General features: G+C 37.1%; 3 protein-coding genes across 3 annotated transcripts; all 3 read right to left on the bottom strand.

Moving 5' to 3' along the window:
• Window positions 1-37,879: 37,879 nt before the first annotated feature.
• Window positions 37,880-77,148, bottom strand: LOC121374448. The gene is made up of 5 exons (XM_041501550.1): window positions 77,131-77,148; window positions 75,990-76,026; window positions 65,665-66,900; window positions 42,360-42,473; window positions 37,880-40,364 (listed from the first exon to the last, which is right to left on the bottom strand). Exons 1-5 carry the CDS (start codon window positions 77,146-77,148, stop codon window positions 39,439-39,441), a joined length of 2,331 nt encoding a protein of 776 aa, XP_041357484.1. The 3' UTR covers window positions 37,880-39,438.
• Window positions 77,149-85,569: 8,421 nt separating this feature from the next.
• LOC121375587 (proton channel OtopLc-like) lies at window positions 85,570-103,157 on the bottom strand. The gene is made up of 8 exons (XM_041503115.1): window positions 102,858-103,157; window positions 96,798-96,921; window positions 94,017-94,131; window positions 92,146-92,359; window positions 90,751-90,908; window positions 89,416-89,677; window positions 87,856-87,978; window positions 85,570-87,306 (listed from the first exon to the last, which is right to left on the bottom strand). Exons 1-8 carry the CDS (start codon window positions 103,009-103,011, stop codon window positions 86,516-86,518), a joined length of 1,941 nt encoding a protein of 646 aa, XP_041359049.1. The 5' UTR covers window positions 103,012-103,157; the 3' UTR covers window positions 85,570-86,515.
• Window positions 103,158-106,009: 2,852 nt separating this feature from the next.
• LOC121376069 (proton channel OtopLc-like) lies at window positions 106,010-127,018 on the bottom strand. The gene is made up of 9 exons (XM_041503846.1): window positions 126,702-127,018; window positions 121,518-121,870; window positions 116,772-116,916; window positions 116,266-116,380; window positions 113,776-113,992; window positions 112,188-112,348; window positions 110,604-110,871; window positions 108,115-108,237; window positions 106,010-107,863 (listed from the first exon to the last, which is right to left on the bottom strand). Exons 1-9 carry the CDS (start codon window positions 126,992-126,994, stop codon window positions 107,085-107,087), a joined length of 2,454 nt encoding a protein of 817 aa, XP_041359780.1. The 5' UTR covers window positions 126,995-127,018; the 3' UTR covers window positions 106,010-107,084.
• Between the last annotated feature and the right edge of the window lie 17,161 nt (window positions 127,019-144,179).

Raw genomic sequence — 144,179 nt, 5'->3', positions numbered from 1 at the left:
ACATTTGAATAAAGTTACAATTGTCTGTGACTTTGAAATGGTGAAATACCCTCTAAAAATAGACTAAAAGTTGACTCCATAACTGTTACTTCTCAGACGCACGTGCGTTTTTAAAAATATGAGAAATGCATTTTGTGACATTAAAAGCACCAGGATGACCAAAAACACTTCGAATGTACGGAAATGGATAATCTAAATAATAAAATCTAAGTAAAGTATGATTTCAGTTATCTAAAACGGCTCTAATAGTAGAACATATGGCTTAGCGTTTAAAAACTAGGGTATGTCCCTTTAATTTATTATTGTAAATATTTAAACACTGGAGGTTAAAAAGGAGCATCGAAAGTGGTGGGCTACGCAACTAATCCGGCCATTAAGGTGCAGGGGTGGAATATGGTTATACAATACTGTCTGGTTATAAACCCTTTAATTGGTGGACTTTGATTCCAACTGTATAGTAAACGTCGAGGCCAATTTGTTAATATGTAATGTTTTCACCAGAGTTTAATGGAGTCCGGTAAGCTATTAAGGTAAACAAAATTAGAATGTGGTAAAATAAAACACCTGCTGATAAATAATTGTATTGTCTGAACTCATGAAAAGTTAGATTTTAATACTGTACATATTGTAGTGTGAAGTTTTATATGAGCTATACGGACCGTTTCCAAGCCATGCTTAGTGAATACTATTTTAGATTGCATGTGCCAGCAGTGTTTTGATTCGTCATTTGCAAGAAGACTATCAAAGAGAAAGATAAGAGCAGATTTCATCCAAATTTGCTTCACCTTATATACTTAGTACCAAAGGAAACACGAATATAATTTGAGCTGTAACATCAAATTTTGTTTGTTTGTTTTTCAAGGGATTATCATATACCGTTTATAATTTCATAGAACTGGGCGTTTGTAATCCAGTAAACCTGTTATACTTACAAGCTAACAATAACCAAGATTTGTATTTCTTTTGGTTTTTGGTTTGTATGTTTTACTATGATTGCAGTTAGTTGTTTATTCCAGCGTGGTGTTCACGGATATGTGCATACATAGTGCTGATGTCCGGAATGACAAAGAAAACCACGGGAACAAGTATCATTACAATAGCAGTCCCCACTATTGCTACTGCTGAAGGTCGGTCATCTTTTACAGTGACGCGTTTGCTGATCGTCTTTCTTAGAGTAGCCTTTTCTACGGTCAGACTCTTCCTCGCCAGTTCTGCATACTGTGACGCGGACTCCTTCGTATGTGTTCCTTGTCCACGACAAGAACATCTGCAGACACGAGTCATCGAGGTCTCAGGAAGAGTAGTTGGTGAAGTCCATGGTTTTCTAAATTCTGAGCCGAGAGATGGAGCTACAGACAGTGAAGCTAAACGTCCTTGTTCAGAGTTGAGAGGTGGCGTGTTCCACTCTGTAGAGTCTTGTACAGGACTCGGTTCCAGCTGTTGTATGAGCTCAGTGGTATATGTCTACATCATGACGTCATCACTGTCTGCGTGTGCAGTGGTATCAATGTTACTGATCATGCTAGCGGGCCAGCTGTATACACTGTCTATTCCTGGAGTTGTGTCAATGGTACTGGTCACGCTAGCGGGCGAGCTGTATAAACTGTTTATTCCAGGAGTTGTATCTGTGACATCGGTAACGCTAGCTGGTATTGTTTCGTCGTTATACGTATGTATTAATTCCATGGTATTCAGAGCGGAGGCAGAGTCTGTATCTGGAGATGTGCTCATGAAAGGTGTAGTGCTTACTGGTATTTGCATATCACTTTGCGTTGGAGTTTTTTCCATGGAATTCATATCACTGAAGGCCAATTTTGAATCAGCTTGCTCTGTTAAATCCGTGTCAGTTACGTCACCTGAAGTGGTTAGAATTCCATCTGTATTACCTCCATCAGACACGACTGTGCTTATGGAATCGACATTCTCATTACCTGTCATAGTCAAATTGTCATGTGTTATTTTCTGGTATTTGTTTATGGTCTGAGATGGATCAATCACAAGAGCTGCAAAAAAGGAGAAGAAAAAAACAAGAAGGAAAGTATTTTAATACGTAGACCTATTCATTTAAAAAAACCCAGCATGTCAGATGTAGGTATATGTACATCTCATTTACACTGCCTTGTCTAATACTGCGTCGCCTTATAAATTAATGGTGCCGGTTTTGTTGTTTTTGGTTTTTTCTACTTGGGGAAAATTGTTTGATAGCTTTGGCTCAAAATTCAAAGGAACCAAATATTCATATCTAATCGAGAATACATTTGATTACTTTGAACAGTTACAATCATTTAGTTTTGTTTCTCTTGCCCCTGCCTCATCCACAGCGCGTCAATTAAATTGAAAACACAACTGAATCGAGTCGACTGTATAGAATACTGGTATGTTTAGAATTATACTGAAAGTTTTAATTCTGGACTCGAATTATATGATATAATTTCAATGGTATTTTACACCTGTATTAAAATAGGGGCGGAACGTAACCCATTGTTAAAGCTCTTGCCTGATGCGTGGTCGGCTGGGATTGATCCCCATTGGGCTATTTCTAGATCCAGCCAGTGCGCCACGAATGAGAAATCAAAGGCACATATAAAACATATATGGTACATATAAAACACCCCTTGTCATAACTGCCAAATGTTTGAAAACCAATAGCCAATGATTAAGATAGCAAGGTGTTCTAGGGGTGCCGATAAAAAAAAAACCCAAACCCCCCCCCCCCCCGCCAGACTTTAATTTTTAACTATAAAAATAAGTTTAAGCATGATGTCTCTGTTAACAGGACAAAGGTGGGTTTTGTTTGTTTGGGATTTTTTTAACACAGAGACAAAGGCTTTTTTTTTTGACATTACAAACATGGATGATGAGATGAATGGTAAAGCCGCAGTATTTCCATTTCGGTACGTGAGTGCTTTACAGTGCCGTACTGTCAGTTGAGCTATTTCGGTATCACCCGAGCCCGGGGTACACGGAACCTGCAGTGCATGCCGGGTAATCACACACTCGGGAAAAACATATATAATTGATAAGTATGTCGACGTAATCACTTCTTTCTGTAGTTTTGTGGAATCCATTTCTACCATGAATATAATTATGTAATGGTTGTATTTGTATTGCGAGTCATTTATATACTCAAAATATTAATTAAGGATCATTAGATATTTTCAGCATTTTTCTCTAAAAAGTGAATATAGTAAACGAAAATACTGATTGTTCCGTTATAAGATGTGAACGTTGTGGTATGCTTTTAGAATTAAATAGCTATATAAAGCGAACAACATGACACGTATCGTTACGAACCAGCGAGTAACAACTCGTAGTCAAAGGCTAGCAATTTTGTAATCCTAATATATCATACTGACAATACCGAAACACACTCCGATAATAACCCCTCCCACCCAACCCCGTCTCTATCTGTTTGTGTATATATAATATACTACTACTACTACTACTAGTACTACAACTACTACTAGTACTACAACTACTACTACTACTACTACTACTACAACTACTACTACTACTACTACTACTACTACTACTACTACTACTACTACTACTACTACTACTACTACTACTACTACTACCACTAAACATAATATTCTGTACAACAGTTTGAGAACAAAGGGTAACCAGTGTCACTATCAGTCCCCTACAAGTCCAACTGGAGGGAACTATAGATTTTGTCTCCGTCTTTCTGTCTGACTTTCCATCCGTCTGCTCTACATACAGTTTTCCAGACATTTTTTTTTTCGGTATGCATTAACGCATTGAGCTGGATTTTTGTGTGTAACTTTATCGTGTAGAGTTACTGATGAAATTTGGCTTTCATAAGGATTGGCCCATATTGACAAGAGTTATGGCCCTTAGCATATACAAAAATATGTTGGGCCTGGTAGGCCATATGTATTACTTTAGCAGTACTCTCAGAATGTAAATCTATATTTGTATCAGAGCTAGTAGTTATACTGGTTTTCCGTTAACATGATGCCAAAACTGATTCGAACTATGATGGGACGGGGGATGATAGTAAAAGGAATAATCAGATACGCCAAAAAATAGCACTTTTTTTACACGAAAGTATTATTATTATTATTACTACACACAACCACACACACCCATGCACACACACACACACAAATGCATACATACGTACGTATGTACTTACGTACGAATGTATGTACGTGTGTGTGTGTGCGTGTGTGCGTGTGTGCGCGCGCGCAGTTCGCGAGTGCGCCTTGCCAAGACATTTCACGAAATATCGTCTAAATTAAATGACAAAAACTCACCAAACTCCATTTCCTGTGGGAATCCGACTTGCATCCGTGAAATTGGTGAAACTCGGTATATGTGGCCTTACAGGTACCCATTGAGCGTAGCGCTGCACTCACTCTGGGTTGGAGCCGGTACTGGCATGAAAAATACCCCATTGCCTCACGTGGGATACGAACCTACCAGCCTCAAGTTCGATGGTATAACCACTACACCACCGACAAAGTTTGATTAGTGATTGGTGAGAGAAGAGCCTCCACACCTCTCTACTGAGTTAATTGCCGAATATTGGACAAGGAGGGCTTGCTTGAATCTTGCATGTTTTTAAGCACGAAGCTAAGTTAAATCTGAACGACAAACCGTAATAAATTATCTGGACCGTATCTGCACAATGCAGAGACGAATGGTCATTTGGCAAAATAGTGGACGATTCCATGGAACTCTGTCTAGTGCAGAGTCTATAAGAGGACAGCCACTCCCAAAGAGATTCTTTACTGGAGATCGTACATCGCCACAAAGAGTACTACCACTCTTTGACTAGCTTACTATATCAAAGCTAGTCAAAGCTAGTTTGATGCAAACGAATGAAAGAAGAGGTACCGCAGAACTTACGTGTCTCACAGAACCGTCCGGTAAAGTTGTCACTGCAGTTACAGCTGTAAGTGTAGACACCGTCCAGACAGCTAGCGTTGTTGTGACAGGAGTGGATCACGCAGCCATCAATGTCTGGAATAAGTCAATACGGAATACATGTAGTTCATAAAACAAGAAACTGACATTATTTGAATACTTTCAGATAACTGTCTCGACCCTTCCATTTCCCAGGGTAGGACGTAGTGGTAAAGGCTAAAGAGCAATCGGCCTGGGATCAGTCCCCGTCGGTGGGCCCATTGAGCTATTTGTCGTTCCAGTCAGTGCTTCACACCTGGTGTGAAAAAGGCCGTACTCTCCTGTCTGTGGTATGCTGCAAATAAAAGTTCCCTTGCTGCTAATCGGAAGCCTGGCGGCAGCGAGTCTTTCCTCTTATGTCATCGTAATTAATCTGTGTTGAATGCAGCGCTAAATAAAACACTCTATTTTCCAAACAATGCACATGCCGGCATTTTTCTTTAAAACTGAATATGGTAATACATTGAAAGGCTCGCATAATACATAGAGGATATGTCATGTTTGTTTGTTTTTTGTCAAATATGATTTATCGAGTGAAAGTTGCAATCATATCTCACTAGTCAGCAGCAAAATAGTTCCGGCTTTTTTACAATGAAAATAGCACTGTCTACTCTATAATGTGTTATTGTCACTGAGTGACTGGTAACACTTTTGTTTCACTGATATTTTAAGATATTCCACTAAATGTTATATAATAAATATGTTTAATCCTAATCTATCGTATTGATGATATCGAAACACATTCTGGTAATAAACTCTACGCCTCTCTCTCTCTCTCTCTCTCTCTCTCTCTCTCTCTCTCTCTCTCTCTCTCTCTCTCTCTCTCTCTCTCTCTCTCCCTCCCTCCCTCGCTCTTTTCCTCCCTACCCCCCCCTCTCTCTCTCTCTCTCTCTCTCTCTCTCTCTCTCTCTCTCTCTCTCTCTCTCTCTCTCTCTCTCTCTCTCTCTCTCTCTCTCTCTCTCTCTGAGATGGTACCGGGACGTTTTAGTAACGCACCTTCAGTAACTGTAAATGGTAGTGAAGCAGCAAGAACATGCCAGTCGACCAGTTCAGTAACAGGTCCGTCTAGTGGCAGTGCAGCTAGCAGTATAGCGGGAGGTGAAACATGCACAACATGTGTAGGGAACCACCATCTCAGACAGTGCAGCAATCGTCCCTTCAAATGGGAAAATGGGTCCAAAATATTTAACAAACTTCCTCCGTTATTAGCACCACTTATCTCCGACCCTACGGCACAAACAAGCCTTCCTTCCAACCCCAATTATGATCCAGACATTTCTTGATTATTTGATTGGGTAAGATGCTGTTAAACGACAATTCTTAAAGACAATGCCTTATGGACTGTTTCAGATTACAATATCAAGGTTATCGCCACCCTTAGGAAGCTGAAATCTAAAATCTGCAGTTAACCCACCAAATATTTTAAAGGAAAACATTGGACTTGAAATAGCTTTAGGCAGAATAAAGAGCCTTCTCGTTACCTCGATTTTCTAACTTAGTTTCCCAATGAAGCTATTCCCTAAAACGCATCCTAACGAATTAATATTGATATACCATTTGTCTTTCTGTTAAAGATACCACGTGACGTGAACATGTTACTGTTCATTATCAAACCACTGATGACGCCATTAAGTTAATAAAAGGATTTGGCACAGGCTCCATGATGGCGAAGACTGATATACACAGTGCATTTAAGATTCTCCCTGTTCACCCACAGGATTATAAGCTGTTAAGTATGGAAACTGATGGGCAGTTATATTACGATATGGTAACTACCACAACTAAGAACGCATGTTCTGCTTGGATTTTATTTATTTTTAAAATGTTAGAGTTTTTTGCAATTTGTGTTGCATTGTAATACTTTGTATTAGTTTGTGGTGAATCTACCTTCGTCATTTGTACAAAAACCGGCCATTTTCAATTTAAATATGAAATTGTGTTATATTTATGTACACTGGTGTGTTCTTACGAGCTTGCCCTAACTGTGAAGTCCGCTATATATACATATACTATATATAATGTGTGTGCGCGCGGACCAGACAAGCCACTAATGTGCTTTAAGGTATCGTTTAACAAAAGACAAGGACTGCAAAATATTTAAGTTTAATAACAAAAACTCACCAAACTCCATTCCCAGATGGAATCCGAATCCAGCTGCTTTTGAATATCTCGAGTCTGTCTTTCTGTGTGCCAATCCGTAACGTTATGATTCCAACAGAGGCAGTTCTCTCGCCATTTATAATAAGATTCTTTGATGTTTGTTCCAATGTAGCCACTAAATAGTCACACGAATCTACATCAACAATTGTCAGCTTATCACCGAGTTTCTTCAAATTAGATCTGTATTTCTTACTCATCGCAATCATAATATAGTATACTAAAGAGTAATCGGAGTTGAATAAATTAAATCGATACGTTGTAAATGCCTTGCTGCTGTATTGATCAGTAGACGGCACAATGGACAGGAACATAGGGGTTTTATTTTTTAACAAACCGAACAAGACTACCAGGACTGGTCTGCTAGTAGTTATACACAGAGGATCAGTAAGACGGATGTCGACGTAATCACCTCTATCTATAGTCTTGTTCAGTCCATTGCTACCATGAATATGTGTACCAGTGTCTTTGGCAACGACACGATAAAGTGTCGCAGTACATTTAATTGCAAGACTCTGCAGAACAAACTCGTTGCCAAACGCTTCAGTAGGAGGGAGCATTTCTTCAAATAACTTTATGCCTCTAGAAATTACTACGATTGGTTTATCGCTGGTCATGAGTGTCCCCGTTAAATCGTAATTCATTTTGATTTATATATCTATGTGACTATTTTAGGACAAACAATAGAAACCGTAACCGTGCAGGAAAATGTATGGTAATTAACTATGGGGCTGGAATCACTCTGATGTGATTCTCAAAAGTAATTTATTCGTGCCATCTCGCTAAATACCCATACGATACTACGTGTAGGCTTCGGTTTGACTGCAATACAATTCAGGTGGTACTTAATTAATTTCCATATGTATAGTTTTGAAAACAATTATGCTACACCTGTCGTGTTTCATACACTGACATCAATGGTATTGCAATTTACGAGCATCTACCTCATCACCTTGGCATCAAAGCCAGCGGAGAGGTACGTCTATTCGAATAAACGATAAGGAAGGAAGGAAATGTTTATTTAACGACGCATACATAGGGTTAAAGACCACACAGATATTGAGAGAGAAAACCTGCTGTCGCCACTTTATGGGCTACTCTTTTCGATTAACAGCAAGGGATCTTTTATATGCACCATTCTACCGACAGGGTAGCGCATACCACTGCCTTTGACATACCAGTCGTTGTGTACTGGCTGGAGCGAGAAATAACCAAATGGGCCCACAAACGTGGATCGATCCCAGACCGGCCGCACATTAAACGAATGCTTTACCACTGGCCTACGTCCCGCCCCAATACAAGATAAACACACAACCAAATAACAAAGGAAATGTTTTATTCACATATTATTATGCATTTAAATTACATTTTATTGAACTCAAGCATAACGAATAATGCCATACAATAAGGTAATATATAGAGGATAATAAACGTGTTACCAGTTTCCTTTCACAAAAGATCGGCACACGTTTTAATCAGCGGCTGAGAAGTGTCTTATAATTATATAGAGGATAATAAACGTATTTCCAGTTATTACCAAATTTATGTCCCGAGTGAAATAAATTTCAGTTGTCACGAGCTTTACAAATGAAATTATTTCACGAGGGATATAAATTTGATAATAACTGGTACCGAGTTTGTTATTCTATTTATTACCTCAGCTATTTTTTCTCTCTAAAAGCCTTTATTTTTGACGCACATGCACGAAGGCCAGCCTGTATAGAAACGATGTAAACCACTTTATGCACTGTTCTGAGAATTACTATAACTTTGTAATTTAATCACGTTCATAGATAATTTTCTATAATCTATAATGAATTGCATGAAAATTTTATTTTGTTGTCAGTTTAACACCAAAAACAGAGAGCCGTAAACGTAAACGCAAACTCTTTAAACTACATGACGTCATTGTGTGTGCTTGCCAAGGTGATGACGTCATATTTAGTACCGACATGGTTATTGGTTTGTAAGCGTCAAACTATACAATAGTATTGTTCGTTAGACCAATGCAGAATATTTCTCACTGAGAAAATATGGAAAATATTTTCCCTGTTATGCGTGACCGCTGGGGTAATAAATAAATAAATATATATATATATATATATATGAAAAACATAATTGGCTAATAAAAGATGAAGTAAAGTAACTACGCAAACCTTTCTTTTTACAGCGTACTTGAAAGTAAGCATTACCAGAATTAATGTCAAAACAATATGGGCAGAATTAATAAAGCCTGTTTAAGCAATGTAAAGACTGTTAGTTATACGAGTGCAAGTCAAAACCAGCCTCTGTAAGGTCGGCCCTATATTCGTGGTTTCTTTTATTTAAAAAAAAAAAATTCAACTATATCCAGATAATTATCTTTAGTCACTTTAACGACATAGAAAAGTGTCTAATTAACATAAAGGTATTAGTTAAAAACATATATCATATCTTAATTGACATTCAATTTACTTTCTATTCCAGTGAAATAATTGCGTCATTTCTTGCGTACAACGATTAGTGTATGGAAACAACAACAACAACAACAACAACAAATCAACATGCACAACAACAACTAAATACGTTGACAAAATATGGACAACAAACGCCAATTCTGTTACAGCAGCGCAACATCAGCTAAACGAGTGCATTACTAAAATTGTTACAGCTGTCAAACAACAATAACACGAGTTAACAAACAACCACAACAACTACCGAACCACAACCATAACAATATATAAACAAAAAACCACAACAGTACCCGAACCACAACCATGACGATTGCTGAACACGATAAAAAAATCAAAATAAAATAAAATAAAATAATACAGAAGTTCTCAACAAAACAAGTTTAAATATTTGATAAAATAATATAATAAAACCAATTAACTTCTGATAGTAATTTTTACTGTCTGGGTTTAAAAGAAAGAAAGAAAGAAAGAAATGTTTTATTTAACGACGCACTCAACACATTTTATTTACGGTTATATGGCGTCAGACATATGGTTAAGGACCACACAGATTTTGAGAGGAAACCCGCTGTCGCCACTACATGGGCTACTCTTTCCGATTAGCAGCAAGGGATCTTTTATTTGCGCTTAAAAACCAAAACAACAAAAGCACCAACAACAACGCTATAGATGCTAACCTTTGTCCAGACAACTCACGTTTATCACAGATGTGATTATTATCTTTGTCTTTTTTAGATTTATTGCTCAATGTGTTAATATTTTAAAATACATTTTTTCAACATGTTTCAAAAAAAGTTAATATTTTACGAAATTAGAATTCTTAAAAAGTGGGTAACTTATATACAATTTTATTAGCCAAGTATTCAGGTAGAAACTTGTATCCAACAATGGGTGCTTCGGGACATATTTGTGTGAAAACAATTGTGTTTTCTTGCTTTTCATTCCTGTGTAGAATTATTGAAAAGTGGGTAACTCGTACACAATGTTGTTATATCCAAATATTCAGGTACAAATTGGCTACTACTATGATTTCTTGGTTTCCATTCATGTGTAGTCCACGAATAGGATTATCGAAAAGTGGGTAACTCGTGTAAAGTGTTATTATAACCAAATATTCAGGTAGCAACATTGAGATCTCTAGGACATACACTTTTGAAAACAATTATGATTTCTTCGTTGCCATTCCAGCGTGCAGTCCACGGATGTGAGCCAGTAGAGACTGACTATCGAGAACCAATATGAAAGCCATGGTAAAGATAAATATCAAAACAGCAACCCCGCCTACAGCCCGTGCGGAGGGTCGGTCATTTTTTACACTGACGCGTTTCCTGATCGTCTTTTTCAGAATCGTCTTGTCCAAAGTCAGGTTTCTCCTCACCTCGTCAGAGTACCGTGAAGCTGATTCCCTCGTCTGTGCTCCTTGTCCACGGAGTACACATCTACAGACTCGAGTTGTTGAGCTCTGAAAGACAGTAGTTGGTGATATGGATGCTGTTTGACGTTCTGTGCTTAGATATGGAACAATAGATGGCATAGTAGACGTTTCTTCTTCGGGTTGTAGAGATGAGACAGTAGACGACGCGATTAAAGTTCCTTGTTCAGAATGGACAAGTGAGGCAGTAGACGATACAATTAAACTTCCTTGTTCAGAATGGAGAGGTGAGACAGTAGACAATGTAATTAAAGTTCCTTGTTTAGAGTGGAGAGGCAAGGCAGTAGACGATGTAATTAAAGTTCCTTGTTCAGAATGGAGAGGTGAGACAGTAGACAATGTAATTAACGTTTCTTGTTCAGAGTGGAGAGGCGAGGCAGTAGACGATGTAATTAAAGTTCCTTGTTCAGAATGGAGAGGTGAGCCAGTAGACAATGTAATTAACGTTTCTTGTTCAGAGTGGAGAGGCAAGGCAGTAGACGATGTAATTAAAGTTCCTTGTTCAGAATGGAGAGGTGAGACAGTAGACAATGTAATTAACGTTTCTTGTTCAGAGTGGAGAGGCAAGGCAGTAGACGTTGTAATTAAAGTTCCTTGTTCAGAATGGAGAGGTGAGACAGTAGACAATGTAAGTAACATTTCTTGTTCAGAGTGGAGAGATAAGACAATAGCCGATGTAATTAAAGTGTCTTGTCCATAGTGTAGACGTGAGACACTAGAGGACATAATTAAAGTTCCTTGTTCAGAGTGGAGAGGCAAGACAATAGACGATGCAATTAAAGTTCCTTGTTCAGAGTGGAGAGGTGAGATGGTAGACGACAAGACAATAGACGGTGTAATTAAAGTGCCTTGTTCAGACTGGAGAGGTGAGACACTAGAGGACATAATTAAAGTTTCTTGTTCAGAGTGGAGAGTTGAAACAGTAGACGATGTAAATAAAATTCCTTGTTCAGAGTGGAGAGGTTGAATAGTAGACAATGCAGCTGAAATGTGTTGTTCATAGTTCATTTCTCGAGTTTCTAGTACAAGACTCGATTCCAAATGCTGTGTTAAGTCAGTAATAATACTAATAACACTATCTGGTATAGAAATTAATGTTGCATGCGTTTGCTCATAATTGGAAGTGTGGATGATACGTGTGGAGGTAAGAGTTATGTCTGTAGTTGTTTCTATCAACGTCATAACGCTGGACATAAATGTTGAATCCATTTGCTCAGTAAATGACATAGACGCTATTTCGTGATTGGAAGTCAAGTCAGCGTACTCATCCGTGCTTGTAGAGTTGATATTTCCATTATCGATGATGCTGGAACTGCTTTGTTTAACTGTTGTGTTCGAAACCCTTGTGGCACCGAGAGATGGATCAACCCCCAGAGCTTAAAAAGGAAGAAAAGGTGCAATGTTAATACATATTCTACCCAAAACAATGTTTCAAAATCATTAGATACATTTCTTCAAATAATGAGTTGTAATTATACTTATAATAAACCGCTGAAATGTATTTAAACATTCTGCACTGATCACCGTGTGGAGTGGGACGTAGCCCAGTGGTAAAGTGTTCGCGTGATGCGCGGTCGGTCTGGGATCGATCCCCGTCGGTGGGCCCATTGGGCTATTTTTCGCTCCAGCCAGTGTACCACGACTGGTATATCAAAGGCTGTGGTATGTGTTATCCTGTCTGTGGGATGGTGCTTGCTGCTAATCGAAAGAGTAGCCCATGAAGTGACGACAGCGGATTTCCTCTCTCAATATCTGTGTGGCCATTAACCATATGTCTGACGCCATATGACCGTAAATAAAATGTGTTGAGTGCATTGTTAAATAAAACATTTCCTTCCTTCCTTCTGATCACCTAGTAAAACTGAAGTTACCCTCAACCCGTGATTAGAAAGATGTAATGTCCAGATAATATGCTAGCAAAATATCCAGATTTTACATACATTATTATATATTTGAATGGAAAAGACTTTTATTAAAGTTCCGAGTCTGGGGACTGGTCAAGAGAGAGGTGCTAATGCAAGACTATGTAAATGGAGGCATCAAAATACTAAACATTAAAACGTTTACAAATGCGTTAAAAGCTATTTAATTAAGAAGACTTCTAATATTAAACTCGAAATGGATAAATATGTTATAGGTTGTAGTGTAACGACAGAAAATATGACTAAGTATGTAGATTATTATATTCAAATAAAAACATTTATAATAAGTTTTGGAAATTTGTATTAAAAAGCTGCTGGTTTATGATTCATCAAAAACAAACGCTTGATAATCCTTTGGTACACCAGTTAATAACAAACCTTCCATTTATTACAACTATTTGTTAAAAGGTATAGCTCGACCGTGTGTTCTGAAGTTATAGAACGGTAGAAGAATAGAAAACGGTAGAATAATGGCCCTTAAAGGGACAGACCCTAGTTTCAGCTCATGAAAATTAACACTAAGTTTAGTTAATCTACAAACCTGTAACACATTTGGATCAAATTACAATTGAGTGAAACAAGAGTCTGTAACTTTGAAATGGTGAAATACCCTCTAAAACTCGACTCCATAACTGTTACCTCTCAGACGCACGTGCGTTTTTAAAAATATGAGAATATGATATTGAAAACACCAGGATGACCAAAAACACATGAATGTACGGAAATGGATTTTTTTTTTTTTTTTTTTTTTGGGGGGGGGGGGGGGGGTGTGTTGTTTCCTTCTTTATCAGTTTCTTTTTATTTGTCTTACATGCTGCCGATAAACAGAGAATAATACATGAGTGATCATTAAATACCATTTATCTTAAAACGAGTTTTTTAAAACGTATTTAACGAGCGAAAGCGAGTTTGATACATTTTTAAACAACAAGTTGTAAGATAAATGGTATCTAACGAACATGAATGTATTATTCTATTTGTTATATATCCTCAAAAACCAGGTTTTAAGCTAATTTTAACGTCTTTTTAGACTAAAAGTTATTTACAGCCCTTGCACATGTAGCTAACTTACGCGTCACAGACAAGTGATTGTCAGGTTAACTATACGTCACAGTGTAATCGATTTCCATCGTGCTGTTTTTTCATTGGATATATGGCACTGGTGACCTAGTCATCACCTAGGAGCAGCCAGTCGTATGCTTGAAATTGTTAACACACGTACATGTGTAAACAAGTATGTGTTATCAAAAATATTAAGAATGATGTTCACCAACGAGTGTGTAAGAAAAAGGGGTAACATATGTGGATGTAACAAATTTATTCAGTGGTATTTTTCATAATTCTTGTAGACGCTTATTTATAATGTATTGTGGCATATGACAATTATATAATTATGAATATATTTATGCAAGTATCAGGTGAAAGTGACTTTTGACTAAGAATTGTTCTCAAGATAATTTTTTTTATTAATATACGTTAATCTATTGTCCACTCAACAGTAATAACATCTAGACAATAGTATGTAATAATAACTGGGTTTTATATGGCGATTGTGCATCTCCCATTAGTTGGCTTAATATCGTATATGCACAAGATGGTATACTGCCACGAATTACGGTTAGGTGCTTTTTTTTTATCGGAGTGATGGTGTTCAGCACAATACATGGTTTCCACTCCTTATGTAGGACTGTTACTTTCAAAAGAGCGCACCAATACAGGGGCCAAAAACATTTTGTACAGCTATAAGAAATATGAGGTCTGGATGCGTATATTGATGTACAGAGAAATATTTGACAAAATATTGTACACATTTTATTCCATTTGTTTTTCGATTTGAACAATAGCCTCATTCATTTACATTTGTTACCAAAATGACAGTTGTTTTCATGCATTTATTCATTTAAAAATCCAACCTAAATTAAGTGTATAAATGTATTTAAATTGGTAAATATTTAAAAATAGGAACAGTTTTCAAAATGGGTCATTTATTACAAAATAAAATCCGCCGTAACAGGCATATATGTATTTTAATCATAACTGGACGAATATAAATTAAATAAAAATTAATGAAAACATTAAACCTGTTAAAGTTAACTTACGTGTCTCACAGAACCGTCCGGTAAAGTTGTCACTGCAGTTACAGCTGTAAGTGTAGACACCGTCCAGACAGCTAGCGTCGTTGTGACAGGAGTTATTCACGCAGTCATCAGTGTCTAGAATAATGTATACCAGTGTAATTAGTTAACATTGTTTGCCATATTATAGTTGCCATCTCTCTCTCTCTCTCTCTCTCTCTCTCTCTCTCTCTCTCTCTCTCTCTCTCTCTCTCTCTCTCTCTCTCTCTCTCTCTCTCTCTCTCATTCTCCCTCTCTCCCTCTCTGTATGTATGTATGTATCTGCGTGTGTGTGTGTGTGTGTGCGCGTGTGTGTGTGTGTGTGTGTATCTCATTGCCATATGTTCAGGCCCAATATGCGCTCAACGACTTTATAACTAACGCCTTTGTGTGTGTTGTGTCAAAAGCCTATCTAAAAACAAACAAATGACATCAGCCAAATTGTAATGTTCCATGTATTAGATGAACCTTTCTCGTGTGCAGTTTTCCATTACAAACGAGTAGTCTTAATTTTCTATATCGATTTAATCTACGCTAAAAGATCTTAATTTGGGGGAATACGCACCAACTTCCTAAATGTTAAATAATGAAATGACGCCTTCAGTTAAGGTTCAATCTCGCTGACATAAGCACATATGTCATGATATAAAATATTTGATCAATTATTGTTTAGCAAAGAGACAAAAACTCACCAAGTTCCATTCCCAAATGGATTCCGAAACCGGTCACAGATGTTACATATGAAAAATAATAATGTATTTCCTTGTATACCAGCCCATACATAAAGATTCCAACAGAAACACTTTCGGCACCAATTAAAGTCGGAACACCTGACGTATGTTTCAATGCAGCAACTGCATAGTCACAAGAATCAACCTCAACAAAATGTTCAGAGTTGGCGATTAAACCTAATTTCCATATATCATTTTTGCGTACTGATATGGCAATATGGTATTCTAATGGGTAGTCAAACGGATAGTTCATCTTGCTGCTGTACTGACTTGTAGACGGCACAATGGAAACGAAAACGGGATCGCCATGTTTAAATACAGCGATCATAACTACCAGGACTGGTCTGCTAGTAGTTATACACAGAGGATCAGTAACACGGATTTCGACGTAATCGCCTCTATCTATAGTCTTGATCAGTCCATTGCCACCATGAATATTTGTACCGTTGTCTTTGGCAATGACGCGATAATCTGCATCAAGAGGTCTTGCCCCTTTTAGGTCATGCAAGACAAACTTGTTACCAAAAGCTTCTGTAGGTGGCAGCATCTCGTCAAGCTTTGTATACGTCTCTTCGCTGCTTGTAGTCGTGTGACCAGAAACCACCGCGATCGGTTTATCGCTGGTGATAACTGTCCCCGTTAAATCAGTAGAGCAGGCGATTTCAGCAACCTCAAAACGATTCATTGTATAAATCCCTTCATGGCCACTGAACATGTCGTTTCTACACTTACCATCTGTTACGACTTTGGACCGGATTTCAATCGTTGTAGCATTATGTATAGCTGAAATCACTATCAACGAATTGAAGTAGCGCAAAGCGTACGAAGCAGCTATGTATTCCATAGATAATGCCTTAACTGGAATCACATGGAACCCATCGGAGGAGTATATTGCGCGGTTAAAAACATACACATTGATTGGAGATGACGACACAATGTATAGTGACGTTTGATTACTGGCTAAGTTGTTGAAATTTGCGAAGGTGTTGATTCCGAAATATTCCTGAAACGATGTTCTATCAGACATGGAATACGTCATGTATGTTCCTTTAAAATTATTCCAGAATGTTACACTGGCAGGTTGGTCCGCTGAGACACGAACAAAGAAGGAGCTGGTGGTTTTCCTATATGGGATGAGAAATTCTTGTCCGGCGTAACCCGATGTAAAAGCTGAAAGTAAAATAGCAAGTTGTCTAAATCACTTTTTGTTCAGTTGGTGGAAGTTTGGGGCTTTCAAAATATTTTTGTGTTACAAATTACATTTATTGATTTAACCATATTTTATTGCATATAACATACAAACGGATCAGGCACAAGTTATCTAACTTACAAGGCCCTCTCCTAATTACAAAATTAACAATAAAAATATCGGCGACTACAACTATTATTAGACTGCTGATGAAGCTAACATAACATAACTTTATTGGCATTAGGCCTAATGGCCCTTGAACACATGCTATATGAATATATACAGATATATAATGTTAGTATACAACTTTTATAACGTAAAATACATAATTCGATTACATTAGTGACAATGGCGCGCATGAGTAATATATGATGTTTATAAAATAAATAAATGCAAAATTATAGATACACATAATATAATTATAGATACACATAATATATATAACAAACTTTCTACTTATGCATTCATAGACACATGCAGGGAAAACTTAATTGTACAAAATTATGTTTCTTTTTTCAAAGGCTTTAAAACAATACAAAGCTAACCGTCTTACTATTCTTTCATTGTTGTTATTTAACAGTTCTATAAATTTATATATACTAGGGTTATTTTTATAATATTTTGGTATGTAATGTCTGATAGATTTGTACATAGGACAAACAAGTATAAAATGGAATTCATCTTCTATTAAATTACAAGTAACACAGTTACGATATTTCAGTGCAATCGGGTTAGGTTTTGCCCATCTTCCCGTTTCAATTAATAATCTATGAACAGCACTGCGCAGTCTCGTTAAAGCAGTTCTACATTTTCCAACAGAAATACTGTCTAAATATGATTTGTAAGAAAAGAAACAATATTTGATGAAGCTATGACGTGACACGTCAAGCTTGAGCAAAACATGCGTCACTGTGTCCACAGGTAGACAAATATATATGAACACCCTATCGTTAAAAGTACCGTCTACCCTAATGTTATAAATGCTAACTTTAGATATACCAAACTGCCGTATTGTCAATGGAATACTATATGTATTAATACAATGCAAAAAGAATTTTTAAATTCCAAACCGAATTGGTTAAAACATTCCCTGCGCGTGCTGTAACCTCACCGCGGTGCAGGGGTGTAACATTCTCTTTGAGAATGGCCAATACAGCACAAATTGAAATTTTTAGTAAAAGTCTGTGATATTTGTATTTTTACACAGTTGTTTACACTGTTTTTATTTGAATCTTGAATTTTTATATTGATGTTGATCATCACCTTATTTGTTTGCGTTACCATAGTTTGACACCCAATAGCCGATGTATTTTTCGTACTGGGGTGTCGTTAAACATTCTTTCATTCATTCATTCATTCATTGGTTAAAACATCGTTTGGTTCATCATTATAGCTATAAACAGTTGTAGTTGTAAATTATATATACATGTATTGTTACTTATATGATTCGGTTGTTATAATAACATATATGATTTATCAAAGTGTTATACCTTTCAAGCCGAAGACCTTAGTTTTTCAGGTACGTACGTTTTTGGTTGTACGAGTAAAATTAATTTTAAGCTACTACCAGGACGACCAGAAACACACTGAATTTGAAAAACCAAGAGATAATTTATGCAGAAAATAGCACCACTACGTTAATGGTAAAAAAGCTGTAATAGCCGATATTATTTTACATTATTCAGGAATAGGGTTAGCGGATTTAACGCAATTTATATTCACGACTGGGAATGTACATTTGTACTGAAATCACTTGATTATTATTAATCGCAAATCAATATTTTTTAAAATGAAAAAGAGCAAACGAAATTAGACTTGTACATATTTTATATAATTCGGTTCACTCACCTCCGCCAGGTAGTATTGCTACGAAGATGCACACAATCTAAAAATTAAAAAACAATTATATAAAATAATTAGCGTGTTTACGTGCGTATATATAGGAACACCAGCAGATTGTATTTGTTTATAAAATAAGGAAACAGGTTTCTTATCAGCAGAAATTGAAGGAAAGGAATATTTTAATGACATTTATCTGTTAAAACGTTGGGAATTTTTTAATAGTACTTTAATTTAACAGGCTAGGGTCAGACTATATTACAACAGAGTTGACCAAATCGACAGTTGCGTTGTAATTCCCAACTCACAACTTACGATTGGTGTGCTCAGATTAACAACTAATCTGGGGTTTGTAACTCGAAGCAGTCGGAAGGGCCTATTAAACTTACGGTAGTCGGAAAGCAATACTAAAAGGTTAGGTGTGTAACACGAACCACTCTTAATTTTAATCCTCACCTAGGACAGGCGTAAATTTCCAGATTTACGACAAAATTGAGTTCTACCCCAGACCAGTCGTAGCATAGAGGTAATATTAGTTTGTGTGATTAAAGAGGCGAAGGGTGGAATGATTCTAACGCTAATGAGGTTAGGTAATAGGATTTAACATGCACATTCAGAAAAACCTGTTGTAGCACACGCTTGTCATGGGCGCAGGTTTCGGCTCTCGCTGGTTCCTCTCCAGGGCAGGAAAGGATTGGGGTGGGTGGGAGAGGGAATCGCATGCGCTGGCATGTGCAAGGGAGCACAAGCAGCCCGACCTGGATGGGGAAGAGTGGTGCTTTTGGTGCTATTGAATTTGCAAATGTCCCGTGGGATCATAGTGAAATATAAACTGTTGCGTAATTTTGTGAAGGTAATTTAAACGCATAATTTAGAACGGTTCACCAAACTTGAAATGGAGCGAGTTTTGTTTTGACTTAGTTGGTTGAATGCTAGCTCGTTGCTGGAACTGTGCCTTCATGGGTGGTTGCACTCCCATAGATGCCATATTTTAGTCCTTAGAAGGTATCAGCTGTTGGGGAACCGTTTTGAGTGTGTCCTAAGAAGGGCACTGTAGATTGGTGGGAGGCACCCTATGTCAGTCTCGTTGAAAGTCCTTATAAGGACTGTTTGTAATGGCCCTTAAAAAGGGCCTTCATGTCCGGAAGGATAATTTCTGTTGTGAATGTTGGTCTGCTAACCCTAATGTTAACTATAGGCCAAGCATTACTGAACTGTGTACGATGTTACAAGATGCGATCTTATAAAACAAATGCATTGATCGCAATTGCTGTATGTTTCTGCATCTATAATTACAGTCTTATGTTAATTACGTAATTTGTAATTTATTTAACGACACCTCAGAATATTTGATAACCTACTACTATTTGATGTTTATATCGACACTTACGGGTGCGAGAGGTGGAGGAAGGGAGAGAGAGGGGGGCCCGCTGAGTCGCTGCTGCCACACAGGCTACTCTATTGAAACATAAGCACGTGCTTTTTATAGATAGGACAGTATATACCACAGTCTTTGAAATATCAGTCGTGGACACTAATTGGGAAAGGAAACATTCAAGTACTCCGAGGGCGATTGACTCTGCGTCGACCCATCGCATGTCAAGCGAGCACTCTACCACTGAACTACATCCACCCGTTTGTTGTCAGTACGTGTTACAAACATATTCTATGGATCTCATTGGTGGCAACAAGGGAATCCCCTTGTAAGTGTATAGGTCGTTTGAGCTCCAGTCGTGTTCCTGTAGCTTTACCGATGCTTTACGCCAAAGCTACGTGTGTTTCGGGTTAAACTACTAAACGTTTCCAACGACTGTCGAAGTGCTGTCGTGGCGAACACGCAACAGCAAACTATTTACCACTGCTTCGAGTTAGCAGCCCCTGTCGTAGAAATTGTATTCGGACTAGCAATTGGACAGTCGTAGATGTCGAGAAATCAGCGAGTTGGCCAACTCCGTCATGACTTTTGGTAGTCTTAGGCTAACATTAAAAGGTCTAATGAAAACGACAAACGGTAACTTAATTTTCTTTCATTTTAAATTTATTGCCGTGCTCACATTCACAAAGGAGTTAGTATAGGCTGTACGATTTTCGCGTCCGTCATCCCTCATCTGTCACACGCAAAAAAACCCACTCTCGAGCTAAACTCATGTCCGTGAGTGTCCGTCACACGTCATCCGACTCCGTTTTTATGACAACCCCATGCGTTTCTTGCGGATTTTTATAGCCGCGTTTTGCGAAGCGATCTTAGCGTCAAGATCACTCCGTAAGGGTTCATTTCATAAATGTTTCGTTTGATGTGGATTGCAGGATAATAAAATAACTGGTTACTGTCTTAACATATTATCAGTTTTATCCTGCTCAGGTCCAAAGGATAAAGTCGATAACGTAAGACTGTAACCAGTTATTTTCTATGTAGTGTCTTTTTCACTAAACCAGTACATCTGACTCTAGCACATTGATTAATTGGACGTCAAACATTTGGTAATTCTAACACGTAATAATCGGAGGAAATTCGTTACATTTTTCCTAATGTAGCAAGGGATCTTTTATATCCACCTTCCCCATGGGCGTCAATTGCCCCCCCCCCCCCCCCCCAAATTCGGGCAAAACAGTGGGAAAGCAGTGGGGGAAATTCGGGCAGTTTTTATCTGGGTAAAATTTCAGGCAAATCAACCCCTCCAGCCCCCCTAAATCAAAGAGTCCCCATACGCCCATGACCTTCCCACAGACAGGAAGCACACACACGGCCTTTGACCAGTTATGGTGCACTGGATGGAACGAGAAAAAGGTTGTTCGATCCTGCTACGCAAGAACTTCAAGCGAGCATTCAGCTGACTGAGCTAAATCCCGCCCCCAATTTTAACAGATGAACTATTTAGTTGTGATGGTGCAGATTCATTTTAACTGTTAAAATGGTGTGATTTTTAAATACATTGGTGTCACGGGGATTCTATAATTCCCGTAACCGAATAAAACACGATTATCAAAATCTCTCTCCTAACTGTATATCTATTAGATCTCTCTGTAACAGGCTGTTAAACCTAGTATGGCTCGTCTCTAGGTATGATCAGAGATACGATCTTATATAAAGTATATATAATATAGCACGTTAGTTCTCTAGAAAACACAACAAAAACACAATACACTTTGGAATCTGTATTAATCTACGCTGACAAATGTACAGCCGTAGTAGTAAATTAATAACAACAATAATAACAACCCAGAACTGATCACTTAATTAGTTAATCTCTGGGTGTCTAGTTACACAATATGCGAATCACTTCACCGTTACACCACACCCGCACGTGTGATAATTGAGAAACGCTTACAGGAGAAGTTAATTAATAAAGGAATTACAACACCATTCCTAACTGGTTAATTTATAATTAACCCTTACTACTCGTTCAGTAACGTGTGATAATTTAGAACGCTTCTTGGGGAACTTAATTAATAAAGGAATTACAGCTCTATTCCTAACGGATTAATTTTTAATTAACCCTAACTACTCCTTAGTGATCTTGTAACACAGAATTAATACTTATCACAATAAAGACAATAACCTACAGTGTACCCAGGGTCTTCTAGGATGACTGGCTAAGCTTTACATTACCAAATACTCATATAATGTTAGAACAATAAGTCTACGATTTACTTCGTCAGATGACCGAAGACACTGTCTAAAGAATATTGGTATAATACAGTATTAAAATATTTAAGTCACATCAATCACATCAAGGTTATACACAGAGCAGAAATGATATTTACCAAAGTCCAAACGGACTAACGTTCCCAGGAGCCGTCCTCAATTCGTTCTCCTCGATATCTCTAAATCCTAGCTATTTATTCCAAAATCAGAATTGGCCTGGGTGAAACAAGGCGGCACCTCACGTATCATCTCATATTCATCTCTACTCGCGTAGTTATTATTTCTCTCTGATCGTCAGACTACTGACGCCATCGTCGCCAAAATCACGGTCGTCGAAACCGCACTCGCAGGGGTATTACGTAACTACTCGCCACATGGCCTCCACAGCGGGGCTAAGTGCATATTGAACGCAAGAATCGCGCGAGAAGTATTACGTAACAAGTTGTCCACCTGGGCTACGGGCAATAAACTGCACACGGCACCCTAACACAATTAAAATCGCCACAGGCGAAACAAATTAAGAGCATGTACCGTGACACACCCCCACCTCAAAAAGGATATTTCCTCTACTCTAGGAATAGGGAAATATACTACATTAAAACAAAAAGGTGCGTTAACCGACGCATACGGGCATTTATAACACATGTAATAATATGGTGACTACCAGTAATCACACTGAGTCTCTGAGTCCCTGGTATACAAAAATATATATAAACAAAACAGAAATAACGTTCAACTTCGGGACAGGGCATCAGCGATTACACTGGATGTGCCCTTGATATGTCCAATGGTAATTGGGAATTCCTGCAGACGAAGACTCCATCTCAAAACTCTCTGGTTGGAGGCTTTCAGTAGGATGGTCCAGTCCGTCTTCATCTTCTGGGAACAGCACAGCTCCAGCACCCACGTCACTGGCACCCACAGCTAGCTTGAACGGCACTCGGTAGTCTGGTGCTGCCATCACGGGAGACGAGTAGCGCCTCTGCTTGAGACGGTTGAATGACTTCTCGCCTTCACCTGACCAATGGAACTTCGTGTTCTTCCTTTTCAGCGTCGCACGTTTTCCAGGTTTTCTCCGATAGGCATGCTGTCGAATCTGTGTAGCGTTGGGTTCCAAGCGCACATCTTGGCTTAAGGTATTGGTAACCGTTGGAAGGTTCTGGCAAAAGGAAACATTGTCTTGTTTCGACGTAGTCAACTTTGCTCGCTGGGGGCTCAAGTCTGCTAGAATCTGGCCGTTGGCCAACTTGACCTCTGCAGTCTTGACGTCATCACAGGAAATTGAGTGTCTCTCAATTTGGACCGGTCTCTCTGGAACTATCGGCAGTCTGTCAAAATAACCTTTTAGCAAATTGATGTGACAATACCTACGTTTCCTAACCCTATCAGGAGTGTTTATGACATACCCTGTCTCATTAACTCGTTTGTGCACAACATAGGGCCCGAAATACCTGTTCTGCACAGAACCCCGTTTAATGGGAAGGTACAGCAGCACCTTATCCCCTGGTTTAAATTCCCGACTCTTAGCCTTCCTATCAAACACTGATTTTATTTTGCTCTGAGCATGGCTCAGTTGCGTCCTAGCTAGTTCGGTCGCCGGCAACCTCCGATTTCTAACTCTCTTATTTATTAATGCTCCCTTGTCCACAGTTAACAAGGTAGTGCGAGCTGCCAACAAAATTGGATCAGCCCCCTGCTCTAGTACTAACTCTTGTCTAATACAAGGCAAGTCCCCTCTATCAAACACAACTGGTTCAATTCCCTTCTGCGGGAGATCAACATGTTCTACCACATTTACTTTGTCAGTTGACTTATCTACCATTGTACTGACAACCTCATCCACTCCACTTTCATGGCTCACACACGTATCAGACAAATCACAAATATCCTCTAGATCCCGTGATAACCTACTGGTCATATCCCTAGTCATTACACACGCAGGATATTTAATCTCATCAACCTCACACTCTTCGATTGGTAACGTGCTGTCTTTAATTAACAGTTGGTCACATTTCGGCTGACAACACTGACTAGTCAAATCATTTCCCAACAAAACTCCTATGTTTTCAACAGGCAAGTCCTTCACAACACCCATAACGACTGGTCCCGTCACAAACTTCGAACACAAGAAAACCTTATGTAACCGGACAACCATTTTTTCTCCAGTAACTGAGCTTAAAGCCAAACTACGTCCTATGTCTGAATTTTCAATACCAGCTAAACACTCTTGCGTTATCAGACTCTGACTACACCCGGTATCTCTATAGATTGATATTGCCTTAGGACACAACTCTTGTTTCACATCACAAACCATACCAGTGGACACATACGGGTTTACTTTCTCTTCCATGGGACTAACCATTAACTCTCTCGCTAACGGAGCTGACCTCACTAAACCGACCACTTGCGCATTATCGCGTTTCCTTTTAAAACAATCCCCGATAAGATGGTTATCCTTTTTACAGTAACTGCAATGTGGACGAAAAGTTCGTGCATTGGCTGATAATGCAGGCCTATCCTTACTTTGCCCACCAGGTACATTCCTTGCCTGACTAGCTGACCAACTAGATGACTCTCCCCGATAGTTACTTTCCCGGGAAAAACCTGGCTGAAATTTCTTCTTATCACCCTGTTGTAAAGAGCTACCCGGTACTGCCTGAGCTTTGTGTATTAACACGTAATCATCTGCCACTATGCCTGCCTCCTCTATCTTTTTGACATCACGATCCTCTAAATGAATACGTAAGCTAACTGGTAATCCATTTTTAATGTCCTGTAAGATCAACAACTCCCGTAACTCGGTATATGACTCTACCTGATGAGAAACAACCCATTTATCAAACATCCCTGCCTTCTTAGCCACAAACTCACTATAAGACTGACCCTGCGTTTTTCTCAACTCGCTATACCGTAAACGATAATCCTCAGGTCGTAATTCATAAGCCCTCAACACCGCAGCCTTAACTAAGTCGTACTGACTTGCTCGCTCATCACTCATTGAATTATAAGCTATACTAGCCTTCCCCTTAAACTTAGACACGGCTAACAATGTCCACTTAGACTCCGGCCAATTTAGCTGCTTAGCGGCCCGTTCAAAAAGTTGGAAGAACATATCTATCTCTTGATCGTCAAATACAGGCACTGATCTATAAGCCTCCGACATGTTAAAACCATTTCCTGCCTCACGTCTAACTTCTTCAGTATTCAACTTTAACTCATGTTCCACTTTTAATTTTTCTAACTGGAATTCTCTATCCCTATGTCTATCTTCTCTATCCCTCTCTTCTCTTTCTCACTCTCTCTCTCTATCCCTCTCTCTATCTTCTCTATCCCTATCTTCTTTCTCTCTATCTCTATGTCTATCTTCTCTATCTCTCTCTTCTCTTTCTCTCTCTCTCTCTCTATCTCTCTCTCTATCTTCTCTATCTCTCTCTCTATCTAATGCACGTTCTTCTCTTTCTCTCTCTTTCTCTTCTCTTTCGTACTCAAGCTTTTTAAAAGCTAATTGTTGTTCCACACTTAACTCATTTATCTCTATCTCTGGAACAATCTCACTGTCTTCCATAACAGGCCTATCACCAAAAACTTCCTGGATAATAATTGTCTTTATATCACCTAAGGTTTTAGCTGATGTTAAATCAATTTCTCGCTCACCCGCGATTTCAACTAACTCGGCCTTACGTGCTCGCTTAATCTCCACTACACTGAGCGTAGGCCTATCCAGCAAATTCTTATCCATGTTTAGATATGACACACTTATTATTAATTAATTTTCTAGTGAACAACGTGCTACTTCTGTTAAATTTGTAAAAATTAATTTATAAAGCCCCCATTTACAAACAATACTTTTTTAAATATGCATGTCCCGTTTCAGATCCGGGACGAGCGCCCCAATTTTCTACTCCTGTCACGGGGATTCTATAATTCCCGTAACCGAATAAAACACGATTATCAAAATCTCTCTCCTAACTGTATATCTATTAGATCTCTCTGTAACAGGCTGTTAAACCTAGTATGGCTCGTCTCTAGGTATGATCAGAGATACGATCTTATATAAAGTATATATAATATAGCACGTTAGTTCTCTAGAAAACACAACAAAAACACAATACACTTTGGAATCTGTATTAATCTACGCTGACAAATGTACAGCCGTAGTAGTAAATTAATAACAACAATAATAACAACCCAGAACTGATCACTTAATTAGTTAATCTCTGGGTGTCTAGTTACACAATATGCGAATCACTTCACCGTTACACCACACCCGCACGTGTGATAATTGAGAAACGCTTACAGGAGAAGTTAATTAATAAAGGAATTACAACACCATTCCTAACTGGTTAATTTATAATTAACCCTTACTACTCGTTCAGTAACGTGTGATAATTTAGAACGCTTCTTGGGGAACTTAATTAATAAAGGAATTACAGCTCTATTCCTAACGGATTAATTTTTAATTAACCCTAACTACTCCTTAGTGATCTTGTAACACAGAATTAATACTTATCACAATAAAGACAATAACCTACAGTGTACCCAGGGTCTTCTAGGATGACTGGCTAAGCTTTACATTACCAAATACTCATATAATGTTAGAACAATAAGTCTACGATTTACTTCGTCAGATGACCGAAGACACTGTCTAAAGAATATTGGTATAATACAGTATTAAAATATTTAAGTCACATCAATCACATCAAGGTTATACACAGAGCAGAAATGATATTTACCAAAGTCCAAACGGACTAACGTTCCCAGGAGCCGTCCTCAATTCGTTCTCCTCGATATCTCTAAATCCTAGCTATTTATTCCAAAATCAGAATTGGCCTGGGGGAACAAGGCGGCACCTCACGTATCATCTCATATTCATCTCTACTCGCGTAGTTATTATTTCTCTCTGATCGTCAGACTACTGACGCCATCGTCGCCAAAATCACGGTCGTCGAAACCGCACTCGCAGGGGTATTACGTAACTACTCGCCACATGGCCTCCACAGCGGGGCTAAGTGCATATTGAACGCAAGAATCGCGCGAGAAGTATTACGTAACAAGTTGTCCACCGGGGCTACGGGCAATAAACTGCACACGGCACCCTAACACAATTAAAATCGCCACAGGCGAAACAAATTAAGAGCATGTACCGTGACAATTGGTCTAAAAAATTATCGAATTTCCTATTCATTTCCACACTAGAATATGATTTTGTAATACAAATCTGTTTTACAAAATGTTTATATTTTTCAGATTTTCGTTTTTCGTTTTATAATTTGTTTATATCAGTCCATTATTTGAATACTGTAATGTGCTATTGGCATTCTGGAATCATCTAGAAACTGAAAAATTGTAAATTAACAGAACAACTGGTGGGTTTCTGGGTTTTTTCTTTAAACTGGCTTTATAACACATTACCAACTAGCATATCTAGTTTAACTATTAAAATGGCATAATATATTTTATTCTTTAGAATATCAGTTTCTGTATAATAATATTAACTTTTTGTAGTAACCCAAACTGAATTTTATCTCAAAATATATTTTAGGAACTAAACAGATGTCAGAACGATAAGATATACATGTCCTTTTTATATTTAATTTTGGTTTGGTTTGACGTGAGAAGAAACGTAAAAGTGTTGTGGAACTAACAAAAAAGAAACTAATTTTGTGTGTAACTTAGAAGACAATCGGCTCAGAAATAAATAACTTGTAGTAAATTCCATAGTTATGAAAAAATGGGTTCCCTGTGGGATTGACTATAGTATATAATTATAGTGGTCAAAAATATTATATTAGTCTGAAACATCTAACAATGACAGAAAACATAGCATTGTCTTTCTTGTGAGAACTAATAAATAGAGAGAAAACTAGAGAGATTTGCTTGTCACAAATGAATGTTTGTTATATTTGCTAAAAATATTTATTTTTGAAATTACCTTTTGAAAGCAGTTCATGATGCACCGGTTTGAAAGATGGCATCCACAATGACCTGATTTACAAGTGGATCTGAGACCATCTGTTACAAACCTTTCCTCTTATGACTATAACCTGTGACGTCAGGAACAAGATTCATTTATGATTCTTTTTTAAGTTTAGAAACAAAATAAAATAATTGATAAACGTTATTTATTTATTCTTTACGGAGATAGTTTTGCCGTCTATATTAAAATAAAATATACTCTATCAAAAAAGAAACCAGATGATTGAAATGTATATTTATCACCACCAGTTCTGTGGTGGTGGTGGTGGTAGTGATGATGATGATGATGATGATGATGACGACTGTTATGTTGATGATAATGACAATGACGACGTCTACGACAATGATGATGCTATTTGTTGCTGTCCCGGTATACCATAAAGCATGGACTTTCTGTTCACGACAAAACCAACTAAAGGATCCTTGTGAGTTTTATTTAGGTAATCTGTATTTCATAACCAGACTCTGATATATACAATTTATCATGCAACCATGCTTCCTGTGACCTGATAACCCCTACATGATCATTCGAAGTGTTATTATGTCACTGCTTGATAACACCTCCGTTGCTAGTATGATAACCTTGGCGTTGCTGTGAGTTATCAGGTTACTAGGAAATGAGTTGTGCGCACGGCGGATGTTTGCTCAATTTTCAGGTAGGTCGTTTCTTCATTTTTCAAACATCCATATACAACAATAATGGTTGAACTTCATAAATAAATATAGCAAACACAGTCACTAGCAGCCACTGGTGTAGATCGTCTTCACGTTACACATAAACTTGAGTTTATCTTCACAGAAAAAAGGTACAAAAATTGTGACGCAACATATTTTGAAATATAATTTAAGTATTTTATTTAAAATTGGAAATGTTTTGGCTGGCTATGCCATTCCCTACAAGCTTTCGGGCACCTGCTATTATCCGACGTCCGATAGTAATTTCTACATAATAGTACTAATAGTTTCTATACCGCTTTTGACCGAAACATATTTAAAAACATAACTTGAAAGGGGTTGCATAATAAAAATGTTTTAGGTTACTACGTTTTGATATCGTGGTTATTTGGCTCGATTCAATAACGGTGTAACCTAATATTCTATTTCTATATATAATTATCAAAAGGCAAAAGCTGATCCTCGATAGCCAACTAGATGTAACCATCTCTCTCTCTCTCTCTCTCTCTCTCTCTCTCTCTCTCTCTCTCTCTCTCTCTCTCTCTCTCTCTCTCTCTCTCTCTCTCTCTCTGCATTTGTCTCCTTCTCACTGTCTCTCACTCTCGCTCCCTCCCTCTATCTCTGTTTTGAGTATAGTTAGAATAATAAATGAGATGATTTGAGATGATTTAGTAGTTATATACGTAAATTGAATACGTTCGCAATATTATTTTTAGTGGATAAGGCAGTGTATTGATTTTGGGGGTGTTTTTTTTATGGACTGTGTGTTTATTGATACGCCAAGCTGAGAATTATATATTTTACAAAAATAATTAAAAATTAATGTTTTGCTAATCAACAGCCTAACTGGTCTTTTGTGCGAATGACAAGACGTTAGCTCGATTCAGAAAGTATTCGTAATCGACTTGAATATGGATCGGTTTTGGAACATCCCTAGGTGGTCTGGAACATAAACACCACCCCTCGGTTAACTCAAACCGAACATCAATAAGATTATGGCTATAAGATGTTGACAGAGCAGTGTTTAATATTGGTCTCGGGCTCTCGCCGTCCGTCTAGGATCGATTCCTGTCGGTGGGCTCATTAGGCTATTTTTCGTTTCAGACAGTTCGTGTAACAAAGGCCGTGATATGTGCTATTCTGTCTGTGGGATGGTGCATAAAAAAAATATTTTGATACTGATGGGAAAATGTAGCGGGTTTCTTGTCTAAGACTACATGTCACAATTACCAAATGGGTGACATTCAATAGTCCATGATAAATAAAATCAGTGTGCTCTAGTGGTGTCGTTAAACAAAACAAACAACTTTATTAACCTCGGTTAGTCCTTGAATAAATATTGTTTTAGAACACCTAGTGCTGTCAATATTAACATTTTTCTGTTACTAAAATCTATAATATAGTTGTATCTGTAATCATGGCTATAACAACATTAGTATGAGATGCTTATGGTTTTACTGGTAGCAGAACAGCCCGTGGGGCCACCGCCAGTTACCTGTATCTTTCAAATAGGTAGCCTCAACCTTGTGTTACAGACATTAATAATGTATGTATATTCACAAAATGATTCGTGTATTTCTGACAAAAAAAAACCCCTGTTGCGTGTATTTGCAAAGTGATTTGTGTATTTCCAATGAAAAAAACCTGTTGAGGGTATTCTCAAAGTAATTCAAGTATTCCTCCCCACCCCCACCCCCCCCCCCCCCCCCACCCCCCAAAAAAAAAACCCCTAAAAAAACCCCACTACTGCGTGTACTCGCAAAGTGAATGGTGTATTTCCGAGAAAAAAACCTATTGCGTGTATTCATAAAGTGATTTGTGTATTTCCCAGAAACAAAAACCCAATCTATTGCGTATATTCGTAAAGTGGTTTTTGTATAGATACTATTCATAAATGTTTTACGTATAATTTAAAAAATATTACGTATATACTACTATTTAGTGGAGTACAAAATTTGGTCACAAAGGGTTTCCATACATTTGTTAGGTCTTATTTATAAAACAATATAGAAAGTCACTAAGATTGATTTGAAATATACTTATCAGACTAAGTCAACAAATACTGATTCAATAGTCTATTTACAAGACCGCCGGTTGAGATATTTATGTTGTAAATTACATCGCCATCTGTGTCGAAAGAAAGAACTGCAACATGTTTTTTATAGACACAGGGAGCCAGCAGTGTTCGTGTTATTTTTTCTCAGGTGAATTGTTCTTACCAACACAAAAGAAATGAAAAGTAATGTGTGTTTAACAACATATTTGTAAATGTTTAAAGCTAGGTTTCCATAAAATCTGTTGAAGGTCGCCAACTGACGCATACTGACGCAGATCGACACAGACAAAAGAAAAGGGGGAAGGACGTAGCCCCACGGTAAAGCGATCGCCTGATACGCGGTCGGTCTAGGATCGATCCCTGTCGATGGGTTCATTAGGTTATATCTCGTTCCAGACAATGCACCACGACTGGTATATCAAAAGCCGTGGTATATGCTATCATGTCTGTGGAATGGTGCATATAAAGGTCGCTTGCTACTAATGGAAAAATGTAGCGGGTTTTGTATCTTAGACTATATGTCAAAATGACCAAATGTTTGACATCCAATAGCTGATGATTAATAACTGATTTATCTCTACTGGTGTCGTTAAACAAAACAAACTTTAACGCTAACTTTAAAGTGTATGGCAACTCAACCGCAGACTTAAACTAAATCTATTTGGTGTTTAAAAGGTAACTAATTTAGGAATTATGTTTTCTATTTTACGATTATGGCGTCACAAATCTGTTGCAGCAAATGTCTGTAAAAGAAACCCCTGTCGGTGGGCTCATTGTGCTATTTTGCGTTCTAGACAGTTCTGCACAACTCGTGTAACAAAGGCCGTGTTATGTGATATCCTGTCTGTGGGATGGTTCATATAAAACATCCTTTGATATTAATGGAAAAAATGTAGCGGCTTTCTTGTCTAAGACTACATGTCACAATTACCAAATGGGTGACGTTCAATAGTCCATGATAAATAAAATCAATGTGCTCTAGTGGTGTCGTTAAACAAAACCAACAATTTTATTGTCCTCGGTTAGTCCTTGAATAAATATTGTTTTAGAATACAGAGTGCTGTCAATATTGAAATTTTCTGTTACTGAAATCTATAATATAATTGTATCTGTAATCCTGGCTATAACAACATTAGAATTCCGACTTCCATAGCCACCGATCTGCTGTCTATATCAACCAACACCTTTTATGCGTCTACTGAGCGTCAGCGCCATTCTGTACTTTTCATACCCAAGCTGACCTTCAAGCGATGAAGTTGATTAGCGAGAATGTGGTGATCTCCCCCCCCCACCCCCACCCCCCCACCCCCCACCCTGGGGGCTGTGCTCCGTGTACTTGGCTCGCTGGTCAAGTATCGCGTCGAGCACAATGGGGACAATGCCACGGTAACCTTGTGTTACGGAGCCATCAAGACACCTACAGTGAAGGGAAGAATCCGGAGGTGGCGAACTAAGACTTCGCAGGGGGGACCTAACTTGGCGGCTCAACCGCCAGGGGCAGTCCCACCTGTTCCGAAGAGGACAACGAGATCGAAAGGGGCTATACAGGGTGATCCAAACCCGGTGGCTAAACCACCGGGGGCGGTTCATTCTGCTCGGCCGCCCCCAGCGACTCAACGGAAGCATTCGCCAGGAGCGGAACAGGGGGGATCAAAGCTGTCAGCTCCACTGACAGTGGCGACCCCTCCGGTGGACCCACCAGCTGCGATGGATACTGGGCACGTGGTAATCACGGACCCCCCAGCTAGCCCACCAGCGCCTCCAAAAGTTGTTGCTGCAGGAGCCGGGCAACGAGAGCTCAAGAGAAGGAAGGTGTCAACGGCGGCCGAACCGGAAACACCCAACCACTCTAACTAGGCGATCGTCTGCGACCAGCTCCAACCTAAGTACCGGGCGTCAATCTTCGGAGAGTTCTCCAGTCCCCGCCAGTTGACCGGGCCTTGGTCGGAAAACTACTGACGAAGAATACCCAACACCAGAGGGAAGTACCAAATACAGCTATTAACAGAAGGGAACATCGACCATCTTTATATGACTGCACAGCAGTGTCTGTTCAGGCAGGGAATTCTGAGCCCAGATATGCCCAACTCTACCATCCATCGCATCATGAAGATCATGCTGCGAGGCATTTATCTGGACGTCATGGATAAGAATCTCGAGCTCCTCAACGCAGCTCTCCCGTCCTTCAAGCCTGAACAGACCATCACCTCGCCATGAATTCTGCTGCGCCAACCTTAACTAGGACAGGTAACAACCTCCTTTTTGGGCTAGTTGGACTTTAAACATTTTCGATCGAGTTCAAAATTCTTATGTTTATTTTTTTATAAATAGTCTGACGCATTTTACTTTGGCGCCCGATCAATTGCTCAAAATCACCTTAAAACCTTTTCGGCCGAGCAGTCTTAACCAATTTTTGGCTTAACTTAGAGTCCAGATATGTTTTTGGATGCAGTTATTCATAGTAGACAAGGAATCGAAATTCAGCCAATCACAGCACGGCTATCACTTGGTGTCTGCTATTTGGTCCGCGCTCTCGCTGGACTTCACTAAATGGTTTTATTCCAAATTCCGCCCACCTCAAACTCAACCCCCCACCCCCCCTCCTGCTCCGGAATTAGTCACTGGCGAAGTCAGAGGCTAAGTCCGCGGTGGGCGTGCCTGAACCTTAATTGGATAGGGGCACGTTAAACAAGTTCCCATCCCATCCCATCCATCCCAGCGTCAGCGTTTGACGCCTTAACCGGACGTTTGGTTCATCCCACAGCGCCAGTTCTGCTTACCAAAAGTGGCCCACTTGGCACTCGAATTCAATGCCCGGCTCCACCGTGTTTCGTTGAGCGAGCCGGGCTTCTAACCCATTTAAAGTTTGAGAATAGGTTTACCGGAAAAAAAACTTCGTCTCGGCGAGTGCCAGCTATCCTGAGGGAAACTTCGGAGGGAACCAGATACTAGATGGTTCGATTAGTCTTTCGCTCCTATACCCAAGTCTGACGATCGATTTGCACGTCAGAATCGCTGCGGACTTCCATCAGAGTTTCCTCTGGCTTCGTCCTGCTCAGGCATAGTTCACCATCTTTCGGGTCCCAACGCGTGCGCTCTTGCTCCGCCTCACCGACGTGTGCGGGACGAGACGGGCCGGCGGTGCGCCCCCGCGCCGAACGAGGGACGGGGGATCCCGACGAGGGCCGGCCTTCACTTTCATTGCGCCTCTTATGGTTTTACTGGTAGCCGAACAGCCCATGGGGCCACCCCAGTTATCTGTGTCTTTCTAATAGGTAGCCCAGGCCATAGAGGAACACCTTGTGTTACAGACATTAATAATGTATGTATATTCACAAAATGATTTGTGTATTTCCGACAAAAAAAAACCCTGTTGCGTGTATTCGCAAAGTGATTTGTGTATTTCCAAGGGAAAAAAAACGTTGAGGGTATTCGCAAAGTAATTCAAGTATTTCCGAAAAAAATAAATATTGCGTGTACTCGCAAAATTATTGGTGTAGTTCCGAGAAAAAACAATGTGTTGTGTGTATTCGCAGAATGAATGGTGTATTTCCGAGAAAAAACCTATTGCGTGTATTCACAAAGTGATTTGTGTATTTCCTAGAAACAAAAACCCAACCTATTGCGTGTATTCGCAAAATGATTTTTGTATAGATACTATTCATAAATGTTTTACGTATAATTAAAAAAAAATATATTACGTATATACTACTATTTAGTGGAGTACAAAATTTGGTCACAAAGGGTTTCCATACATTTGTTAGGTCTTATTAATACTGATTTAATAGTTTATTTGCAAGACCGCCGGTTGAGATATTTATGTTGTAAATTACATCTTTATCTGTGTCGAATAAAAGAACTGCAACATGTTTTTCTATAAACACAGTGAGCCAGCTGTTTTCGTGTTATGTTTTCTCAGGTACATTGTTCTTACCAACATAAAAGAAATTAAAAGTAATATGTGATTAAGCCGTGGTATGTGATATCCTGTCTGTGGGATGGTGCATATAAAAGATGTCTTGCTACTAATGGAAAAATGTAGCGAGTTTCCTATCTAAGACTATATTATGTCAAAATGACCAAATGCTTGACATAGCCGATGATTAATAAATCAATTATTTCTAGTGGTGTCGTTAAACAAAACAAAACGTTAATTTTAAATTAAAGTGTATGGCAACTCAACCGCAGACTTAAACTAAATCTATTTAGTGTTTGAAAGGTAACAAATGTAGGAATTATATTTTCTGTTTTATGAGTTTGGCGTCACAAATCTGTTGCAGCAATTGTCTTTTAGAAAAAACTTAGTTTGGTTTGTTTAACGACACTACTAGAGCACATTGATTTATTAATCATCAGCTATTGGATGTCAAACATTTGGTAATATTAACATAATGTCAAGTGCTTTACCTCTGGGCTACACGTAGCCCAGTGGTAAAACGTACGCCTGATGCGCGGTCGGTCTAAGATCGATCCCCGTCGGTGAACCCATTGGGATACTTCTCGTTCTAGCACATACCACGACCTTTGATATACCAGTCGTGGTGCACTGGCTGGAACAAGAAATATCCCAATGGGCCAACCAACCGACGGGGATCGATCCCACACCGACCGCGCATCAAGCAAGCGCTTTACCACTGGTCTACGTCCCGCCCCTGGAATATAAAGAAGACTAGGGACTGCTAGTGTTTTGAGATCGTGGAAATAACTAAAGCAATCCGATTAATAGCCCTACGATTATGCTCCACTAGTTACCAACAATAAGATGATTCGTCCACTCTGCGTGACCTTGACTAACGAAAACACACTAGTAACTGCTATTCGGATATAACAAAACAAACGGAAATGAAAGGACATCGTTTTGTTGAGCAACATCTCAGCACATATTAAAAAAAAGGTTATTTGGTTCTTTAAAAACTTGGTCTACTAAACAACAACCTAACAATACCCCCTCAAAAGAAAACTTCACTTACCCCCCCCCCCCCCCAAAAAGCCCCTCAAAGAAAATGTTTTAAAAAGAATAAAACAAAACAGAACCAATTAACAAACAAAAAGTCTACAGAGGGTATCGACCTATCGCACTTTCAGCAACATCCCATCCTCATGCCAAAAAATGGAGCAAATAAAGTTTGTTTTGCTTAACGACACATTGATTTATTTATCATCGGCTATTGGATGTATTTTTCAATTAGTAGCAAGGGATCTTTTATATGCACAATCCCACAGACAGGATAACACATACCACGGCCTTTGATATATCAGTCGTGGTGCACTAGCTGGAACGAAATTTTTTTTGGCATGACGGGGATCGATCCCAAATCGACTGCGCATCAAGCGAGAGGGTTACCACTGGGTAACGACCCGCACCCGGAAAATGGAGCAGGGCAGTTATTACGGTACCTGCGAGAACCTATTAATCAAGAAATTTCCGTGAGGCACGTAGTAGTTTAATGGTAGAGCGCTCGTCTAACATGAACCCAAAGCGTTTTATCCCGTTCCAACCAGTGCTCCACGACAGGTATAACAAATGACATGGTATGTGCTTTCCTTTCTGTTTGAAAACGGATATGAAACTTTTTTTTACATAACCGTATGTATCTTTGCCGCAGCTTAAACAATGCTTAGGTGTTGTTAAACATACACTATCGCTTTCCTTTTATTTCACTTCACGTTCGTACTTACGAGTATATCCATTGTTTTCACGGGTATGTGAGAGAGATATCAATACACACAATTCACACACAAACACAACCATACATGCACTCTTCAACACCTAGCTATAGCAGTCTTAAATCGGACTACCTAGGGTCGGGATTTAGCTCAGTCGGTTGAGTGCTCGCTTCAGGTACTTGCGTCGCAGGATCAAACCACATCGGTGGATCCATTCAACTGACTGGGGGTTTTTCTCGTTTTAACCAATGGATCACAACTAGTCAAAGGCAGGGCATATAATAGATCCTTTGCTGCATTAGGAAAACTGTAGCGGGTTTTCTCTGATGACTACGAGTCAGAATTACCAAATGTTTGACATCAATAGCCAATAATTAATCAATGTGCTCCAGTGGTGTCGTTAAACAAAACAAACAAACTTTCTAGCTATAGCAGTCTTAAATCTGAATACCTAACTGGATTTAAATTTGTCGGTAGAACGCTCTTCTGGGGTGCTTGGGTCCTAGGATCAAAACTCCGTGGCGCACTTGTATGTGAAATGACGTGGTATGTGCTGTCCAGTCTTGCTGCTAATGGAAAAATGTAGCGGGTTTCCTCTGAAGATTAACTGTCAGAATTACCAAATGTTTGTCATCCATTACCCGATGATTAATTAATGAATGCACTGTAGTGATGACGTTAACAACTTTAACTTTCCTTTTATTTTAATATAGTTTTAGGCTTGTAATATATTCAAGTAGGATTCAAGAGAACACACTTTAATTATCTGAGTTGTATGTTCAAGGCAGAGGTAAAGTATTAGTTCGGTGCCCTCGCCCAAACTAACTCAATCACTTACTCACTCACACATTCGACTCATTCATCTTCATTCACAAATAATAAAAAGAAGTAAATTGTTGAAAAAGTGAGTGATACAGTTTGTAATTACATACAACTCAATAAACAATTTTATAAATACAACAGAGCTTTAATATTCCTGAAACTGTCTACAAATAAGGCAGCATATATATATATATATATATATATATATATATATATATATATATATATATATATATATATATATATATATATTAGATAGGCATAGACATCATACCTTACAGTCATACCAACATGCATTTATTTAATAGTTTATTTTATATGCATTTATTTAAAGATAACAATATAATCTTCTTACATCTTAACTCTTTTTTATATAATGTAGCCACTCGAAAATGACCCAAATGTAAATAAAATTGAGCTTAGGTAATTTTTATTATATCAGTTCAATAGATATAAACAAAAAAGAAACAATTATTTCAAATAAGGTTGTCGTCAGTTTAGGTTAGCATGAAGCCACGAGTTACTGGCGGAATACACAACATCAAGTATTAGACATATTTACAGAAATAATGATGGTAACCAAATTACATAAACATAACTTCATATATTTTGACGCTAAATAAATAGTATACATGTATGTTAGACATTTAAAGTATCAAACACCTTTAGACAATAAAATATTAGAGAGAGAGAGAGAGAGAGAGAGAGAGAGAGAGAGAGAGAGAGAGAGAGAGAGAGAGAGAGAGAGAGAGAGAGAGAGAGAGAGAGCACAATGGTTGGCTAAAATAACTGAGGCATGTTTTACTAAACTGACCAAGTCCACGAAAAAGAAGGCCTGTTTTGTTTTCAACTGACAACATTTTGTTCATTTTCAATTGTAATTTACTTTCGTGCTCATATCCAATTAAGATTCAAGCACGATATCCTGGGCACACAAACCAACTATTTGGGCTGTCTGTCTAGGATAGGGAGTTAGTGATTGGTGAGTAAGAAGTGGGTGTAGTGGCATTACACCTACCATCTAAGTCTTGATGGGAGCTGGTACCGGGATGCGGACCTAGTACCAGCCTTAAGTCTTGAAACTTTATTTCGGTACACCCAGGCCGTCAAACGACAGCACATGAGGAATTACTGTGCAGCGGGTATTTACAGTGGCATCACGACAACAGGAGTTCTTCATTGACTATATACAAACATAATTCAAAATAGCTATATACACATTTCAAAATGGAGACACATGGTGACAAGATAATCAAATAAAGCAGAAAGATGTTTACAAGTCAATATTTTTAAAACTATCAAATGATATTGGAGATGTCTGTCTATGGTTTACTGAATTTACTTGTAATTTCAGAAATGAATTTTGACATTTTACAGAGGGTGCACATGCTATTACAATTAAACAGTTCTTTGAATTTAAGTGTGCTAGGGGTTTTTTCATAATATGGCTTAAGGAATAAACCACTGAGGCCGTAAGTAATTAGTGGTATCTTGCTATAAGTACATGCCATCACATCCGGGAAAGACAAAGAGTGATTTGTAGATTAAAGCACATTAGACCAATTTGCAGGGGCGGCTTGCAGCTCAGCGGTAGGGTGGTTTGCCAACGTTCGATCGACTAAATGACTCATGTTAAACCATTATTTTACAACAGTTACCTTACAAGCAGTAATACGAATAGCGTTTATTGAGTAATGCGTTTCGTCTCTATCAGTCTGAACTAGGTGTCACAAGTGTCTGCATCTAACACACAATAGCAGCTGATTGAATAATATCATGCTACGGTGTATTTACCCAGAAATCCCTTTCTTTGAAATTTAATGTCCTTTACTTTTGAATATTAGAATTTCTTTCAGTAACAATCCGGTGGATATGGCTGAAGGTTGACAAAACGTCTGGAAGGACAATAAAACACACTACGATAAATACGAACAAAAGTCCTACGGCCCCTACAGCTTGCGCTGACGGCCTGTCGTCGTGCACGCTGATGTACTTCCGAATCGTCTTCCCCAGAGTAGTCGTGTCCACAGTAAGGTTCACTCTAATCTGTTCTGTGTACTGTGACACAGAATCCTGGGTTTGTGTAGACTGTCCGCGGCACGAGCATGAACACACCGATATTACATTCTTCTCAGAAACAGCTGAAATTGTACTTGGCGAAATAGATATTATCTGGTTCTGAGAATCAGTAGAAACTGTATTTGGTGAACTAGATAGGATTTGATTCTCAGAAACAGCAAAAATTGTACTTGTTGAAACAGATACTATCTGGTTTTGAGAATCAGCAGAAAATGTATTTAACGAACTAGATAGGATTTGATTCTCAGAAACCGCTGAAATTGTACTTGGCGAAATTGATAGAATCTGGTTCAGTGAAACAGCATTAATTGTACTTGGCGAAACAGAGATCGTCTGATTCTGGGAAACAGATATTGCTTGAGAATCGGTGATATCGACGGAACTGTAGAAGCTTGTCGCCATGTTAGTATTCTCGGGCAGATTATTTGATGATACTTTCAAAATCGTCTGTTCAGATTTTGGAGATGGTGTGTTCAGTGTTTGAAATTCCGTAGAAAGAAGATCAGAGTCACCATAGCTGTATGTGCCAGACGATTCTAGTGTCTGTGTTATATCAGTTGTCGATTTTTGAGATGTTAAGGACACGCCCAGATCTATGTTGGTGCTCTCTTCCCTATAAAAGCTTTTAGTGCTGAATTCTTCTTTAAATGAGGAAGATTCGTCAGCCGTCAATGCTGAAAATAATACGTAAAAATACAATGTCTTTAATAAATATTACATACACACAGGCACACTCACAAAAACACACACATGTACAGGTACAAACCCTACTTAGTTAAGCGTTTCTGTTGTGTGTGTATGCGCGTGCATGTGTGCGCGTGTGTGTGTGTGTGTGTGTGTGTGTGTGTGTGTGTGTGTGTGTGTGAGATAGGTTTGTTTGTGATAACAATGATAACACATGTTATGATGTTATAATTAATAATTGAGTGAATGTTTATTGAAATATTCTAAATACTTTTCTGAAGAATTTCTTCTGAATGTGATAAGCCGGTTCACCATTGCGAGCTACCAGCGAGGCCCCAAAGAACATCATGCAATATAATGAACATTTAGGTAATATGCTTAATATACTCTGTTGAAAAAAAAAAACCGCATAGGCGATCTCGATGGCCATGGCAGCACATTAATGTTCTCTTTCTGTAGGAAATCCATTGTTACACGTGCCGTATGCGGCCTGGCATTGTCTTACTGAAAGAGTTCTCTCTGTCGATCCAAAATGGGAAGCATGTGACGGCGAAGAATTTCATCCCGGTACCGTACAGCTGTCAGTTTGCCTTGTACGAACACAAGTTCACTTCTGCCGGTGTATGAGGTGGCTCCCCACATCATGACACTCCCTCCACCGATCTGTCACCTTGGGCGACGCAGTTGTTGGCAAAACATTCAATGCGGCGTTTGTAAACACGTTGTCGTCCATCACGTCGCTGTAGAAGGAAACGTGACTCGTCGCTGAACCATACTCGCCGCCAGTTTCTCAAATTCCACCCCTGTACATTCGTGCACCAGCGAACACGTAAATGTCGATGTTGATCTAGCAATCTTGTGCTGCAGTTGTTATGCGAGGTTTTCCACTTCTGGGCGGGTCTTCAGCTGATTTAAACTGCTGGTACCTGTCCTAGAGAAGTGAAATTGTGCTCTGATGGACGTTCATGTGGCGTGCGACTGCCGACTGCGATTCACCTAACTGGAGGCGGCCTATTGCAATGTTTCGATTCGGCAGGCTTAGTCTTGGCATCTTGTAACTCGTCTACGTCGAAATGGAAATGAGACATCATTACGAGCATTGCAGCTTTAAATACCTCTCACAACCCCAATCTTTTCCCCGAGTTCCACGTGAATTCGCCAAAATCTGACCATTTCACGCCGATTTCCTGCATTTGTCGCACAACGTGCCACAATATGCGTTAAATTTGCTTTAGGGTCCATTTGGGCATGCTGTCCCATTCCAGGAACATTAACAAACATGGTCATTCAGCAACATTGTAAAAAAAAAACACTTTTCTTCTTTCCCTATCACCTATGCGGTTGTTGTATTTTGAGAGAGTATATTACAATTTTCACTGACGCACCTAAAACGAGTATGCGTGTGATGCGCACATACGTGTCTCTCTGTCACTGGACGTACATGTAGCCCAGTGATAAAGCGCTCGCATGATGCGCGGTCGGTTTGGGATCGATCCCCGTCGGTTGGCCCATTGGGCTATTTCTCGTTCCATCCTGTCCACCATGACAAGTATACTAAATGCCTGTTTGCGGGATTGTGCATATAAAAGATCCTTTGCTACTAATGAAAAACAAATGTAGCGGGTTTCTTCTCTAAGACTATATGTCTAAATTATCAAATGTATGACATCCAATAACCGATGATTAATAAATCAATGTGTTTTAGTGATGTCATTAAACAAAACAAACACACTTTAACTCGGTCATCATCATCATCATCATTTCTCTCTCTCTCTCTCTCTCTCTCTCTCTCTCTCTCTCCCCCCCTCCTCTCTCCCCCTCTCTCTCGCGCTCTCTCTCTCTCTCTCTCTCTCTCTCTCTCTCTCTCTCTCTCTCTCTCTCTCTCTCTCTCTCTCTCTCTCTCTCTCTCTCTCTCATATACACACATACTCTTCTTTTTTCTCCTTCTCTCTCTCAACACGTGGTGCTTGCCTGCATATCCATACCTGTTTCACAGAGGATGCCCGTGAAGGTGTCGCTGCACACACAGTTGTAAGAGTAGATGCCGTCTTGACACGTTCCGTTGTTCAAACATGGGCCGCTTAGACATTCATCAATATCTAGAACAAGTATAAACATAGTGTCAGTCAGAACCAATATCTAGAACAAGTATAAACACCATGTCAGTGAGGAGCAATATCTAGAACAAATATAAACACAATGTCAGTGACGAGCAATATATAAAACAAGTATAAACACAATGCAAGTGAGGAGCAATACCTAGAAGAAGTATAAACACAACGTCAGTGACGAGCAATATCTAGAATAAGTATAAACACCATGTCAGTGAGAAGCAATATATAGAACACGTATAAACACAGTGTCAGTCAGAAGCAATATTAAGAACAAGTATAAACACCATGTCAGTGAGGAGCAATATCTAGAACAAATATAACCACAATGTCAGTGACGAGCAATATCTAGAACAAGTATAAACACCATGTCAGTGAGGAGCAATATCTAGAACAAGTATAAACACCATATCAATGAGGAGCAATATCTAGAACAAGTATAAAGACAATGTCAGTGAGGAGCAATATCTAGAACAAGTATCATGTAAGTGAGGAGCAATATCTAGAGCAAGTATAAACACCATGTTTGTGAGGAGCAATGTCTAGAACAAGTATAAACACAATGTCAGTGACAAGCAATATCTAGAACAAGTACAAACACAATGTCAGTGACCAGCTATATATAGAACAAGTATAAACACCATGTCAGTGAGGAGCAATATCTAGAACAAGTATAAACACAGTGTCAGTGACGAGCAATATCTAGAACAAGTATAAACACCATGTCAGTGAGGAGCAATATCTACAACAATTATAAACACCATGTCAGTGAGGAGCTCTATATAGAACAAGTATAAACACAATATGTCAGGAGCAATATCTAGAACAAGTATCTTGTCAGTGAGGAGTAATATCTAGAACAAGTATAAACACCATGTCAGTGAGGAGCAATATCTAGAACAAGTATAAACACCATGACAGTGACGAGCAATATCTAGAACAAGTATAAACACCATGTCAGTGACGAGCAATATCTTGAACAAATATAAACACAATGTCAGTGACGAGCAATATCTAGAACAAGTATAACACAATGTCAGTGACGAGCAATATCTAGAACAAGTACAAACACAATGTCAGTGACCAGCTATATATAGAACAAGTATAAACACCATGTCAGTGAGGAGCAATATCTAGAACAAGTATAAACACAGTGTCAGTGACGAGCAATATCTAGAACAAGTATAAACACCATGTCAGTGAGGAGCAATATCTAGAACAATTATAAACACCATGTCAGTGAGGAGCTCTATATAGAACAAGTATAAACACAATATGTCAGGAGCAATATCTAGAACAAGTATCTTCTCAGTGAGGAGTAATATCTAGAACAAGTATAAATACCATGTCAATGAGGAGCAATATCTAGAACAAGTATAAACACCATGTCAGTGACGAGCAATATCTATAACAAGTATAAACACCATGTCAGTGACGAGCAATATCTAGAACAAATATAAACACAATGTTAGTGACGAGCAATATCTAGAACAAGTATAACACAATGTCAGTGACGAGCAATATCTAGAACAAGTATAAACACCATATCAGTGAGGAGCAATATCTAGAACAAGTATAAGCACAATGTCAGTTAAGAGCTATATATATAGAACAAGTATAAACACAATATGTCAGGAGTAATATCTAGAACAAGTATCTTGTCAGTGAGGAGCAATATCTAGAACAAGTATAACACAATGTCAGTGACGAGCAATATTTAGAACAAGTATAACACAATTTCAGTGACGAGCAATATCTAGAATAAGTATAAACACCATATCAGTGAGGAGCAATATCTAGAACAAGTATCTTGTCAGTGAGGAGCAATATCTAGAACAAGTATAAACACCATGTCAGTGAGGAGCAATATCTAGAACAAGTATAACACAATGTCAGTGACGAGCAATATCTAGAATAAGTATAAACACCATATCAGTGAGGAGCAATATCTAGAACAAGTATCTTGTCAGTGAGGAGCAATATCTAGAACAAGTATCTTGTCAGTGAGGAGCAATATCTAGAACAAGTACAAACACAATGTCAGTAAGGAGCTATATATAGAACAATTATAAACACCATGTCAGTGAGGAGCAATATCTAGAACAAGTATAAACACAATGTCAGCGACGAGCAATATCTAGAACAAGTGTAAACAGAATGTCAGTGACGAGCAATATCTAGAACAAGTATAAACACTATATCGGTGACGAGCAATATCTAGAACAAGTACAAACACAATGTCAATGAGGAGCTATATATAGAACAAGTATAAACACCATGTCAGTGAGGAGCTATATATAGAACAAGTACAAACACAATCTGTCAGGAGCAATATCTAGAACAAGTATCTTGTCAGTGAGGAGCAATATCTAGAACAAGTATAAACACCATATCAGTGACGAGCAATATCTAGAACAAGTACAAACACAATGTCAGTGAGGAGCTATATATAGAACAAGTATAAACACCATGTCAGTGAGGAGCAATATCTAGAACAAGTATAAACACAATGTCAGTGACGAGCAATATCTAGAACAAGTGTAAACACCATGTCAGTGACGAGCAATATCTAGAACAAGTGTAAACACCATGTCAGTGACGAGCAATATCTAGAACAAGTGTAAACACCATGTCAGTGACGAGCAATATCTAGAACAAGTATAAACACTATATCAGTGACGAGCAATATCTAGAACAAGTACAAACACAATGTCAATGAGGAGCTATATATAGAACAAGTATAAACACCATGTCATTGACGAGCAATATCTAGAACAAGTATAAATACCATGACAGTGAGGAGCAATATCTAGAACAAGTATAAACACAATGGCAGTGAGGAGCAATATCTAGAACAAATATAAACAGTGTCAGTGACGAGCAATATCTAGAACAAGTATAAACACAATGTCAGTGCGGAGCAATATCTTGAACAAGTATAAACACAATGTCAGTGAGGAGCTATATATAGAACAAGTACAAACACAATCTGTCAGGAGCAATATCTAGAACAAGTTCATGTCAGTGAGGAGTAATATCTAGAGCAAGTATACACATCATGTTAGTGAGGAGCAGTGTCTAGAACAAGTACAAACACAATGACAGTGAGGAGCTATATATAGAACAAGTATAAACACCATGTCATTGAGGAGCAATATCTAGAACAAGTATAAACACCATGTCAATGAGGAGCTATATATAGAACAAGTATAAACACAATCTCAGGAAAAATATCTAGAACACGTATCATGTCAGTGAGGAGCAATATCTAGAACAAGTATGAACACCATGTCAGTGACGTGCAATATCTAGAACAAGTATAAACAACATGTCAGTGAAGAGCAACATGTAGAACAAGTATAAACACAATGTCAGTGACGAGCAATATCTAGAACAATTATAAACACCATGTCAGTGACGAGCAATATCTAGAACAAGTACAAACACAATGTCAGTGAGCAGCTATATATAGAACAAGTATAAACGCCATGTCAGTGAGGAGCAATATCTAGAACAAGTATAAACACAATGTCAGTGACGAGCAATCTCTAGAACAAGTATAAACACAATGTCAGTGACGAGCAATATCTAGAACAAATATAAACACCATATCAGTGAGGAGCAATATCTAGAACAAGTATAAACACAATGTCAGTTAGGAGCTATATATAGAACAAGTATAAACACAATATGTCAGGAGCAATATCTAGAAGAAGTATCTTGTCAGTGAGGAGCGATATCTAGAACAAGTATAAACACCATGTCAGTGAAGAGCAATATCTAGAACAAGTATAAACACCATGTCAGTGATGAGCAATATCTATAACAAGTATAAACACCATATCAGTGACGAGCAATATCTAGAACAAGTACAAACACAATGTCAGTGAGGAGCTATATATAGAACAAGTATAAACACCATGTCAGTCAGGAGCAATATCTAGAACAAGTATAAACACCATGTCAGTGACGAGCAATATCTAGAACAAGTATAAACACAATGTCAGTGACGAGCAATATCTAGAACAAATATAAACACCATATCAGTGAGGAGCAATATCTAGAACCAGTATAAACACAATGTCAGTTAGGGGCTATATATAGAACAAGTATAAACACAATATGTCAGGAGCAATATCTAGAAGAAGTATCTTGTCAGTGAGGAGCAATATCTAGAACAAGTATAAACACCATGTCAGTGAGGAACAATATCTAGAACAAGTATAAACACCATGTCAGTGATGAGCAATATCTATAACAAGTATAAACACCATACCAGTGACGAGCAATATCTAGAACAAGTACAAACACAATGTCAGTGAGGAGCAATATCTAGAACAAGTATAAACACAATGTCAGTGACGAGCAATATCTAGAACAAGTGTAAACACCATGTCAGTGACGAGCAATATCTAGAACAAGTGTAAACACCATGTCAGTGACGAGCAATATCTAGAACAAGTATAAACACTATATCAGTGACGAGCAATATCTAGAACAAGTACAAACACAATGTCAATGAGGAGCTATATATAGAACAAGTATAAACACCATGTCATTGACGAGCAATATCTAGAACAAGTATAAATACCATGACAGTGAGGAGCAATATCTAGAACAAGTATAAACACAATGGCAGTGAGGAGCAATATCTAGAACAAATATAAACAGTGTCAGTGACGAGCAATATCTAGAACAAGTATAAACACAATGTCAGTGCGGAGCAATATCTTGAACAAGTATAAACACAATGTCAGTGAGGAGCTATATATAGAACAAGTACAAACACAATCTGTCAGGAGCAATATCTAGAACAAATTCATGTCAGTGAGGAGTAATATCTAGAGCAAGTATACACATCATGTTAGTGAGGAGCAGTGTCTAGAACAAGTACAAACACAATGTCAGTGAGGAGCTATATATAGAACAAGTATAAACACCATGTCAGTGAGGAGCAATATCTAGAACAAGCATAAACACCATGTCAATGAGGAGCTATATATAGAACAAGTATAAACACAATCTCAGGAAAAATATCTAGAACACGTATCATGTCAGTGAGGAGCAATATCTAGAACAAGTATGAACACCATGTCAGTGACGTGCAATATCTAGAACAAGTATAAACACCATGTCAGTGAAGAGCAACATGTAGAACAAGTATAAACACAATGTCAGTGACGAGCAATATCTAGAACAATTATAACACCATGTCAGTGACGAGCAATATCTAGAACAAGTACAAACACAATGTCAGTGAGCAGCTATATATAGAACAAGTATAAACGCCATGTCAGTGAGGAGCAATATCTAGAACAAGTATAAACACAATGTCAGTGACGAGCAATCTCTAGAACAAGTATAAACACAATGTCAGTGACGAGCAATATCTAGAACAAATATAAACACCATATCAGTGAGGAGCAATATCTAGAACAAGTATAAACACAATGTCAGTTAGGAGCTATATATAGAACAAGTATAAACACAATATGTCAGGAGCAATATCTAGAAGAAGTATCTTGTCAGTGAGGAGCGATATCTAGAACAAGTATAAACACCATGTCAGTGAGGAGCAATATCTAGAACAAGTATAAACACCATGTCAGTGATGAGCAATATCTAGAACAAGTATAAACACCATATCAGTGACGAGCAATATCTAGAACAAGTACAAACACAATGTCAGTGAGGAGCTATATATAGAACAAGTATAAACACCATGTCAGTCAGGAGCAATATCTAGAACAAGTATAAACACCATGTCAGTGACGAGCAATATCTAGAACAAGTATAAAGACAATGTCAGTGACGAGCAATATCTAGAACAAATATAAACACCATATCAGTGAGGAGCAATATCTAGAACCAGTATAAACACAATGTCAGTTAGGAGCTATATATAGAACAAGTATAAACACAATATGTCAGGAGCAATATCTAGAAGAAGTATCTTGTCAGTGAGGAGCAATATCTAGAACAAGTATAAACACCATGTCAGTGAGGAACAATATCTAGAACAAGTATAAACACCATGTCAGTGATGAGCAATATCTATAACAAGTATAAACACCATACCAGTGACGAGCAATATCTAGAACAAGTACAAACACAATGTCAGTGAGGAGCAATATCTAGAACAAGTATAAACACAATGTCAGTGACGAGCAATATCTAGAACAAGTGTAAACACCATGTCAGTGACGAGCAATATCTAGAACAAGTGTAAACACCATGTCAGTGACGAGCAATATCTAGAACAAGTATAAACACTATATCAGTGACGAGCAATATCTAGAACAAGTACAAACACAATGTCAATGAGGAGCTATATATAGAACAAGTATAAACACCATGTCATTGACGAGCAATATCTAGAACAAGTATAAATACCATGACAGTGAGGAGCAATATCTAGAACAAGTATAAACACAATGGCAGTGAGGAGCAATATCTAGAACAAATATAAACAGTGTCAGTGACGAGCAATATCTAGAACAAGTATAAACACAATGTCAGTGCGGAGCAATATCTTGAACAAGTATAAACACAATGTCAGTGAGGAGCTATATATAGAACAAGTACAAACACAATCTGTCAGGAGCAATATCTAGAACAAATTCATGTCAGTGAGGAGTAATATCTAGAGCAAGTATACACATCATGTTAGTGAGGAGCAGTGTCTAGAACAAGTACAAACACAATGTCAGTGAGGAGCTATATATAGAACAAGTATAAACACCATGTCAGTGAGGAGCAATATCTAGAACAAGCATAAACACCATGTCAATGAGGAGCTATATATAGAACAAGTATAAACACAATCTCAGGAAAAATATCTAGAACACGTATCATGTCAGTGAGGAGCAATATCTAGAACAAGTATGAACACCATGTCAGTGACGTGCAATATCTAGAACAAGTATAAACAACATGTCAGTGAAGAGCAACATGTAGAACAAGTATAAACACAATGTCAGTGACGAGCAATATCTAGAACAATTATAAACACCATGTCAGTGACGAGCAATATCTAGAACAAGTACAAACACAATGTCAGTGAGCAGCTATATATAGAACAAGTATAAACGCCATGTCAGTGAGGAGCAATATCTAGAACAAGTATAAACACAATGTCAGTGACGAGCAATCTCTAGAACAAGTATAAACACAATGTCAGTGACGAGCAATATCTAGAACAAATATAAACACCATATCAGTGAGGAGCAATATCTAGAACAAGTATAAACACAATGTCAGTTAGGAGCTATATATAGAACAAGTATAAACACAATATGTCAGGAGCAATATCTAGAAGAAGTATCTTGTCAGTGAGGAGCGATATCTAGAACAAGTATAAACACCATGTCAGTGAGGAGCAATATCTAGAACAAGTATAAACACCATGTCAGTGATGAGCAATATCTAGAACAAGTATAAACACCATATCAGTGACGAGCAATATCTAGAACAAGTACAAACACAATGTCAGTGAGGAGCTATATATAGAACAAGTATAAACACCATGTCAGTCAGGAGCAATATCTAGAACAAGTATAAACACCATGTCAGTGACGAGCAATATCTAGAACAAGTATAAAGACAATGTCAGTGACGAGCAATATCTAGAACAAATATAAACACCATATCAGTGAGGAGCAATATCTAGAACCAGTATAAACACAATGTCAGTTAGGAGCTATATATAGAACAAGTATAAACACAATATGTCAGGAGCAATATCTAGAAGAAGTATCTTGTCAGTGAGGAGCAATATCTAGAACAAGTATAAACACCATGTCAGTGAGGAACAATATCTAGAACAAGTATAAACACCATGTCAGTGATGAGCAATATCTATAACAAGTATAAACACCATACCAGTGACGAGCAATATCTAGAACAAGTACAAACACAATGTCAGTGAGGAGCTATATATAGAACAAGTATAAACACCATGTCAGTCAGGAGCAATATCTAGAACAAGTATAAACACAATGTCAGTGACGAGCAATATCTAGAACAAGTATAAACACCATGTCAGTGACGAGCAATATCTAGAACAAGTACAAACACAATGTCAGTGAGGAGCTATATATAGAACAAGTATAAACACCATGTCAGTCAGGAGCAATATCTAGAACAAGTATAAACACAATGTCAGTGACGAGCAATATCTAGAACAAGTATAAACACCATGTCAGTGACGAGCAATATCTAGAACAAGTATAAACACCATGTCAGTGAGGAGTAATATCTAGAACAAGTATAAACACAATGTCAGTGACGAGCATTATCTAGAACAAGTATAAACACTATGTCAGTGACGAGCAATATCTAGAACAAGTATAAATACCATGTCAGTGACGAGCAATATCTAGAACAAGTATAAACACAGTGTCAGTCAGGAGCAATATCTAGAACAAGTATAAACATCATGTCAGTCAGGAACAATATCTAGAACACGTATAAACACCATGTCATGTTAGTCAGGAGCAAACCGCAAAAACAGACCTTTCCAAAAATCCCAAATTTATCGTTAACCACAAACCTCGCCTTTTAAAGAAAGCTACCACTCTCGGTCCCCCATCTCTCCCTGAGTCTAGTTCAAAGATAGTGTTGTTTAGCGCCTTTTAGCATGTGAATTCATGTGGTATCAATCTGGTAATATCTCCAATAATGCAAGTTAGGGCAGCCAATAATCGTTCCCCTCATTTTGTTTTCACGTCGAGGTCTGTTAAAGGGACTATTCTAAATGTGCATCGATTGTAACTTTGTTTTGCAACTAAAATATCCATTTTGATGACTAAAATTATATATTGAAGATATTTTCTTATTTAGAATATCAGTGTCTGTATAAACAAGGTGTTTGTTGTCATCCTACTTTTTGTAGCAGCCCAAACCAGATTTCACGTTCCAGTAATTTCGTGCTTAGCAAAACAAATATATATCATGAAGAAAATAAACATCGACTGCTATAAACATTAGCACAGGACCGCAAACACATTATAGTCCGTCCCACAGGAACGCCTTTTTTCATACTATGGAATTTACTACAAGTTATTTATTTATGAGCCGATTAATAGGTTTGTTTTAGGGGGGGGGGGGGGGGGTTGTTGTTATTTCTAAAACACGTTTATCTTTCTATTTACGTCAAACCAAACTGAAATTATTTACAAAATAGATGTTTATAGAATGATGGGACGGACTATTTGTCAAAAAGGCTCTGTGATTTGGAAACATCTTAAAGGGACAATCCTGAGTTTACTGCACTTTTTAAGATGTTATCGACTAACGGAGACTTTTTAACGATTGTAATTACATATCAAATATATTTTCCTGCATAAAATATTAGTAGCTGTATATTAAACGTGTTTCTGATCGTTCTAACATTTGTACTAGGTTAAATTTCATTTTATTTCCTTTTTTTTCGTACGTACGAAATTATTTTAAGACAAAACCCAGTTTGGGCTTCTTACAAATATTAAGACGACCAGAAACACAGTGAATATGCAGACACTGGCATTCTAAACAAGAGAATATATTTAATATGTAAGTTTAATCGTAGAAATGTTTTATTTGTCAGAAATATCTTACAATGCAGAAAACTCAGGAATGTTCCTTTAAGATGGCAGGAAACTCAGGACTGTCCCTTTAAGACTTTATACACACGTAAACCTGCCTTTAAAACATAACGTGCATCGCTGCGCTTTATACTCGAACGTACGATATACTTAGAGATTCAATAACTAAAGTATAGTACGCCACACCTTTACTACATGTGTGTTAAATATGCATTAGTACACGGCGTGCACACAAGGGTTGTGTTATGGAATAACAATGGCAATTATTGTTGTTTGTTTACCTGCTTTTGTGCTGTTAGATGCTGTTCTGGATGTTTTTTAGTACGTACTCACAAGATGTTAAGTAGTTTTCATTTTTCTTCTGGAGTTCGATAATATTTGTTATTTTAATGATATTAATGCAGTTGTTATCGCCATATTCGTATTCGAGTATACACTTGGTGTTTGTGAAAACAAGAAGAAGTGGTTAAGTGTTAATAGCATTTTTGAGAAAGGAAATAAAAATATGAAAAACAAAAGAAATAGAAAATAGAAGCGAATACTATGTAATAATGACATGATGTAGTAAACAAAATGGAGAGAGAGAGAGAGAGAGAGAGAGAGAGAGAGAGAGAGAGAGAGAGAGAGAGAGAGAGAGAGAGAGAGAGAGAAGAGAAGAGAAGAGAGAGAAAGGAAGAAAAGAGAGACAGACAGACACACAGAGAGAGAGGGAAACAGGAGGGACTAAACAGAGAGGGGGTAAACAGAGAGGTGGCAAGGTGGATAAACAGAGAGAGGGAGGAGGTGATAAAGAGATACAGAGGCAGTATAGGCGTACGGGCTCCCATTATTGTAGGGGGTAAGCTGGCTTTTGTCCGAATTAAACAAAAATGCCCGAACTGGATAACAACATTTATTCATATTTGCATTACTACTAAACAGCTATATAGGGTTGGAAACGAATCACTACACATTTTTACATGGATTACAACTAATATTGATGGTAAAATGATGGAAATACATGGTAAAAAGGTCTCAGATTAGCAGATTTTTGCCTGAATATTTGTATAAAACATTTGAGGGTTTTTTCCAGCTTTAGGAAGCATGTCTCGTACACTTATCAGGGGAAGGAGAGGATAAAGAGAGTGGGGAGGACTAATAAAGAGAGGGGGAAGGAAGGGATAAAGAGAAGGAGAAAGGGGCAGGAGGTGATAAAGAGAGAGGGGAGAAGGAGATAAAGAGAGAGGTGGGGGGGAGATGATAAAGAGAGAGGGAAGGAGGGGATAAAGAGAGCGGGGGAGGAGGAATAACGGGAGACGACATGAGGGGATAAAGAGAGAGGGACAGGAAAGGATAAAAAGAGAGGATGAGGGGGATAAAGAGAGAGGACATGAGGGGATAAAGAGAGAGGGACAGGAAAGGATAAAAAGAGAGGATGAGGGGGATAAAGAGAGAGGACATGAGGGGATAAAGAGAGAGGGGCAGGAGGGGATAAAGAGATAGGAGCAGGAGGGGATAAAGAGAGTGTGGGCAGGAGGGGAGAGTGTGAGGAGGAGGTATAAAGAGAGAGGGGGCGGGATGAGATAAAGAGATAGGGGTAGGAGGGATAAAGAGAGAATGGGCAGGAGTGTTAAGAGAGAGGGGACAGGAAGGGATAAAGAGAGAGTGGGCAGGAGGGGATAAAGGGAGAGTGTGAGGAGGTATAAAGAGAGAGGGGGCGGAATGAGATAAAGAGACAGGGGTAGGAGGGGATAAAGAGAGAATGGGCAGGAGGAATAAAGAGAGAGGGGACAGGAAGGGATAAAGAGAGAGTGGGCAGGAGGGGATAAAGGGAGAGTGTGAGGAGGTATAAAGAGAGAGAGGGGGCGGAATGAGATAAAGAGACAGGGGTAGGAGGGGATAAAGAGAGAGTGGGCAGGAGGGATAAAGAGACAGGGGACAGGAAGGGATAAAACGATAGGGGCAGCAGGGTATAAAGAGAGAGAGGGTAGGAGGTGATAAAGAGAGGGGAGGAGGGATTAAAGAGTAGGAGGGATAAAGAGAGAGGGGATAAACAGAAAGGGGTAGGAGGGGATAAAGAAGAGGGGGGGGGTAAAGATAAAGAGGCAGGATGTGATAAAGAGAGAAGGGGTATATTATGTTGTATATAGCACGTCTAGCGTATACTGCTGTCTTTAAAATGATTCTATATAATAATTATACATACATGTATTGATGTATTATTGCTCTTATTGTATACTATAATAAATTATTATATACCATAATTTGTTCATAATACACTAGAGCTGCAAATATATATATATATATATATATATAATAGTATATATATATATATATATATATATATATATATATATATATATTCTGTGTGTGTGTGTATGTGTGTATGTGTTGTATGGTGTGTGTGTGTGTATGTGTGTGTGTGTGTGTATGTGTTGTATGTGTGTGTGTGTGTATGTGTTGTATGTGTGTGTGTATGTGTTGTGTGTGTGTGTATGTGTGTGTGTATATATATGTGTTGTATGTGTGTGTGTGTATGTGTTGTATGTGTGTGTGTGTATGTGTGTGTGTGTGTGTGTGGTGTGTGTGTATGTGTGTGTAAACCACCTCAATATATCATCGTTTGGTGATACGAGAGTAAGTTCTGTTTTGTTCTGCTAGAGCATCAAACACTTGGGGATTCAATCAAGTATACTACTTGTACGCTACGCCTTTTCTAAATGCGCGTTTTTGTACATTAACATGCGACATAAAAATAGTGCATTCAAGAGTAGTGCTGTCCAATAACAATGGCCAATCTTGTTATTGTTTTATTTTCTTGTTTAAGGTTACATACTGTAGCGATAATATATAATTTTTTGTTATGTTTTAATAGTATCTTGGTGTTTGTTCGATCAAACATAAGTGGTTGATTGTTAATAGCATTTTTAAAAAAGGAAATGTAAATATGAAGACAAAAAATAAGTAGCGAATACTAGCGTATGCAGTGGTTGCTTGAATTGGTAAGAAAAAAATTAAGGCAGAGAGAGAGAGAGAGAGAGAGAGAGAGAGAGAGAGAGAGAGAGAGAGAGAGAGAGAGAGAGAGAGAGAGAGAGAGAGAGAGAGAGAGAGAGAGAGAGAGAGAGAGAGAGAGAGAGAGGGTGAGGAAACCCGTCCCTTCTAAAATGCAGCAAAGCATATTTTATGTGTACTTTCCCGTAGACAGAAAAGTACATACCACGGCCTTTGATGTACTAGACGTGTGGAAAACAGTTACAAATTAGGGTTGTGGTGGAGGGGGTGAGAAAACATCGCCAGCGCTCACCCTCCTAAACACGTTAGAAAGGTGTTGTAAAATGTCATTTTTATCTTAAACATAGTTGATAATTACTAATCAAAACAGATTTCAAATCACACATCTACATGTAATCGAAAACAATCCAGGTGTGTCTGTTTACACATTTCTCATGGCATTTATGAAGTGATTGTTCTATTAATATGGATGCGGCCCTCGCAAAAATAGTTCTGTGTTGAAAGTAATGTCAGAATCAGACCCCATTTACAATGTACTATGGATATGTAATAGAAAGTAATGTTACATACAAAAGGTTTTATTTATATAACAGATAGGACAGTACAAGGTTTCAAAGAAGTGAACTGACATACCCAACCGCTAATGTATTAGTATTGCCATATATTGTTTAAAACTACGTCCATATACGAAATGGGAATCTATAACGGAAGCTGCTATTTTGCCCGGATCTCCTTTTGAATAAAACCATATTCGTATCCAACCTTAAATACATATGGTCGTCAATATAAGATCGATTTGTTTATATTGCTTTCAGTCAGTATTAAGTTAATACTGTAAGTGTCCATAAAATACACATGAGTGTGTGTGTGATGAAGTGCGTGCATGCTTGCTTTTATTTAATTGGTATTTTTCCTACGTACGAAATTCTTGAGAGACCAAGTCCAGTTTAGGCTACTTACGAACACTGCAACGAATAGAAACACTATTTCTTACACTCACGTTGGTGTTTTGATAACACAGTTGTTTACACATGTACGTGTGTTGTTGTTTTTTTTTTTTTTTTGTTTTTTTTAAAGATTTATTGCCCCCAGAACATAGACAGTGAACAGGTTGGGGAGCCGTGGTCACTGCCTTACAAAGTACATATTTAAACAATAGTATCTAAACAAAATATGCTATTTAAATATGTTAATGCTTTCTGTGGTATTTATAAGACGGAAAGGGAGAGAAAGAGAGAGAGAGAGAGAGAGAGAGAGAGAGAGAGAGAGAGAGAGAGAGAGAGAGAGAGAGAGAGAGAGAGAGAGAGAGAGAGAGAGAGAGACGGCGCAACAGCAGTAGATAAGTATAAAGAAGTTGTGGGGATATTGAGAGAGTATTAGAGAATGACATTTTAATTAGTACTCTATTTCCAAGTGAACTTTCAAAGCATTATTTTTAATTAAAACATTCTTTCAAAGAGTGTTTTATAGGGTGTCCATTGCTTATGAAATGCTTCATAGTTGCAATTTTTGTAATAAATATATTTTTCTATTTCAAAATTATTTTGTAGAATATTTTTCGCGGCATTGACATGTAAATTTCTTTTTTGTATTTTCATACTGTAAATATAATATTTTATGTTGATAGTCAGCCAATTTACAAAATCACCTTTTTCGTTGTTGATCATGCCTAACATAACTATGTCTCTGCTTAGAGTGATATTAATTCCAGTTTCATTTCTTATCCATTCTTCTATTGCTTTCCACAGAGAATGTACTAAACTACATTCAAATAGAAGGTGTTGTATGGTTTCAGGTGATTTGTTGCAAAAACTACAGGCATTGGAATCAATATAATTAATCATATTTAGAAATTTGTTAGTTGTAAGAATTCGGTGTATGATTTTATACTGAAACCAAGATAATGTTGTGCTTTTGACAGATCTAAAGGGTAGAATGTAATATTTTTCCCAATCATATATACCATAGATATATCCTTCCTTAGAATATTTTATTTGTGATTTTGGAATGGTGGTTTGAGTGTTCAGTAAATCATATATATGTTTGCAACCTTTCTGATCTTTGAACAAAACCTTTAAGTTATATGGAAGAACAGGATTTTGTAATGCTATAAAAACGTCATCATTTAAATTATCTAGGTTGTAAATGAATGATTTTATAGCACTGACCAATGAAGCATATTCCAGAAAATTGGTAATTATGTCGTATTTCTCTATGAACTGTTCATATGTTAGAAAGTCTCCTTGTTCTTTCAACAAATCGTTAATAAAGATAATACCTTTTGAGATATATCGTTTTAGTATAAATGGCTTTTTATCTATACATATTTTACTGTTGAACCAAATATTGATCTGGAGAATATCATCTACGTTTACTGGAATTTGTTTTTCTTGTATCCTTAACCAACTAACCAATGTGTCTCTCCAAAATATATTTTTTATTGAACTTTTTTTTACAGTATAGAAAATGGTCGCCATATATAATTAAATCACGTGTTGATATATTTGTAGAAGCTTCGAACAAAATGGTCCATTTTGGGTTATTTAAAAATATCCGTCGGATCCACGAACTTTTCAAAGCGGTCATAAAATGATTTATGTTTATCATTTTGATGCCACCTTTTTTATAGTCTTGCGTTATTAACTTTCTTTTAAGTTGTTCACGGCCGCTATTCCAAATAAATTGGAAAAAATAATGTATTTATATGTTTTAGCAAACGTTCGCTTGGATTTGGTAATGTTTTCAGTAGGTATGTTAGTTTAGGAACTATTAACGTTTTCAGGACTGTAATTCTTCCTAAAACAGTAAGTTTTCTGATAGACCATAGCTTCATTAATTTTTGTATTTTGGAATTATAATTTAAATCAATAATTTCTTCTAGGTTAATGGAAAAGTTAATACCGAGAAGGTTAAACTGTGTACTGCCCCATTCTAGTTTCCATCGAGTGTGATGGTAAACTTCATTTGAAAATGTCTTGCTACCTATCCAAATAGCTTTTGATTTGGTATAGTTAATTTTTAGGCCAGATATTTGTGCATAATAATCTAGGATAGACAGAACACCCTGCAGGGACTCAGGAGAGCCGTCTAAAATAAAACTTGTGTCGTCTGCATACTGTGATATTAAATATTTTTCACCATCTATAGTGATACCTTTTATATTATTGGAGTTTTTTTTACTATGATAGCGAGGATTTCAGCACATAAAATAAATATATAAGGAGACAAAGGTACATGTACGTGTGTTAACAATTTCAAGACATACGACTGGCTGCTCCTAGGTGATGACCAGGTTACCAATGTCATACGTCCAATAAAAAACCAACACGATGGAAATCGATTACACTGTGACGTATAGGTAACCTGACAATCATATTCTAAACACGAATTCGTATTTTGTTTGTATATATAGTCGTTACTCATAGATTGAACATGATAAATTTTGATGTTCATGCAAGAATAAAACACAGTACCGCTTTACACACTGTATGAATGGCGTAGTGTATATTTATTTCATTAATATAAAATTTTATGAAATAACAATGGAACTCTTTCTTCGGCTTTTTCCGTCAGTAGCCGAATGATGGATTCTCACATTCTTTCATATACATGTATTAATGCAAACTACTTTAAGTTGTTTTATATAATACTTACTGACTGAACATAGACAACTAACGTAAATAGAAAGAAAGAAAGAAATGTTTTATTTAACGACGCACTCAACACATTTTATTTACGGTTATATGGCGTCAGACATATGGTTAAGGACCACACAGATTTTGAGAGGAAACCCGCTGTCGTCACTTCATGGGCTACTCTTTCCGATTAGCAGCAAGGGATCTTTTATTTGCGCTTCCCACAGGCAGGACAGCACAAACCAAGGCCTTTGTTGAACCAGTTATGGATCACTGGTCGGTGCAAGTGGTTTACACCTACCCATTGAGCCTTGCGGAGCACTCACTCAGGGTTTGGAGTCGGTATCTGGATTAAAAATCCCATGCCTCGACTGGGATCCGACCCAGTACCTACCAGCCTGTTGACCGATGGTCTAACCACGACGCCACCGAGGCCGGTTCTAACGTAAACAGCCATTTCATTAATTTGAAATAAAGAAAATAGCTCAGCTAATCTGTTATTTAGGCATTGTCGAAAGTAGTGAAAAACTGAGATTCGTGCAGTTATGAACGTGGTCCTTTGTTTTAGGTCACGTGATATTATTTCGACCAATCGAAACATTTAGAAACTCAGGACATTCTCTTTAAAATAAGTATTAAATGTAGAGTATGTGGTAACTGCGACACGATCTAGAGATTATGACAACAATTTGGCTGTCGCAATATACCTTGCTTTGATTTGATTGAAAACATATGTTGTTATCTATCTATCTATCTATCTGTCCGACTGAAATTTTCAATAAATAAGTAAATCAATCAATCAATAAAAATAATTATTTGTGAAAAACGATTGAATAAACTTAAACGACAGAAAACGAAAAGAAAAGAAATAGAAGTAATGGAATATTTAACAGTATTCATTATTATATTTTATCTTCTATGAGGTACATAATAACAATATAATATTATACGAAACTGTAAAAGTAAAAACAAATAAATTAATTAATGCTTCCGCATCAAGTTTTCTTAATCAAATCGTTGTGTATGTTTAATGTATTTGTGAACATGCTCATATATTTGTTTATTGGTATCATTATTAAACGTGTTTCGACCGTTTAAGTGCTTTCAACGTAATGTCTACAATTACATGAGGAATCCATAGTAAGACCACAACGATATAGATCTGCATTTAAAGGACTGTCTTAATCTAGAATATAACTCTTTCTTTTTTCCATTTCCGCATGAATTGAATACGGGTACTTTGTAAACATCCGGTGCTACTGCTTTTTTAAGATTTTTAAGAGATGAAATTCGTTCACAATTTCGTATTTACGCTTTTAGACTATTCCAAAGATCAATTGTTGAATGTATAAAGGACATTTTAACACATCTGTTCTAGCAAAAGGAATAGATATATATAATATTAGTTTTCAAATATACTACTACCCGAGTTTTACCATGGTTGAAAGTGACTAGCCATTGCTTTGACCACATGTGTAGTTTCTGTAAACTTCCATTAAGATTGCATATAGGTTGCTCTTACTGATTATAAACAAGTGCTCTTTAGACGAGATGGAGACAAATGGAACCAACCACCATTTTGCCAAATACCCTTTCGACTCTGCATTGTGCAGAGGTACGGTATTGATCACTGATTACGGTTTTGTCGTTCAGATTTATATGCATTTTCCCACTGACAAGATTCACACGTACACACCACTGCCTTTGATATGCCAGTCGTCGAAAACTGGTTTGAACGGGAAAACCCAAAATGCGTCTGTCCACTGTTGGAGATCGATCCTACAACTGATCGCAGCTCGCATGACTACTCTAGTAGCTCCAGTATAATCCAAGAATACATCCAAATAGTCCTCAGGCATGTCCACCACGGGGTCAGACCCTGACTTGGCCAGTGATTGATTTCAAGATCGAGCTTAATAATATGTGAAGGAAAATAATACCTTGTTTACCGTTATATTACACGCATATAATAATATTTTTCCGTTTGCTATTTAGAGAATACTACATGAGCAGCTGTTAGATAACAATTATCTTACAATGAGTTGTTTTAAACGTATCTAACGAGCGAAAGCGAGTTGGATACGTTTTTAAACAACAGGTTGTAAGATAAATGGTATCTAATGTAGTAATCTATTATTTCTATCGTGCTAAATGGTATTGTCACGGGGATTCTATAATTCCCGTAGCTGAATAAAACATGATTATCAAAATATCTCTCCTAACTGTATATCTATTAGATCTCTCTGTAACAGGCTGTTAAACCCTAGTATGGCTCGTCTCTAGGTATGATCAGAGATACGATCTTATATAAGTATATATTATTATAGCACGTTAGTTCTCTAGAAACACAACAAAAACACAATACACTTTGGAATCTGTATTAATCTACGCTGACAAATGTACAGCCGTAGTAGTAAATTAATAACAGCAATAATAACAACCCAGAACTGATCACTTAATTAGTTAATCTCTAGGTGTCTAGTTACACAATATGCGAATCACTTCACCGTTACACCACACCCACACGTGTTCAGTAACGTGTGATAATTGAGAAACGCTTCTTGGGGAACTTAATTAATAAAGGAATTACAGTTCTATTCCTAACGGGTTAATTTTTAATTAACCCTTAACTACTCTTTCAGTAATCTGTAACACAAAATTAATACTGGTACCTATCACAATAAAGACAATAACCTACAGTTTACCTAGGGTCTTCTAGGATGACTGGCTAAGCTTTATATTACCAAATACTCATATAATGTTAGAACAAAAAGTCTACGATTTACTTCGTCAGATGACCGAAGACACTGTCTAAAGAATATTGGTATAATACAGTATTAAAATATTTAAAGTCACATCAATCACATCAAGGTTATACACAGAGCAGAAATGATATTTACCAAAGTCCAAACGGACTAACGTTCCCAGGAAGCTTCCTAATTCGTTCTCCCCGATATCTCTAAAACACTAGCTATTTATTATAAATCAGGATTTTGCCTGGGGGTACAAGGCGGTACCTCACGTATCATCTCATATTCTACATCCACTAGAGTCGGTATATTCTCTCTGATCGTCAGTCTGGCTGACGCCAGTCGTCGCCATCACGGTTGTAAAAACCGCACTCGCAGAGGTATTACGTAACTACTCGCCACATGGCCTCCGCAGCTGGACTAAGTGCATATTGGAATGTCCGATCGTGCGAAGTATTACGTAACAAGTTGCCCACCTGGGCTACGGGCAATAAACTGCACACGGCCCTCTAACACAATTAAAATCGCCACAGGCGAAACAAATTTAAGAGAATGTACCGTGACAGGTATCTAATGTAGTAATCTATTATTACTATCGTGCTTTTCCATTGGGTAGTATGGCATTGATGACCTAGTCATCACCTAGGTGAAGCCAGTCGTATACATGTCTGTAAAATGTTATCGTACATATATGTGTTAACAAGTATGTGTTATGAAAAATAACGAATAATGCTCTCACCAACGGGGGTGTAAAAGAAATAAAACAACACAGTTCTAACTACATATCCAAATTTCGTGTTGTGTTGTTGTGTGCGTATTGTTTGTGTTTTTATTTGTCCATGTGTCTGTGTGTGTGTATTCTTGTTGTTGTTGTTGTTGTTGTTTTGGGGGGTTGGGGGGGGGGGTTGCGTTTCTGGGACTTTTTTTAACCTCGTTATATAAGCAACTACATATCTAAATTTCGTGTTGTGTTGTTGTGTGCGCGTATTGTTTGTGTTTTTATTTGTCCATGTGTCTGTGTGTGTGTGTGTGTATTGTTTTTTTGTGTGTTTTTTTTTTGGGGGGGGGTTGGGGGGGGGTTGCGTTTCTTTTTTTAACCTCGTTATATAAGCAACTACATATCTAAATTTCGTGTTGTGTTGTGTGTGCGTATTGTTTGTGTTTTTATTTGTCCATGTGTCCATGTGTCTGTGTGTGTGTGTGTGTGTGTGTGTGTGTGTTGTGTGTGTATTGTTGTTGTTGTTTTTTTGGGGGGTTGGGGGGTGGGTTGCGTTTCTGGGACTTTTTTTAACCTCGTTATATAAGCAATACATTCATAGGCATTAAGAGTGGGAGGGGGAGCAAGATAGGTTACTGCCTAACAACCCTTAAACTATGCATTGCCTATCCCCACCCCCAACCTCTAGTTGAAAGGAGAGTTAATACAAAGCTGCCCCTTCCCTGAGATTGGCATCTCTCGACGCCTAAGAAAATTGGCCCTTTCAGACTTACAACAATGCCATTGTTACAACACATACTGTAAAGTAGCCTGTAATAACACGACAAGTATGTCCCCGTTTATTGGAATCCGCTTGGATAATAAATTTTATTTATTGAACAACTTTTTTCTGTCTTTTGCCCATAGCCATGCCGGTAATCAAAAAATTGAATCTAAATGTTTTTCTTCTCTAACGATGTTTTACTGCCCAAAGCGAAGCACTGGGAGGTAGGTTTCAATACAGACATTGAATAAAAGATCACCTTTCAAATAATTACAATAAATACGGAATTCTTGTACACAGTTAATTTTATCGTACAACATGTGAAAATAACGGTATGTGAGTTTACATTCAATAAACTAATCAATATGAAGCCGTTTCATCGATTCCTTTAAATACGTTTATAATTACATTCCTTTAGGCCATCACATGTATACACTAATTTTGTATCAAAAACAATCAATAACGACATTTAATCGATTTTAATCAAACTGTAGGGGCGCGTGTGTAGGTGGGTGGGAATCGAACGCCCCCCACTCCTCTATAAATGTTTTGGCTGTAATTTGTAGTTCAAGGTATAACCTTTACATTTGAGCAAAACATCTTTTTGCAACTATGACGGAGCCCTTTAAGTCTGATTGTATGCACTAAATAAACAATGTGTCTTTTGTTGTTTAAATGCGCCAAAAACTGAATGTTCCGCATGGAAATAAAAAACGAAGCACAACCCAAAAATCATTAATAACGGAAATCAAAATTGTTAAAAATAAAGTTCGATTTAAAATCAACGGCAAAGTTCTCAATACAATTGATAGGCTTGTTCAAAGGCTATATGACTTTTTTATAGATAAATACACACTGGATTAAACGTTTTACGTGAAGGTGAACACACACCAAACTCGAGGTCGTCATGACATGTCTATAAAATTGGCTACACGTATATAATCATGCATGCTCGCTATAAAGTTGCTTTGTTTAACCACACCGCTAGAGCACGTTAATTTATTCATCATCGGCTATTGTGTGTCAATCATTTGGTAATTTTGACATATAGTCTTAGAGACGAAAACCCTCTACATTTTTCCATTGGTAGCAAGGGATCTTTTATGTGCACCAGTCTACAGACATGATAACACACACCACAGTCTTTGACAAACCAATCGTGGCGCACTGGCTGACTCACCGACGGGGATCGATCCTAGATCTACCGCTCATCAATCGAGCGCTTTACCACTGGGCTGCATGCGTTTTGCTTTGAGGGTGTATACTACCAAATCAAATCCCATAGACGACAATAGTAACATATGCGGCTAAAACTCCTACCTGCAACGTATCAACCCCTTACACTTAAAGTGAATCAGAAAAAAATGGGGGTCAAGCTGCTCGTTTCTGAGATAACGGGTAGCGTCTATGACTACCCTAGTTTCGCACAAAATTCGAGTACTTTTTTTTACAGGTACCCCATACATGTTTCAAGCACAAGGCTACTTGACACATTGGTACTAGATGAAATAAAATTGCACATTTATTTTACCCAGATGAAACTATTATTTTTTACAACCAACACACTCACATTTATAACCAATCACAGGACTTGTGGTGTTCACTTCTCTATCAAAAGTTGGGTGCACCTCCAACTTAATTACATCCTTTACTGCACATGCACCTGCCAATACACACACGAATAGATGAATGTAGTACACATAAACACACGCGCGTGCATAAGCGCACACACACACACACACACACACACACACACACACATATACATACATAATTAAATTTAAAAAGTACATTGTGCTGCCAAAGTTGAAACTTTCATATTATTCGTTTGTACTTCTGTTTACTCTTTTGGGCGGATTCTCGTTCCAGCCAGTGCTCGACAACTGCCTTAACAAAGGCCGTTGTATGTACTATCATGTCTGTGGGATGGTGCATATAAAAGATTCCTTGCTGTTAATCGAGTAGCCCATGAAGTGGCGACAGCGGGTTTTCTCTCTCAATATCTGTGTTCGGCCGTAACCATATCTCTGACATCATATAACCGTAAATAAAATGTGATGAGTGCGTCGTTAAATAAAGCATTTCCTTCTTCTTCATATTGAGCGGAACAAGCTACTGTTTTACTAGGAAGGGTATGAATATCAATAAATATAAATGAAGATGATTAATATTCAGGCCACGGGGCCTGAAGTCTGCTGCCCAACGCGCGGGATTTAGGTTACTCGGTTTTGTGCTCAATTGAGGTGCATGGGTCGAAGGATCGAATCACCTCGGTGGATCCCTTCAACTGATTGGGTTTTTTCTCGTTCCAATCAGTGCACCACAACTGGTCAAAGGCCGTAGTATGTGCTTTCCTCTTTCTGGGAAAATGCATAAACAAGATCCCTTGCTGCATTAAGGAAAACTGAAGCGTGTTTCTTCTAATGACTACTAGTCAGAATGACCAAAATGTTTGACATCCAATAGCCGATGATTAATTAATCGATGTGTTCTAGTGGTGTCGTTAAACAAAACAAATTTTAACTTTAACATTATGCGATTAGTCGTTGCGAACTGTCACATGCGATGTGTCTGCCCTACAAAAATCGGAACGTATAAGACTAAAGTTGTTCCGATTTAGGTGTTCTCACGGTACGATTCGATCGCATGGTACAAGTCGGTGCGACTAATCGCATAATGAGAACGCCCCTTTAATAGTCCACCAGTGTCTTAACAAAAACAGTTTAAAAAACCCTCACCTAACGCCATGCCAACAGGATATCCGAAACCAACGGGATCGTTGACTCCCAAACCGTACGTCATGATTCCAACTGGGACGCTGCTGCCGGTGTTGACAGTCAGAGTCTTCGACGTCTGTTCCACTGTCGCCACGACGTAGTCACACGAGGGTATGTTAACAAACACGAAGTTCACGCTCGTGCTTAAACCAGCAACGTCATCCTTCTGGACAACGACTGTAACATAGTACTTCACTGGGATGGGTAAATCCATCTGGTAGCTAACAAACGTCTTGGGTAGGTACTGCCTGGTTGATGGTACAATAGAGAGGAAAGGGTCTCCCAATCCTACATTGTCGCCGGCATGTTTTCCTTTGGCGATTAGAACAACCAAAACTGGTCTGGTAGAAGTAATGCACAGCTGACCAGTAAGAAGAGTATCGAGTTCAACGAAATCACCCCTGTTGATGGAAAATGTCTGTCCATTGCTGCTGTTCACAGTCGTGTCGTTGTCCTTGGCAACGATGCGATATAAAGCACCCGTATCTCTTCCACCGAGGTGGTGGAGAACAAACGAGTTGCCAAAGGTCTGTGTCGGGGGCAGCATTTCCTCCAGCTTGTCGCAGCCGTCTTTACTCAAGGGAACTTTGGCGCATTTATGACCAACGAGCACTGTGATTGGTTTGTTGCTCGTGACGATTGTTCCGGTAAAGTCGCCCGTGCAGGCCGTGCCGATGACGTCATAACGATTCAACGAGTACGATCCTTCCTGACCATTTCCCAGCTGGGAACCGCTACACGTACCACCGTCTGCCAGTTTGAAGTTGATTTTAACTACCGTATCATCTTCTACGGCAGCGACCACTATCCTCCCATCGTTGTTTCCGGCAACAGGATACGAAACAGTTATGTACTCTGTAGACAGGGCTTTCACCGGTATAGCGTGGTACCCGTCTGTTGATATTTTGTAATAGTTGAGGGTATGCACACTGATTGGTGATGTCGATGATATGTACAATGATTTCTGCTCGACAGCCAGGTCACTGGAATACCTTAGTGTATTGTCGGGAAGCGAGACTTGAACCGACGTGCCACCCGGCACGAACATGCTTGTGGATGTGACTAAGAGATTGTTCTGTATCGTCACACTAGCATTCCGTTCCGCTGACAGCCGGACGTAGAGGGCGCCGGTGCTATACAAGTTCCGGGTGAAGGTGATGAGGAATTCCGTCCCAGTGTAATCTACTGTCGTGAAACCTGGAAGTAAAATATTCACAAATAACACTGACCTGTTGGAGGGAATTCTGGGTGGAGTAAGTGGGCAGTGATGTACCTAACCTGGAATTATTAGAACGGAGCCGTAGGAACAATATCTGAAGTTGGGGGAGGCACAACCTCTAGTGTAGGGGGCACAATCTCTAGTGGGATGGGCACAAAATGAATCGGGTCAGAGTAATATAGATTATTCTCAACTTGGACAAGAAAAGCCTTATTAAAGTAAACAGGACATTTTTCTGAGGGAGTTTGTTGTGGTGGTGGGGTGGAGTGGTGGCACCTCCAACACGCTAAACAACAGGCTGTAAGCTTTCAAATTATTAGATTATTTTAATTTATTCTGGTACATTTTAAATCTAACTGTTCTTACATTTTATAACCCATTTTGGCAACGGTGGTGGACGTCTTAACAGCCAACACCTACACCTACCGCCTACTCCAATAGCTTTGTATATTGCCTTGCTATATAAACAGCAACTATTAGCTATTGAATAATTATAATAATTGTAACAATTGGGATACAGAATGAGAGAAAAAAGCCCTTGCCAGTGTAAGATTGAAAACAAACCTTTGTTTTTAAAAATTACCTAGGCTTTCAGTTACCGATGACCAGTATAAGATGATTTATATACCCCCCCCACCCCACCCCCCAAAAAACCCCACACAAACACCCCCCCCCCCCAAAAAAAAACCCACCCAAAAACAAACAACCAAACAAACAAAAAGCAAACAAACAAACAACAAACAAACAAACAAAAAAATCCCCACAAAAAACCCATACACACCTAACAAACAAAAACCTTCAAGCATGCAAGTAAACAAGCAAACAAACAAAAACAAAAATAACAACACAATCAATACATATACTACATTGCTAAATTTGTGCAGCATAAGCTGGAACCAGGATAACACAATGGGATCGGCTCACCCTACAACTCATCACTACAAAAGCAAATATAAAGCATATATTAATAACAGAACATCATTTGTTCCACTTTTACATCCCGATAAAACTAATAACACATTCTTCGTGCCTAGATACTGCAAATATTAAAATAGATGTAATTATGTCTGATAGCATTTGATGAAGCATAAAATGTTTTTCGCTAGCCAAATAACATTACTTGCACTATTTGTTTGAAAGTAAACATCTCTCCCCCCCCCCTCTCTCTCTCTCTCTCTCTCTCTCTCTCTCTCTCTCTCTCTCTCTCTCTCTCTCTCTCTCTCTCTCTCTCTCTCTCTCTCTCTCTCTCTCTTGTTTTTTAAAAACTGTTTTGTTTTAGTGTATAGATATTGGTAGACGACAAGGCTTTGAAGACGTCATTTGGACCTAGTAGACCTACTCATAAAAAAAAGCAAAGTCCCCTCCTCCCCCCCCCCCCCCCCCCCCCTCCCCTTCCGGTCTTGGACACATTCGGTTGGAAATGTAGAGAATGTGCCTACGACAGGGTTGCTTGAACCTTCGGTGGATGTAAGCAGTGTTAGATAGTTCTTTGATAGATAGATTAGTAAAGTTGTAAAATAAAACGGCATTCGCCATTCTAACCTTCGTAGGAACGAAGGAAATGTTTTATTTTAACGACGCACTCAACACATTTTATTTACCATTATATGCCGTCAGACATATGGTCACGGCCCAGTACCTACCAGCTTCAACTCCGATGGCTTAACCACTACACAGTCGAGGTCGGTAATAGAAAACGATGTTGTCTTTTATTGTGCTATGCACACACCGTTTGTTCAAACACATTCTCACACACTGGAATGGCAATCTACGACAATGGTGTAAAAGTAATAAAACTAAAAATATCGGACATTATTCGCTTAAAACATTTTCAAACACAGAAACTGTATACGATCACCCAAGACATGTCAATACGGCCACAAAGCCTTCATCTTTTATAAAAGGTGATCTAGAATGCATTACCAAAAATCGTTATACCTATTAGACTTTTTAAAGGCGCCCATCAGTGTTTGGCACCAGATTTATGCGCTCTTTTATGTGTCTGTCAATAAACGAAGAAAAAGAACAGGAGGACGAAAAAACGATGGCTGTTTTCATCTGTAGTAAAATAGAGATTTATGTTTCGATTTAAACATCAAAATATGCCTAAAAATCATTTATTTAAGATACACCTGCGTGTCGTGTCTCTATCTCTATATATGCATATACATATAGACAATGGGCTATGTTTATTGTAGTTCAATGCTGGTATATCAAAGACTGTGATAGAAGCTGTTCTGTTTTAGAAATTACGCTTGTCATACAGTGAACCTTTCTGCTAATGAAAAGAGAGTAGGTTGCTGATATATGGTAACAGTGTTTCTCTTTCATTCTTGACCACGTGTTTAATACTTCATATCCTGTTAAATACATGTAGAAAATACTAACGACCGTACATTACGAGTGAAAGCGAGTGCTGTACGATTAAAAACACGCGCGTTGTATTATAAACAGTCTCATACGGAAACGAGTATAGTGTTTTATTGCACACCAATGAACAAAAAACGCACAGAATAAAGACCGGGAAAATGACGTCGCTTACTAAATGACGTCATTTGACAAAATGACGTCATGTTGTGGTCACTTCTTTTAGCTGTTTATCAATGTGACTTTGTATTCCTACGCCACAATGAATTCCTACGCCACAATATATCAATGAAGTTTACACAAATAATATAAACATATTTAAGTCTAAACTAAATTTTACTCAAATATATATTTTTTTTAAATTATGCTTATAACATTAACACATTATAAGAACTAGCAACAAGTATTTTTCCGATTTAAAAATATTAATCGAAAGAACCATGCGCACATTTTTTGTTTAAAGATCTAATAGTAATAACTCTTTTTACATAATGTGGCCAATTGACATTATTACCTGAAGTAGAAATTTGACAATTTAAATATTCAAACCAGATGTCTGATGGCTAATAACCATTAATAATATAATTAATCCCGGTTATTATGTGTTTATAACATGACGCCTTTAATTCATCGACTCATTATTTACACTGGATGCGTATTATGTACGCACCTCTGCCTAATGTGTATCTGATTGCCATTAGTTATTCACGGTACGCGTGCTAACTACTGATCTGTAAGTATTTAATAAAAACACACATATCATGTTCATTAAATTGTTAACTATCGACCACCAGGCATAACGTCTATTTCCGTAACTGCATAGCCCTGCCATAGATAACATACACATCATTAGATATATAACGCATATAGTGATATAACACTAGGGCTGACAGACTGTTATAGCAGGGCCGGATGCAGGAAATATGTTGGGGGAGGGGGGAAGGACCAAGTCGTGAAAAGGCAACACAAATTAAAAAAATAACAAAACAAACAAATATGAGAGTGAACCATTGTGGTATTACTTGAGCTCAATATTGTGTATAACCGTAGAAACACAGAGAGCTTGTTTTGTTTAACGACACCACTAGAGCACATTGATTTATTAATCATCGGCTACTGGATGTCAAAAATTTGGTAATTTTGACATATAGTTTTAGAGAGGAAACCCGCTACATTTTTCTATTAGTAGCAAGGGATCTTTTATATGCATAATCCCACAGAAAGGACAGCACATACCACGGTCATTGATATACCAGTCGTGGTGCACTGGCTGCAACGAGAAATATCCCAATCCCAAACGGGGAAACACAGAGAGATGCAATTAAGCATTTGGAGGATTTACTAATTAATTACGCATTACGCATTTCCCGTCACATGGGCTACTTCTACCAAAAGGTAGCAGAGTAGCTTTTACATGCACCTTCCTACAAACAGGACAGTGCATACCACGGTCTTCCATGCATCGGTCATAGGGGATGATTGTAACGTGTGTGGGGCGGGGGATTTTCCGTAGGCGAACTATCACGTAATCTATCGCACTAAGTCTTTATGGAACGCTCTACCACTGGGCTACATTCCTCCCCGAAAATTAAGGAACGGGAAAGTAGGGCTTCGTATTTTGTCATGTCTTTGGGAATTAGCTGATTATAACTTATTTATTATTCTTGCCCACTGGACTAAATCTTTCTTGCCCACTGGACAGGGTTAGCCAGCTTTTGCACGGTGCTAAAAAATCCTGTCTGACCCTAGGGCTAGATAAATCTTTCTCACATCTCTAGCCATGCAAGACAGACCTATTCCATGATGTCAGCCCATGCGGAATAAATCTTTCTCTGATCCTCAGCTATATAGTACATAGTTATCCCATGAAAGAAAGCTATGTAAGAAATTTCTCTCCTACATGGGATATCACGCGCACTCCTTTAACATGACGTCGTTGGTAATATATAACGTCATATTAATGTGCGATGGTGACATGAGGTCATTAGTTTTAAATTAATAATTTTTTTGCTAAAACCTTCAGTTTAAAAGCTTTCTTTTCAATTTGTAGTGTTAAATTTTACATGACCCCATATGATGGAGTCTATTATTCATGCCCACTCGACAGGGTTATCCAACTTTTGCACGGTGCTAGAAAAATCTGTCTGACCCTAGGGATAGATAAATCTTTATTACTCATGTGGTTAAACATATCTTGGTACATATCAAAGTGATACATCCCACTTGGCGTTACGCAACACTTCGACGTCATCGATTGGCGCACTACAACCCTACAGGAACATCAACCAAACCGGTTGAGTGATATAAATTAAGATCGATTATGGTTAATAAATAGGATATTAAACTCGCTACCATTTCGTATCATGTTTATGTCCCTCGTGAAATAAGTTTCATTATCACTCGCTAAAGCTCGTGATAATTGAAAATTATTTCACTCGGGACATAAACACGATACGAAATGGACGCTCGTTTAATATCCTATAAGCCTGACCCGAGAGCTAGACGATTTCTACATACGCGTGATGTCATAACTCATGTTTTACATGTCGTTGTAGGTAAAATGTTTACGAATCGTTCTACAATAAACAAAACGTCGTTTACCAAATTAATGTTTTGTTACTGATAATTAAATGGGCAAGAAAACGAATCAATGACCGTTGTCAGGTATAGATAAGGCAGTTTCAACCATCGGGACAAAATGTTTTTGTAAGGGCCTCTGTAAACCTCGGCCCTCACAAACAAAACAATTGTCTCTCGGGTTGAAATTACCTTATCTATACTTCACGACGGTGATAGATACTTTTATTCTAGGTCCAGTGGTGCATTTCCATAACAGGCATGATCATAACTACGTACGTAAATGGTCATATGTATAATTAATGTCCAGCATAAAAACACAAAATTCATCAAGGGATATAAACTAGATATATTCTGTTTTCCTCCGAACTCCCAGCATTCACTGAATCTCGATAAAGGGACGTCACCAGTCATTCGTGACGACAATCGAAGCGAAACTAATGTGACAGGAGATAATTTTAAAGGCGGTACTGTTAATATTTCATAAACATTCCATCTCAAGGAAGAGAGTTTCCTTTCACAAAAGATCGGCACACGTTTTAATCAGCGGCTGAGAGGTGTCTTATATACAGGATAATAAACGTATTTCCAGTTATTACCAAATTTATGTCCCGAGTGAAATAATTTCCAGTTTTCACAAGCTATTGCGAGTGACAAATAAAAATAATTTCACGAGGGACATAAATTTTATAATAACTGGTACCGGGTTTGGTATTCTATTTGTCACGGGGATTCTATAATACCCGTAACTGAATAAAACACGATTGTCCAAATATCTCTCCTAACTGTATATCTATTAGATCTCTCTGTAACAGGCAGTTATACACGCTGTGGCTCGTCTCTAGGTATGATCAGAGATAAGATCTTATAAAGTATATATTATTATAGCAAGTTTAGTTCACTAGAAAACACAACAAAAACACAATACACTTTGGAATCTGTATTAACCTACGCTGACAAATGTACTGCCGCTGTAGTTAATTAATAACAACAATAATAACAACCCAGGAACTGATCACTTAATTAGTTAATCTCTAGGTGTCTAGTTTACACAATATGCTAATCACATCACCGTGACACAACACCCACACGTGTGATAATTGAGAAACGCTGCCAGGAGAACTTAATTAATAAAGGAATTACAGCACTATTCCTAACTGGTTAATTTTTAATTAACCCTTACTACTCGTTCAGTAACCTTGTAACACAGAATTAATACTGGTACCTATCACAATAAAGACAATAACCTACAGTTTACCTAGGTCTTCTAGGATGACTGGCTAAGCTTTATATTACCAAATACTCGTATAAATATAGAACAATAAGTCTACGATTTACTTCGTCAGATGACCGAAGACACTGTCTAAAGAATATTGGTATAATACAGTATTAAAATATTTAAAGTCACATCAATCACATCAAGGTTATACACAGAGCAGAAATATATATTTACCAAAGTCCCGTCTGAACTAATATAGATCGTTCAGTGGACGACGACCGTGCCCCTGGATACCTTCCTATGTTTCTCCAAATAACTCTAAAACACTAGCTATTTATTATAAATCGAATATCGCCTGGGAGTACATCGCGGCACCGAATCTTATCATGTGAGTTTCCACCACGACCAGAGTCAGTATATTTCCTCTGATCGTCAGACTGGCTGACGCCGATCGTTGCCAAATCACGGTTGTAAAAACCGCACTCGCGGAGGTATTACGTAACTACTCGCCACATGGCCTCCGCACCTGCTCTGGGTGTGTATTAAGCACAGAACACGACCACCGTCGCGCAGAGGTATTACGTAACAAGTTGCCCATCTGGCTAAGTGCATTTGGAACTGCACACGATCCTCTAAAACAATTAATATCGCCACAGGCGAAAAGAAATTAAGAGCATGTACCGTCACACTATTCATTACCTGAGCTGGGTGGGGGTTTTCTCGAAAAGCCTTTATTTTCGACACACATGCATAAAAACAATATAAACCATTTTACGCACTGTTCTGAATATTGCTATAACTTTGTTATTTAATCACGTTCATAGATAATTTTCAAAAACAAAAGTTCTCTTTATTCTGGTACAAAATCTATAATGAATTGCATTAAAATGACATTTTGTTATAAATTTAACACCAAAAAACAGACAGCCGTAAACGCCAACTCTTTAAACTACATGACGTTATTGTGTGTTTGCCAAATTGTGATGACGTAATAGTTAGTACCGCCAAGGTCATTGGTTTGTAAGCGTCAAATCATCCAATAGTATTGTTCGTTAAACCAATACATGATAATTTCTCAGTGAGAAATTATTCTTTTTATTTTGCCCGTTATGAGTGCCTGCTGGAGTAATACATATGATTCAGAGAATGGAAGAAAAAACTGACTGCCGTCATAATTATGTACATGAATTGCTGATTAGCAGCAATAATTTCGTATAATTATGCACTTTCCTTCAGTGATAATGGTACATACCACGATATATGCCAGTCGTGGAGCACTGACTGTACATCCACTAAAGAGGTTCGACCCTACTGTTAATAGCGTGCTAGCCGAACCTGATTTTGGTTTGTTTTTCCTTTCTTTTTATTGTTGTTGTTTTCTTTTCTTTTTTCTTTTTTTGTGTTTTTTCTTTTGTCATAAGAAGAATGTAGACGCATTATATATATATATTGTCAAACTTCGATAATTCGATCTTGAAGGGGACGACGAAACAGTTCGAGTTTCAGGGAGTTTGAGTTTTCGAAATTAATATATAAGAGTTAAAATTAGCTGGATGTTTTCGCTTAATATTGTAAGAAGTGTGCACATCACTGCCTACTTCTCAACTCTGAAAACTATGCATCGCCAGTTGAAAGGCGAATTAATATATAACTGTCACCCCACCCCTTTTGTTGGCATCTTCCGACTCCTGTGATACACTTATTTTGCGTATATTGTAAAAGTAAGTAAATGATTTTGCAGATGTCAAAACATTGCGGAACGTAACTAACCAATAAAACACTGAATGCCGAATAACACTCAGTAGATTTGTTCACAAAATTGTTTTAATAATTTTTATCATTTTAAATAAGAAAACTCGTTAAAAAGCACTAATGCAAATAAGGAACTAACATTTATTTTAAAAACAAAAGCGCTAACAATTATTACAAGTGCTCTTTGAAGTTAACCAGACTGTATCTGAATTATGTATGAAGCCATGTACGAACAATTCAATTCTTTATTCATTCAGACCATATACATGGTACATGAGGTAATATAATATTTACGAACACCGACACCCAAACACAGGGAAAGTGCGTTCCGCGTAGCCGGCGATCTATTATTCTGTAATTATCACCTTAATCCTTGACAGCCCAGACCACCCCGAGTCAGGCGCGCTTCGTCTGATTGACTTGATTGACAAGTCAATCGTTTTTAAAATATTACCAGCAACGACAGTTTGATCAATCCACACGCGTAGAGTTTTTGAGATGCATAAACAATTAAAACTTTATGGCGGGACTAAAGAATTATGTCGAGAGGTCGAGGTTATCGAGTGTTCGAATTTTGAGTTTTCGAAGGTCGTTATTACTAGTTTGTATAGCAATTCGGCCGGGACCGTCGCTTCATACATACAGACATACATACATACATACAGAGTCTACGTTAATCGGTATTTGTCGAGGCTCAGCCGAGGCAAATACCGATTAACTAAATGAGGGTTATATTTTACTTATTAAAAGACACGTGTATCCGATGGCACTTCTCAAATAACATTTCCACTCGGTATTTAATAAATAATAGTACTAATGTCGCCTCCATATGACATCGTCACGATTAGCACAAATTAGTTTGAGGTCACGCATTTTAACTAAATCTTATGAAAAGGTTACGTTCAGGTTGGCTTGTAAACAAATTACCCATTGACAGCAAAACATAGTACATACCTTTAAATTTGCACACCATTATTATACGGGTTAGTACATTGAATTATCGCATGTGTTTATGATATGGATATCATGTGTAAGTTATAGGATAAAATTAAAATACTAAATTATGTGATTTAAGAACTCATTTTGATTTTTTAAATGATATTAATATAATAATAATATTTATAAAACTACACTATTAAAACAACCACTCACCTCCTCCAGGGATGACAGTCACGAGCAAATACAAAACCTAAAGGACAAAACACACATAAAACTGGGTAAGTTTTACACTTTCATTAAAATTGTTCATACGATATAACAAAGCGGTTTTGGCATCATACAAGCTACAACATAGTAATATATATTTTCAATGGTTTCTTTGTTCTTGTTGTTTTTTGTGTTGTTGTTTTTCTTTCTGGGATTTTTGTTGTTCTTTTGCTTCAAATAATAACATTTACGTTTAGTCACACACATTTATTTCTGAACGCATAATCACCCCACAGCTCAGCATGTTTACCGTTTATCTGGAGAACATGTTTACGATCATTTAAATTATTCTGAATTCTAACACATTCTGGGGAGTCAGTAGGATATATATATATTTCTATACGGTACTTAAAAACAAAAAAGTTGAACGTTTTTTTGTTTAACGACACCACTAGAGCACATTGATTAATCAATCATCAGATGTTGGATGTCAAACATTTTGATAATTCTGACACGTAGTCATCAGAGGAAACCCGCTACATATTTCCATTAGCAGCAAGGGATCTTTTATATGCACTTCCCACAGACAAGAAAGCACATACCACGGTCTTTAACCGACCAGTAACGAGCAAAAATCCAATCAGTTGAATAGATCTACCGAGGTGGTTCGATCCTACGACGCAAGCACTTCAGGTGAGAACTGAACTGACTGAGCTAACCAAGAACACGCAAGACACTAAATTTCAACAAGACGTATCATACATTGTTTTTAAAGGAACGTATACTTTTCTTTATATAATTTTGTACATATAATACTTGTAATTTCATTAGAAGCTTATGACTCCACTGCAATATTGAAGTTTTTACAGGAAGAAATATTATTTCCTATTTTAAAAACATTGCTTTAGTCTAGTACATTCTTGGATACATTACTTCCAAGCTTTTAAGTTACAACTTTATGTTTTAATAATAATGATAACAACAATAACAATAACAACAATAAGAAGAAGAATAGTAATAATAATAATAATAATGTTATTATTATTATTATTATTATTATTATCAATTATTATTTTCATCATCATAATCATCATCTAGTACTCAAAATGTAAATAAAATGTTTTAAAAAGCTACCATTAAAACTTACGCTTTGAAAATACTCCATCTCTCAAAACGTAATCAGCTTTCTATTCGGAGCCCACATCGATGCAGTCCTATAACGTGACGCGATGTTTTACAGTTGTCAACACAACCTGTAAGTATTGTCGCCAGTAGGTACCCGTGTCGCCAGGCTCAATGTTGCATATTTCCACCCAGCGGAGCCACTGTATAATTGATGATGGCGGACAAACACTTCATTAAATAATCAATTCCATTCTGTGTGCTTTTTGCTTCATCATTATCTTGTCATCCAATATGATATATTATTTGGTTAAACCTAAATATAACCCAACAAACCCAAAATGACATTTCTAAATGTGGTCAGACGAAAAGCGACACAATGCAAGCGGATGACTACAATGATCGATCGCATTTGCATTTTTCCTCAATAAAGCATGGATTTACGTAGATAATGTTTTTCATAATTAATAGACTGGTGCATCCCAGAACCAAACTAAATATTTTTTAGGACAAACTTCTGTAAGTGGATTACTGTTCATATGGTTATACTAATCAAAATAAGCCTTGGGGCCACCTGGATTTCGACTCCAAATTCAAGATGGCCGCCAAAATCCAAAATGGCCGCAATACAAAGTTTCTCGTCTTGCAGATGTATTTAGGGGTTTTCGAGGTCAAGGAAGTCATTTATGAAGATATTGAAATTGTTGGAAGCAAACTGTAGATATTAAATGCCGATTTGCAGCTGTTAAACTGTTTAACAGCTAAAAAAATATTTCACTATTGACATACTAGCAGTTAAATAATTGAAAGACACATGTACTTAGATATCAACCGTTTATTCTTTATTCAGTAGTACATTATTACTATCTAGTTGACAGAAAAAAGATAAAGATTGTTTATAGTTAGTGTTTTGGTTTTAGCATTCAAACTAGGATCAATATGCTGTATGCAAACAATGTACTCTAATGAAGTTTTACTTTAAACTAGATCTACTAATTTGAATTAATCTTTGATTCAGAGTCAAACACAATTTTAGCCCTAGAAATAAATGTCAGAGTCGGAATCTTAAGCATTCTGATTGGCTATCATTCTCAATGTTGGAGGTACTTGAAGTTGTGTTAGTGCTATCACTGTTTTGTAGTTCATCTTCATGTTCACCTAAGTAACCAATCGAATCATCAAGAGACTTCACAGTTTCGTGTCTTCTCTTCTTCTGACGAGGTCCAGATAGGTCTCGCACAACATCTTCTTTGTCTGCTTCATATCCGCCATCTGGTTTCTGTTTTGGTCGTCTGCTGGCCTTCGTCAAAGATGGAGGAAATTGAGGACCAGTAAACCATATCGGTCTGATGCTGTATTCTGTTTGTTGCCAGCCTCGGTCGTCTAGAGCAGGTTGGTAGATGTTCTGCTCCAAGCATTGTCTCCAAATAAAAGTTTGAAAATCACTTCTTTTGACATGCTGTACACAAATGCTCTCATCAGGAATAAGAGTATTGCTGGATTTTATCTTTTGTTTTTCATACATTCTGACACGGGTACCAGCAAATGTTTCACCTTCCCTTCCACCATACATAATTGTTTGCAAATACTGTTTTGCTGAAGAGAGATCATTCACAGAAATATCGGAAGTTCCCAAAGTAGACAGGAGACAGCCCTTCTTCAGATTCATCATTCTTTTAAATGGTTTTACCTTTCCAATACCAAATGGAAAGGAAGTTGTGTCACAACCTGTTATACTGTGATAGGCTGGCAACAGCCGGCATAACTCATCTCCATAATAGCGATGGATAGTAGATATGTTAACATACCGTTGGTGGTCAATTTTCATCATCCAGATATTGTCAGCCTTGCTGCATGAATACGCATAGCAGAGAAGAATCAAAATATCTGTGTCTGTTGCTACAACAATGACTGGATTTACCGACTTGGAAGCTTCAAGAATCAACCTTGTATCAGCTTCAGGGTGGTTGCATGAAGGCAACTGCTCAACAGCTGAAGGAGTTATTAGCCAAGTCTCTTCTTCTTCTGTTAGCTTAAGTGGAATATGTACACTGCTGTTTTTATAATGGTTAACTAGAAAACTTATCAACTGTGTTTTGTTTTCACCATTTCTCAAAAACGAATCCCAGTCTTTTCCTTTTGGCATACTTTGCGCAGCACTTGTGATGTAGATTCGTCTACCAGGTTTACCACGTCTAATTTGAGTCAATTGTTTTACTGTGTTCATGTTGTATGAATCAAATATGATTCCTACACCCAGTGCATCTACGGTATCCAGTGGCATACAAAATTTCAGAAGAACATTTGCATAGTCTCCCCAAGTGTCTTTGGGTGGCACAGATTTTATAGCGGCCATACCATCAATTAACCAATCACATTTCTTTAATGGTTTATTGCAGACAGAATCTGATTCTTCTATCAAATAATTTCTCAGTGCAGCTTTGGACCCTTGCCTTAAGTCATTCTCTGGTGTTGCCAAAGCCAGTGGGATAGATGTCAGTGGATAGGAATGTGCTTCCTCTGGGGAAGTTGTTTTTCCAACTAAAATTCCGAATGCTTGTCTTCTTTCAGAATGTTGACAACGCTTGAAGCTTTCTTCACTTTCTCCATTCCAGTCTTTATATTTTGTTTGGGTATCTTTGCAAATATGATGACCTTATTTTCTCCGGTAGTTGTAAGTCTTTGATCAACAAATTCTTTGTAGCAGCCTTCTCCAACATTTGTTGAAGACAATAGTCCTGCAATTACTTTAGGTTCAATTTCGGCTCTTAGATTTCATGTGACGGGCAGCACCATTCATAAATGGGTCAAAATACTGTTTCAGCTGAAGAACAAGGCTATTAATCCAGTGTTCGTGTTCCCTTCGAGCACTAAGCGTAGTTTCTCTGTGAACTGATGATGTCATGACATCAAGTTTTGCTTGCAGTTTAGTTCGTATTGTGGCCATTAAATGGCTGGTCTTAATGAAGGTATCTGTTGCTGTGTCATTGGTGCTGTAACCTCCTTGCATTGGTCCTCCTCTGACCTTTACTTCTCTGTTTATTGTTGTTTCGGTTATCAGGTCTCCATGAATTGTAGAAAATGGCTCTCCAGATAATGATCCGCCAAAACCATTTTTTACCAGATTATTCCATGCCGCATTGTTACTAATTTCACACATTTCAAGATTGACATGCTGGAATGTCAAATACCTAGCATAATTCATGTGACCAAATGCAAAACATTTAGGTAGCAAAGCCCGTTCTGGTGCCAAATGTCTTTCAATGCAATTTTCTCGAACAGAGCTAATGAGACATAACATCGATGAAACATCCTTTAGGTACTCAACAACCATCTGTGATTGAGTTCCCGTTGTTTTCATTAATAACAAGCACAGGTTTTTAAATTCTTTATGCTGAAGCACAGCCTGGAGCGTTTCTGCAGATGAGTGGTGTCTCAAGTCGGTCAGTAACTGGAGTAACTCAGTGTTAATGCTGTCAGAATTCGTTTGAATTCTAATTCGAAGAAGCGCATTAAATGCCTGCTTGTGAAGGCGGACACTTCTGTAATAGTGACGACCTTCTATTGCTTGATCTACAGAACCATCGGCGATAACTCCTGCATCCACCCACCAGTCTCTGAATCCAAGGCAACCATATTTCTTGTACATTATTTTCAAGCACACAAGAATTGTATGGAATCCGTCAATAAGAGGAATTATCTTATTATATTTTCCATCAAACAGCCACGAAATTATCAACATCTTGCTATTGATAGCTTCATCAGCATGAACAAAGATATGTCCTACTTCAAGGTCATTTGTCATTTCTATTATCATGTCCATGTACCATTTGATGACATTGTCATGTGGAGGCAATGGAACAACCGGGAGATATTCTAATTTGCACATGGCAGTAACAATATCAGTGACGGACTTCATAAATGCTGTCCATGATCCAACCGGACCCCCTTCAAAATCATCACAAGCTACAGAATCCAGCAATATCCAGGCAATGTCACGTTTCAAAGCTTCGTCAAGCAAAGGTGAGTTAAAATACTTATCTGTGAAATTGAAAAGATATCTTTTTTCTTGGGATTTTATGGTAATACAGATCTAGAGCAAATATGTCACAAGCACCATGAAGCAATACATTTAAACGTGTAGCAGCTTCATGGTACTTGTCATCTTCGTTTAACATTTTCATTTCCATTTGGCGTTTAATTTTATCAACTGCTTTATCTTCGGAACATCGGCCAAGACCACCTTTATTATACGGTTTATTATCACATATCGACACTTTATTGCAAACAAAACACACCTGTTTTTTCTTGGTAGCTAACCGTGGAATTTTTTATGGCTTTTGCGTTTTCTTTTGAGAAATATCTTTAGATATATCATCTGTGGAGCTGTCCGACGGCTGGATTTTTTTATTTAGAGCTTCTTTTCTTTTAATTCTATTTCTGAATGTAATTCGGCATGTTTTATGAACAAATGCATGTTCCCTTAAGTTAGAAAGTCGAGCCTTCACTTCCCGGAACTCATTATATGGTGGTTCAGAACATAAACTTTCTTCAATACTGAACCATCTATCAGCAAGCTCCTGTAATGAGGTGGTGTCTTCTGCATTTATAGTAGTACATTTTTCAATTCCTTTGCTCCTTTCATTGCACAGTAAGCAGCTTTCTTTCTCAGCCGATCTAAGATTTAGAAATGGCTGGTGAGACATTCTGCAATGAAATATCTAGATTAGCAGTTTTGCTAAACACATTTAAGTGCCATATTACCAAATTAACTGAATGAAACATCCACTAAAATATGCTGACAATTGACGTTTAGCTTTCTGTGCCATTCGTACTTCTTGACACTGATTACACCTGTTTCAATATGTAACAACAAACTGTCGACGTTAATATTTAAAATTTCTTTCTAAAACTATTAAAATGCTTATAAATGACATCACTGACCCTCAAAACCCATGAAAAGATACCAAGTTTACATTTATATGACAATTACAGGTCAATTCAATGTAGTATAGCAGCCATTTTGGATTTTGGCGGCCATCTTGAATTTGAAGTCGAAATCCAGGTGGCCCCAAGGCTTATTTTGATTAGTATAACTGTATGAACAGTAATCCACTGATATTAACACATCCGATACATATTTCTACCAGCTGCGAAACCTCCAAAAGTACGTTTTAGTTTTAAAAGACACAGAAATGTATATGAAAAATGTTTGGGTTTTTTTTAATTCAGGATAAGTAAGAAATAGGATACTATATTCTTATTCATTAGATACCATTTATTCAATTACAACTTGTTGTTTAAAACATATCCAATTCAGGTTAGCTTATCATTTGTTAAACACCTCCGCACATTGTAACTGTCACTAAAATCTATGAAGTGTCTGGTGATCTTTTAGAATGTAGATAATGAGAAAGAATCCGCAATCGGCAGATATGGTATCCCTTCCAATTAGCAACAAAGGGTCTTTTATATTGATATATTTAACCACAGACAGGTTGTGTTTTGTACACTTGTGGTGCGCGTGCATGTGTGTGTGTCTGTGTGTCTGTGTCTGTGTGTGTCCATCTGTCTGTGTATGCGTGTGTGTGTGTGCGTGTCTGTGTATGTGTGTGTGTGCGTGTGTATATGTGTGGTGTGAGTGCGTACGTGAGTGCATGCGTGTGTGTGCGCGTGCGTACCTGCGCGCGCGTGTGTGTGTGCGTGCGCGCACGCATGTGTGTGTGTGTGTGTATAAAATCGGAATAATTGCCAAGCGTTCGATCTTGATGCCTTCAAAGGATGTTTAATTTAAAATAAATTAATCGTGAGCATCGGTTGTAACAAGAAATTCGATCAAATGGACAATGCAGAGTTAAATGGGCATTTGGCAAAACAGTGGTTGATTCCATGAATATCTAGTGTCTCGTCTATAGGACATCCACTCCCGAGGGATCCTTTACTGGAGAATTTCATCCTCTTTGCACAGTCACAAAGAATACTGCTACACCCAAACTCATTACCCAAATCAAAACTAGCACAGGATAGAGCTTATTGGAATAAATACATTTGTGATGACATGCACTCTTGAATCACTGTCAAATCAGTGATGATATCAGGTGTTCGTGAAAGGTGAGCATATCCTGTCCCACCGGTGGCACCCGTCATGAGTACTGCCACCACAACTGTCAACTCCGTCACTTCACCATAAACGATGAAGAAAATAAATGTGCAAGACTTTCACCAAAGAGTTGAAAAAGTATGCACAAGTTAAAAATATAGAATAGCAGCAGCCATCATTTTGTTCAGTGGTGCATTGTATTTAGCAGGTACATAGCTTCCAAATGCCTACCATAAAACGTTTTGAATGCCCTCAGGAGTCTCTGGACTGATGGAACAATTTCTGTTCCGGAATGATATGGTGTTGTTTGAAATCTGCATACAATGTAAATGTCCTAAGTTATCTTGGATGTTGAGGTATAAAGGGAAAATTAACTACTGGAAAGTTGAAGTCATCCCTTTTGTCATCCAGCTTATTTCTTTTATTTCTAACCCCGTGGGTAAATCAGTTGAAGGTAATGTGTAATTTTGCTATTATTGAATGATATAAGATCATAAATATAGCGGAATGTAAACTTAAAAGATTTAGCCAGATTCTTTTTATTTGATTTAACAAAGAATAGTCAGAAATTCTTATTCATATGCATAGAGAAACAAATCGGCGTTTAGTGGAGTACAGTTAATGCCAATGGGGATTCCAATTTCATGTCTATATGTCCTATCACCAAATTTAACATATATGTTGTCAATGAGGAAGTCATTAAACACACACTCATTTCCTTTCCTTTCATGTCTACGTGATCTGTCGTTGAGAACAACCATTCGGAAAGCGTTTTGGTTTACTGGGACATTTATGACAGCTTTCTTGTGACTTGTTGAATGAAATGACATCAGGATACTTGATAGCTTAATTGATTCATTTCATGTTTAAATCCAATTAAAAGACAAGCACGCTGTTCGGGGCATACACACCCCGGCTATCTGGGCTGTCTGTCCAAGACCGGGATCAATGGCTAGTTATTAGTTGGGGAAAAAAGTCAGTGTAGCGGCATTATTTCATTGAGCCATTAAAACTCACCCTGGATGGCATATGAACCCAGTATAGATCCGTAAGAACCGGGAGGGGCGCTGGGTGGGGGCCCTGTATAAATAAAGATAACAAATCTGGTTTGTGCCCCTCCCCATTAGAGTCTGTGCCCTGCTCCTCTAGAGATCGCCATCCTCCCACTCGAGATATCCTTCCTGTGGGCATGTAGTACCGATCAACCTGAAGTCCGATTTATCACAAAGGCTGTGCTATTTTTTGGATTTGGTTTTATTTATTAAACGAAAATTCTCCATGTGTAGCAGTAAGGTGTGATTTTAATTACGTGTATAGAATATCAAACAAACCAGATGACAAAACAATTCTATGTGGTCTGCGATTTTTAAGTTGTTTTCGACTAACAAACACTTTTTAACGATTCTAATGAAATATCAAATATATTTTTCTGCATAAAACATTAGTGGCTGTAAATTAAACGTGTTTCTGATCGTTCTAATATTTGTACTAAGTTAAATTTCATTTTATTTTCTACAATATGTTTTTTTTTTTGTACGTACGAAATTATTTTAAGACAAAATCCAGTTTGGGCTTACAAATATAAAGACGACCAGAAACACATTGAATATACAGACACTGATATTCTAAACAAGAAAACATATTTAATATGTAAGTTTAATCGTAGAAATATTTTATTAGTCGGAAACATCTTACAATGCAGCAAACTCAGGAATGTCCCTTTAAGCTATTGTCTTCCATTTCATTGCACTTAAAACGTTGAATGTCGCAGCTTTATTAACATTCGTAACAACTGTCTACGGAATTAAATTTTGTGTTATATACACTGTATGGATGTATATCAGTAAATATTAGTAATTTATAATAGCTAATTAGTTTTAACTGTTTTTATTTGTACAAAGACCCTGTTACAGAGTTTTACCTATGCCCAGGGAAAACATGAGTTAACAGATGTATTATTATAATAGGCATACATATTTTACAGCTAGTAATTGCACTAACTAAACTCTGTAATACATACTGCTTACATTCGCACTCGGATGCACGTATTCACACACACACACACATATACAAACAAACACACACACACACACACATACACACACATATATATATATATATATATATATATATATATATATATATATATATATATATATATATACACACACACACATACACAAACACACATATACACACAAACACACACACACACACACAATATACACACACACACACACACACACACACACACACACACACTTCGCAACAATGATAATTTAAATACTGTTTAATTATTATAGCACATATATCTGCAGGATGGTGGTTAATATATTCGAATATACATCAAGATAGTACTACTTGTCGAATTGACTGTTTAATCGGGATAAACTGTCATTTGGAGAGCAGCGGATAATAGCAGGCGCCAAAACAGAATCATTAAATGGCTAGATGTTTGTTTTGTTTGTTTTTATTATTGATTTTTTTTGTTTGTTTGGTTGGTTTATATAAAATAAATGTTGTATTGTCTATCTATCTATCTATATGATCGGTAATAACACTCTAATATCTCTAATTATTTTTATATCGTCCTACACTGGACTTTTGGTTTTAGTTGATTACAAAATAAAAAGTAAAAAATAAAATAAAAATCACCTCTCTCCAGAAAACATTGTTAGTATTCCTAATGATGTTTGTTATTGTTTGTTTTGCTTGTTTTTGTTGTTTGAATATAAATAATCTGTATCACAATTACATACATATTTAAATAATTTCAGGCGATGTAAAGCATAGCAACGTTGTTCATGGAGATGTTTTGCTCATGACAATTTTATTAACTTAATAGATGACTGAAGATTGATCATTATAAAACAACCTTAATTGTAGTCTGGTTAATATTAACTCGCTACTCTTTGATAGTATGGACACATCATAGACACTATACTGTATGCTTTTTTTAATATATGATGCTTTTGTTTTAAAATACTGAAATAGTCCGATCCAATGTCCTGAAAGCGGTCAATAAGTTCTCAATCGAAAAGTAACCGAAGAACATTTTCATCGAAGTCTCTAAAAATAAATGGACATTTCATACATAAAAGTTCAACGCACGCGTAATTCTAAAGCTACAGCGTTTTTAGCCGCACAATAGTATGACGTAGGTCAAACGGCTCGATAACACAACGTCTGGATGCGAACCTTAAGCAAATATATATCTTGAATATCCTCATTCTAGAAACCGGTGATCAGTTTTTGGTTTTAAACTCCTCGACTGCAACTGACTTGAATAAATAAAAATAAAAATACTTTATCAATCATGACCATGTCCATGCTTTCGTTTCCAAGCATGCTTCCATACGTTTGAAAGGCACACTGTCGAATGGAAACGATAGAAAATAGCAAGAGGGCTTGAAATGTGAGCAAAGATGTTCCAAGGCAGAATTCCATAAAAATCTATCTGAACAGGATTTGCCTCCGATTGCTGTACCTCAAATGAGTTGATGATCCACATGCCGATATTAACCATCAGAAGAAACGTCACAGTCTCTCTTCCTGGCTTCGTCTTCTCTTGCTGTTTGAATTGCGCACATCGCCGTATGGAATGCAACATAAAAACCGTCTGAATGGTGGCCTGAAACATGCGCATTACGCTGGATAAGATGATGAGCATGCTCTGTGTCTGACCTGGGAGGAACGATCCTGCGATTATGCTGAACAATGAGAATATGTAAATCCCAGCCAGGGCGAGAATGATCAAGTTCTGTTCCAGATCCATCTTCACCCCGGGGATGAACTTCAAGTCGCGCATCTGGTAGAAGGCGAGAATGACAGCGACAGACGTGACTATGTACAGCATCATCTCGAACAGGTACTCCAGCATCATGGCGGCCTGGCTTCCGTCCTCGGCATCGACGAGAATGAAGAAAGTGATCACGTTGATCACGGTCGCAACCAGGAAGAGGATGCCCAGGAAGAAACCTTTGTTGGAGTTCGTGCAGTCGAGGCTTAGTCTCTGAGATTTGGCTATGGTCTGTGCCATTTCCTCCCGATCATTGTTCACTCCTTTTCTGCCGATATTAGTCCACATGACGTACAACACGGCTATAGAATAGAAGAAAAATATATAATAAGTTTCGCACTGGCAGTATATACGTAACGAACAAAAGGCATTACTGTAAAGTTGATACGAAGGAACAAAAATTATTACGGCGAAGTTGTTACGAAAACGTTACAAGCATGAAAAACGCTTGAAGCAGTAGGTCTAACTGCACAATTATAATTATCCTTATTATTATTATTTCTAAAACAAAATATATACATATATATATATATATATATATATATATATATATATATATATATATATATATATATATATATATATATATATATATATATATATGTATGTATGTATGTATATATACATAAATAAAGAAAGAAAGAAATAAGAAATAAGAAAAGGCCATACTAAAAAGAACAACAGAAAGAAACATTTATGATTAACATCTAGCATAGTAATTACTCGCATATACTAACAAATACATTCTGAAGAAATTACAGAGTACCTACACTTATATAACTGCAGTCAATAATTACCTGCATATGCATTATAAAATCAGTACATACTAGACAATTAGGACTGATATCTACCTGCACATATCAGACTGTATTCGATGCTGCACGGATACAAATACGGACTCGACTCCACTACCACAGACCCCATAAGACCATCACGTCTGTAATACTGCTGCTGAAGTGTTGCAGACTGGGAAACTGCGAAACAAATTGTACAGTTATTGGGTCATAATGAGTTGTGTTTTGTTTAACGACAGTGATTTATTAATCATCAAGTTATTGGATGTCAAACATTTGATTATTTTGATACATAGACTTATTTGTTAAACCCTCTACATTTTGACAGTAGCAATATAGTTTTATACGTATTTTATCACGTACAGGGTACCACATACCACGGTCTTTAATACACCAGTCGTGCGGCATTGATTAGAAAAAGTTCAATGGGTCCACCGACTGGGTCCGATATTTTGATCCAAACATCGGAGACAAACGCTATACCGACTGAGATAGATCCCACCCCACGTCGTAATGAAGCTAGTGAAAACTTATAGACGCGTCTGGTATAGAACCACTTTGGGTGTGGGGAGGTACCTTGCAGATTAATATGTGGCTTCTTAGCAGTAAACAACAGCTGCTTACATGGTCCTACCTGAAGGAGGATGAAGCTGTCTGCTAGAAAAATATGACAGATGTACGTTCTGGTATAAAAGTGCTATTTTTGGCGCACCTGAAGAAGAGCATATAATAAAATGTCCTGATTATTCATTCTACTATCATCCCCCGTCCCATCGTGGTTGTTATTCTAGGTTCGAATCAGTTGTCCACTCCGTCTTATCACCACGTCCTATTGATGAGATTTTAATCCTAAGTTATATGTTTTCGGCACCATGTTAACGGAATACCAGTACTGATACAAATAGAGATTTACATTCTGAGAGAACTGCTAAAGTAATAAATATACTCTACCAGGCCCAGCATATTTTTGTATATCTTAAGGGCCATAACGCCTGTCAAAAATGGGCCAATCCTTATAAAAGCAAAATTCCATCAGTAACTCTATACGGTAAAGTAAGACACAAAACTGCAGCTCAATGCGCTAATGCATTGCGAAGAAAAAAACGTCTGGAAAACTATATGTAAAATCTATAGTTCCCTCCAGTTGGACTGGTAGGGGAGTAATTATGATGAAAACTCAGACATGTTTTGACACTGGTTACCATTTGATCAAAGATATATATTTTGTTCTCAAATTGTTGTACAGAATATTGTTTTTTCAACGTGTATGTATTAGTTAAATGTATTAGTATAGCTTTTGAGCACTTATTTTGTAAGGTTTCCAATCTTAACATTACCAATATATTTTGGAACAAAAACAATTTAACAAAGACATATATATAAGGTCTCCAATCTTAACATTACCAATATATTTTGGAACAAAAACAATTTAACAAAGACATATATATATATATATATATATATATATATATATATATATATATATATATATATTTATTTGCTCTCTGATCTACAACAAGGTTATACAGCTCAGTTTTGTGTTTAGGACAGCGACGTTGAACTGGCGCATACCTTGTCAGTAAACACATGTATTATAATTATCCAGAATGTACTAACGTGTGGACTTGTTGGCCGACGTAACGACGTGTGAGCCATTCTTCACCTCTCTCAATGTCAGGTGGAGTATCGGCCCTGACGTGCTGTGGGATCCAATGTGGGATCCACCAGGGGATTCACTGTGGGATTCACTGTGCGCTTCACTCTCGTGGATCTCGTGCAGGGTCTCGTCCACGATGTTTCCCAGCCACACACACAGGTTGGTGGCTATCATGTGCATGAAGCCAAACCGGGATATGATCTTGAAGCTCTTAACACAGATCTGCAATGCATAACCTGCTTAATGTTAAATGTTACATTATATATATATATAGATATATATAGATATATATAGATATATATAGATATATATATATATATATATATATATATATATATATATATATATATAGATAGATATATATATACCCAGTGTAATATAATATAATATATATCCAGTGTAATATAATTATACAGAATATACATAGTGGTGGTTATTATGTGAACAAAGCCAAACCGAGATATTATAGTATATACCCACAGAATTTTGTTCTGTCTATGTATTGCACAAGGTATATTTTTAACAGTAAGGAAGAAAAAATATAACTGTTTTCAACAAAATATTTATTGCTCATTTTTAAACATGAGATGCTTTGCACAATTACGGTGTGTGAGATTTACCAATGAAGACTCCAAGATGACGTGGATTGTAAGAGGGCGAGCCATTGTGAATGTTTTGACTGGTTTTCATCCTTTCACATTCATTTAGGCGCCAATACAAAATATTTTAAAAAACAACAACATAAAATAAAAATGGCAACAAAACAACACAATATCAGTTTAGCGAGCGGCCGCTAGCGCTAGACCTCGCGAACACTACAGATTTCAGTCCAACTAGGCTGCGTTCAGTACCTACATGTTAAATTTATCAAAACGCCCGCTAATAATTTGTCTCATTTAGGCGCCAATAAAAAATATTTTAAAAACAACAACATAAAATAAAAATGGCAACAAAACAACACAATATCAGTTTAGCGAGCGGCCGCTAGCGCTAGACCTCGCGAACACTACAGATTTCAGTCCAACTAGGCTGCGTTCAGTACCTACATGTTAAATTTATCAAAACGCCCGCTAATAATTTGTCTGTCTTCGCCCTCGCACATTATTTTTATTTTAAGCGCTAAGATCAGCGTTTCAAAATGTTACGGAGTGTTTATGTGATTTGAACTCAGGATTGGACGTAGATTGCCCTAGGAGGGACAGATGTATGGAGTATAAAGAGAAAACAAAATGAAGAAAACATTTAAGGAAAGTAAAGTGGAAAGATAGGTTGAACAACAACGGTGAAAATCTTGCCTTAGAATGAAGAAATACAAAATAGAGCTGACAGAAGGTGAACACGAACTGGATCACCGGACGGGCGCCGTAGATGAATTTCCCGCGGTGATCTATGTTAGATTCAAAATATTCTCCAAACGAGAGGCCACTCATTATCATACTGCCAATGCCAAAAGCTGGAAATAAAAAATACACATTGGCATATACACTACTTAGTTTTATTATTACAGATGTCACGAACTGAGCACTAGACATTAACATAACTTCTTCTCTTTTTTTTCTCTTTTTTTTTTTTTTTTTTATCCCACTGCCTCCTTTTCTTTCTCTCCTTTGAATTCCATCTAATTTCTTCCCGATCTGGCAACTCCTCCTATCTTTCAACTTCTTTCGCTGTCCACCTCCACATCCCAGTCCTTGTCTCTCCAACCACGGCAGGTGCTTGTTTCTTGTGGCTATCTGTGCCACACACCTGCCATTCCCCATCAGATTTTAGCTGTGGGCTTAGTCTGACCACTTCGGGGAGTGTTCAGTAGTTACTTCTGGCATTGTTAAGAGGCACTTGTAACCACCTATTATGCACCCCTACTACCGGCGGTCGTTAGTTAGTGCCGTGGGTTAGTCCAGCTTTATTAGCGGCAGAGGACGAGGATGCCAGGTGGGTGCAGGGAAATACACAGAGACTGCACCCTTGGAGGAAGTTGAGACAGGTGAGCGATGGTGTGGACAGCTCAGAAGACAGAGTCGGAGGAAACTGACAGAAAGGGTCCAAACAGATCGAAATCGTGGGAGAAATTGGAAAGTTTTTTTTATATATATTAAGATAATGAGAATGATAGGCAGAAGGTGATAGATGAGAAAGATGAAACATTAACATAACTTAATATTTATTTAATGAAGATGTGTTATTGACAAATGATTTGTGTTGTGGCAATTGCCTTCCATCGTATCTATTATTTTATTTTAAAGCATTATTAGTCCCCTACCGGTAGAACCGGAATCCGTCTGTTTGTCCGTCCGTACCACATACAGTTTTCCGGGTGTTTTTTCACAATACCTTGAGAAGTTGAGATTTTGAGTTGAAATATTGCGTATTGCTTTATCATGAATCGTTGTAGGGCAAGTGTGGTTTTCATAGCGAATTACCCCTTTTTACAGAGTTATGGCCCTTGAACGTAGCAGTATTCTCAGAATGCTTGTTTAGTCATCAAAAGAAATACTGGTACATGTATATTCTAATGAAAATAATATTTTACTGCTTAGCGATTCATAATGAGAAAGATAGTGTTATATCGATTCAGTACTTTGATTTTAATTTACTGTTGTGTTTATAACTAATCAAGCTTAAAGCACGCTGTTCTGAACGCCTCAGTATTATGGTCAGTCTATAATAATCGTCACTAAACCGGATCGTACCCACAGCTCCGAGTCTAAGATAAAAACTTCCGGCGTGCACAGTGGAATGGTCAAACGAGAGGTTCCGGTTTAGTCTGTTACGAGAGTTGCCATCAGTTGTGGTGTATTGCCCTCCTTTCTTGCAAATCAGACTGCAACTGTTAGTCCTCAGTATAAACACGTACAAAAAGAGCAAGAAAACAACACTGCCAAGAAACAGGTAAATGTAGAAACCCTGAAATTAATAATTACAGAAAACAATAAATGTAGAAACCCTGATATAGATAAATACAGAAACCAATAAATGTTAAAACCCTGAAATGTGTAAATACAGAAACCATTAAAGGGACATTCCTGAGTTTGCTGCATTGTAAGATGTTTCCGACTAATAAAATACTTCTACGATTAAAGTTGCATATTAAATATATTATTTAGTTTAGAATATCAGTATCTGTATATTCAATTTGTTTCTTGTCGTCTTAATATCTGTAAGAAGCTCAAACTGGGTTTTGTCTTCAAATAATTTCGTACGTACGAAAAAACTATATTTTAGGAAATAAGATGAAATTTAACCTAGTGCAAATACTAAAACGATCAGAAAAACGTTTAATATACAGCCACTAATATTTCATGTAATTACAATCGTTAAAAAGTCTCTGTTAATCGATAACATCTTAAAACGTGCAGTAAACTCAGGAATGTCCCTTTAAATATAGTCATTAAATGTAGAAACCCTGAAATAAATAAATACAGAAACCAGTAAATGCTGAAATCCTGAAATATATAAATACACACACCATTAAATGTCGAAACCGTGGAATAGATAGATACAGAAAACAGTCACTGTCGAAGTCAAGAAATAGATACAGAGATATATGAATGTAGAACCCCTGAAATAGATACAGAAAGAAACAAACGTAGAAGCCATGAAACAGAAAAACAAGTAAAAGAAGCCATAAACTAGATAAATGTTTTACTTTGTAAGATGGATAAATCATTTTGCTTATAATGTGAAAGGTTGGTGATTCCTAAATTAGACAGGTGGTCCTCAAATTAGACACGTTATGGCAGTCTTCCTCCAGAAATATGGATTTGGAAGTTGGTGCTCCTATTCATGTTACCACTTTTCATAAACTTCAAACATTCTTTTAGTCTAGATGCAGTACCCTATGTGTAAAGTTGCGTAGTGAATTCCTTACAAGTACAATACTTGGAACTGGACAGATTAGTTCTACGAGTGGTATACAATATTGTGCATGTCAGTTTGCTTGACTTTTACTCTTCTTTAGAATTTGTAACTTGTTAATTTGTTCATTTCACATATCTCTCTGTTCAGAACTTTAAAATGAAATTAAATTTGGCAGACGTCACATTTGATTTAATAGTTCGTCTCCTCGCCTGTCTTTGTACAGGTGCATGTCATATCCTGGTTCAACTCTATCAAAAGCAATAAAAAAAAGAGTAGCCCATGAGGTGGCGACAGCGGGTTGTCTCTCTCAATAGATGTGTGGTTCTTAACCATATGTCTGACGCCATATAACCATAAATAAAATGTGTTGAATGCGTCGTTAAATAAAACATTTCCTTCCTTTTTTCTATCAAAGACAAAAGAACTAGTTTCTTTAAAAATAATAATTTACAAACAACAGATTTTTTGTAAACTAGGTATTTCCTCGGGAAAGTGCAATTTTGAAAAATGTGTGTCACTGGGAAGCCAAACAAATTGTGTTCAACCAAGCATCACCACAATATTATAGCTTACTAATGGTTGTAATGGACATTTGAATGGATGTTATTTCGGACTACGGTACTGGGAATGAAAGGACTTATCCTTGGAGTATTTCATATGTATTTGGTTAGATGGATACTATCGCTATTTACTGTTTACTTACTTGGCCGAGCCACGGCATTCTGTCCATCGTGAATGGGTTCGATATTTGAATCACGGCACCCAGAATCACAATCAACATGGCGTACAGGGCGCTCACATGCACAGAGATACTGTTACTGGAAAAAGACAATTAAACATAGCTGTTAATTATAAATAAACAAATAATTATTAGCGATTGTATGTCCGAAAATACTGAAAACGAAATGATGTATGAATGAATAAATGAATGAATGAATGAATGAATGAATGAATGAATGAATGAATGAATGAATGAATAAATAAATCAATCAATCAATCAATCAATCAATGATTCAATGGATGGATGGATGGATGGATGGATGGATGGATTAATGAATGAATGTTTAACGACACCCTAGCACAAAAACTACATCTGCTATTAGGTGTCAAACAAACGTAAATACTAGTATTTGAATGAATAGTTTATAACACAACGCACTGCCTAATGTCAGTATAATGAAACCTAATAGGCTTGAGCTAAATTTGTATTTCTTTAAAAGGCAAACCCCCAAAATAAAGTTTGAACACGGCCATGTGTTATTAAAACAACAATGGAAATATGTAGGTGCCTTCACTCGTCGAGAGACGTAAGGGCTGGATGTAGCCCAGTTGTAAAGTGATCGTTTGATGCGCAGTCGGTCTGGGATCGATCTCCGTCGGTGGGCCCATTGGGCTATTTCTCGTTCCAACCAGTGCACCGCGACTGGTATACCAAAGGCCGTGGTTTGTGCAATCCTGTCTGGCATGGTGCGTATAAAATATCCCTTGCTGCTAATCGAAAAGAGTAGCCCATGAAGTGGCGACAGCGGGTTTCCTCTCTCAATATCTGTGTGGTCCTTAACCATATGTCTGATGTCAAATAACCGTAAATAAAATGTGTTGAGTGCGTTGTTAAATAAACCATTTCCTTCGTCCTTCGTCGAGAACAAATGTCGAAATAACCATACTTTAGACACTAAATTTTCAAATGCGCCGAGGTGTCATTGAACAAGTATTCTTTATCTTTCCTTCCTAAAGATTAGAAACCCAAGCCTACACCTCAGTGAGATCAGACAAAGAGAAAACGCTAAAATAAAGTGATTATCCTTAGCTATAAGGATAACAATAAATTGAAATTAATGAATTTGAACTTATGCATTTCAATAATTCATTTTGTGTAAATTTCACAAAATACAATACAACAAATACATTGTATTTCCCCTTCAGCTTTATTTAACTGCTTTATTTAGTACTAGATGTAACTCGTGCTACGCACAGAAATGTTTAGATGGGGCGTTGTAGCTTTACACGGGTTGTCCCAAAAAATATTTCCGCCGTGTAAACAACCAGCCCTCATTACTTGAGGCTGTGTACACGGCCTTCTTGTATATAGCTACTTCTATGTTAAGTTACAAGATGGCGGCGTCCATTGTTGTTATATTTAGGGAAGTCATCTGTGTACGATATATCTATCAGCGCAAAATGAAGGACGTCGGCAGTGCAGAACAAAACAGGAGAATATATCAGATCGATCGCAAACTGATAAAAAAAAACCTTGCGTATTATATTATAGATTCTGGTTGGAAATTGAAATGGTCGGCCTAACAAACTCTATGATATATTGCACACTGTGGCGGGACATTGAATTCTGGACAGAAGTTAGTTTGTTTTGTTTAACGACACCACTAGAGCACATTGATTTATTAATCATCGGCTATTGGATGTCAAACATTTGGTAACTTTGACATATAGTCTTAGAGAGAAAACCCGCTACACCTTTTTGTTAGTAGCAAGGGATCTTTTATATACACCATCCCACAGACAGGATAACACATACCACGGCCTTTAATACACCAGTCGTGGTGCACTGGCTGGAACGAGGAATAGCCCCACCGACAGGGATCGATCTGAAACCGACCACGCATCAAGCGAGCGTTTCACCACTGGGCTACGTCCCGCCCCTGAACGTAAGAGAATTCTGAAATATGTTTTCTTTTTAGAATGCCCCGACCAACTGTCTTGAGGAAATGAAGCTTGTTTTCCAAGAATAGTTTGAAGTATTCTGCGGAAACAGCAGTAGTCTCATTTGAAATAATAAAGACGGAAATATACAGCAGCTTCACAAAGGTACACCCACATTGTAATGACCGAGATATCGACAAAATGGCAAATGAATCGAGCGTTCATATTATTTTATTCGCGTTGGTCGCACTTATACGTAAGGAGCGCAGTTCCATAAACACTGACCTTTCTAATGTGCAATTTCGATTATTTAAAAACAAAGTCATAAGAACAATATATATTTTGAGTATTAACATGAAAATGTTTTGGGTTAATAATTAATCGTTCAAATACGTAAACACTTTTAAGGCCATACTGCTTTTTTGAAAAAGTGTTATATTTTCCCCGCACTTCGTCTTAAGCAAACATTTAAACACGATTACTTTTCTAGCTTAGGGACAGAGAGAGAGAGAGAGAGAGAGAGAGAGAGAGAGAGAGAGAGAGAGAGAGAGAGAGAGAGAGAGAGAGAGAGAGAGAGAGAGAGTAGAACAAAAAAGACACTGATTGAAAAACAGCAAGGGATCTTTTATATACACTTCTCTATAGACAGGACAATATATACCACGACATGTATGTACCAGCAATACGACACTATTTGAATCGGTAAAAACCTGATTACATTATAGGTAATACATTATCGTCTGACCCATGGCACTTGAAGCGCGTGCTCTAACATTGGACAATACAATTTAGTGATATGAAAGAATACACATGAACAACTTACATTATAGATTCTTTGCTGACCGGGTTGTTCTCTGGTTGTTGAGTGTAGGGGGTTTTCAAAATAGGTGTGGTTGGGGGCGTGTCAAACATGAACAGAGCTGAACTACTGGCATCACGACTGAATCCTAGTAAAAGGGAAAGGCAAGAATTTAAGTTAACATTCTAAAAGAGACATATACACGAATTACACCCCCCCCCCCCCCCCCCCCCCCACCTCCACACTTAAGAACACATCTCAGATCAGTTCGTTAAATTTAAAACGAAAAATAAATTATAAAATTCAAAATTGTATTTATATAATTCGAACACAACTTTTAACTCGATGATCTAGGTGCTTTGTACATACGGCTATGTACAGGGACTTTCTATGTTTATAGCTTGACTATTCCAGGCACGTCAGAAGCAAGTAGACACTGGTTTGCTGACTGAGATGGATGGCGCGAAGCAAAGTTTCTAGACTTTATCTCTGCCTTAAGATTTACTTCCAATGTCTGCTAGGATCGATCCCCGTCGATGGACCCATTGGGCTATTTCTCGTTTCAGCCAGTGCTCCACAACTGGTGTAACAAAGGCCGTGATATCTACTATCCTGTCTGTGGGATGGTGCATATAAAAGATCCCTTGCTGTTAATCGAAAAGAGTAGCCCGTGAAGTGGCGACAACGGGTTTCCTTTCTCCATATCTGTGTGGCCCTTAACCATATGTCTGACGCCATATAACCGTAAATAAAACATTTTCTTCCTTCCAATGTCTGTGTTCTATAAAGCGGTGAGCAAATAAGCATAGTCTTTGGGAAGACTGCCGCTTTCAAGACTACTTTTCCAAATCCGATAAAGCCGTATTTCTCCACAAAACAGAGATCAGTGGATATTTTGACATTTGTAATACCATGCATTCAAAAGTAAATATAGATACAATTTTTTTAAAGCCTGACATCACCACAAAGTCACTGGGGAAGTATAATGTTTCGTTTTGTAGAATATAGACAATTTTCTACAATGATATTGTTACATGGAATACGTGTAATCATGAATTTTGTATTACCTCTGCAATATTCAGTTAATATGTATAAAGTCAATTTCTCTATAGTTTGGAAATATGTTCAATGTGTGATTAATTTAGGAATTTACGTATAATCCCTGAAAATGTTAGTAATTACTAGTATACACAATATCTGAAATTTTTTCACTTTATATTATACATTTTCCCTGAAATTGTTTCACCTATCATTGTATCATTATAGGTGGATTCTCTCATCTTGGTAACAATAATGGGGAAAAAACCCCGAACAACATAATAATGATATCATCCTTCTTTGAAACCCTGCGCGTGCTGTAACCTCACCATGGTGCAGGGGTGTAACATTCTCTTTGAGAATGGCCAATACAGCACAAATCCCCTTGTTTTCTTCGAGATACAATTAAAATTTTGAATAAAAGTCAGTATCTATCTGTGATATTTGCATTTTTGCACAGTTCTTTACACTGTGTTTTTATTTAACTGTTAAATTTTATATTGATGTTGATCATTTAATGTTTTGCATTACCATAGTTTGACTCCCAATAGCCGATGTATTGTTCGTGCTGGGGTGTCGTTAAACATACATTCATTCATTCATTCTTTGAAGTGATAGCATGTGCAGTAGGCTTCTCAATAGCGTTAACAACAAAGATATATTTTTACTTATGACTATTATTGACTATTATTAATAAGTATCTGATAAAAGAAATACAACTGTTTTTCTTAAAAATAAAACATTAGTTGAAATTGTGTTTTGATAAACATCTCCTGTCTATAATTAGGTAAACTGAGATTATGTGTGATTTGAATTTGAATAAAAATTTTACTGCCTATAATTTTTTCACACACTATGTCCTGCAAGTATTTAAACAAAATCTATTCACGATTTACGATCGACAGCAGCAACAATCGAGTTCTGATATTTAAAGATAAGTACACTAACGATATCAACCAATTAGCGAAGAGTGAAAACTTTGCAAACATCTGGATCAATGCCCTCAGCAGTATGCTTGAACTGAGATGAGAGAATTCGCTTATAATGAGGAAATATGACAAAATAGCAAAAACATTTTTAGATATTGTGTATAATTACTGAAATTCTCAGGAAGTATACATAATTCCTAAACACATGAAACTTATTTCCAGATTATATAGGAATTGTTATGTAAACAAGTGCAACTTGCTATTTGTATTTCTATTATTTATCTTTGAAAATGTCATCCAGGTTTCGTCAATATGACTGGTTTTGAAAAGAAGCCGATTTCGCAAGATCCTTGACGATCTAATGGTCTTGATATTTCTATACATAATTCATGGTAGTAAGACGATAATGCCTCTAGTCGTCAGCAGATACTGCTTTTGTCCGGGATATAATTTCCATTCGTTTCACCCTATTGTACAGAGAGATATAATGCCACACGCAGAATATTTAAGTAATCCGCTTTGACTTATCCAAAAACACATCTTCAAATCCATGTCCTTTTTAATGTATGTGTATGTGTAATTTAATTGGTTAAAATGGAATTCAGATATGTCAACCATTGTGTGTTCTATTCATATCGCATACACGTGAATGTATAGTAATTTATTTTGGTTCCTCAGATATGCATATTATCTAGTATAATATCGGCGATGGAATTTGCATCAACACGATAGTCAACTATTTATTTTCATTGAATGCAACTATGTGCAAATTACCATCAAACTACACAGGTAAAATCTTCTCTTTTTTGATACAGGTATGAAGGCACGCGTAGTTCTACCTTTAGCTAGGGTCTCCACGAGTACTCGAGTACGGACAGAGTCAAGCAAGACTCGAGTCCATTCACATGACTCGGGTAGCCATACAAGGTGGAATTTAATGATCAACTATAATACAATGGACAATGTAGGACAATAATTTCAGCAGTAAATAATCAGAGATATAGTTTACACAATAATTATATGATCACGCGCTAGTATCTCTTTGCAGTCCGTCTGCCACAACACTGAACATAACCGGTTTTTTAAATGCAATACAATGGCATGATTTCGTATCCATGTTCAGCGCTGGAATTAAGATGCAAAATGCTATTTTACTTTATTTGTTAGTCGCATCATCATATGGTGTAAGTGTCGTGTCCGAGTCGAGTTTGACCCTCGAGTACTCGAGACCAATATTTTGAATTCGTGGAAGCCCTGCCTTTAGTCGCTGTGTACTGTGTTATATATTACTTCAGTGAATATGCAAGTGAAATTACATACTTGGCTATTCTGGGATTTTGTCTTTATTCCTGTACTAAAAATGAGATTTAATCTATATAATTTATTGATAATTTTTTAAGCAACGTTATTTAATTTTTTCAATAATAATAATAATAATATGTTTTAATATGAATTTTAACTTTATTCATTATGGAGTTAATGCCATTTCATCGGTTTACTTTTGACTTAAAAACCTGGAGGTAAACTATACTTTCGCGCCCATACAAATCTGTATCAGACTTTTATACTTAAACTTTCTCATTTCTAACACACATAACAAAGACCACTCTTGGGTTGGGCGATTTCTTTCTCTCGTTTTATAAAATTCTATTTTGAATATTTGGTCCACAGTTCGATTTATTCACAATACTTTCACAGGTACGCCAGCTACCATACATATATATATTAATAAACTGTTGTCTAACCAACAAACTTTATTTTTAATGGTCACTTATAAAATAATTGTAAATAAATGTGTTATAAAAAGAAAAACCAAATGAAAAACATTTGTCTTTACATGAAAACAAATATTCCATTTTTTAGCTCCGCTATGACTTATTTTCATGCTTATATCCAATTAATGTTCGAACACGTTGTCCTGGGCACACTATCTGGGCTATCTGTCCAGGAAAGTGGGTTAGCTGTTAGTTGTTAGTGGTGAGAAAAAGAGGGTGTAGTGGTCTTACACCTATCCATTGAGTCGTTAAAACTCACTCTGTGTGGGATCTGATACCGGGATGCGAACCCTCTGTCTACCAGCCTTATGTCCGATAGCTTAACCACTACGGGTGACTACTGCAGTCAGTTTTACTATTGCAATAGTATTGCGATAGTCAAAATAATATTGTGATAGTATTGCAATAGTGATAGTGTGTGTGTGTGTGTGTGTGTGTGTGTGTGTGTGTGTGTGTGTGTTTGTCTGTCTGTCTGTATAAAGACCGGATTATGGTTTTCTTTTACAAATCCAAAATGTTCCCAGAGTTTAGACTTCCGTTTTGAGTTAGGTAGCCTATAATTTTAAAATTCGCGTCTGCCATAATGCCATTTACTTTTTACAGTGTAATCTGTATAGAATTTCCTCCGCTTCTTTAGAACACCGTCACGAGATGTTTTGGTCAAAGACCTTATTTCACTGTGTGTGTGTGTGTGTGTGTGTGTGTGTGTGTGTGTGTGTGTGTGTGTGTGTCTGTCTGTCTGTATAAAGACCGGATTATGGTTTTCTTTTACAAATCCAAAATGTTCCCAGATTTTAGACTTCCGTTTTGAGTTAGGTAGCCTATAATTTTAAAATTCGCGTCTGCCATAATGCCATTTACTTTTTGCAGTGTAATCTGTATAGACTTTTCTCCGCTTCTTTAGAAGACCGTCACGTGGTGTGTTGGTCAAAGACCTTATTTCACTATGCATGTTATCAAAACAGTCGATAGTTAAAGGGACATTCCTGAGTTTGCTGCAATTTTTAAGATGTTATCGACTAACAGATACTTTTTATTGATTGTAATTACAATTGTCAAATATATTTTTCTGCATAAAATATTAGTGGTTGTATATTAAACGTGTTTCTGATCGTTCTAATATTTGTACTAGGTTAAATTTAATTTTATTTCCTAAAAAAGATTTTTTCGTACGTACGAAATTATTTGAAGACAATGTCCAGTTTGGGCTTCTTACAAATATTAATACGACCAGAAACACATTGAATATACATACACTGATATTCTAAACACGAAAATATATTTAATATGTAAGTTTAATCGTAGAAATATTTTAGTAGTCGGAAACATCTTACAATGCAGCAAACTCGGGAATGTCCCTTTAAGGAAACAATTGCAATAGTTATCGATAGTTGAATTAACTATCGATGCACTGCTACCGAGGCACCGACTATCGCAACATATCGATAGTTTGATGTATTGTTACATCACTATATAACCACGACACCACCGAGGCCGGTAGATCAATTTCGTACAAAGTGACGTCATAAATAGCCAGAGTATTCTGCCGTTTGAGAGCTAGACCCGTTTGGACGGTATGGTCGCTCTCTGGCATCCACAAACGCGTATATCAAAAGCCGTGATATGTGCTATCTTTTCTGTGGGATGGTGCATATAAAACTTCCATTGCTACTAATGGAAAAAATGTAGCGGGTTTCCTCTCTAAGACTATATGTTAAAATTAAGATCAATTGATAAAATTAATGTGCTCTAGTGGTGTCGTTAAACAAAACAAACTTAACTAATTGCGCCATCGGGATTCCCAGCAGAGTGCAAGCTGGTTGTACTATACCAAATAAAATCCTATAGATGACAATGTTAACGTGTGGTTAAAAACACTATGACCCATACATATCCGTACTACAACCCCTCCTTCATGAAGTTCATATTATAAAAATATTAACGAACTATAGAAATATTTACGAATGACATTTATTTTGATGCTATGAGAAAGATAAACATTTTTCTTTCGAAAATGAATGAATGTTTAACAACACCCCAGCACAAAAATACTCATCGGCCGTAAGGTGTCCGTTTTTCTTTCGAAAATACCAATACTTTTATAAATAGAAACCGTTGTCTTGTGCGAGAATAGCCGATTGCATTAGCAATCGATGAAATCGTAGTGTTTTTCTTGTCACAATCGGCTACTCTTGTCGCTTTTCTCGTATGAGACACTCGTATCGTGTGGCTTCGCCTTAAGATATTTTAATTCTCTCACACAGATGTGTTTTAAACAAGTTAGGGTGTTGAGGGTAATTACAGATTATTATATTCATCTCAAAATACGACAATACACTCACCAGACTCACTTACAGATCCCGATATCGAACTTGTAAACTCGCTATTCAAAGTAGTAGACGTCTCATTCTTGTTTTCTAAGTCGCCATTTTCCTTGTCTGGGGGACCTGACTCGGATTTGGATTTGGAATGCTCCTGATGGTTCTCTGACATCATGGTGTTCAGCTACTTTCGTCTGGAAATACTTCGGTCAGCTCCACCGTCGCCTTTTTCCGACTTATATGTAGATTGGTTTATTTTGTTTAATTTTCTGTGTTGTGGATATCTTTTATCGTTGAGGACATTAAATCTCTGACATACAAATAAATCGGACACTAAGGCGGCCACGTCTCTTATTACATGGTACAAAGAAATGTGGTTCACCGTCCGCAAAATAACACTAAGATAGATCGTCTTACGCATGTTAATTTGTCCTATGTGTCATTCTAAGGACTGAAATTCGAAATACGTAATAAAATAATTTTTAAAAATGAGTTAAAAACAACCGAACTAACAAAGAAAAAGGTATATTTGTATAAAAAAGAAACATATAGTTTGTGATGCTCCTAATTTGAAACTATCGTTTGGTAAGGTATACATTTGGATATATTTCCCCTTAAGATTGACAAACAACTGTGTGACCTCCTTCTTGGATTACATTAGAATATTAGGTTTTTCCTGCAAAATGAAGCCACGAGGGTAATGGTCTGGTTAAATGTTTTTTTGTTTTCTTGAAGTCCTGAGTTCAATTCCTCAAACAGACAACAGTTCAACAATCTACAGTAGAAAATGCGTGTTTATCTTGCACAGGTGGTTGGGCGAGGGTGGATGGAGGTGTCAAAATTCATACTCAGAACGAATCGATTTTAAGTTGATCGAAAAAATCGTTCAAGACACAATGCAGAGTCGAATTGGTTGATTCCATACCATTCTACTGTCTCGTCTATAGGAGAACAGCCACTCCCAAGATATTTGACTGGACAATGCATTCTTCTTGGTCTGCCACTCCCAAAACACATTAAGTATATAAAATTATTGTATTTAATGAGTTTGAGAGAATTTACCAAAGTCTAAATGCTGCTGTATTACACTCCTCTTAAACTTCTCACCATTCGACGTAAATTAATAACACATGGGTTATTTTACGATCGGACATTGTGCTATCATTGTTTTGACTTCGTAGATATTCATTTTAAACAACTTATACTGACTGCAATTCAGATCCATATTTATTAAATAGTGAAAAAGAATAGCTAAAGTCTGCAATATTGTTTTAAAATACGATCAAATGTATTCGCAATCATCAAACAAAAATATAAAAGTAATTACATGAGTTATGGAATGCAGTTTTTATTATGGCACGTTTTGCTTTTTCAAAATAATTGTCAATTTCATATATAGCACACTCCATCGTTTCGGTATTATTTTATTTTCACAAATGAAGAGAAAATATTGTTTACGTTTACAAATTGAAGCTGCAAAATGTTCTATTAGTAATATGTAATAAAATATGTTTAAAAAGAAAAGAAAAAAAACATACGATTAGAGATATATATATATATATATATATATATATATATATATATATATATATATACGAATTATGAACTACACCATAACGATAGTGTTGGGTGACGAGGAAGATATCGCATTTCATACTAACCCTTGGTATATAATTTCGGATGATTTGCTGATATATCATTCTTCTAAAGAAATCTAAACTTGTAGAGGTGACAGTCGTAAGATGATCTGGTGGATAATGTAGACGAATTTATATGTCGTCTGTGTTTCTCGTCGCATGCTGTGACCCAAACCATGTTGGCCTACTATGTTCACCTCTGTTACAGACTTTGCAGCTTTCGGATCCGTATTGACATCCAACATATCTATGTACTTTAGTGGTGTCGTTAAACAAAACAAATTTTAACTTTAAACTTCAACTTTCGGAACAGTAAGTTCTTGATCCACAAGGGAACGTCTCGGCATGACAAAATAATAAATGCGGTCTTCTGAATTACAGCTTTGCCATTTTAAAGGTTTGGTCCGACTGCATACGTTTAAAACATTGTCTGAATGTGTTAATACATATATACTGATGGATAAAAATAAGGGTACACATAAATAGTAATAGCAAATATGGACAGAAACCAAAAATATCACCCATAGTTTAAGCAACCTAACCATTTCCCCATATTAGTGACATTCAGTCCTACATTATATATATATATATATATATATATTTTTTTTATACGGACTAAATATGGATTAACTTTGATCTAAATTGCCTAAATTGCAAGTGTTCCCTCATTTCGTTACATTTATTTTATTTATTATTATTATTATTATTATTATTATTATTATTTGATTCAAGTGAATATTTGCTTTTAATTAAGTGAAAGGGGGTTCGGCAGAATAAAAATGTTTTTACTTTTTACATGCTCGTGTTTAACGTGTCGTATTATGGGTATAGCGTTGTTCGTTTGACCATATTTCAGATACCGATGCCTGCAAGATCATCAACTGTCATAGAATAAGATGGCAGTGTGTCACGTACCATTACTAAGTTAATGCGAAATACATCTATTGCACATTAAAGTGAATACATGTCCGGAGCATATCTTCCTTATCAATTCAAACATGATCATCAAACCTGCATGCATGTTCAACTTGGGATAGCGGTGTCACGTACCATAAGTCATAAGTCACTGCAACCTACGTTTCACGATTTACAGCACATTAAAGGAATTCCTTTTTCCAGGCTATATCTTCCTTATTAATCCCTACATTACCATCAAACCTCAGAGGAAGGACCACCTTTGGATGGGGTTGTGTCTCATGTAATTAACTCATACCAAACTATCTACGCCCAAAGAATCACAGAACCAGATTACTGAACTGTCCAATAACGCTTATAGGGGGAAGCTGCACTTCATGGCAAATTTGACGGAAAGACGAGGAACAAATCGGTACCAAAAAAAGGCTCCGCCAGTGACTATCACAGAGAAACCAAACAGAAGCTTAAAAGGTCGTTTTCACAGTGTCCTCGTTTGACATCGACAGAGGTCTACGACATTTCAATAAGCAAATGTTTTTCAAAATGGCTGATCGAAACACCCAACATGCTACAACTCTTGCGTGGTTCTGAATCGATTAACACGTATCAAGAACCAAAACATAGCTTTATAAAACATTTATTTCATGCACAAAATTAAATTTGTTTAATTCGTAACAAGTTTATATCGTACGGTTGCCATAGCAACAAAAACAGTGAATATAATTATTCTTGAAGAAACATTCACAAATTGCCAATACAGAGGTGTATATTCGTAATTACGATATAAAAAAACAACAACATTTTATCACTTTTTACTTTTGTTTTAAAGGGTGATAAAGAAATAAAAAAAGTTAAAAATTGTATTAAGACTAAAAATCCAGGATTCTGGCAGCCATTTTTGTTTGCCGTGAGTTATCTTTCAGCTGTTTTTAGCGTTTGTGGTGAACAGTCCGTTTCTTAAGGCTAGCTAACTTAATGTTTAGCGAACGCTCACATTAAGAAACGTAAGCCAGGTCTTGGAAGAGTCTTCAGGAAGTCGTATAGGTTCGTCTTCTTGTACTAGCGTATTTAGTTTAAAACGAGGAATACCCTTCTACCAATACAGCTAGCACTGGACCACATATACGTTAGTTATCACGGCATCATTATTATAACATGTTATAAATGTGAAAAGACATCTTGTTTCATACTTTACAAAATAGTTGCTTTGTAGTAAAACGAACAAAACATCTTGAATATATTTACCACATCTTTCATATATACAAGTTTTTAATTCTCTACTTGGTTATTATGTTAATACAACAAAAATAAACGTGTCCAAATACAAATTATATTTGCATGTCCTTTTTCCAGTATTATTATAATAGAGGTATATTAATTTTGTTATGCTATTTACAAGTAACTTCCTCATCACACAATAAAACATCCGAATATACATGAACGGGTAAACAGTTAAAATCCTTTGAGAATATTAACGATGCACGCTGAGATTTTAAATCGTCTAGGCTATATGTTTCTTTTATTACTTGTAGTTAGGTTCTTATTTGTAAGTCTCGATACTGGTTCTGTCATTTTCTAGGGTGGAGGTAGTAATGCAAAAATTATAACAATAAAACTTTAAACATAAATATTTGCACGTTGAACTTCCTGCTGCTATTTTAATAGCAATTAACAACTGTGGTCTTCCGAGAAATATTCAACCTCGCTTTCGCTTCCAAGCATGCTTCCATACGTTTGAAAGACACACTGTCGAATGGAAACGATAGAAAATAGCAAGCGGACTTGACAGATGTGCAAATATGTTCCATGGAAGAGTTCCATAAAAATCTATCTGAACAGGATTTGCCTCCGATTGCTGCACCTCAAATGAGTTGATGATCCACATGCCGATATTAACCATCAGAAGAAACGTCACAAACTCTCTTCCTGGCTTCGTCTTCTCTTGCTCTTTGAATTTCGCACATCGCCGTAAGGAATTCAGCATAAAAACCGTCTGAATGGTGGCCTGGAACATGCGCAGAACGCTGGATATGATAATAAGCAGACTTTGTGTTTGCCCAGGAATAAATGTTCCAGCAATAATGCTGAACAGTGAAAATATGTATACTCCCGTCAGTGCCAGAACCATCAGGTTCTGCTCCAAATCCATCCCTTTCCCAGGAATGAACTGCAAATCGCGCATCTTGTAGAAAGCTACCATAACCGCCATGGACGTGATGAGATAGATAGCCATCTCAAAAAGATACTCCAACATGACAGCAGCCTCGTTCCCACCCTCGGAGTGCACGAGGATGAAGAAAATGATGACGTTGATGACGACAGCGACCATGACAAGGATTCCGAGAAACAGTCCGCGACTTGACCCCGTGCAGTCGAGGTTCATTCTCCTGGCCTTTGCTTTAGCTGCCACCAGTTCTTCTTGGTCCTCACTGATTCCCTTCCTGCTGATGTTTCTCCACATGATGTACAGAACACCTACAAATAGACATGGAACTACACTTTTCATTACAGGTCTATATCAGAGGTTGTTTTTAAACAACAAAATAGTTATTATTAAATTGCCCATTGATAGCATTTACTTGGTGTTCATATATAGTTATGTAGATGTAATGAATCATTGAAATTATCAAATATTCAGTATAAATATATACTGATGGAAAAAACAAACAAAATACAAGCGTAATAATGTTTGTATTTACTATTCAATGATACAGTGACATGTGTACCTGCGCATATAAGGCTGTATTCAATACTGCATGGATACAAATATGGACTCGCCTCTTCTACGACGGAACTCATCAGACTTTCTCGTCTACAGAGACGTGGATGAAGCATCGTCGTGAGGGACGCTGTAAAACAAATTCTACAGATATTAGTTTGGACTTATTATACAATGTTATAGAAATAAAATAAATAATCATGCCCGAAAATTATAGAAATAAATTCATCTATATTTTGAATAAAATTAACAGATAATGTTTAGGGTCAAGGGTGTACCAAAAATATTAGAACGGTTCAGCTGTTGCGTACTTGGTAACGTCTTACCCACTGTGTAATCTGACTAAACTAGGTAATTAAACTTCAAAGTTAAAGTTTGTTTTGTTTAACGACACCACTAGAGCACATTGATTTATTAATCATCGGCTATTTGGTAATTCTTGAAATATTGTCTTATAGAGCAAACCCGCTACATTAGTTATAATGAATTAGTTATATATGCACCATCACACAGACATGACTGCACATACCACGGCTTTTGATATAGCAGTCATTGTGCACTGGATGAGAAATATCCCAATGGGTCACCGACGATGATCGATCCTAAACAAAAAAACCCACCCTACGGCGCTTTACCACTGGGTTACGTCCCGCCCCAATTACGCAGACTGGGCGTTTTCAAATTTACGAATTCAAACATTTGAAACGCTCGCATGTTGTTTTTCTTCTGATATTCTGAAGCTGTTATGGACTATTTCAAAAACCATTACTATCACAAACACCTGAGTGAGGTGAAATTACTGACATTATAAGCAGTTACCATGACAGTTAGCTCTTGAGAATATGTACTGTACAAGGTATACAAAATAATTAATGTTCCTTAATGAAACATCATTTAGTCACTTTCGGGTTGTCACTCTACTGAGTCAACTGTCCTTTTAATCAATTATTCTTTGGTTATCAAGAATATACTCACATTTTTATTTTGCACGCAGTCAAATGTCCCTTTAATCAATTATTATATAGTCATCATAAAAATACTCACAAGTTGGCAATGTACGCAGTTAAGTGTTCATTCAGTCATTTCAACTTATTTTCGTGCTTATATCCAATTAAGGTTCAAGTACGCTATCCTGGACACAAACATCAGCTATCTGTCCAGGACAGTAGGTTAGTTGTTAGTTGTTAGTAAGAGAGAAGAGGGTGTGGTGGTCTTACACCTACCCAATGAGTCTTTAAAACTCACTCTAGGTGGGAGCCGGTAAGGGGCATGCGAACCCAGTACCTACCAGCCTTATATCCGATGACTTAATCACGACACCACCAATGCCTTCATATTTGCATTTACCATAGTTTGTCATCGTGCTGGGGTGTCGTTATTAAACATTGATTAATTCTTAGTCTTAATACATTCTACCAAGGCCGGTAGTGTCCTTTTAACCAAATATTATTTAGTCATCTCCAATACACTCACGTGTTAGCACTGTACGGAATCAAATTTCCCTTTATTTTAGTCACCTACCGGTTCAACCGGATGGGGGAGGGAGACAGTATGTTTCATCTCCGTCCGTCCGTCTCTGTTTGTCTGTCTGTCTGTCTGTCTGTCTGTCTGTATGTATGTCTGTTTGTCCGTCCGTCCGTCCGTCCCACTTATAGTTTTCCGGATGGGTTTTTTCACAATGCCTTGAGATACTGAGCTGACATTTTTCGTTTAGCTTTATCGTATACTATTATAGATAAAGTTTTACTTTCATGACGATTTACCCATTTTGGAGAGAGTTATGGCCCTTGAACTTAGGAGATAGAGATATTAGTGTTTCGGGCTTTTTTCCTCAATGCCTGAAGATATTTGGATATTGCTTTATCATGTACTGTTACAGATTAAGGTCTCACTACACAGATGTCATCTGTCATTGAAATCCATGTTAAATTGTCCAACTTCTAATGAACGGGTTTTCGTTGACACTAACAATATACACCATTGCGAACATATATTATATAAGCATTTATTTTCACTAAAAAATTGAGAATATTTCCGTCGCAGTTTTTTTGCTATATGACCGCATCTGGCTGCAGCACTGGTCCAAACAGGTGGTTCATTAACCGATTCACTCCGGCTGTCTCTTTCGCTATACACCCATGTCCCAAAATGTCAATGCCCAATATTACAAAAATAACATGGTCAAACTCCAGCCAGAAGGCTTACCATTAAACATACAACTTGTTTCAATTCTTCCTAGAAGTAAATATGTGAACGACAATATATGTCACAATTAGGAACTACAGTAGACCGTGATGAATGAACTCTCATCAGGAAGTCAACTGTGTAGTGAGATCTCAGTATAACTTTCATGGCGAGTTATCTTTTTAGTTTACAGAGTTATGGCCCTTGAACTTAGGAGATACAAAAATGTGTTGGGCCCGGTAGGGGAGATGTATTGCGTTAGTAGTACTTTCTCAATGCTTGTTTATTCACCACGAATACACCAATACTTACGTGTTGGCACTGTGTACGAAGCCAAATGTTTGGCGTGTTCGGTATCTCTGCCATGCATGACATTTTTCTCGTGCGCTGATATGGCGGACTTCTGATCCGTATTAATAGGGTTGACGTCATTGGTGATATGGACCTTGTGCTCATCGTCCGTTTCGTGGATTTCAGCCATCGTTTCTTCAACGATATTCCCCAGCCAGACACACAGGTTGGTGGCTATCATGTGCATGAAGCCAAACCGCGATATGGTCTTGTAGCGCTTAACACAGATCTGCAACACATAGCCAATATAATGTCATATAGAATAGAATATAATAATATACTATATACTACATTGTATATACTATATAAATATAGTGTAATATAATTATACAGAATACAGAAGCAATAGTGAATGAAAATGAAACAAACGAAGAGTAGGAATATTGGACAGAAGCACAGCCATTGTGTAATGACATTAAGAAGAGCAGCCATTGTGTAATGACATTAAGAAGAGCAACCATTGTGTATAGACATTAAGAAAAGCAATCATTGTGTAATGACATTAAGAAGAGCAACCATTGTGTATAGACATTAAGAAAAGCAACCGTTGTGTAATGACATTAAGAAGAGCAACCATTGTGTAATGACATTAAGAAAAGCAACCGTTGTGTAATGGCATTAAGAAGAGCAACCATTGTGTAATGACATTAAGAAAAGCAACCGTTGTGTAATGGCATTAAGAAGAGCAACCATTGTGTAATGACATGATTACATTACATTTTAAATTGTGGCTGCTACGTATCTAACAAATTGTGGTTTGTTTTGTTTAACGACACCATCGATTACTTAATCAATGGCTATGTGATGTTAAACATTTGGCAATTATGACACGTAGTCTTCAGGGGAAGGCACTATATTTTTCTTATCGCAGCAAGTGATCTTTTATGTGTTCTTTCCCAAAGACATAGGTCACTCTTACCAGTTAACATTAAGGTAGTAATATAATAAACCTAACCCTTACTCTAACCCTTGCACTTATTCTGTTGAAATGGCTTCATGGGGACTAGAACTTTGTTCCTGCTTTTTTTTTCTTCTTTTTTGTAATTTTATTATTTTTATGGTTCTACTACTTTTATCGTTTTGGCTGTCCCATCTATTTGTAACTAATTTGTTCCAAATTTAGGTCCGACACAAACACATTATTTTGGGGGTTTTGTTTTTCCTCCTACTTTAAATTGTAAATTTCATGGCTCTAATACCCTAACAACAACCAAAGAACCCATACCCCTATGTTGGACACATCTGCCGAGAAATTCGGAGAATATGCTTAAGACAGACATGTTGGAACCTTCAGTGGGATGTAAAGTCGTGTCAAGTAGTTGATTGATAGATTGATTGATAGTAACGGAGTTTCATCTGCACTTTTACAAACAGGACAGCATGGCATTTAATATCCGGGCTAAAACGAGCGACCCCCACCCCACCCCCACCCCCACCCCACCCCCATCCCAGTTACTTTATTCACTGAGATGATCAGTCATATAACCAATCACCCCACCTCAATGTTCTGCCACTGAGCCACGCCCCCGTGCTAAGAAATCTTACCTTTGAATGAAGAAACACGAAATAGAGCTGTCCAAAAGTGAAAATAAAATGAACCACTGGCCGGATTCCATAGATGACCTCGTCGCAGAACTCTTGGAGGTTAGCTTCCAAATAATCTCCAAATATTAGGCCACTCAGTATCATGCTGCCAATGCCAAAAGCTGTATAAAAATAAATAAATAAATTTTAAAAAGAATGTTTAGTACATATTTCAATCAGTAATATATGTCAATAGGTACTATGTTTCGAACGGTAAAAAAACCTCCAAAAACTTTGACAATAAATAACTAATTTAGAGATTAAACTAAAATTTAATTTCAAACATTTCATTTCAATAGCCTGTCTGAGATTTAACTCAAATTATAATTGAGCATATACATTTAAAGGGACATTCCTGAGTTTGTTGCATTGTAAGATGTTTCTGACTAATAAAATATTTCTACGATTAAACTTACATATTAAATATATTTTTTCTTGTTTAGAATATCAGTGTCTGTATATCCAATGTGTTTCTGGTCGTCTTAATATTTGTAAGAAGCCCAAACTGGATTTTGTCTTCAAATAATTTCGTACGTACGAAAATAATTATATTTTTGGAAATAAAATGAAGATTAACCTAGTACAAATATTATAACGATCAGAAACACGTCTAATATACAGCCACTAATATTTTATGCAGAAAAATATATTTGGTATGTAATTACAATCGTTAAAATGTCTCTGTTAATCAATAACATCTTAAAAAGTGCAGCAAACTCAGGAATGTCCCTTTAAAACATTCAAGGATGTGAGAAAGAGTGGGGGCCGATGCGACCGCGACACGGGACTATTTGATCCTTTCTTCACCGCCTATATGATGATTGCTAGTCTCCCAAGACTGGCTTGAAAGAATGAAGCTTGCTGGCAACCACACCGTTCCAATTACCTTGCCAAGTTGAAAAGATAAATTTATTAATGCTATGTTTAAAATCAGTATAAGGTACACCAACCCCGGCATGAGTCAACTCCAAAGCAGACTTGACAATTGAATTTGCCTTTTTATTACCCCTGATGTCAACATGCCTGGGCACCCACACTTCCATATCACCATCCCCAAAAAGGGGTGCCCCAGCTTTATATTTCGCAAAGCTTGGAGAAAGGAAAATAAGTTTGTGAAAATAACACATCTGGATGCAATAGAACCTTTTATTTCATCCAAGGCAATATCTCTGGAAGGACTTTGTAGTTCATAAAGGCTAACTGCTATGTACACACACACACCCCCGCTATATACGGCCCTAGATAGGCAACACCACATGGAATATACCTACTGCACCAAGTCTGAGGTACAACCACATGAAACTTACCTACCGCACCAGTCTGAGGTACCACCACATGGAATTTACCTACCGCACCAAGTCTGGGGTACTACCACATGGAACGTACCTACTCCACCAAGTCTGGGGTACCACCACATGGAATTTACCTACTGCAACAAGGCTGTAGTACCACGACATGGAACTTACAACTTACCTACTCAACAAAGTCTGAGGTACCACCACAACTTACTTACCGTACCAAACCTCAGGTACCACCATACGGAACTTACCTACTGCACCAAGTCTGAGGTAGAAACTCCCTGTGTGAGAATGGGGCGAGTCATCAAATGAAAAGTTCATGTTAATTGGTCTGATAACAAGGGCACTAATCGTGGAGTTGCGTCTCGGCTTCTTAAAGGGAAGCGTCAATCGTTTTGAATTCAGCACACATATGTAGATAAACAGGAGGAAGACGATGCTGCCAAGGAACAAGTAAATGTAGAAACCCTGGAATAGGTAAATACAGAAACACGTTAATGTAAAAATATTCCGTCCAGGAGAGGCAATCCAGGCTGCTGGACTGTGTCCCCAGGACAGCGTGCTTGCATAGTAATTGGATATAGGCACGTCAAATATCAAGTACAGTAAGTAAAACAAACGTCTGAATTCGATAGATACAGAAACCAGTAAATGTAAAAATCCTAAAATAGATTAATACAAAAAGCAGTAAATGTAAAAATCCCAAAATAGATAAACAAGTAAATGTAAAAACCCTGAAATAGTTATACAATGTATATCTATATTTTTGCCATTTTCAAATAGTCACCAATAAGAAAAATTAATAAATGTGGAGGTGGTGATGCTGAATGTACCTTTGAGATATATGATTAAGTACAAAGCCGTGATACGTTCATTAATATATTGTATTTAACTTACTGTTCGTGCTTATATGGAATTAAAGTTCAAATTACACTGTCCTGGCCTTATACCTTATCTTTTACATTTCTCATTAGTATTTTGTCTACATAGACGAGTATACAAACATTACCCTACGTATCAATTAAACCGATAAAACCCTATAATGTTTACCGTTTTACCCATAAATAAGAGAGTAGGCCCTGTGACGCCATTCTACTTAGAAAGCAACAAGTTCGCCACCTAGAGATTGACATATTACCATTCTTCACTTCGAGGGGTCCGTAAAAAGTGAAACAACTCTCACCCATTACACCTCAGTAGACATGCAACACAGCGCATCATACAGCATTCAGTTCTAGATGCAGGAATCAATTCTGGTTTTACACCACATTTATGGAAGTTGGATACCCGTTCGACATTGTTTAACCTAAGAGTCAAATCAGTTTCGATTCCACAAATAAAATGTTTAAAAACGGGTACTCTTTTAAAGGAACATTCCTGAGTTTGCTGCAATTTTTACGATGTTATCGACTAACAGAGATTGTAACGATTGTAATTACATATCAAATATATTTTTCTGCATAATATATTAGTGGCTGTATATTAAACGAGTTTGTGATCGTTCTACTATTTGTACTATGTTAAATTTCATTTTATTTTCTAAAATATATTTTTTCGTACGTTTTGGCTTCTTATAAATATTAAGACGACCAGAAACACATTGAATATGCAGACAATGATATTCTAAACAAGAAAATATATTTAATATTTAAGTTTAATCGTAGAAGTATTTTATTAGTCGGAAACATCTTACAATGGAGCAAACTCAGGAATGTCCCTTTAAATGGAACTGCTAGTATATACGGTGAAATACCGGTGTGTGTACCCATCAGAATTATCTGTCCATAATACTGGTTAGCCATTAGTGAGAGCGAATCGATGTACATGTAGTTGCTTTATGCCTTCCGTTGAGCCATTAAAATTCATTGGCCCCGACGGCTCAGTAGGGGTGTTGTAAACATATTTATCCCTCGACTTAGCAAGGTGGTAAAAATACAAATATAATATTATATAGCAACGCGGATCCTAATGACAAAGGCGTTGTCCGGGATCAAGACCGTATCTCTGCGCAATGCAGAGTTGAATGAATATTTTGCAAAATAGTGATTGATTCCACGAACCTCTATCCAGTGTCTCCACTGTAGGAGAACAGCCACTCCCAAGGCGATCATTTTGACCACTACAAAGAGGACTGCCACTCTCAGACCAGTTTACTAAATCAAAACTAGCACAGGACAGAGGTCATTACAATAAATACCACTGTGGTGACATGCAATCATGAAGCACTGTTAAGAGTGATGATAGCAGATGTTCACGAAACGTGAGCATATCCTGCCCCACTGGTGGAATTCGTCATGAGTATTGCCACCACAGATGTCAATACCATCACTTCATCGAAAATGGCATGGTTTGACAGCCAATATCCGATGTATTTTTCGTTAAACATTAATTCATTCATCTAAAACGATGAAAGAATGATGTGCAAGAGTTTCACCAAAGAGATGAAAATATATGCACAAACTCAAAATATGGAATAGCATTAGCCATCATTTTTAGCAACTTATTTAAAATTAAAGAAAGGCAATGTATTTAATGATATTATTGAAATGCATTTTTATTTTCATTCATCAATTCACCGCCTGATGCTTAATAATTCAACTAAACTATCGCAATTTCGCAACGACAATACGATGTTGTTAGGAAAGCCTAAGCGAGCTTGCTGAGTTAGGCTCATTTCAAAATACTGGCAAATAACCATCGTTTTACTCCATAAAGGAAAACAGCCGAGATAACGTTCGTACCTGAAAGAGGTAAGGCTTTTTCTCTTTCGTAAATGCTTCCGAAACTGGAATCACGGCCCCTAGGATCACGAGCAACATAGCGTACAGAGCGCTGAGGTTGATAAAGAGGTTGTCACTGTAAAATATCAACAAAACGTGCTGTAAAAACAGTATTAATTGATTTTTGATATTACTGCGTAGTGCATTTAGGTATGTGTGCGTGTAATCGTATACGGGTATATGTCTGTCTGTTTGTCTGTCTGTCTGTCTGTATGTATGTTCAATTATATATATATATATATTGTGTTTGATTATTCTTAATAATAATTTATTAATAAACCTATCCATTTATATATTTTAGATTTTCCTCAATTGATTTGGCATTCCATTTTTTTTAATAATATATATTTAAGACACACAAACAACACACACAAACAACACACACACACACAAACAACAAACAACACACACACACACACAAAAGAAAACAAACAACAAATACAGATACAAAACAAAAACAAACATACACGAGAGATTCCTTGATGATTCCATGTTTGGTCGAATAGTGGTGGTTGGTTTTCTTAAGGATGGGTGTGGGAGGCGGGGATTCCAGCAGGAAGGCGTCCTCCGAAAGGCTTGGACTGGTGACGCTTCGTCTAAACCGAAATACCTCTGTAAGAAAAACACCTCATAGTCAATTCACTTAAATAGCATTATCACTTTAAACAAGTCAGCTGGGTGGGGACATTTTAGGTCATCAATTACATATGAAATCTTAAGGGATTTAGGTTTATTTACAGGTTTCAGTTTTATTTACATGCGTGCCTAAAGAACAAAAAGTTAGTAAGTATTAAAGGTAAAGTAATTATATTTATTTATTAAAAGTAAAGTGATTATATTTACTTATTAAATGTAAAGTAATTATATTTATTTCTACTTATATATTATCGGTTGTACATGCAGTATCATATGATCGGTTTTCTCGGAAAATATTGATATAAAATATTCTTAAGAAAGGAATTCATATCAAGTTTGGTTTTTTAAAATTAATTGTCGGCATTTGTATATTGTATTTGACACCCAATAGCCGATGTATTTTTCGTGCTGGGGTTTCGTTAAACATAAATTCATTCATTCATTCATTCATTGTATATTGTAACTCACTACACCACTGTTTGGCTTCTGTTTATATTCATGTCTGTTTCGTGCCAATAGTCATGCTGGCTTTGGCGAATAAACCGATTCTGATTGTGATTTAATGTTATTCAGTTTCACACGCTGTTTTAATTCCACGCAGTATTACGTGCTCTCTTTTAATTCCATGCAGTATCACGTGTTATGTTTTACTTCTATGCAGTAACAAATGCTCTGTATTAATTTCATGAAGTATCACGTTCTGTTTTAATTCCATGCAGCGTGACATGTTCTGTTTGAATTAGACGATATATGCCAATTACGCCAGACGTTTTGAGTACAATAATCTATCAAGTAAACGTTCTGGCTTGAATAAATAAATAAATAAATAACAAATCAACAAACGCAAACATGATTTTTTTTTCGTGAAATCGATCAAACTGTCTCAGTAGCGGATTCAGGGTCCCCCCTTTTTCAAAACTGACCATTACCTTTAAGGAAAACGTGATTATATTAACTGTTCTGTGTAAAAGGAGAGATCAATCATCACATTTGAACCCCCCCCCCCCCCCCCTTCAGAAATCCTGCATCTGCGCCTGTGTCTTTTGAGAAATGTATAAAACCTATGAATAAAGCAATTGTTTTTTTTGTGGAATTGCGTTGTTTATCCCTCTTGTGATATATTTGCAAGGCCACATATATAATAAAGGGGAAGATCCTGGACGGCTCAACGATTTGGGTCACTGGCGTTATGGTGTACTAAACACTACAAAAGGTTTTTTCTTCATTTGTTATAGTTAAATAGGAAATAAATGTAACATATTCATCTATTAAACAAACTGAAATGTTGAGGTTCAGTAGCCTGTAATTTGTTTTAAAATTTCTTTTGTTTAACTACATCACTAGAGCACATTGATTTCTTAATTATCGCCTATTGGATGTCAAACATTTGGTAATTTTTATATTTAGTTTTAGAGAGGAAACCCGCTACATGTTTCCATTAGAAACAAGGGATATTTTATATATATATACCATCCCACAGACATGATACCACATACTTTGATATGCCAGTCGAGGTGCACTGACTGGAACGAGAAATAGCCCGGATGGGCTCACCAATGGGGTTCGATCCTACACAAACAGCGCATCAGGCGAACGCTTTACTACTGGGCGACGGGCGAGACGTAGCCCAGTGGTAAAGCGCTCGCGTGATGAGTGGTCGGTTTGTGATCGATCCCCGTGGGGTGCCCATTTGGGTTATTTCTCGTTCCAGCCAATGCAACACGACTGGTATATCAAAGGTCGTGGTATGTGCTATCCTGTATGTGGGATAACGGTTTTTAAACTCCTTTGACGGAACATTTTTGCATGATCGGTGTTAAGTTTAATCTTTTACAGAAAAAGAAGTTTAGCAATAAACATTGTTGCTCTGGGGGCGGGACGTAGCCCAGTGGTAAAGCGTTCGCTTGATGCGCGGTCGGTCAAGGATCGATCCCCGTCGGTGGACCCATTGGGCTATTTCTTGTTCCAGCCAGTACTCCACAACTGGTGTAGCAAAGGTCGTGGTATGTACTATCATGTCTGTGGGATGGTGCGTATAACAGATCCCTTGCTGCTAATCGAAAAGAGTAGCTCATGAAGTGGCGACAGCGGGTTTTCTCTCTCTCTCTCTCTCTCTCTCTCTCTCTCTCTCTCTCTCTCTCTCTCTCTATATATATATATATATATATATATATATATATATATATATATATATATATATATATCTGTGTGGTCCTTAACTATATGTCTGACGCCATATAACCGTAAATAAAATGTGCTAAGTGTGTCGTTAAATAAACCATTTTTCTTCCTGTTGCTCTGATTAACTGTGACTGAAAATGCATGAATTTAATACGCTTCAAGGACGTTAAAACCTTCTGTAGTACCTCAGTTGAATTGACTGTAATGTGGTATTTATCTTTACCCTAATTACATTTCCGCAACAAGAGTGTTAATTTCTTGACCAACGTAAAAATAACGTAATATCTGATGTCACATATTGGTATTTTGTCTTATTGTGCGTTATCGTTTAAGAACCAAAAAAGAATCCAAAATAAAATATGAATGTTTCGTGTCATTAGTAATAAATATATTTCAAATTTAATTATACTGTTATTTATTGTACGATCATGTGAGTATGAACGAAAAAACCCCATCGCAAACATGTGTGAAGGACTCCGTCGATTTACAGTTTGCGGATGATTTTATTTGTTCACACACCTATTAACGTAAAGGTATTAACAGAATCCTTAAATATAATTATTATGTATTAGAACATATCTAATTTAAAGTTTAATTTAAAAAAAAAGATAAATTAGCATTAGCTATCATATATATGTTTACTATATAATAAAATAGCTGTTAGGCAAAGTCGTGATTGCTTCCATGATCCACTATCAGGTGCTGGTCCTTAGGATGACCGCTACTCCCTTGGGAGATGCGTAACAGGATGTTTTATCCTTCTTGAATCGCTCGTAGGAAGCCTGCCACTCCTTAGACTAGCTTAGAAAACCGAACCTTGCATAGGATAGAGATTAATGGAATATATACAGCTGTGATGACAGGCACTCATGAATCACTGTAAAAACAGTGACATCAGGTGTTCGCGAAAAGTGATCATATCCTGCCCCACCAGTAGCATCCGTCACGAGCACATCCTACAGTCATCAAGGTCATAGTTGAAATGACATTGTAATGCTTTCACACACATACACACACACACCCAAAAAAAAAGAGGAAAAAAAAAAGCCTGTACAAGGTCAAAATAGGATATTGCATCAGACATCATTTGAGTCTGTGCTATACTTTTATACGTATGTAGGATTATTATTCCTTTTATTATTATGATCATTACTATTCTTTTAAAGGGACATTCCTGGGTTTGCTGCAATTTTAAAGATGTGATCGACTAACAGAGTCTTTTTATAGATTGTAATTACATATCAAATATATTTTTCTGCATGAAATATCAGTGGCTGTATATTAAACGTGTTTCTGATCGTTCTAATATTTGTATTAGGTTAAATTTCATTTTATTTCATAAAATATATTTTTTCGTACGTACGAAAATATTTGAAGACAAAATCCAGTTTGGGCTTCTTACAAATATTAAGACGATCAGAAAGACATTGAATATACAGACAATGACATTCTAAACAAGAAAATATATTTCTCATGTAAATTTAATCGTAGAAATATTTTATTAATCAGAAACATTAAGTATGTAACGAAACATTTTAAAATCGTTATGCTTAATTTGCCAAATGACACATTTATAAACAGTTATTAATCATTCTACAAATGTATTAGATTTTTTTGTTTTCCGATTTTAAATTTAATAATATTAGCAGTAATATCATTATCATCATCTTCTTCATTGTCGTTGGCATAGTCATCGTCGTCATCATCATCACAATCATCATCAGTAAAACAATTGCCCATTTTCTTTATTTCAAGTTATTTTATAACACAAAGTAAACATTAAGTCGTGTTCTTGTAGCCAATGTAACTAATAGAACCTTTTTAATAATTCAAATTACGTCTCAGTTACATGTTCGTGTTTAGAACATAAGTGTCTGTATATTTAATGTATGTCTGGTCTTGTTGATGTTTTAGTATATACGTGTGTGTGTGTGTGTGTGTGTGTGTCACTCACTCTCTCTCTCTCTCTCTCTCTCTCTCTCTCTCTCTCACACACACACACACACACACACACACACACACACTGCCTCTATGTCTTTCGTTATACGCATCGCTCGCTCTCTCTCTCTCTCTCTCTCTCTCTCTCTCTCTCTCTCTCTCTCTCACACACACACACACACTGCCTCTATGTCTTTCGTTATACGCATCGCTCGCTCTCTCTCTCTCTCTCTCTCTCTCTCTCTCGTCATTCGTCTTGCTATCTCTCTCTCTCTCTCACTCTCTCTCTCTCTCTCTCTCTCTCTCTCTCTCTCTCTCTCTCTCTCTCTCTCTCTCTCTCTCTCTCTCTCTCTATATATATATATATATATATATATATATATATATATATAGCATTACATATATATTGATATTTCAAAACTGACAACCGCAAAATACTCGTTACTATGGCTACTCACTAGAATCTTTGCTGGGAGGTTCTGCAGGAGATTCTGCGGTAAGCATGGCCGAAGAGTCGCTCACCGAGGTGGCCTCCGTCTCTTGGCTGACCGTTCTCAAGAGACTGCTTTCAGAACTCACTGAAAACACTGGACGACTGGACGTCGGTGCCGTGTCCCCGACCTTCGTCGTGGTCTTGCCGTCCTTCAGGTTACTCGACATGGCTTCGGTCTCGATGGTCAGCTTTCGTCTCACGAGGTTACAAACTGGACAACAACCTACTCCGTGGCTCGAGCTACTGGAATATCGGCTCGTTTCAGTTGCCTTTGTATCCAGTGTCCCTGTAGTACTCTGCCATGTTGAGGGTATCCGTCTAGAGGCAGCGATTAAATTACTGAAGCATCCGTGAATAAAAGCATACACAACAAAACGGTACAGATATATAACTTTCGTGCACTACTAAAACCTGACACCAATCTGGGATAAACCTCTTGTTCGACTTATCTAGTTTGTCCTATTTGTTTAATAAAGTATAAAATATTATGCGAACTGATTAAATAAATGTTCGGCCCCTATTGCTGGCCAGTCGAGTATGACGGACACTCGTGTACCGACAATAATAACAGTTGTTGCGGATGCTTTGCTATACGAAACTCGGTTGGTGAACTTATCAATATCTCCAGAACTTCCCTCCCACTGACATGGTCAAACAATGGCTAAGCTGTCATGGCTGAGTCACGAACCTATAGACGAGGAGGTCCAACCGAGTTCACGGTGTCATGTAAGATGTTTTTTAAGTGCAAAAAAGCAAGGGCAAATGTATCTGTTTTATGACATCAACACATCCAATGGCTGATGATAAATAAATTAATGTGCACTAGTGATGTCGTTAAAGAAAACAAACTGTTTCAACCATATCCCAGCACACGTTTAAACCGCAGCTGTTCGATATCTTTTTAACGATACCCCGACATCTCAGGTGTCGACAGGAGAATATTAATTAGCATATCAAAAGGGGAGGCCTGTGCGTTATTGCGCCTATGTGCACATTTTAAAACTACGACGCTGTCCGATAATATATGTTTTACGACAGCCCAGCACATTTCTAAACTGCGGCTGTTCGATATATGTTTTACGATACGCCAGCATATTTAGAAACTACGACTATTAGATGTTTTACGACACCCCGGCACAATTTTAAACTACGAATATTTCACATCTATTTAGTGACACCTAGCATTACAGGCATGGGCGTACGGCCCGGGGGGGGCAGGGGGGGGGGGCAATTCCCCCCCCCCAAAAAAAAAAAAAAATATATAAAAAAAATTCAGGCAAAACAGTGGGAAAACAGTGGGGAAAATTTGGGCAAATTTTATCTGGGTAAAATTTTGGGCAAATCAACCCCTCCAGCCCCCCTAAATCAAAGAGTCCCCATACGCCCATGATTACAGGCGTAGGAAGAAGATGTACTAATTAGAATTTTATTAGGGAAGGTCAAACGGTTATCAGTTGGTTACCCTGACGCCTAGGCTATAGGCATAATTTAAAGCTGCGACTTTCCTATATCGGTTTTACGACACCCCAGTACATTTCTAAACTACGGCTATTCTATATCTGTTTTACGACATCACAGCACATTTCATATTTGTTTTTCGATTACAACACCCTAGCACATGATTTACGACACCTCAACATATGGCAATATGTGCAAATGTAGTACTTTTAGTGTAAAATGGGTATGCTCTGGCCAGGCTTAGTGTGTACACAAAAAAATGTGCACGGGCCTAGTAATATTAATGAAAGTGCCATAGCCACTAATGCTACATAGAAACATATAGCGTAAATAATTGTTCTCCGTGGCCATATTTGTTTTACGGTACCACAGTACATAATATGTTTCGTCATACTCATGCACGTTTTACTACACTCGAACACATCTGTTTTATAACACTGTAGCATATATGTTTTACCACACCACTGCACATTAATGGTCTATAAAATATAGTATAATATACAGCTTTTAATGGTCTATAAAATATAAAAACTTCAACATGCAATCTAGAGAGAGAAAGCAGAAAACTCGCTGTCACAACCAAAAGGTTAAAAGTTTGTTTTGTTTGATGACACCACAAGAGCACATTGATTTATTAATCATCAGCTGTTGGATGTCCAACATTTGGTACTTTTGACATAGTCATATAGAGAAAATCCGTTAAATTTTTCCATTACTAGCAAGGGAACATGTTTTAATCAATGATTTATTATAGTTTCAGATATTGGTGAACTTGCATTTTTCCTTATTCACAAGGCCTTTGAAATACCAGTCGTGAAGCACCGAATAAATAAGGAATAACTATCGAGTTAGGGTGTTGATCTTCAGTCTTGCATACTATGATTAAAGCTATCTCCCCGTGAGAGAACTTGCATGCATGCGCTTGCATAACTATACTCACTTACAATGAGATTTTGCATGGTTCTATTTTATACTAGTACTGTATTAATAATAAAATAGTCATAGGTTTGTGGTTTAGGAACTCCATATAAATGATGTAAAATGTCGGGAAGAGTTTACGTAATCAACATTTTAAGACGATGGCTACTAAATCAAAAATAGTCACATGTTCAAATGTAAAGATATATAGCATACTGGGATAATATAGTTAAAGGGACAGACCCTAGTTTCAGCCCATGAAAATGTACACTAAGTTTAGTTAATCTATAAACCTGTAACAGATTTGTATAAAGTTACAACTGAGTGAAGCATGGGTCCGTGACTTTGAAATGGTGAAATACCCTCTAAAAATAGACTAAAACTCGACTCCATAACTGTTACTTCTCAGACGCACGTGCGTTTTTAAAAATATGAGAAATGCATTTTGTGATATTAAAAACATCAGAATGACCAAAAACACTTCGAATGTACGGAAATGGATAATCTAAACAATAAAATCTAAGTAAAGTATTTCAGTTATCAAAAACGGCTCTAATAGTAAAAACAATATGCCTTAGTGTTTAAAAACTAGGGTATGTTCCTTTAAGTTAATTTACTGATGTAGGGTTTTTACACAGTATAATTGCTTTACAGGCAATAGGTTTGTCAGAGAACCAATATCTTAAATATAACTTTAACACTTCTTCTTCTTTTTCTTTTTATAACGTTTATTCCATTAAAAACAATTGCCACGGTTACATGAAACAGAATATTATACTAATATTTCAATTATAAATCCATGAAGGATACGCACTTTCGTCATTAAATAGACAGCTATAACAAAAAGGAGGGGTTGTTTATAGGATCTGCATATTTTATATACTTGTAATAATCAAGAACCTCATTAAAAAGACATTTGTTGACCATTACTACCAGTTTGAAAATTTGAAAAATGTTATGGAGCTGCTTATCACTAAAATGCCTGTAACTGGAAGTAAAAAAACAATTATAAGACGCAGGTGTAGGGACTACTCTAAACGTAATGAGAGCTGGATCCCCTGTCACTTCTTGGTGCGTTGAACATTCTGATACGATCAGTTTTTGTACATGCCACTGAGTTAATTTCTCAAACACTTACGAAGGTATCGACACAAGAACATGCTTCGTCATCGCCGCATAAACTGTGCTCTCTTCTTTCAACAAATGCAGCGTTTTCAGAAAATACTAAAAGGGTCCGGTGTGCAAATCTTTAGACGCCGAATAGGTTATTTCTCGTTGCAACCAGTGCTCCACGACTGGTATATCAACGGCCGTGTTATGTGCTATCCTCACTGTGATATGGTGCATATAAAAGATCCTTTGCCGGGTTTCCTGTTTAAGACTATACGTCAGAATTACCACATGTTTGACTTCCAATAGCCGATGATAAATAAATCAATGTGCTCTAGTGGTGTCGTTAAACAAAACAAACTTTAACTATAACTATTTGGACGATAGAAAGAAATCTACCAGAACCTGATCTTGCAGTGTATGGGTGGGCAAAGGATACATAATGAACAAAAAGTCTATCAGTTATCCATATTATTAAATAGCATAAGAAAAGTAAATTACGTATAGTCAGTTTGCGTCAAAAGGGAACCGATGAATTCGCTTGTAACTCAATAATAAATAAAGCTACAATTCGCATACAAACATATTATTAAGTTTTAAACCCACACCTACACAACTAAACAATTTGAAAAAAAACCATTTCAGTGTAAATTTAAAAAAAGTTTCTTTACAAATTATCATCAAATTGCTTCATTAAATCTGTTTGGGTAACTGATGACTTTATCCAAGGTAAAGTATGCACACTTCTACCTTTAATCTCTGTGTACTGTAGTATCGATTACTTGAGTAACAATGCAGGTGGGGATGCATACATTGGCTGCTCTAACATTTTGTTTTCACTTTGAATTACAAATGAGATTTAATCTTTATAATTTGATGATAATTTCTTAAGAAACATTTTTTTTATTTGCTTAGACATTTTTCTTCAAAATATTATAAGAGTTGTCAACCTTAATATATTTTTATGAGTTTTAGCATAATCGTGTATATATTGTTACATGCCAATTTATCGGATCCCTTTTGACGCAAACGGACTATAATTAGAACTTGTGATCTCACACGGGCGTTACGACATCAACGTTAAATGGTTTGTGATTTGTGGTAGATATCTTGTAAGTTAGGTAGAATACGCCTTTAGGTATGCATCAATGCATTAGGTCAAGCACATAATATAAACAGATGTGTATCAGTTGCTACATTATGTTATATATATCAGCATTCTAAAATCTTGAATGTATTCGTTTTAGGCAGTGACTTTAATGGCCAGCATGTTGACTTTAATACTATGTGAAACATTTCCATCATTTTAAATGTTTTATAAGGTCTTATGATTAGACACTAAAATTACTATCCCAGATATTTTCAATCTGAGATACGTTATATCCAAATCATAAATTAGTGTTCATATTGGCGGCCATTTCGGATTCTTTTACGGCACTCTACCTCCTCACCGAAAACAAACACCCCAAAGATATGGCACTGGCTAGACACCACAATCAACATGTTAGGCTTTATAGCCGGCCATTTTAGACGCCATTTTGAATGTCTAAAACCATTAAAGATACCCCTGGTTCATCAGGAAGATTCCTAAAAATGTCTACATATATTTTTTTTAATGTAACGGTTCAGCCATGGTTGCCCCGAGCGATAGATGTGTACTTACATCTTTGTATCTTCTGGCTTTAGCGTCTTTGCGGTGTCACCCGTGTTTGATTGGTTGTTCACAAGCGCGTCACTGTTTTTACACCTTTTAGACTCTGTTTCTGCATCCTGCCGTACAGAGGCATTGGTTGAACTTGAGTCCCTAGACACATAGAGTTTGGGGTCAAAGGTTACTCGTGCAGATATATATGACACACATTGTTCAGTTTTCTTATCTCCTTGGTCTTGCAATTTAACATCATCTTTAGAATTATTTCCATGTCCAATGACAGTATTTGTATCCAATTTATTCATCTTCAAAATTAGAATTATTTCCTATCCAAGGCGCAAAATAGCATTACTCCCAGTTATGCATTACCATATATATTTCTAATTTTGGAAATGGCAAAGTTGGTCTCATTGGTTACTGGAAAGTAACAATAAATCTCTACAGACTGAGGCTACATGCCAATCATGTCATTTAATCCAATTCTCCGTGGTACATGGGTTAAAATGAGTGCACACTACTACTAAGCCCTTAAAGGTTATTTCAGCAGTTGAGAGGAAATTAAGACGAAAAAGGTTATTTTTAAATGACACGTTGTAACCTCTTAACCAATGAAATATTATATCGTTCCTACACATTGTATTGTGTTAACATCCCTCAAAGGATGAAGGTATAGGTTGACCACACGTCGTAACATTAACGAAAGAACGAACGAGCGAATGATTGAGAGAACACACGAACTAACTAACGAACGAACGATTAGTATAATACATATTATGCACATTTTGAAATCTGGATACAAGCTTCCACAATGTCTAGACATTTTCAGATGACATTAAGTAGTAGCAGTGCAGACTGTGCCGAGTTCGGACTTTACATGTTTTGTAAGCACTGGCACAGACGTTAGTAATGTACATAGTTAGTAGGACAACATGGGATACTAACTTTATTTAAATAGCAACAAAAGGCTGTGTTATTCGTTAGAATGTACGTTTTCCCAGATTCGCCTAAAGTGCGATGAGTTGCAGGATTAATCGCTCTCGGTGGACACGAGTTTCTTCCCGTCCCAACCAGTGCCCACGGCTGGTACATCAAAAGCCGTGGTATGCACTGTTCTATGTATGGGAAATTGCATATAAAATATCCCTTCTCCTGTACCGGTAAGAGTATGGTGACAGCGTGTTTCCCTTCTACTGGTCTATCTACCAAACGTTGAAGTAACCATACTATATAGACACCATATAGCCGTGGTTTAAAATGTGCTTTGGTGTCATTAAACAAATATCCATTCCTTCCAAATTTGTTTTCCTAGACCGGTATCTATATACTGTCATAGATGGCCTTGTAAATACCAGTTGTTTAACATTGATACATTTATTTAATATAAAAGTGGAGAAAAAATACCTACTCATTAGGATCGTTATATTCCTATTTTATTGCATCCCCAGAAAGCATTTGTATTTGTTGTCCAAGATAGTATCAGTGAAATAGTGAGTGTTTTACCACACACAAAGAATAAGTACTTGGTGTAAGTAGAGTATTTAGAACTGTTCGAAAGAAAATAAATGTGGCGTCATAGGCGTATGGGCTCCCATTTTTGTAGAGTTTTGCCCGAATTAAACGAAAATGCCCGAATCTGGATAACAACATTTCTTGACGTTATCATTACTGCGAAATGGCTATATTGGGTTGCAAACAAATCACTACGCATTTATACTCTGATTACAACTAATATTGTGGGTAGAATGATGGAACTACATGGTGACAAGGTTCCATATAAGCTCTTTGCCGGCCTCGGTGGCGTCGTGGTTAGGATATCGGTCTACAGGCTGGTAGGTACTGGGTTCGGATCCCAGTCGAGGCATGGGATTTTTAATCCAGATACCGACTCCAAACCCTGAGTGAGTGCTCCGCAAGGCTCAATGGGTAGGTGTAAACCAATTGCACCGACCAGTGATCCATAACTGGTTCAACAAAGGCCATGGTTTGTGCTATCCTGCCTGTGCTGCTAATCGGAAAGAGTAGCCCATGTAGTGGCGACAGCGGGTTTCTTCTCAAACTCTGTGTGGTTCTTAACCATAAGTCTGACGCCATATAACCGTAAATAAAATGTGTTGAGTGCGTCGTTAAATAAAACATTTCTTTCTTTCTTTCATATAAGCTCATTTTGCCCAAATATTTATATCTTTTTTGCCCGAATTTGAGGCTTTGCAATCCCACCCACCCACCCACCCACCCTTGCCCCCGTTTCTCGTACGCTTATGTGTGGCGTGGTTATTATATGCATTTTGTTTTTCCAAACCAACTACCCACAAAATGACTGGTTTGAAAGATTGTATGATGTACATGTATCTCTTGACAGACGTTTGTTTTTACATTTAAAGTGCTATGTGCGGATATTTTTGCACGACGCTTACTGAGACGTCTTATTTAATTCCTGGGTAGTCTTCAGGTTTGAGCAGCATATAACGTAGGTGAAATGAAACTGAAATATGCCTCTATCCTTCACACAAAATGTGTTGCAACTGTGACCGGGTTTTTATCAGATTACCTGGACTATATAGTCCGTTTGCGTCAAAGGGTAACCGATGAATTGGCATGTAACTTTATACGGAATAAAGTAAAAAGTCATATAAAAACATATTCTTACGTTCTAGACACATAAATCTCAAACAATATTTCTTGAAGAAAAACGTTCAGTATAAATAAAAAGGTTTATTTACAAATTTCCATCAAGGAAGGAAGGAAAGAAGGAAATGTTTTATTTAACGACGCACTCAACACATTTTATTTACGGTTATATGGAAAAGGAAACATTTATATTCACTGACGTTAGCGAGATAGTGGCTTTAACTGGGGCGTGTATTGAGCTATGGCATTCGCGTACATCTGATGACATTTAATAAGATTTATTTTTTAAAAACGTACACCAAGCTAATAAAGTAATACATAATGTTCGTTTTGACAGAGCTTCTTTAAGATTATATCTTTCTTTCTTCTTTCTTCTTTTATTTCGTTCTTAGTTTCTTCTTTCTATATTCATTCATTTCATTTATAGTTATTTCCGTGCTTACATTCAATTAGGTTCAAGTACGCTGTCTTGGCATAAAACCTGTCCAGGACAGTGGGTTAGTGGTTAGTGCTTAGTGAGATACGTGGGTATAGTGGTTTTACACAAACCCATTAAATCGTTAAAGGGACATTCCAGAGTTTGCTGCAATTTTTAAGATGTTGTCGACTAACAGAGACTTTTTAACGATTGTAATTACATATCAAATATATTTTCCTGCATAACATATTAGTGGCTGTATATTAAACGTGTTTCTCATCGTTCTAATATTTGTACTTGCGTAAATTTCATTGTATTTCCTAATATATCTTTTTTCGTACGTACGAAATTATTTGTAAACAAAATCCAGTTTGGGCTTCTTACAAATATTAAGACGACCAGAAACACATTGAATATACAGACTCTGATATTCGAAACAAGAAAACATATTTACTATGTAAGTTAAATCGTAGAAGTATTTTATTAGTCGGAAAGATCTTACAATGCAGCAAACTCAGGAATGTCTCTTTAAACTAGCTCTGGGTTGGAGCCGGTACCGAGACACAAACCCAGTACCTGCCAGTTCTTTTCTCTCTTGTTTTCTGTTGGTCTCCTTTTAAAGAGCGTAGTGGTATGGAAATCGCCTAAGGTGCGATCGGTCTTTGGATCGATGGTATGTGTTGCCTTGTCCTTTGGTGCTATTCAATAAGTACACTCCATGTATCGGCAGCTGATTTCTTCTCTCATTGCCTATATCAAGTGTCAAAATAAACATAATATTTTAGATACCAAATAGCCGTAGTTGTTACGACGAAGTTGGCCAACTCGACGATTGCCTTGTAATTTCCCTCAAATCCTGACTTACGACGGGTGCGCTCAGGTTAACAACTAATGGGATATACGACAAAAATCGAGTTGTAAGCGCGCTCAAACAAGCAACTGGACAGTGTAACATGACAGCAGAAAGTTGGCCAACTTTGTTTCTGGCAGTTGGTAGTTGGAGACTAGCATTAAACAAATACGTTATTCTTTCTTTTTTTCTGAACACTACTGAAACTTTATCCGACTACTTTATATTGCTTCCATTGCAGAACAGGTTAAAATGTATGCAGCTATATAATCCCACTTAAAGGCACAATCCCGGGTATTTTATTTTATATGCAATGCATGTATATTTAATAATATTGAATACATTGGATCGTCCAGTTTTCTGTTCTTTCCGTACTGCCCCGCTCGTAAATTTCCGTTACTTGTTATGTGTACAGGCGTTCTCACGTTACGATTTTTATAGTAACTGCTTTTAGGAGACTCGAATCGTAACGTGTAAACCCCAAAGGTGTAACGAATTTTGTATTTACCTCAATTCGTGACATCGTAGCCATTAGAATATGTTTTCCACTACAAATCACAAGTTCTCAGTTAATCAAATCACACATAAATCATACACCCATGAAGAGTTACGTCCCTTGGCATGTGGAGGTTTGTTTTGGGGTGGGGTTTTTGTTGTTGTTTTTATTTTGGGGTGGGGTTTTTTTTTGGGGGGTGGGCAGGGTTGTTGTTGTTGGGGTTTGTTTTGTTGTTTTTATGGGGGTATGTTTATTTTATTTTATTTTATTTACAAACGTCAAATTTGTTTGGACTTTTGGGGTCTATAAAACCTGAAATTGACCACAATGTTTACTATAAATTAATAATACCAGTAATTTTAATCACGATATAAATAAAACAATAAGACTCACCTATTGTGAAGAATGCTGCCTGCTTATGGAGTTTAAAATGACATGGCATGTAGTTATATATATACTTTCTTGATTTTTAAGAAAATACTGCATACCTAAACGATGGATTTCCAATTAGTAAACAATTAACAAAAGGATGATCAAATATAGAGTTGTGTAGAAAAAACTAATAAAACACTTTCTCCAACCCCATGGGCATGCGACTTTTTTCAATTTTATAGCAATTTTATTTATATCTTGACCAATAGTTTTACACACTGCACATGAAAATACTACAGTTTTGTAATTTTAAAAATAGTTATCTTTTGTTTGTAAGTCAAGCCAAACTAGAATTATTTACGACAAAAATAACACACACACACACAAAAATATTCGCAAAACCCCCACAAAAAAGCCTCAACAAAAACCAAACTTAAACGTTTAGTATAAGTTACATAAAAATTACATTATTTTTATTTTAGCACTTATGATCAGCAATGGGCTCTTTGTGTTACAGGTTGTACCACCGATATACCAAATAAATCTCACAGGTGACAATGTTATTGTATTTGGCTAAAACAAACACCATATGTATCGTCCGTTTCCCTGTTTCGGTAAGGTTCCTGTTTCGGTGGTTGCGTCGTTTGTGCGCAACAGTACGTACATTTGATTTTTTTTTTTTGGAATTTGACTTTTGCATGGGGAAAGTAAGCAGATGTCTGTTATATTCACAGCATTAGAAGAAGTTTGCTCACTGAGCGCTGACCTAATTAAATTCAGTGGTTAAGTAACGTTTTAACACTGGCTTTTTCACTGTCAACACCATTTTTATTTTAATAAAACGGCGATCGCGAGCCAGTTCGCTCAGAATATGGAACTTTAACCATGTTTCTACCTGAAAATAGTTTAGTTATATTTTTCTGATTGATTTTTCCACCGTCATTTTTCATGTTTTTAAATCGTTTAAATTTCATTCCTAATGGAAAAGCTTGAGGATTCCCTGCTAAAATCGGGGACTCGAAGGAAAAGAAAGAAAGAAATGTTTTATTTAACGACGCACTCAACACATTTTATTTACGGTTATATGGCGTCACACATATTTTGAGAGGAAACCCGCTGTCGCCACTATATGGGCTACTCTTCCGATTAGCAGCAAGGGATCTTTTATTTGCGCTTCCCACAGGCAGGATAGCACAAACCATGGCCTTTGTTGAACCAGTTATGGATCACTGGTCGATGCAAGTGGTTTACACCTACCCATTGAGCTTTGCGGTGCACTCACTCAGGGTTTGGAGTCGGTATCTGGATTAAAAATCCCATGCCTCGACTGGGATCCGAACCCAGTACCTACCAGCCTGTAGACCGATGGCCTACCACGACGTCACCGAGGCCGGTGCTGGACTCGAGGGGATTCCCCGTGTCAAGCATTTTGACAGGAGGCGGTTTCATCCCAGTTCGCTAGCCAATTAATGCCTGAGATACTTGCCGAGCTATCAGTGTAAATATTTTTTTGATTGGTGCAGATTATAATCCGTCATTTTTTAATTGAAAAAAGTAAAGTTTACGAACTTTCTTACTCTCAGCGCATGCGCACTCCATATGTCTGCTGTTGCGACCTTCGTGAAAACGTCAAAGTTTGTAAACAAATGTATCAATTTCTAGATTTTATGGGCTCTTATGACTTTGGGATTGATTGTAGATTATGCTAAATGTGTAATATTTGTAATTTTTGTCTTATAAACGACACGAAGGTGTTTTTTGTGTGTCTTTTGTCCGGTAAACATCTGACATGCGTGGGCTGTACCATTGCTGCTGATGCAAGGTGTGAATGAGTTGTGTTCTGTGCATTTCGTGGGCCTATACCACAAACAGCTAGCAGTCTCGAGTAGGGTTTTTTCCTTTATTATTTTAGTTTGGATCGACGTTTTGGAAATAACAAAAACATTATTTTTTTCTGTGAATTTAAATTAAAAAAATTGAGCAATTTTGTACGGTCATTTTCATAACCATTGCAACCACAAACTTCAATTAAAATTACTATGTTGTGGACATATCTTACAATTTAAGGTAGTTGTGTTTTGAAGATTTTGACGAAAACGCGATATTTGACATTTTGTGTGAAATTCATGAAACTCAACCCTCCTAAATTGACAAATTTTAATACGTTGTATGAATTCTTTATTTATTGCAAAGGAGTAAAGATATACTATTATACTATAAATTTCCTTAAAAACAAATCCGTGGGGTTTTTTTCTTGATTATTTTAGTTTGGGACGACATATAGTCAAAAAAGGAAAAAAGTTTTGGAAATTTTAAAAAAGAACTATTGTTTCTTTTAATTTAAATTAAATTATTTCAAAAATTAAAAAAACAGGAGCGAATTTTTTATTTTTTTTAGAAGTAAAGTTATTGCTGAAAACGTAGGTGCCGGTTGCCGTGACGTGAACGATAGTGAAGTGTGTGCAAGAGTTTGCATGTCAGTCTGAAAGAAAGAAAGAACAAACTAATTGTAAACTGAAATAAACAAAATAAAACATTATGTACCGATTAAAATGTCCCTGTTACACAAACAATCAACTCCGAGTGTCAACGTGCAGCAGTATTGTCCTGTAGTGCACGGGTAAATATTGTATGATTACACCCCTTCTCTGTAATGGTCTAGTCCGGCTCGGTCACAGACAGTCAGAAAACTAGTCTATATTTAGACGGATGCGCGTCATAAATGATTTTTTAATCTAAAAATAGACCGCCACGCCAGCAAACTTCTTCTAATGAAATGTTCGCACAAAACAGCAAAGAAAGCAATATTCAATTTTTACCCACTCATAAACACGTCACATTTCTTAAAGGTAGGGTCAACTCCAACAAGAGCCTTATGTGTTGGAAAGATGCATACCCGGACCACCAACACATACTGACACTTTAGCGTAAATTTAGAGTTAATAAAAAATCATGATTATTCCTGCTAACTGGGGGCAGCCATTTTGTTTCGTTTTTGTGACGTCCGGTGGGATAGCTTGGGGCGAAGTGACGTCAGCTCCTGACCATCTCCTGTATGTACAGTGTAAACAAAAGCAGTAATTTTCGACACGGCGCTTCTCTTTGATCAACCTGACTTGTAAAACAGCATAAATGACGTAATAATATAATAAACAATTTAACTAAATATATTTCAAGTAGCATTAACGGAACAAAATGGGGTTATAGTGTTTTTCTCTGTTTAATAATCCAAAAGGAAAAATGTACACTATTACGCCTATTGATATGCTACGTTGGAGCAAAAACGACAACCCACGATACCCAAGTGATAATTTTATTTTATTTGGGACTACGTAATTGGTCAGTTCTGTGGTTTTAGATGGAAAAGTCTACTTAATCAATAGTTTTACAGAACTATTTACAGTAATAAACCATGTCCATTAGAATTTTAGGGGCGACAGGTAATATTCCACAATACCGGTATGTATTTTTGTGTCTAGACAGCGTCAGTTAATTGGCTCGTCTGGTTACCAATCAAATACACACCTGCCAATCAGGAATCAAAGGTAGAAGCAACTAACAGCACAGACCAATTAACTAAGAAAACACTCCGTGTATCATTTCAGTACGTAGGTTAATGCATGGGCAAAACATTGTTAATTGTTTCGACTTGTTGTGTAGCCACTTTGACAATGGTATTTTATTTTGTATTGAAAAATAATATATATATAGTGCTGGATATACTTACTGTTGGCTTACTGGGATGTGTATTATTACAGAACATTGCAATGTATGACTATTTATCATCCCGCAAAAACCAGGTAGATTGTGTTTCTCTAGTTCTAAGGCTCATTCCTGACGTGACGCGTTAAGTATTACGTAACCACCAGCTCGCCAGAGGGCGTACTCACTGAGATGATACAAAATGGCTGCGCCCGTTAGATATAATAGTCGTCACATTTAACCGTTTTATTAATTAACTATACGATTATACGTGTTGATATTAAGCAATAATGTGCATTATATATCGTTGAATATGCATACCAGGCCAAATGCCTTAATTGTCCTCTCCTTTAATACCTTTTTTCGATGATTTTCAGACTGTAATTTGTAACAAAACTTAATTTGAAAAACTATGTACTGATATATGGTTCTTGAAGTCACGTGATTGTCACGTGATATTTAACATAAATATATTTCTGGATATCGTTTTATTTATTTATTAAATCTCATAATGCAGCGTATATTTTTAACCAAACAATTGTACGATTATAACCATTCGTTTGCTTAACTTATAACACGATTGCAAGACATCATAATTGTCTGTTAACATTGGTTTTCGAGAGCTCCATTTTGTAATTTGCCTTAAAATATTTAAATATGTTTTATAAATTACTATAAGTGCACGTTTTGTTGAACAACATACATGTTTTGATAAAACACTGAAAATAGTTGTGTTGCAAAGTTTTTCCTGTAAGCTATAGCGCCAACTGTGTCACCAACCAAAACAGGTTATGTTGTTAACACTATTTACTGCTGATGCATGCTACAGCTTTTGACACACGTGCAGTAAACGTAGCTACTTAGTGGCCAGTTTAGTGTTCATGTGAAGTGTAGAAATACTAATAAAAAGGTAGGTATTTGAATAACAACTGTCTGTTTATAAATATTGATATGCTTTAGAACCGAATGCTTATCCTCACCAAAACTGGTCAACCCATGATAATATTTTAACCATAATATGACATAAATAAGAGGGTGCAAACTAAATGTCAATGGACAAAATGTCAACAGTTAAAATGGATAAACTGCCAATGGCCAATATATCACAGCTATGAATAAACCATCAGAGCCTTAACAATATTCTTTGTTAAATTTAAATGTTTTAATGAATTTATTATGGACAGATGAGGTCGTTACGCCTGGGAGATCTTAAAGTGTTGTCGAGGATACCACGCTGTGTAACTGTGGTTATTTTGGTAAACGCAACTAAACCTTCGATACCATGGGCGTACATAGGGGGGGGTCGATGGGTTCGACCGAACCCCCCCCCCCCCCCCCGAAATCGCTTTTTTAATAATTTAATATATCTGACATTGATATCTGACATTATTATATTCACTCAACATAGAAATATATGTCCAATATCTCTGCAATCTATTTTGGAACCCCCTTTTCAAAATTCTATGTATTGGAACCCCCCTTTTTAAAATCCTATGTACGCCCATGGATACGTTTTTCTTTCACAATATCAGATAAAATGTCTAACGTGTTTTTTTTTTACGGAACTAGCTAGAATCTAAGGCTGACGCTTTGTTGTTAACATAATAATAATAATAATAATAATAATAATAATAATAATATTAATAACACTGTGTGAGGAGCAGTCCTGTGTGGAGTGCTGTCACGAGACGCGGCCTTCTGTATGTTGGTCAATGTCAACAGTGATCACGTTCGAAATGAGTTTGCATGTAGTATATGTACCCGAACGACAAAACTATCAGCATGTTCCTAATCGTATCTGCACGAAACTGTTTCAAGGCTGTGGCTGCCTCCATGACTCACCGTAAGGTGTTTCAACAATAGGAGGACTATCACTTTTGAAGATGACACACCAATCCAAGTTTGCCTGTAGCAAAACTGTCAGTCTTTTTTCAAAACTAGTTCCAACCGGTGCACCACAACTATTCAAAGGCCGTGAGATATGCTTCCCTGTCTGTTGGAAAGTAAATATAAAAGATCCCTTGCTGGTAATGGAAACATGTGGCGGGTTTCCTCTGATGAGTACGTGTTAGAATTACCGACTGTTTCACATCCAATAGCCGATGATTAATTAATCAATGTGCTCCAGTGGTGGTGTTGTTAAACAAAATAGACTTAACTTTTTCAAAACTACATCCGCATAGGGTAGAGATAATTTGACATAGCATTCGTAAACATAAATCCAAAAAACCGAAAAGTTGAAAATGCATTCATAATGTCACATGGCTTCTGGAAATTTTATAAATTCCACTAGCCATGGGATCATTGATTTAAAAAATGTACTAGCCACGAGTAAAATTCACTAACCCTATTTTACTTTAAGCTAATATAACTTTACTAAATAATAGTCATAATCAGATATGTCACCGAAAAAGGGAGATAGAGCTTTAAAACACAAACATTTGGGGCGGGGGCAGGCTATTTATATTTACAAAATAGACTGAACTGCAACATTTGACTATTTTGTTTCAGTAGCCGCCGGGCATGGCAATGATAGTTATCAACTAGCCCAACACTGGATATGACATTTTCAAAACAGACACGGTTGGTTACGGGGGTGGGTGTCAGGCATTCCCTGTTCGAATGTGCATCCATAATTATCCTCTATAATTAGCACCATCCTGTTTTCCACTAACCTAAAATTCTCTCCATCGAGCCTAACATTGAAATTACAAAATACACATAGAATAGAAGTTTTAATCTACTAAGTCCATTAATTACCAATATCTTGTATGCTAAATATTTTATCTCAAATGTCTTCGGGTATATTATGTGTTTAGCGGCACACTTTTCAATTTAAGTCTAGCTTCGTGAAGAAGTCAAATGGAAAATCGCAATCGAGGAAACAACAATTAAACGGAAAGAAAAAAACCTATTGTGTTTTTATGTTATGCACAGAAACCGATTCTCACTGTTCATCTTCCCTAGAGTGCATCCAGTACCACCAGCAAATTAACAGGATTACAATATTCCGTGAGACAAAACAAGTTTGTTTTGTTTACCGACAACACTAGAGCACCTTAATTTATTAATCATCTGCTACTGGATGTTCAGTGAGACGCACGTTTGTTTATTTGTGTGTCTGTCCGTCCGTCTACTATCTATCCGTCGATCTGTCTATATATCTGTATGTGTATCTATTTATCAATATATCTCTTTTTTATCTTCAACAATTAAACAGCTTATTACACAATGTTTCTGTATTATTATTATTATTATTATTATTATTATTATTATTATTATTATATCCATTATTATTATTATTATCATTAGTATGCCTATTTTCATAATAATAATAATCATCATCATTTGTTGTTTATTTATCCAAATATCTAACTATTCAGGAATGTTTACCGAAAACAAATTGACATGGATAATGTGACGTCATAATAAAACAATCTCCTTTTCAGTTAATACAGAACGAAAACAATAATTCTAAAGCAAAGCGTATGCTGTATCAAGCAGGTTAATGTATTTCGCAATTCCTAAATGGATGACCAGTCTACAATAACAGAACAGTTGACGGTGTAAACAGATAATCGTATATATCAAACGGCGTCGCTGTCTAAGAAAGGAAAAAGGAAATATGAGACATTGTAGGGCGGCTTTATTACCATGCCTAGAGGACGTCCTTTGCACCTTGGCAATGAAAATTCTACCCAGGCCGACTAATAATAGAAAGAAGAGGATGCACTTCTATGTACTGTTCGGAGGTCATGAGTATCAGTGCGGTGTGAAAGATAGATGTGGAAACACGGGGTTGTGGTGTTCCTCTTTACATGTATGTGGTAACAGTGGCCAAAATATGATACAGCAGTTACGAGATCAGTGCACACACTGAAACCTTAAACAAACCGAACTTCTTTTGTAACCGGACGTATTCCATGGGTTACGAAAGTGTTCGTTTAGTGGAATTTTAGAGTATTATGATTGTAGTTCATTTTTTAAAAAAAACACTGAAAAATTATATCAAACAAAATTAATAATAATAATAACAATTAAAAATAATAAATATATTGTTTATTATGTAAAGACACCCGAAGACATTATTAAATATACGATATTGGAAAATATAAACACAAAATAATCTCCAATGGCATCTTTAGAAAAATGTTTAACCAGCGACTACTAGATACATAGATATATGGATGGGTGGATGGATGGGTGGGTGGGTGGATGAATGGATGGATGGACGGATGAATAGATAGATGGATGGATGGATGGATGGATGATCGACGAATTTAATTACCCGCTGAAATGCGCGTATTTAAGCCCACGAAAACAAAGATAGATAGATAGATAGATAGATAGATAGATAGATAGATAGATAGATAGATAGATAGATAGATATAGACAGATAGACAGACAGACAGATATTGGCTGAAAACATATTTTATTGTACAAAGAATAAAAGGATCGGGCACACGTTTGACAATTTACGAGGCCATCTTCTATATACATACAATATACATGGCGACTATATTACATATATTAAACTACATTTAAACAGTCAAGGAAAACCAGAGGGGGGAAATGAGTTTTGTTTAACGACACCACTAGAGCACATTGATTTTTAATCATCGGCTTGGATGTCAAATATTTGGTAATTTCTTACATATAGATTTAGAGAGGAAACCCGCTACATGTTTCTATTAGTAGCAAGGGGTCTTTTATATGCATTGTCCCACAGACAGGATAGCACATACCACGGCCTTTGGTATACCAGTTATGTTGCACTGGCTAGAGCGAGAAATAGCCCAATGGGCCCACCGATGGGGATCGATCCTAAACCGACCGCGCATCAGGCGAGCACTTTACCAGAGGAAGGAAATATACTATATAATATACAAAAGAATATGATTTTTTTTTAATCCTAAAATAAGTAAATAAATAAAACCCAGATAGAGAGACGGATAAACATGTAGTATTACAAAAACATGCATTATAGGCGTAGAGGAAAATATTTTTACCACTGTGTTAGAGTATTATCATAAGAAAGGATGTCCGCAAATTAAAAATGAACTTTCGTAAATCACTGAACTTGAAATTAATTTATGTGGTTTAAACACGATTCAAATTTTATAAATAGCTCATTTTTGTTTAATGTTCTTTTTTATTATTATGAAAATCGCACGAAGGACTGTAAAGGCAATGCTACACCATACGTGTTCTCATACGAGAATAGAGGTGTCGTTAAACATTCATTCATTCATTCACTCACTCACTCACTCATTCATTCATTCATTCATACGAGAATAGAGGTGTCGTTAAACATTCATTCATTCATTCACTCACTCATTCATTCATTCTTTCATTCATACGAGAATAGAGGTGTCGTTAAACATTCATTCATTCATTCATTCACTCACTCACTCATTCATTCATTCATTCATACGAGAATAGCCGATTGACCAGATAAACATTACAATTTCATCAATTGTTATGCAAACTGCAATTCTTGTGACTATTTTCGTACAATGCAGTCGTATGGTGTGGTGTCGCCTTAAGCGAGAACAAATATTTTTATGTGTTTTAATGTCATGAGAAGATCTCCAAACGAAACCTGACACAGATTTTATAGAAATGTGTAAATACGATATCGTATTTTGCCGAAGGTTAGTTAAACAAAAACTTGCTAAACGTAACAATGGCGGTATATCTCACATATCTGTTTTATTAGCTCTAGGTAAGTTAGTAAAAGGAATTGATCTGGAACAAAATAAGAAAGGTATCATTTGGTTGAACTCATCTAAATATTATTTTTCCGTTCTAAACAGGATATATTCCTATCTCTAATTTTTATTACATCTTGAAAGTAACTGATCTTCATGGACTATTTGGAGAGCTACGATTTCGACTTTTCGTTTTTAAACAGAGCGACATCATAATATTCTTTTTTTTTACAAACTGGTCGTGTAAATGTCTAGTGATATGAATTCTCGCACAAGGAGTTGAAAACTATTCTGGTCTGTTTGATAATGTAGATTAATATGTTGATGGTATGTTATGTAATGACGATGTAATTATTGTAAGATTTCCAAAGACAGTCTATACAGCTGCTAGATAAGCTATCCAGCTATCCAAGGAAACAAATATTAAAATCCAGGTCTAAACAACTAGGTGGTGGTTGGGGGGGGGGGGGGGGGGGGGGGAATGGTGGGGGGGGGGTAAAAATCGGGGCATAATAATGAAGTGTTTCTCCAGCTAGATATAAAAAAAAAAACCCTGTTTAAACTAGAAAGGGGCACATTTTCGTATTTTATGGGGTGGGGTAAATGCTCTTTGACCCTCCACCTAACCCCATCCCCCGCTAGGTATTCCCCAGAAATTTGGAAGTGTGATATTGATTTCACGGAAATATGATATCTACGAAGCATTTCGAGGTTGAACGTTCAATTCATTCTGCCATTGCTTTAAACGTTTAAACCATTTACAACTCGGTTATTTTACTAGTATATTTAATTCACTAACTTGTTACGGTTAATCAGAAACTAACATAATTCATTACCTAGAGCAGCAGAGACCACACAAAGGGGTTGTCTTAAAAATAAAATCTATATAACTATGTAAAAATTTAATAAAAACAGTATAAAAAGCTGTGGGTAAAGGCACAATACAATACGAATATCAAGGTAAGTATATATTAAAACTTAGTATCAAATCAAAATGTTTTAAAATTAATTCTGCATGGTAAATTCCAGATTCTAATATAGTTCTGTTACCAAATATATCTTTTTTCGTCATCTTTAGATGATTACACTCACCACAATGTGACGCACTGTCGGTGTACAGTTGTAATGTTCATATTGAGGAGGACTGTCACGGGGATCCTATAATACCCGTAACTGAATAAAACACGATTATCCAAATATCTCTCCTAACTGTATATCTATTAGATCTCTCTGTATCGGGCAGTGTATACCCGAGTAGCTCGGCTCTAGGTATAAACAGAGATAAGATCTTATATAAAGTATATGTAATATAGCACGTTTAGTTCACTAGAAAACACAACAAAACACAATACACTTTGGAATCTGTATTAACCTTACGCTGACAAATATATTTGCCGCAGTTAATTACTTACAACAACAATAATAATAACAACCCAGAACTAATCACTTAATTAGTTAATCACTAGGTGTCTAGTTTACACAATATTCTAATCACTTCACCGTGATACAACACACACACGTGTGATAATTGAGAAACGCTGCCAGGGGAACTTAATTAATAAAGGAATTACAACTCTATTCCTAACTGGTTAATTTTTAATTAACCCTTAACTACTCATTCAGTAACCTTGTAGTGCAGACTTAATACTGGTACCTATCACAATAAACACAATAACCTACAGTTTACCTAGGTCCTCTAGGATGACTGGCTAAGCTTTAATAATTTTAGAACAGTGAAGCCTACAATTTACTTCGTCAGTTTACCGGAAAGACTGTCTAAATAATATTGGTATAATACAGTATTAAAATATTTAAAGTCACATCAATCACATCAAGGTTAGTCCTTCTTACACCGCCTGTAAGAGGACTGCCTCTCTCACAAGACTAGTTTGATATAAAGAAGATTGTTTGCAATCGCACCAATCCAATCATCAAAATATATATTGGTTAATGACGTTTAAAGGGACATTCCTGAGTTTGCCGCAATTTTTAAGATGTTATCGACTAACAGAAACTTTTTAACGATTGTAATTATATATCAAATATATTTTTCTGCATAAAATATTAGTAGCTTATATTAAACGTGTTTCTGATCGTTCTAATATTTGTACTAGGTTACATTTCATTTTATTTCCTAAAACACATTTTTTCGTACGTACGAAATTGTTTGAAGACAAAATCCAGTTTGGGCTTCTTACAAATATTAAGACGACCAGAAACACATTGAATATACAGACTCTGATATTCGAAACAAGAAAATATATTTAATGTGTAAGTTCAATCGTAGAAATATTTTATTAGTCGGGAAAATGCAGCAAACTCAGGAATTTCCCTTTAAAATCACTGTATGCTACACTAACACAGACATGGGCAAATTCAAATCAGACATGGCAGTTGAGTCTGCCTTTTCATTGCTCTTAAAGGGACATTCCTGAGTTTGCTGCTATTTTTAAGATGTTATCGACTAATAGACTTTTTAACGATTGTAATTCCATATCAAACGCATTTTTCTGCATAAAATAAACGTGTTTCTGATCGTTCTGATATTTGTACTAGGTTAAGTTTCATTTTATTTCCTAAAATAAGTTTTTTTTTGTATGTACTAAATTATTTCAAGACAAAATCCAGTTGGGCTTCTTACAAATATTAAGACGACCAGAAACACATTGAATATACAGGCACTGATATTCTAAACAAGAAAATATATTTAATGTGTAAGTTTATTCGTAGAAATATTTTATTGTTCGGAAACATCTTGAAATGCAGCAAACTCAGGAATGTCCCTTTAATGCCAGAATGGGCGTAGGCTGGAGGTTGGTTTCGGATGAACCCCCGCCCCCTTCCCCGCTGAAACAAATGGTCCGTTTTCAGAACTAAAACATACAGGTTTATACATATGGAGTTTCTGGTGGTTCAAAAACAAAATAGAAAAAGGGACCACATGGTTCATATTCGAATCCCCCCCCCCCCCCCCCCCCCCCCAGGTCCATATCACGCTACGCCCAGTACCCAACAAACTATGACATCTTTAGTGGCAATGGACAAAAAAACACACTTTCGGATTACCACCATTTAAACCAAGGGACGAAAGTGAGTCTATGAAAATAAGGTGACACAGTGGTACTAGATGAAATAAAACTGCATATATTTTTTGCCTAGATGAAACTATTTTTTTATACAACCATCACACTCACATTTATCACCAATCACAGGACTTGTAGTGTTCACTTCTCTATCAAACGTTCGGTGAACCTCGAACTTTGACCCAGCCGGAAGTTATTTGGTTTAGTACTACCATAATACATTAGGTGGA

The sequence above is a fragment of the Gigantopelta aegis genome, chromosome 6, assembly GCF_016097555.1.
Source record: "Gigantopelta aegis isolate Gae_Host chromosome 6, Gae_host_genome, whole genome shotgun sequence".
NCBI lineage: Eukaryota > Metazoa > Mollusca > Gastropoda > Neomphalida > Peltospiridae > Gigantopelta > Gigantopelta aegis.
This window is presented reverse-complemented; position numbering and strand designations above follow the sequence as displayed.

Bases quoted from the DNA above. Each gene is read 5' to 3' on its own strand.
- LOC121374448 (XM_041501550.1), bottom strand. The intron at 66,901-75,989 runs GTGAGTGGTTGT...TTTTACTTCCAG, and splicing joins GACTGTCATCCCTGGAGGAG to GTTTCACGACAGTAGATTAC. The intron at 42,474-65,664 runs GTGAGGGTTTTT...TACTTGTTCTAG, and splicing joins TCCTGTTGGCATGGCGTTAG to ATATTGATGAATGTCTAAGC.
- LOC121375587 (XM_041503115.1), bottom strand. From the start codon at position 103,011: ATGATGTCAGAGAACCATCAGGAGCATTCCAAATCCAAATCCGAGTCA. The intron at 92,360-94,016 runs GTAAGTAAACAG...TATTAATTTCAG, and splicing joins GAATGCCGTGGCTCGGCCAA to GGTTTCTACATTTACCTGTT. The intron at 89,678-90,750 runs GCAAGATTTTCA...TATGCATTGCAG, and splicing joins TTGTATTTCTTCATTCTAAG to ATCTGTGTTAAGAGCTTCAA.
- LOC121376069 (XM_041503846.1), bottom strand. From the start codon at position 126,994: ATGAATAAATTGGATACAAATACTGTCATTGGACATGGAAATAATTCT. The intron at 121,871-126,701 runs GTAAGTACACAT...CGCTGCCTCTAG, and splicing joins AAGCCAGAAGATACAAAGAT to ACGGATACCCTCAACATGGC. The intron at 113,993-116,265 runs GTACGAACGTTA...TACCTATTCCAG, and splicing joins AAAAGCCTTACCTCTTTCAG to GGTTTCTACATTTACTTGTT.